The 111,140-nt window shown below is 41.2% G+C and overlaps 5 protein-coding genes across 8 annotated transcripts; 2 read left to right on the plus strand and 3 right to left on the minus strand.

Moving 5' to 3' along the window:
* The first annotated feature begins 12,151 nt into the window (after window positions 1-12,151).
* Window positions 12,152-51,516, plus strand: LOC105031534 (NEDD4-like E3 ubiquitin-protein ligase WWP1). 2 transcript variants are annotated; one of them, XM_029116167.2, is made up of 23 exons: window positions 12,152-12,341; window positions 25,118-25,177; window positions 25,444-25,673; window positions 28,259-28,383; window positions 30,840-30,980; window positions 31,135-31,201; window positions 33,570-33,778; window positions 37,973-38,336; window positions 38,440-38,535; window positions 38,679-38,853; window positions 39,683-39,737; window positions 40,070-40,154; window positions 40,286-40,414; window positions 40,541-40,613; window positions 40,722-40,793; window positions 41,166-41,254; window positions 42,047-42,206; window positions 42,323-42,456; window positions 42,764-42,904; window positions 44,050-44,275; window positions 46,126-46,222; window positions 47,037-47,109; window positions 47,757-51,516. In XM_029116167.2, exons 3-23 carry the CDS (start codon window positions 25,465-25,467, stop codon window positions 47,854-47,856), a joined length of 2,820 nt encoding a protein of 939 aa, XP_028972000.1. In that variant the 5' UTR covers window positions 12,152-12,341; window positions 25,118-25,177; window positions 25,444-25,464; the 3' UTR covers window positions 47,857-51,516. The 2 variants fall into 2 exon arrangements, with proteins under 2 accessions (XP_028972000.1, XP_010904318.3); XM_010906016.5 differs by lacking the exon at window positions 12,152-12,341 and adding an exon at window positions 24,061-24,161.
* A 102-nt stretch (window positions 51,517-51,618) lies between these two features.
* Window positions 51,619-60,509, minus strand: rmdn1 (regulator of microtubule dynamics 1). The gene is made up of 10 exons (XM_010906015.5): window positions 60,321-60,509; window positions 56,482-56,587; window positions 56,297-56,384; window positions 54,292-54,451; window positions 53,429-53,518; window positions 53,294-53,349; window positions 52,942-53,029; window positions 52,693-52,723; window positions 52,447-52,580; window positions 51,619-52,333 (listed from the first exon to the last, which is right to left on the minus strand). The coding sequence occupies exons 1-10, from the start codon at window positions 60,459-60,461 to the stop codon at window positions 52,289-52,291; spliced, it is 939 nt and encodes a 312-aa protein (XP_010904317.1). The 5' UTR covers window positions 60,462-60,509; the 3' UTR covers window positions 51,619-52,288.
* Window positions 60,510-62,227: 1,718 nt separating this feature from the next.
* cpne3 (copine III) lies at window positions 62,228-77,437 on the plus strand. Of its 3 annotated transcripts, XM_010906014.5 has the most exons (16): window positions 62,232-62,425; window positions 65,120-65,260; window positions 65,510-65,689; window positions 69,343-69,417; window positions 70,617-70,688; window positions 70,828-70,908; window positions 71,442-71,531; window positions 72,896-72,994; window positions 73,090-73,236; window positions 73,403-73,536; window positions 74,188-74,242; window positions 74,335-74,386; window positions 74,473-74,606; window positions 74,793-75,029; window positions 75,776-75,940; window positions 76,514-76,610. In XM_010906014.5, exons 2-15 carry the CDS (start codon window positions 65,129-65,131, stop codon window positions 75,911-75,913), a joined length of 1,626 nt encoding a protein of 541 aa, XP_010904316.4. In that variant the 5' UTR covers window positions 62,232-62,425; window positions 65,120-65,128; the 3' UTR covers window positions 75,914-75,940; window positions 76,514-76,610. The 3 variants fall into 3 exon arrangements, with proteins under 3 accessions (XP_019897586.2, XP_010904316.4, XP_010904315.2); XM_020042027.3 differs by lacking the exon at window positions 75,776-75,940 and having other exon boundaries at window positions 62,228-62,337; window positions 76,514-77,437; XM_010906013.5 differs by lacking the exon at window positions 75,776-75,940 and having other exon boundaries at window positions 62,237-62,425; window positions 76,514-77,437.
* A 2,818-nt stretch (window positions 77,438-80,255) lies between these two features.
* On the minus strand, window positions 80,256-89,937 carry cngb3.1 (cyclic nucleotide gated channel subunit beta 3, tandem duplicate 1). The gene is made up of 18 exons (XM_029116448.2): window positions 89,171-89,937; window positions 88,261-88,321; window positions 87,608-87,857; window positions 85,740-85,900; window positions 85,213-85,524; window positions 84,823-85,031; window positions 84,592-84,642; window positions 84,001-84,087; window positions 83,752-83,816; window positions 83,385-83,507; window positions 83,018-83,159; window positions 82,781-82,940; window positions 82,512-82,609; window positions 82,295-82,378; window positions 81,519-81,637; window positions 81,250-81,402; window positions 80,706-80,856; window positions 80,256-80,588 (listed from the first exon to the last, which is right to left on the minus strand). Exons 1-18 carry the CDS (start codon window positions 89,279-89,281, stop codon window positions 80,553-80,555), a joined length of 2,373 nt encoding a protein of 790 aa, XP_028972281.2. The 5' UTR covers window positions 89,282-89,937; the 3' UTR covers window positions 80,256-80,552.
* A 117-nt stretch (window positions 89,938-90,054) lies between these two features.
* LOC105031530 (cyclic nucleotide-gated cation channel beta-3) lies at window positions 90,055-106,508 on the minus strand. The gene is made up of 18 exons (XM_029116359.2): window positions 106,155-106,508; window positions 105,571-105,628; window positions 104,827-104,962; window positions 103,773-103,933; window positions 103,345-103,647; window positions 101,588-101,796; window positions 100,864-100,914; window positions 100,659-100,745; window positions 100,470-100,534; window positions 99,880-100,002; window positions 98,090-98,231; window positions 97,627-97,786; window positions 97,350-97,447; window positions 95,571-95,654; window positions 95,215-95,333; window positions 94,823-94,975; window positions 90,708-90,858; window positions 90,055-90,549 (listed from the first exon to the last, which is right to left on the minus strand). Exons 1-18 carry the CDS (start codon window positions 106,275-106,277, stop codon window positions 90,523-90,525), a joined length of 2,250 nt encoding a protein of 749 aa, XP_028972192.2. The 5' UTR covers window positions 106,278-106,508; the 3' UTR covers window positions 90,055-90,522.
* Between the last annotated feature and the right edge of the window lie 4,632 nt (window positions 106,509-111,140).

A 111,140-nucleotide genomic window follows, 5' to 3' on the forward strand; every position in this document is an offset into this window, starting at 1 on the left:
CACAAGAGGATGTTGAGTTCATTCCAGCTTGACAAGAGAACAATGGCAATAATTTCAAACCTACTGTATACAGTTGTGCTCAAATTTTGGATACCCTTGGAGAATTGGTAAAATATGTACCATTTGCAAAGAAAACATGAGTGAGCAGGCAAAACACATGTCTTTTATTTCTTCTGGGATTCACATTCAACTGTAGGTCATAACAGAATCGCACAATCATAAAGTCTTTGGTCGTCTTGCATGAACCGCATGTTTGAGATCTCCCCAGAGTGGCTCGATGATATTAAGGTCAGGAGACTGTCCAGAACCTTCACTTTTTTCTGCTGTAACCACTGGAGGGTCAACTTGGCCTTGTGCTTAAGATCATTGTCATGATGGAAAGTCCAAGAGCGTCCATGAATGCAAGAATGCAAATTGTTTGCCAGTATTTTCTTATAACATGCTGCATTCATCTTGCCATCAATTTTCACAAGATTCCCTGTTCCTTTAGAGCTCACACAAACCCAAAACATCAGTGAGCCACCACCATGCTTCACAGTGGTGATGGTATTCTCTTTAGTATAGGCCTTGTTGACCCCTCTCCAAACATAGTGCTTATGGTTGTGACCATAAAGCTCTATTTTGGTCTGGTCACTCAAAATTACATTGTGCTAGAGGCTGTGAGGTGTGTCAAGCTGTTGTCGGGTATATTGTAACTGGGCTTTTTTGTGGCATTGGCACAGTAAAGGCTTCTTTCTGGCATCTTGACCATGCAGCTCATTTCTGTTCAAGTATCGTCGTATTGTGCTGCTTGAAACAACCACACAGTCTTTTTTCAGAGAAGTCTGTATTTCTCCTGAGGTTACCTGTGGGTTTTTCTTTGTATCCCGAACAATTCTTCTGGCTGTTTTTCCTGAAATCTTTTTTGGTCTACCTGACCTTGGCTTGGTATCAAGAAATCCCTGAAATTTCCACTTCTTAATAAGTGATTGTAAAGTACTGACTGGCATTTGCAAGGCTTTGGATATCTTTTTAAATCCTTTTCTATCTTTATAAAGTTCAATTACATAGTTATGCAGGTCTTTTGACGGTTATTTTCTGCTGCCCATGGCTCAGTGTGTCACCTTGTGTGTCTAGAACAAGGCCAAACATTCAAGGGTATGTAAACTTTTGATCAGGGCTATTTAGGTGATTTCTGTTATCATTATGATTTAAAAATGAGCCAAAAAAATATGTGATAATAAATGGCTTCATATGATCACTATCCCTAAATAAAAGACCAGTCAGTCATATTTTCAAAATCAATGCCATAATTTCACAATTTCTGCCAGGGTATGCAAATAATGAACACAACTGCAGATAGTGGTTCTAAAACTAATGCAAACAAAAGAGGAATGCGTTGCACATCCTTAATGGCCCCCAAAAGCAGGAAATATTTTGAGTTTTGGGAGTTATTGTGTTCACCAGCAGTATGGGCCAAGTATGATAAACATAGGTAAGATAGACAATTTGGTCCAAAATAAAAATCTAAAATTATTAGTTCCACTCAGTCAAAAGCCTTTTCGGCATTGAGTGAAATAACAACTTCAAAGTGAGATTGACAAAGAGTGTATAATCCTCAGTGTGTACATTTGAAAATAGATTAAACTCTTTGTTTAAACCCGTTTGAGGGAAGCAAAGACATGCCAGAACTTGTGTAAGTAAATGAATGTCAGCATTTAGTGGGAAATGGGCATATACACTCACCTAAAGGATTATTAGGAACACCATACTAATACTGTGTTTGACCCCCTTTCGCCTTAATTCTACGTGGCATTGATTCAACAAGGTGCTGAAAGCATTCTTTAGAAATGTTGGCCCATATTGATAGGATAGCATCTTGCAGTTGATGGAGATTTGTGGGATGCACATCCAGGGAACGAAGCTCCCGTTCCACCACATCTCAAAGATGCTCTATTGGGTTGAGATCTGGTGACTGTGGGGGCCATTTCAGTACAGTGAACTCATTGTCATGTTAAAGAGAGCTTTGTGACATGGTGCATTATCCTGCTGGAAGTAGCCATCAGAGGATGGGTACATGGTGGTCATAAAGGGATGGACATGGTCAGAAACAATGCTCAGGTAGGCTGTGGCATTTAAACGATGCCCAATTGGCACTAAGGGGCCTAAAGTGTGCCAAGAAAACATCCCCCACACCATTACACCACCACCACCAGCCTGCACAGTGGTAACAAGGCATGATGGATCCATGTTCTCATTCTGTTTACGGTAAATTCTGACTCTACCATCTGAATGTCTCAACAGAAATCGAGACTCATCAGACCAGGCAACATTCTTCCAGTCTTCAACTGTCCAATTTTGGTGAGCTTGTGCAAATTGTAGCCTCTTTTTCCTATTTGTAGTGGAGATTAGTTGTACCCGGTGGGGTCTTCTGCTGTTGTAGCCCATCCGCCTCAAGGTTGTGTGTGTTGTGGCTTCACAAATGCTTTGCTGCATACCTCGGTTGTAACGAGTGGTTATTTCAGTCAAAGTTGCTCTTCTATCAGCTTGAATCAGTCGGCCCATTCTCCTCTGACCTCTAGCATGAACAAGGGATTTTCGCCCACAGGACTGCCGCATACTGGATGTATTTCCCTTTTCACACCATTCTTTGTAAACCCTATAAATGGTTGTGCGTGAAAATCCCAGTAACTGAGCAGATTGTGAAATACTAAGACCGGCCCATCTGGTACCAACAACCATGCCACACTCAAAATTGCTTAAATCACCTTTCTTTCCCATTCTGACATTCAGTTTGGAGTTCAGGAGATTGTCTTGACCAGGACCACACCCCTAAATGCATTGAAGCAACTGCCATGGGATTGTTTGATTAGATAATTGCATTAATGAGAAATTGAACAGGTGTTCCTAATAATCCTTTAGGTGAGTGTATGCACCATGTACCGCAAGGGTTTTATCTTTGTGTGTGAATGTGATAGAGGCATGAGTGAGTGTTGCAGACAACAAAACCTTGTGATAATGAGTACATAAACATGTTTAAAAGTAAGGGGTCAATTTGGTTGGCAAATTTCTTATAAAAGACAACATGGAAACCATCTTCAGCTTTACTGCTCCTGGTTAATTTTAGGCTGTTTATTAATTTGTCTAGATTTAAAATGTACTCCATTGGTGTGCGAAAAGATGGCAAGCTTTCTCTCCATATTCTTAATATGAGCCATGTATGTAGAGAGCTATGGACATGCCTCAAGCAGTGTTGTAGGGTTTTGATCCATAACACAATCCAAGTCCCCTGCAAAAATAAGAAAACGTCTACATTAGAAAGAAATTATAAAAGTGATGTAATAAATATTGTATCATTCCAATTAGGAGCATACAGATTTCCAAACACTACTCACGTTTGAATGAGTACCACTAACAAATGAGTTATACCCTCCAGGGTCAGAGACTATACTGTATATAAAGGTAACAACTGTGTTCATCTGTGAATCAATATAGCAGTCACCCATGCCTTGCTGTTAAAATTAGAATGAAAGACCTGAGATCTGAGTCTAGCTCTGTGCAATCTGGTGTGATTATTAGTATGTGAGTCTGTTTACTAAAAAGCAAGTTTTAAGATGTGAGTGCTTAAATAGTCCTCAAAAACCCAAAGTATTCCAAGTCATCAACCTAAATGGAAGACTACTTGCAAACCAGCCAGTCCATCAGTAAAGTAAAGAAAATAATATAAATTGTTAGACAGCTTGAGAGGTGCCTTGTCTTATTTTCCTGAGATAGCAAAGCAGACATGGAGAAAAAAAACACAACAATATAATGGATAGAGCCAAAATACAGCATTACCCAACCCCGTAATCCTAATAAAACTTGCAATCTTACAAAAGTAAAAGGGAACAGTAGCACAAAACCCACAAAAAAAATCATACACACAACAATTAATTTGAAACTTGTCATTCCGAACAAGAAGAGCAGCAGCATCAACAAGCAACCGCTGAGCCATCCTTCCAGATGTGCAATGACGTCATCTCCAACCTTGCAAACTAATATACAGAGATTACTAACTTAGGCTTTAAATGCCACAACATGTTATTGAACACAATTAACCATGGCTTTAAATGGAACCATCACAAAATGGCCATTAAAATAAATGAACAAAACGTTGCTCACAGCAGTCCAACTTGTACCAACAAACGAGACAGGCAATAAGCCCCAACAGGTTTAGAAGGGTGCTTATGTCCAGTGATTTCTAAGTACAAATCAAAGTAGATATAATGTCATAACATTTAACATAACATAAGCAATTAATGCAAAACAGAGGTTCCACTGGCACTTGAACATTTAGTACACTTAACTGAATTCATAGTCTTTGTTTCTGGACCATATGTTTTAGATCTGTTCAATGTCGATGCAGAGACATGCAGAGAAGGCTGACAATTGAACACAGCATGACAAAAAAATTAGGATTTCTTCCACTGTGACAGATGTGGACTTAAGTATATAGTAAATCCTACTAAAAGTGTACTTGTTTCTGAGAATTAATGCTGCCTGCTATAGAGATTTCCTATTGTACACAGATGACAATGAGAAACAACACAGTTTTTATGTGGGTTCCCCCCTCTTTACTATTTAAATCTCTGTCAGTCATCTAGACCAGGCAACATTCTTCCAGTCTTCAACTGTCCATCTACAATTTGGCCTCAGTTCCACAAGTGTAGGCGTCAAGAGTTTCAGGCTGCAGAATTGTCCAACACATTTCATTTGGATATTTCAGCATGCAGAATCTGGAACTCTAATCATTCCACCCATTTTGAAATGATTAAGAACAATTCACATTTCTAAGGTGGAAAGGTGGGCAATTTTTCAACTTTGTTTAAAGTAAATGTAATACCTCTTCATAGGAATATTGAGATTTAAAACAGGAATCAGCAGATGAAACAATAAGAAACCATTACCAAAAATACTGCTGTTTGACTGCATGATGCTACATTCAGTTCAATCAGTTAAATACAATTAAGTTGAAGTGAATATGAAATTCAACCCAAGGATAATGATCCCAACAAAACAAAGGCAATATCTGATTAAAACGTTATCAGTTCAACCGACATGAAAAAATGGCAGCATTTTGCTCCCCACTTCTCACTATCACGCAATAGCAGACATACTCGATTATTTTCAGGCTAAATCACAAGAATAATGCACTCAAACAGTAGAGTCACTAACAGGAGCTGAAATTGGCCTTTGCAATATATAGACATGCTTATTGCATGTCCAGATGCAGAAACATGAGTGATAAAAGCACAAGGCCCCTGCCAAGTACAGAGACATGCGCAGAGGGAAGTGGATTCATCAAATCAGGTTAAAAGTGTAGTGAGCTCAAAGATTGATGAGCTTAGTTTCCCACTCTCTTTTTTGTAACATGTCTCTCTACATTCATGTAAAGTGCATGTTCACGGTGCACTGTTTGGATGCTGGATTTATGTTAATTTACAAAAATGTGTGGCTGGCAAAGCTGAGCACAGTTAATCAAAATGTTAACTTCGTTAACTGCTATTCCATTCACCAAAATGTTAACTTAGGTAACCGTTAATCAGTTAAATCGTTAACATTTTTAACAAGAAGTTAATGATAAACGTTAACGTACATTATTATTTTATTTTTTTAAACAGTTTTGAAAAACTATAGAGGGGTTAACGGAAGTCAGCATGTAATGTAAACATTAAATCGTTAACAAAAAATTTGTTAATTAACAATTACGGTTCCAACAGGAGCAGCTTTTGACAATTAAATTAAAACATCATGACTGGTTGTGTTTATAAGTCAAACTACAAGATAATGCATGATAATAGTTTTTAGACATACATACCTTTAGGATGGTAGATCTGCTAGACCTACAGTGATCATAGTGAGGCCATTTAATGAGTGAGGATTATATGTTGATATATTTAGGGCAAGGAAGAGTGCAGGCCATCAGCAAACTGCCATCTGTCCCTACAGAGTGTAATAAGACTTTCTCACCACAAGCCAACTCCAGAGCCAACACCAAGCTGTTAAATAAACAACATCTTTGTTGTAATCTAGTGTAGTCTAGTACAATATTTTCCCAGTTAGGGCCAACTTTAATAGTCTTCATGAAATGTACACTATTGTGTGCTGACTGTGCATTCTAACTTGCTGCTAACTGATTATTGACAGATCAATTAATTTAAGAGGCAGGGCAACTTGGCATTGTTTTGGAATTATGTATGAGTATTTCTCAGACCTTCGGGGCATCACTGAGCTCCTGGACAGTCTGAAGCGCTACTTGGCGTTGTCACCGATATATTATGTCTCAGAGGTTCTCAACTGGATTCAGGTCTTGTTAACCTGTAAAGCAATACACTTGCTCCTACTTACCTCACTGAAATTATCCAGCCATACATACCTACACGTAACCTAAGATCTCAAGATGCAGGCCTTCTAATTGTACCTAGAATATCTAAACAAACAGCTAGAAGCAGGGCTTTCTCTCATTGAGCTCCACTACTGTGGAATGATCTGCCAGTTAAGGTTAGAAATGCAGACTGCGCAAAGTTTCAAGTGTCTACTAAAGACTCAACTCTTCAGCATGGTCTATGATTAAGTGTTATCTTGCTCAGGGGTGTGAAGGTGAACGGAAAGGCTTGATACTGTGCAACTTTGCTGTTTTGCCAGATGGGCTTTCATCTCCACTGGAATGCCCTCTCTCCAGTGCCATTCAGGGGCGTAGTCACTGGTTTGTTTTTGTCTGTCCATTGCGCCCATTGTGCAATTAGGGTGAATTATGCTGGCCCTCATTTCTGGGTGGCTGCGGTTGGTTGCTGTCCCTTTGATTGATGCTTGGCAATGTTGGTGGATTGACTTCCTACCTGTTGGGCCCTGTCTGGGGCCTCCGCTGGATAGGGCCACAGTGTCACTGGACGCCTCTGTCTCAGCCCCAATGTTTTAAGCTGCTATATTAATGTGCCGGGGGAGTAGGGTCAGTTCTCCTTCTTTTTATCTCATTTGTATAATTAATTTGGCATTTTTCAGCATGATCCTGCAAGTAACTGTTCATACAACTAAGCAAAACTAAAAGACCAATTACCCATGTGCCTAAAATCACAAAATGTAAGAACAGAAGGAATCAACTGCAGAACAATTATTAATATACTCAAAGCAGAATAGCCAAAGTAAGAATTCTTCTTCCCTCAAGTGAATAGGCTAATATCAAGTAAATGCAGATAGATGGATTTAAAGCCACTTTATTTAACTCCATGATACCAGGTCTTGTATTTTTATTAAACTCATCTCTCACATCACCGGCAGTGTTCAACCATTTTAAATGTTTAATTAATTGTGGCAGTAGAGATGGCTGAGTTAACAGTAGGTTGATCTTCTCTAGAGCAAGGCATTTGCCTGTTTGATCCTTGACTCTGACCCCACTCTGCAAAAAAAAGTGCAACAATTGTAGTAAATATATGTGTTCAGAATGTGACATTTTTTTTTTTAAATTGAATTTTCCCTGTGGAAAATGTGTTGGTAATGCCTGCTCTACTGGACTATTCTATGGATATATATATTATATATATATTTTTTAAATGCTCAGAATGATGGTGAGGATTTGGTTAAGTATCAATATACTGTTTAGAAGTACAGAAGAAACACTAGACAGTATTCAATTTGGATTAATGTTAACTTTTTTCCATTTAGTTTGGACCCAATAATAGATGCTTGCCAAAATGTTTTGATTGCTGGTTAATTTCCATGTTTTTGTGTATTGTTTTAATTTCCCCAGCAGAACACATCATTTAAATATGTGGGGTGAACCTCAAACAAGTTAAGGCAGTTATCCAGATGGTCTAGGATGGTCCAGCAATCTATAACACTGCCACCGATGCACCATTCAAGTGAATGATTAAGGTTCTCCAAACTTTTCATAAAAAGAAAATATATAAATATATATATATATAAAATTAATTAATTAACTTGAGATATATACAGCTGTATATATATACAACTCCTGAAAAAATTAAGAGACCACTGCACCTTTTTCTTTCCTTTTTCTTTCCTCCAAATAGGTTGACTAGGATTAGGTTTTATAGACTCTGGACTCAGCCCTAAAACATTTATTAATTATTACAACTTGTACTCTTAAAATGTTCACCCGGCACAGCCAGAAGAGGACTGGTCACCCCTCTGAGCCTAGGTCCTCTCTAGGTTTCTTCCTAAAATTCAGCCTTTCTTAGGGAGTTTTTCCTAGCCACTGAAATTCAACACTACTGTTGTTTGCTCCTTGGGGTTTAAGGCTGGGTGTTTCTGTAAAAGCACTTTGTGACAACTGCTGTTGTAAAAGGGCTTTATAAATACATTTGATTGATTGATTGGTTTTGAGTGACGAACAAAAGCGTTCAATTTGCAATGGTCTCTTAATTTTAACCCTTCTGTTCTTCACTCAAAACTTTACTTTTCAACTTTTTGGAAAGGAAAGAAAAAGTTGCTGTGGTCTTTTCATTTTAAAATGAAGAGACCACTGCAACTTTTTCATGTGACAACACTGATGAAATCACACTTTGCTACAATTTAAAGTATTGAGTGTACAGTTTGTATAACAGTGTACATTTGCTATCCTCTCAAAATAATACAACACACAGCCATTAATGTCTAAACTGCTGGCAACAAGTGAAAATGTCCAAATTGGACCCAAAGTGTCAATATTTTGTGTGACCACCATCATTTTCCAGCACTGGCTTTACCCTCTTGGGCATGGAGTTCACCAGAGCTTCACAGGTTGCCACTGGAGTCCTCTTCCACTCCTCCATGACGACATCACAGAGATGGTGGATGTTAGAGACCTTGCACTCCTCAATCTTCCGTTTGAGGATGCCCCACAAATGCTCAATAGGGTTTAGGTCTGGAGACATGCTTGGCCAGTCCATCACCTTTACCCACAGGACATGGTTCCAGTAATCCATGTCCTTAGTTTGCTTGTCTTCAGCAAACTGTTTGCAGGCTTTCTTGTGCATCGTCTTTAGAAGAGGGTTCCTTCTGGGACAAAAGCCATGCACACCAATTTGATGCAGTGTGGGGCGTATGGTCTGAGCACTGACAGGCTGACCCCCCCACCCCTTCAACCTCTGCAGCAATGCAGGCAGCACTCATACGTCTATTTCCCAAAGACAACCTCTGGATATGACGCTGAGCATGTGCACTCAGTGGAACCTGTCCTGTTGAACCGCTGTATGGTCTTGGCCACCGTGCTGCAGCTCAGTTTCAGGGTCTTGGCAATCTTCTTATAGCCTAGGCTATCTTTATGTAGAGCAACAATTCTTTTTTTCAGATCCTCAGAGAGTTCTTTGCCATGAGGTGCCATGTTGAACTTCCAGTGACCAGTATGAGGGAGTGTGAAAGCGATAACACCAAATTTAACACACCTGCTCCCCATTCACAACTGAGACCTTGTAACACTAACGAGTTACATGACATCGGGGAGGGAAAATGGGCCCAATTTGGACCTTTTCACTTAGGGGTGTACTCACTTTTGTTGCCAGCAGTTTCGACATTAATGGCTGTGTGTTGAGTTATTTTGAGGGGACAGCAAATTTAAATTGTTATACAAGCTGTACACTCACTACTTTACATTGTAGCAAAGTGACATTTCTTCAGTGTTGTCACATGAAAAGATATAATCAAATATTTGCAAAAATTGTGAGATACTGTATGTATTGACACTAACTAGAGTTGACATATTTCCAGTCATTTCCAGTCAAGAACCTCCATTTATGACTGTGATCAACAAGAAAGACTACAGCAACATGTGGAAAATGTCAGCAAGACCGCTGAAGATTATCAACACAAAGCATGTAACACAATAGCTATACTTGCAAAGAAGTTAGTTATTAATTCTGTCAATCTACAAAATGTTTGCTACACATACCCTGTCTGAATCACCAAGCAATGCATGTATATCTGTAAAAAGATAAGGAGGCTGTTTCTACCTTTCCCCAACCCCATTAAAACCACAGTGGCTAGGAAAAACTCCCTAAAAGCAGGAACCTATACCAGCAAACGATGACGCTGGGCCAGTGTCCCTGCTGGCTGTGCAGGTGGAGGTTGTAAGAGTGCATGATCATTAGGGCCAGATAATTCTCGAAGATGTTCAAACATTTGTAGATGTCCTGGGACAGTTAATTACAGTGGTTATAGGCTGCAACAGGTCAGTCACTTAACAAATGTCAAGTTGGCAGCAGTTCTGGTAGAAATGGGGAAAGGGGTTAATGACCAGCATGCACAGATTGGATGAGCTTGGTTTTATAGCACTAGACAGAACAGCAGAAAATTGATTATTTTGTTTACCTTCACCAAGGAGGTTTTTAGAATGACAAAGTGCTCACATGTGCACGGCACCTGCAAATGTTAAGAATGATGGAGCAGTAGAACCCAGATACTGTAGCCAAATGCCCTTCCAAGAAATCATCGAACTTTTACAGACCAAGAATAACAATCAATCAAAAATTTACTAAACCCATGCATGAATGATGTAGTACAAAATACCATGCCAATTTTTTTACAGCCCCAACAAATTATTTTCACATGAATAAAACAACATATGTTTGTTTTTGCTGTCTTTGAAGTCTGATTAAAGTTATTTAATAATTGTAAGAAATTCAGAGGTTCTTTGTAGAATTAAACTCTCTCTGTCTCTTTGTCTCTCATGTTGAGTCCACAAACACTTATATAATGAACATTTAATGAACATAATGGCTGGATTCCTCCAAAAAGAAAGACTATGGTGTCCACTGCTGGCCTGGTACACACATACAAACACCCAAACGCACACATTATATGGTTTGTGCTCAAAGATATTTATGTGTTATGAACTTTTATTTAGTTTCTTACTCCATTCTTTCAATAAAAGATAATTGTCTCAAATGCAGTAGGATTTTGTGATTTGTGAAAACACTTCCCTGAAGCTTGCAGCTACAAACAGCAAATCACAAGAAGCTATTGCTAATTCATTTGTGATTGGAAAGTAAGTCCTTAGCCTCTCAAATTAGCAACAAAAGGCACATGTTTTTGGATGACCCAAGAAAAATTAACTGCGTGTATAAAACAAAGTAGTTTTGTTTCTGCTGTATTAGGGAAAGGTTAGATTGAAATTATTTAGTAATAATTGTTAGAAACGTTCTTGGTAAAATGTAATCTGGAGTTAGATTATACATTCACTCTCTTTGTCTCTTGTTCAGCCCATAAATACTTCATGAACGCAAGGGCTGGAGTCCTCCAAAAAGAAAGACTATGGCGTCCTCTGGTGGCTTGCCACACACACACACACACACACACACACGCAGACAGACAGACACAAACACACACGTTTGTTGTTGTTCTTTCTTTCTAGGGATGTGAAACCTATCTCTATGCCACACATCTATGTTCCCTTTCCCTAAACCTAGCCTTAACCTAAACTTAACTTAAATAATCTTATTATTAAGATGCAAATTAACATTTGTCCTTTGTCTAAAGCTAAAAGTAACCCCAATTCTGATACTATTCAAAACTCTTCATTATACCCTAAACATAACCCCTAAGCCGGTAAACAAATTATTTTTAGTGGAGACCGATTTGTTAGGTTTTACTATATATGTGGGGCTTGGGTGCAGGAAGCCAATGACCCCTGACCACTTGATTACTCAAACCCTGCGGTGACCCAATCTGACCACAAAAGGCCAGGGCGGGTAAGCACAAATAAGGCCATCCTATGCCCATCCCAACAGAGAGATACTGAAAGACAATAACATACAGAAGGCTCATTTTAATTTAAAAGCTAATAGATCTTTTAATGGGGAACCAAAGGGGGAAGCGTGGTTAATCTTGGGGCCAGTAACGATTACACACATAGGGTTACTGCATCATTTATGTCTCAAGAACAAACATATCAATCTTATTTGCACTGAGTTATGGAAGTTTTTTTTGAACAGTATCAAAATTGAGGGCCTTTGCAAATCTATCCATACCAACAAATTAGCCCTCAAAACATCCTCGACCAACGAATAGTGGTAATTTCCGGCATGATTTCATTAGAAAAAATTACATTTATTATGGTCACTGGGTTAAATGTAAAAAATATATATCTCAAAGACCTGGTCCAGCCAGATGAGTATCATATTTGGAGTTGGCGTATAACGCCGACGTCTGCGCTGCGACTGTTTTTGCTGCGGTGTATGTGTTATGAACCTGTCTGTGTGGCGTGTACAGAGATGGCAATGCAATCGTAGCTGGACGCACAGCCTGAGAGAGGTGAAAGCTGGCTTTTTATCGAGAAAACGGATACAAAAAACTACAGTTTATAACATCACTGCGGAGCTACGGGCACGGTAAACTACCATAACCTAGCGACGTCGGTCGTCTAAAATGTTACAGTACATGCCAGCTTCAAGTTGAGCTTTGCAGTCTGCATGTATTTCAGCTAGCTCAGGCTGCTAGCTAATTTGCTAACTAACGTTAGCTGATTAGGCTAGCTAACATTAACTAGAGATGTTCCTTACATTTTGAGGAAGCTAGCTAGCTATATATTACACTGACTAATGATGAACCATTGTCGTTAGCCATTTCAGGTAACCAATACGGTCGGTAACTGACTAACCCGAACTAGTGTAACTACAAAAAAATGTTTAAACTGGCTAGCTAACTTTAGCGAACTCGTAACTATAGTGCCATAATAATCATCCTGAAGTGTTAATGCCTATGCCAATGTATGATATTGAACAGTGCCAGAAAAAGAACACATTAAGTTAACTAGCAACTATGTCGGTGACTGCTGTTCTTGTTCTGTTAGTACTCTATGGGCCTAGTTGTAGGTATATAGTAAGTTATTGGTGTACTGATACTGTAACTAGTCAGACGCGTTCGCTGTTCCGCAGGCTGATTTGTTTTTGTCCGGCGTTAGAATCAGTGAGTGCATGCCCGGCCTAATTTGAATGCAAACCCAGATGAATGCTAGAATGTAACTTCAGCTAACTATCACGATACACCAATTTACTATAGGATTATGCCAACCTTATTGGTGTCTTTACTGCAACCTTATTTAAAATGTCAGCTAGCTATGTTAGCTACTGTAACTAGCTTAAAGCTACTCTACGTTAGCTAACGGCGTTATTCTGTACTTAGCTGCTCTAGAAAGCCAAGTTCACATTGGAACTTTTGAGAAACTCTAAATAGAAGTAGTACAGTAGCAAGTAGATAGTTTAGATATTCTAAAAGGTTCCTCAAAACAGGCATTCAAAAGGTTTATTGTTCCTTGAAGAACCTGGGGTCCCCCACAGTTCCAAGTTTAAGAACCCAGGTTTTTCAAATTATAAACTCGGGTTCCCACCTGTGACATGCATTATATATACCTGAAATAACTTAAAGCATGTTGGAATGTTGTGTACACTGGGCAACTTCATAGTTCTTGGCCAATAAGTAACCTAGGGTTCCCACATAGGTTTAAGAACAGCTGTCTAGCATACAAGCATTTCACTTTTCTGGGTAGTCTACATAATGAGATTATTTTTTGAAGAGTGAAATGTTCCTGTCATTGGCCTCAGATTTTAATTAAATTGCCATGAGAGAGACCACAAACTATGTTTTTATTATATTATGAGTGAAAATGTCCTAATACCAGACTTGACTTTTTGTTCTCACTATTATACATTATGCTGACACCTCAAAGCAGAGCAAGCGGTGATTTGGGGCAGACAAAAAGTTTTAAGGCCTTATTTGTTTCATTTGTTGGTTGTGGGCTTCCACACAAATTGGTCTATTGTCTTGTAGGCCTGTAGTTGGATCCTCCCATTAACAATAGTCCAGTCAGTTCTGGCTGTCTATGTGAAGGATGCTGTCACTTGAGCAGCACCATTATGTGTCTCTGTCCAAAATGCTTGATTTGCCTCCATGTTTATCTATCTCAGTTGTTTACCTTTCAGTTGGAAACTGCTGTGTGGGGGGATGCTTGAGGTGTAGGCTTAGTTCTAGACTATGATTTGCACCGTCAGTGAAAAATGTGGCTTGTGCCTTTTTAAACTAAAAAGACACTTCCTGTGCCTTTTGTACATTTGTTCCTTTGGGTGATAATGTAGATTAACATTAGTCAGTCAATCAAGTGCGTTTTCTTTCTATTGCTGATTAGTGTTTGTGGAATTCTTGGGTAGATTATTTATAAAATGTAGATGTAATGAGGATAGGTCTTCCTGCTCAGTGTAGGTCTGCACTTCAAATGGATCTCAAATCCATTCTGGCGGCTTACAGAGCCAAAATTATGAAAATTGTTTCGGTGTCCAAATATTTCCGGACCTGACTGTATATCAGATTTCCATTGAACCAGAAAGAGTGTAAAGTCTTGAATGTTGATGCAATGTTGTCACATTAAAAATAGACCAATGGAGTTTTAAAGATGGTTTAAAATTTGATATGTGTAAGACCAAAAAACAAAACTTCACCCCTTTAGGGCACCAGAATTGAGAATCACTGGCTTAGACGCTGGGATTAGTTTTGCCATTCTTACTGAGCTAGGTGGGGCTGGAGGATATACTGGCTATTATGTAGGTCTGTGTCAGGGAGCAAACCCTCTCACATGGTCTTTCAAATAATATTAGTCATGAAAACATGTTGTGTGTTAAGAGAGGCAGTCCTTGTTCATCACAGACTGATTGTGCTTTGCTGAGGTTAATAACCCCCTCTGGCAACAGTTTGCCAAAAAAAATAAAAAAATCCCACAACTGAGAGAGAACATTCTTGACGTGACACAAACATAGGGTTCTATGTCGTTATCACTGCTGCCTGGCTGAAGTGACCATGTGACCACACAGTGAAGAGCTGGTCGGCTGGATGAGTATTCAGAGGGAGTCTGTGCAAACCTTTTATTTTTTGGGGGGTTTGTAAAAGTATGCACTTGTCCCACACTCCCACACAAACTTTTCTTAAGTCTGTTGCCAACTAGCCATCCTTCATCGCTAACTCAATAAGCCATTCCGGTGTGTAAGTTTTCAAATTAGCTATGTATAGCTGTTTTCCTAAGCTATGTTGGCTTTCTAAATGGAGAGAGTGGGCTAGGTATTGATTTTTTTTTTACTTGTAGGGGCATTCTATTACATTTCTAGTGCAACCCATTCAATGATTTTGTTTAGCTGGCTTGCTTGGGTTTCTTTTTCTCTGTTTTTAGAGTTGTTTTTATTATAAAGTTAGTAAACGTTGAATGTGATTATATTGCTATGCTGGTTGCTGTCATTAGCAGGGCTGATTGTAATCACTGCACATATGTAAACAGGAAGCAGAAGAGTGACCTGTTTTAAGGGATGGTCCTTTGTAAAACAAAATAGCATAATTTGTTAATTCTGAAAGGTAATATCCAACTACAATGGGGTGCTACTTTGAAGTCGGCAGTCTGAACCCCTTTATTATCTACACTTCTTTCTGGCACTTCTTTTGCTGGCGCTTGCCAGTATTACTAGCAGTAGTATCACTGTAGCTTTGAGAACCAAACATTTATTACGATTTTAATCCATTCAATTAATAGAGAGCATAAATCTCACTTCATTAGTTAATTGGTTTTTGCCTTGCAGACTAGACGCAGGGAAGAGCATGAACAAAGTTTGTGTTGTCAAAGCTTTGAGTTGTTTCTGCTGTAATCACACGACTGTTGCTGCCGCACCAGTTCCTTGTCAGTCTGCTGTTGGGTGCGACAATCTGGGGCAAGTGCGCTTATGGCAATTATACCTGAAAATACTACATCCGCTCCTTTCAAATCTAATAAGGCCTGCCGTAAACCCCACCTTCCAAGTTAGTAATAATGACTTGCCCCTCATTCTCAGAATCTTTCTGTTCACTTCTTTGAAATTCTCATACTCATCTGGCAAACATTTGGAAACTTTTACTACCAGGTCTTGACTCCGCTGTCCTCTACAGGGAAATGTATTTACCCTGCCGTGTGTTTCTGTTGTTGTTGTCGTCATGGAAGCGTTTCCTGTTTTGTCAAATTAGCTTCCTCACAACAATTACAAGAAGAGTCGATATAGGCGTCCATGCCGATTTCTAGTTCAAGACCACAACCTATACCAGAGAATCCTAACCTTTTCTGTGCAATACTTGATTAATTCTGTTGTTTTTGTTTTTTTGGGGGGCTGGGGGGATTAACAGAATAGTTAGCTGACATGCTAGCAGTTGTGTTGGTAGGACAGATATGGCAGTCAGGAAATGGCCATCATATTATCACAGTAATGAGTCAAATGCAGCGTTGATGTTATCTCCTGTCCAGTGGTGTTCCTATGTGGCCAAATTGATTCAAAGTATATACATTTGTTAGGTTCATAACCCCAAGCATGTGTCTCAAATCTAATCTTCCAGAGTGATATAGGTATTGTGATGTGGCTGCTATGGCGCTACAATGTGGATAAACTGTCATGTGTTGGATATGTTAGTTCTAAATAGTGTTTTGGACACGTCAATTGATATTATGAAACGATTATTGATGGTTCCCAATGGCAGATAGCGTATAGTCCTTGTGAAGAGATGGGTAATGCACCTATTTTCAAGAGTCTTAAGCTTGGCTTATAATTCTTCGTAAATGAACATAGATGGCTCTGTGAAATTCAGCAGAGAAAGGGGATCTGGGCGTCCGTATCTTGCAGAGGCTGACAGAGGAGCGTTCGTGCACACCTCCAAATTCTTAACAACGCATTGTGTGTATTCTTTGATACTGTGCGTGAAACAAACACTGTTTGGACAAGTAGTTCAGATCTGGTAGTACAGGGAATTATAACAAACCACAAAAAGCTGTCCTCCGTTAAACTGATATACAACCAAAGCATGCAGAGCTATATTCTTTCTCAGTGCATTCACTAACTTCATTCTGCTATCAATTTCTCTATACACAACAATGCAATGCATCTCTTTGTTGACAACTTTCCGTTTATTCTTTTTTTTTTTTTTTTTTTTTTATTTCTAAATAAATATGACACTGCCCCCAAGTACATGCGTCGTTTTACGTGCAAGAATGTTGGCCGGCACCGTCTGCAGACGAGGCCCGCTCAGACGTTGTTGTGGAGCTATGTAATGACCTTTAGTCAAACAGGGTGAGCAAAGTCAGTTGGCAAAGTTGACTGGTGCAATATCCCCACTTTGTGTTTGATTGTAGATTACTTGCACTCTTTGGGTGGTGGGATGTTTGTGAACATTTTGTACCAAGTTGTTATAATATGATTGTGTGTTGAGGTTGTGTGCATATTCATGTTCATTGGTCAGTAGCTGCTATGTTTTTTGGTGTATATGAATATATATGCAAAACCATGCCCACTTGAAGGTATATTGGTCGATTGTGGTCATGTTTTTTTGACTTAATAGCCTGTTTTATAGATGTTTAGAGACCTTTGTAAATAGGCACCAAGTTCAGAATGGGCAATAAATCCAATATGTAGGAGTAAATGGGTCCCAATGGCAAATCTTTTCCTTTTGAGGAAATGGAAATATGTACAATTTCTTAAGACTAGGTCAAAAGTATTCACCCTCCTTGAACTTCTTCACATTTTCTTCTCTGACAAAATAAAATTGTAATGGATTTAAGAGGGAGATTCTGCCACCGATCAACACAAAGTCCAGAATGTTAAAGAGAAAAATAAAACCTGACAAATAAATTAAAAACATTTTTATATAAGAATTCACCCGTTTGCTCTGAGACACCTAAATGAGCTGTGATGAAATCCATTGTCTTGAGAAGCCAAGTAATTTAATGTCCTCCTGTCTCCAATTAATGTTTCATGTGATTTCAGGTTAAATACACCTGCCTCTGGGAGGTCCCACAGTTGGTTCGTAACAAAAACGACATCATGAAGACACCCCGTCATTTTCTGCTAACATCAAGGCAAAGACTTGCTACTGCAAGTTCTTGCTCCACATCATTCGTAGAGTATGACCTCACCTCTTACAGGAAGCAGCACAGATACTTAGTCAGGCACTTTTCATCTCACTTCTGGATTACTGCAATTCATTGTGGGTAGAGCTCCTGGTATATTTGCCACCACCAAACCACTGCACCCTCCTCAGAATGCAGCTTGCTGCCTATTGTTGAACTGTCCCAAGATCCCCCGTCACCCCGCGTTTTGGCACACTCCTCTGGCTTTTTTTTTTAAAGCTCTTTACTGCAACAAAGCCATGGTGGCAGTTTTGGGCAGTTCCCGATCCACTCAGTCAAAACTCTTCTCTGTCCTGGCACTTCAATTGTGGAACCAGCTTCCCCTGGGGACTAGGATAGCAGACAGAGTTTCTGCCCATTTAAGAACACACCTGAAACCTACCTTTTAAGAGATTACCTGATCTACTTCCCCTGCCAACACTGTTGTCGTTTGAGAAAATTGCTTATTATTTGAATGGTTTTCTTTCCATTAGGGCCTGCTGATCATTTGTTCATTGATTAGAATGTACTTACTACCAAGCTGAGTGGTTATTTCTCCAAGCTCTCTTAAAAAGATCTGCAATTACTGTAATTCACTCTGGATGATTGTGTCTGCTAAAGTCCTAAAATGTAAATGTAATGCTTTTGCTTCCCTTGACCTGGTTTGCCGATTACTGTTGCCAATTCCACTGAGTTAGTCTGGAGAAGGTTGGGTGAATCATGGTTTTTGGTTGGGGAATATGCTCACCTCCAGGGACGCGTGTGCTGGCGAATACTTCCTGATCATGCAAGCAGTGTGATGAGAGGCTTGGCTTGGTGGGATGGGCTTCAGAAAAACACGGGTCTTAGACTCCCACACTTGCTGGAAAATGGCTGTGATGAGTCAAGGCCCTAATCCCGAGTTGGACATCTTTACAAATACGTAGTTACATTGGGAGAATAAAATAATAAAGGCTATAAAAAAATGCCATTTAAGAAATGGTGCATTGGGTAACAACATGGGGTGGCAGATATTAGCTTCACTTCAGATTGCTTATCCTTGAGCAAGAAACTTATTTTAACAATGGTGAAAATAAGGTGGATTGCTTAGGTATCAACCACTCTATGAGTGGAGTCACCTTTTGTGGAGTTCACATTTGTGAAATAGTGTCACTCCATCTCCAATTAAATACACTTGTGTATGGAAGGCCACATAGCATGACAAACAGCGTATCCAAACAACCACACTATAAGAACAAGGAGCTTTCAAAACAAGTTTGGGAGAAAGTAAAAATGCACCAGTGATGATTGGACTATAAAAGCAGTATCTCAAATATCCCAAACGCCACCCCTGGTAAATAAATCCATTTGAGAAAATGAAAGAAAATTACACTACCACGATTCTACCTAGAGTCGGCTGTCCGCCGAAACCGAGAGACTGCACCAGGTCGGTGGTCTAAGAAGTTACCCTAAGACCAAAGGAAACCCTGAAGGAGTTAATTAGCTTAATTCTTCTCAGTATCTCAAAGACTCTTTCTGGTTTTGATATGGGTCTGTAGCCTTTTTCTACCCTTAGCCAATATTGTATCTCTGGAGCCTTGCTAGACACACTCTATGAATACCAAATCACACATCGCTGTCGATAGGTGCCCCCTCTACCTGCTGTCTGATCGACTGAGTCCAAGCAGTCTAATCCACTACAGTCAGAGAGCTGTTAGTCGGGTTATAATGATATCCAATCCAGTGCTGCTGGCTGTCTATGGGGACTGTTGATGTCCCCAGTGGTGTGCCTGCCCCACAAAGGTCAGCTCCAGGAAAACTGACTGGGAGAACACGCATACGGCCAGCTGCCAGAGAGCCTAGTCTTATTTTCACATCCCATATAGTGTTCCTCAGCTTTCACTTTGCTTACTAGTGGTATTAACAAGTGATGATGTGACCCTGGACATTTAATGACATTTATTTAAGCGTACATATTCCCCCCTTATTCCTGTAGCTGAAGACATTGTTGCTGCCTAACAGTGGTTGGATTGATTCCAAGAAATCAAACCAGTTAGGCCTACTTATTTCACAAAGATGTATGATAGTTAATCGTTAAGGGTTTTGCTGTGAAAGAATCGTACTGTGAAAGAATCATACAGAATCCAATTATGAAAATAAATCCAATGTTGTTAAATAGAACGATTTAAGCCATTATTTTGATTCCCTCTTAATCTACTGATACTAGTTTGAGGTTGCCAAAATTCTCCCGTTGACATTCCTTTCAAACTTGACTGTGTTTGTATGGGTGCGTGTGTGTGTGTGCCCAGTGAAGCAGAGTCACTGAAGGCAATCGGATGGGTCGTGTTCAGCTGTCTGTTGGCTTGTGTATGGAAACTGTCTTCAGCCCTCTTAGCACAAGACCGTGTGCTTTGATACACTCTTCTTCTGATCAGTGGTAGGTGAAGGGCTGCTGGTGGCTGTGGTAAGAAAAGTTCTTGATATTTCTGCAGGTTTTTGCCAGGCATCGTTCTGGATAGGTGTCCTGAGTGGGTGGAAACACCCACGTGGTCTTTCACTCTGGAGGACCTGAGTTGGGGGGTTCCATTCCCGGGCCATGATGCAGCCGGGCCAGGAGGCTTTCGGTTGTGCCGCATTAGCGTTTAGAGCTGCCACGTTTCTTTCTTTGCTTTTTTGCCCTCTTGGAAACATTGACTTTGTTGAAAGTCCATGACAAGTCCTTAGCTATGTGGATGCAGAGGGCTTCAGATCTGCTTTTTCTCTGCTGCCGCCCAGTTGACGTGGGTTGTGGCATGTTCCCTCCTTTGCCTCCTAAAGTCAACAATCATCTCCTTTTGTTGACATCCAGGGGGGAAGCGGTTATCCTGGCACCACCATGCCAGTTCACATACCTCTTCCATATCAGGCCCACAACTGTGGTGTCATTGGTGAACTTGAGTATATGCCTGGCTGGGCTGTGTGCGTGCGTGCGTGTGAGACCAGGGACTAAAGCAGAGACATAGCCCATAGACCACAGGGTAAGAGGTTTTCATTGTTTTGAGGCAAAATAATGCTGAAGTCTTGTCGGATGTTTTTTCAGTGAGTTGAGCTTGGAAAATACCGCTCTCATCAATCTGTTTCTTAATCCTGGCTAATGGCTGACCCTGATATATAATGCATATTGTATTGATCGATCTCAGCCAAAATCCTGCGGTAAGTTTGGGTGACGTCTATCGTTTTCTAATCTCATCTGTTCACACCCTGTCCTCGGCAGGGCTGTCCTTAGTTTCACCTCTCTATTGCTCTGTGTTCAATGTACTGATTCATTTCCAACAGGCTGTTTACTACCGCATAGCTGCTTGCAAGGTGTGCATTTCCGTGTTGATTAGAGTGTGAAATACAATTATCAGGGTACGCTTGGAATTCATGACAAAATGGAGGTGGGGGTACTGCGGTGAGGTTGGGGACGAGGGCCGGGGCAATGCCACTGCAGTATGCCAGCACATTTATTCTGCATGAGTCCCTCTCCTCTTGCCGAGTGTGCTTCATCTGATGATCACAGTCTGCCAGTGGCCGCGCACATGTCCAGTGTGTCACCTTTGTTTCACACACGTAACACATAGAAAGGTGTAATGGCATGGTCAAGCTAGTGACTTGACTGTCACGATCGAATATGACCGTTTACTAATCTCTAGTGCATGTGACACATGGTGCAATGACAGAGGATGTAATCATTTGGAAACCAGATTTCACAGGTGGACACATTTGAATTAGGGAGTGGGACGGTACAAATGTGGCCGGTAGATTTGGACCTTGGAGGTTCTGTTTTAGTGTTTGTAGTAACATATTCTTAAGCAATTGTTCCAGATTTGGTTTCTACTGTGGTCTTGCCTTCTTGCTCTCTGCATGTGTATACCCTATGCCTCCAGCTCTAGTCACACCTCCCAACCTCAGGGGGTTATCAGATGACCCCAGGTCTATCGCTCTCTGTTTGTCTGGCAGGATCCCTGATCATTAGTCGGCCTCCTTCATTAGGGAGTGAAGGCAGTTCACTGTTGGGTTCTGCCTGAGTCCTTTGTTGGTCCCTCAGTCTGTCTGCTACTCCAAGCGTGTCAGTTATTCTACTCCGTGTCTGCTGGTCTGTCTATTCCAAGTCCTCCCTCCCTGTCCGCTACTCCAAGTGTGTCTGTCATTTTGTTTCTCTACTCCAAACCTCTCTGTTCCTCTTTACTCCCACTCTATCTCTCTACTGCAAGTCTGTCTTTCTCAGTCTATCTACTCCAAGTCTCTGTCCATAAAACTACTGTGTATAAGTCTCTGTACTTAGTCTGCCTTTCATTCTGTCTTTCTTATCCACGTGTGTCTCTTTACTTAGTCTGCCAGTCCATCTGTACTCAAACCATGTCTGGCCGCCTTTCTGTTTATCTGTCTTTTATTTTACCAAGTATGCTAAGCTAATTTACAGCGGCAACCAATTGTTATCTCAACTGTCTGCTTAGGGACGGAACATAAGGGTGTTTCACATTGTCCACTTGGGAAATAGAACCTGCCACATTTCGGTTGTATGTCCCACTCTCTTGTCCACTAGTGCACATCAAGTCTGCCTGTCCAACTTTTTCACTTCATGTGTCTTTGTCAGTCTATCTACTCCAAGTCTGCATTTCATTCTGTCTCTCTGCTCAGTCGGTCTCTCTCTACCTCATGTCTCATGTCAATCTCCATACTCTTAAGTCTGCCCATCTATCTATCTACTTAATGTCTGCCTATTTGTCTGATGTGATGCATCGCAATTTCCGGATTTTGCAGTTGTACCACTTAGTTAAACCATGGTGGAAAACATTTATTTTATCCACGGAACATAGGAAATAGGCTTTTACCAAATTGAATGGAGTTTAATGATTTCAGTTTGTAGGGAGGATTGCACCTTTCAACTGGCTAAACATTTGTTGATGATCTTGCTCTGGCATTAGGCATAGGGAAAGTGCATTAAATTGTTTTTTTGTCATCTTGCAATCTAGTTATTTATCCAGAGCCCTAGTTAAACAATTGCTTTTTACAGCAGTCGCGCAGAGAATTTGCCAGCAAACCTGATTTGGCTGGCTACAAATGCATGAAGGGATTTGCCCAGATGGACACGTTGGTACTGTACTGCTACTCAAGGGTTTATGGTATTTTAACAAAGCTGACCTGTACTGTCTGAGAACATAAAAAGATTGCCACTGACACCTAGTTCATAGGTGTAACGTTCTTTTGACAGACGAACATTAGACTGCCTTCTGTTTTCTGCTTAATCTGTGCCAAGGAGGGGATGATGCGATAGATCAGTGTTTCCCAGCCCTGAATACCCCAACAGTACACATTTGTGTTGTAGCCCCAGACAAGCACAATTGATTAGGCTTTTCAGTCCTTAATTAGTTTGTCTGTGGCAAAAACATAACTGTGTAATTTTGGGCTTCTTCCAAAACATCTAAAACCCTTTATCTACGACAGTATCTTAGAAAACCTAACTGTAAGTCACTCTGGATCTCATAGTATCTGCCAAATGACTAAAATGTATCTGTCAGTTCTTGTACAATGTTTTTGCTTTGCCAGCAGATGAAGTGGAACAGCACTTTTCTTTGATCCACAGGGGCAATGTAGAATTTTCCTTTGCATATTTACGATGGAAACCTATGACATTGTAATTTGGTGTATTTAGGAAAGAAATCTATGTTGTTTTCATTTGGCGCGTCTTTTTTCATTCCTCTTCAGGCCGAACCAGCATGTCGGTCTTTGAGGCGCCACATCACCCACCTCATTAACATTCATTGTCATGCTGGTTTACCTCAGAGGTTAGGCTGGTTGTTTCCCTCATGTCACCGTTACGGCCGGAGGCGTCCTCACCAGCCACAGACAGAGGTGCTACCAAGGGGCTGGGGTTGAGTTGCCTGTTTGTTTGTTTCTGTTAGCGAGAGGTTGTTAAATTGCAGCCATTGGTTGATTTCTGTGCCAGGCGCACGTAAAGTGGTGTCGTTGACTCTGGTGCCAACAGCACCACACTCTGTAGCGTACTTCCCTTCTCAACTCTCCCCATCCACCCCATCCTCTGCTGGTTGGTCTGCTGTCTCTGCTCCATGTCCTTTCAGTACGACAGAGGCTTGGAGGAAATCACGTACAGGGTTTTTCTGGCCTAACGGCCGGTACTCGTTTCACCCTCAACCTAGAGGGAGCTAATGCATGGGAGACACGCACCCACACTGTCCGATGCCAGCCAGCCATGGTTTCTGGAGAGCATATAAGAACAATGGAGAGGACAAGAAATAAGAGGATAGAGGTGAGTAGAGGGTGAGATGGAGTGTTTCACAGTACCTGTGGAGTAGAACGATAGCCATGCTTTGGAGAGGCAAGGAAAGCGGTAGGGGAGATGAGTGCTGGCTGTGCAGTATGTTGGAGTAGTGTGACAGTCAAGTGCCCTTCAAGTCTGTTCTCTGAATGCTGTGTGCCCCTCTCTGATACTTGACTTCTGCTGTGTTCCATGAGATGTCTGGATTTGGCTCAAGCCTTTTTCTAATGGTGTTGAGTCTAGTCTTGACCTTAGCTAATGTATGACATGACTATATTGAAAAGCCGGACCTGATTGTAAAGCAGCGCATACAGCCCCTGGTCTAAAGACAATGGCCTTTTCCTGTCCAAGTAAACAGCCCTCAGTCAGCTGGTTATTACTCTGGCTCATCACCTCAGATGTAACACCCAGGCTCAGCTATGAGAGGATGGCCTTGCCTGCCGCCCTGTTTACCCATCTGATGTATGTGGGAGGATGTTACACTTGGAGGCTGTCTGATGAGAAATGTTGTGGCATTTGATGTGTGTGTTGTGAGCATATTTGCACCTTTGTAAAAATGGTTAGTGGCTTTTTCCATGTCCGCTGTACTCGTCAGCGAATAACATGTTTTCTTTTGTGTGTGTGTGTGGGTTTAGCAAATTTCAGATGACTGTGTCACTGGGGAGTTTTTTTTTTTTGTCTCTTACTGCCCTGGGTCTGTCTGTGGGTCTGATTCTGGGTCAGGACATTTGGTTGTAACCTAACAGTTCAAAAGCATTCATATCCTATCGTTGCTCTGTGCACCAAAAAATCTGTACTCCAGCGCTTTCTTCAGATTAAGAAAGTGCTCCCTTTTGTCCCATTGAGATAAAAGTTCTGTGGTTAAAGCCATATCCGTTTCACTGTTAGAGCTGACAGTGCATTCTCTCCCGACTGACTGACTAACTACTTCCCGTCTCCTGTTGTAGGGGAGTCATGGGCCACGGAGTTGGGTGAGGATCCGGAGGGTTCCGCAAACCACACCGAGCGTAAGTAGGCCTGTACTTTTCTATTAGAACGCCGTTATCTAGGCCTGTATATATTCCTGTCTGTGTGGTATGGTTCCGGCTATCCTAACGTGTCAGTAGGTGTGTGGTCGGGTTTCGGGGGAAACAAATCAATGTAAATTGAGCCGCTAGGGGTCGGAATGCAGTTCAGTAATTGTAACCCCATGAGAAAGAGAACACGCTTTAGCCTGGATTGCCGGTGACCTCTATCTCATTTGTTGTTTTTGACCTGTTCGTTTGGTGTCCAGGCTTCCACTGCGGTGTATGACATGGCCACGCCCTCGGCCACAACGGAGTGTGGCAGTAACCACGGAGGGACGTCGCAGCTGCACGCCGTCGTTGCCTACGCCAAACTCAAGCGCAAGAAGAGCTTGTTTGGTACCACCATCTATGTGGAGGTGACAGCGGAGGGGGAGTCGCGCCGCACGACCAAGTCCCACAGCTCTTCCAACCCCAAGTGGGACGAGCGGCTCACCATGTAAGGCACCACGCAAAGCTGGTCTGAGTCATGTTGTTTTCACGAATGTGTGCGTCAGGGATGTTGTCCGGTTTGTGTTAGTGTCCGTGTCTGTTCATTTTTGCTCTCTGTCTTAGCCATATCAGTAGTTGAGCCTACATCTGGGGAAGCAGCTCCTGCCAGTTTATCTCACCAGTTTAACCACTTGTCGTAAGCTGTGTAATCACTGACTCACCGTCTGTCTAGCGACCTTGTGTATTCCGTTCTAAAACAAGTCACCCGTGTTAGACAACGGTTGTTGTTTGTTCAGTATGATTCTATTTCTGGTGTTCATTTCATACAACCTCCGGATTTCTTCAGAACAAAATGTACCGGGAGAGGCTAGTAAGAGGGAGATGACCTCGAAAGATCAATTTCCTTGCCGGAATTAGAGGTTAAAAGTTGCCTCAGCATCTCTGGTAAAACAAAAGAGGATTTTTGAATCTGGAAATTGGGAAGTAGGGAACAGTGTGGATTCATTGGATGACCTTGTAGGCGGGTGTGGGGGTTGTCTAGCGGACTAATGACTAGAATACTGAGCTGCCTGACTTCTGTAATACTTAGTCATCCAACCTGGGAGATCGTCTGCAGCGCAGTTACATGAGGATGAATAAAACACTAAAGCAGAGGTACAGTGCAGTCCATCCGTTCAGACTCAGCGTTCAACCACATTGAAATGAAACACTGACTCAGTGCAGACAATCCGTTGTAGTATTGACATCCAAAAACAGAACCGTGTTTTGGATTTCGGCCCTTTCTGGCTCCTAGCACCCACCGTACTGTTATGGATAGTATTCAAATGTATCTTTTGCGACAGATGGTTTTTGAAATACGTGCAAAGTGCAAAACTTTGTTTAAATCATACTTAATGTTTACTGACTTACAACTAGTAAATTACTGGAAAATGCAGAGCAGAACATCAAAGCTTGTCTAAGATCTGAACCTAAACAACAAGAAAAGAAAATGTTGGGTTGTGGTATTTATAAGGAAGGGTGGTGGAGTACTGAAAACAAAAATGCCTATAATAATTAGCATTCATCTTTTGTCGAATATACATACATTTATTTAGCCTAGCCGCTAATTGCTTAAATTGGGTTTTATTGTCTGTGACAAATTAACCAGGATTTTTTTTTTTGGCTTTAATTTAGTGGCTAAATATTATAGAAGTAGCTAGCTAGCTTTCTGAATCTCAGTCAAGGCCTAAATGTCATAGACCGGTGTTTTTTTCTAACTTTGTAATTATTAGAATATAACAGAAACCAGAAATAACAAAACCGCAACAGCCCTGACTAAATAATACATACAGTATCAATCAAAAGGGGGCACACACTTTCAAGTATAATCAAGTATATTTGTGTGTCCAAACCTTTGACTGATACTATGTGTGGAAGGTATTCCGTACAGACCAGCATTTCTAATGAGAGCGTCACACAAAATCACATCAAACGCAACAACACAAGTCTAAAGTCTACTGCTTCTATTATTCATGAATGCAGAGAAAGCAGTCATTTGCGGTGGCGAGAGCGCCTCGACACGCCTCATCGTGCTCGGCTTTTTAACTGAAACCCCTGCCTGTGCGAGGAATACTAACCAACCTAACCTGCATACAAAAGGAAATTGGGATTTTGGGAGTAGACAGAGACGGGGAGAGACCGAGTTTGCCTGGTGAATGTGATGTGTCATGGTGCTTATAGTGAAGTTGTCAAAGGCAAATCCATTTTTAAGCTGCCAGTCTGTCTCTGTGGTACGATGATGTCTGAGAAAACAAGCTGTGGGAGACACATTACTGGAATTATCAAGGGAAATGTCCAAAAGCAGTTTCACTCGTATCATAGAACAGAGGAACCCATCCCCGCATTGGATAAAACCAAAAGAAAATCAATGACTGACCAGATCTCCTTTGAGTCGAAAGTGTGATGACCGTACAAAACAAGGCTTGCTCCCCTTCTGAGCTTGCACACACCACAAAAGGACTGCAGAGGCCTGTGTGTGTGTGTGTGTGTGTGTGTGTGTGTGTGTGTGTGTGTACTAGAGCCGATTGGATTAGGGCGCTGTCATTGTGCCCAGATGACAGGAGACATTGATAATGAAGCCCTTGTTAGGATAGCAGGGAAGACATTTATTACCATTACTATCACATGCTGCATCCACCTCTAGGCTGTCACCTTATAAAGCACATAAAATAATTCCTTTAACTGTCTGCCTCTGACCGGCCATGAACTTCAGCGGAGCCACATCTGTTCAGTATGGTGACGGGGGCTAGTGGTGTTGTGATGTGGAGATGCATTAACTGTAAAGTACTATATGCTGTGGCGACTATGGGCATATTAGTACTGCATGCACTCTAATGGCTGTGATTGTTGTGTAGATTGCCCAGGAGGATCCAATGAGGAAAAAACCTGTGGCCGGGACACACCGTACTGCTGTGCTGTTAATGTTTTGTATCCTATCTAGCTGCTTGCGTTGTCGTGTGCGTGCGTGTGCGTGCGTGCATGTGTTTACGTGCAATGTCATTTATTTGAAGTTTGACCCCGGCGACCTGTCTTGTCGGCCATGCTGTGTTGCAGGAATGTCTGGCCACACACACTAGTGGACTTCAAGGTGTGTAGTCACCACACCCTGAAGGCTGATACGGTGCTGGGGAAAGCCACTCTGAACCTCCACCAGGCCTTGGAGAAGCACAACCGGAAATGTACGTAGCCGGACCTCCACCTCACCTCTCCGGTAGCTAAAAACTTGCGGCCAAACGTATTTAAACCCTTGCGCCATCTGAAAATAATTTCCCATTTCATGAAAAAAAATAACACTTGCGGAAGGAATAACTGAAATGTATGTTATATTTTTTGAGGTGAAGCAAAACGGCATGGACAGAATTATGACCTAACGCTTCATCAGTAAGCTTTTTGCTCTTCTCTACTGACAGCTTGGCCCACAACTCAACTGCTAAGTGCTCCAGTTCTGTAATGGTCATGCCTATGCACACCTGCTAGTTTTAAACCTCACCATTGGTTTACTATGGGATTAATATGGACTCCTCAGTCCCACATTTCCTCTAGCCATTTAGTGCTTTTTACACAGCCTTTGACAGAGACTCAGTTTCTGGACATTAGATTGAACAATGCGCTCCCAAAAACCTTGATATTCTACTGATTTCATAATGCCTTTCAAGTGTGCCACTATAAGAGGCAGCAAAGCAACCCTAGGGCATTTTTGAACCTTTTGTGTTCATTTCTTTGAAGGCTTAATTTGGTCATCTGTAAACATGGCTAAAGAACTGCAATTTTGTTTAATCAGTCTACAGAAAATTTTCCCTGAAGGATGTAGGCTTGTTTTAGATTTAAAATCAGTGTGTGTGTCGGCATGCTGAGCTTTCAACCATTTAACCCTTCTTGGAATTGTGTGGTGGATGATGAGGCCTGAAACTGTTCAGATCAGCTCTCGGAGCTGCAGGAGTTTGAAGTGCTGTCAACCATTTCAACCAATGTCCGACAATCTGCGTTTGAGAATCTTCTTCTGGCCATGTCCCGGGTGGTTGACCACATTTCCATTGGCCACGATCCACTTGAATACTACAGACTCTGCTAGCAGGAATCTCAAGGTTGACAGTTCTAGAACCTTTGAAATGTCAATTTCTGAGAATTATTTTGTTTCTGACAACGTCAGAACAATATTTGGTCTTAAACATCTTGGAGAAGAGCAGTTTTCTCTTTCTCAGACCCTGCTGTTTGTATACTGTAAGCACCTATAACTTACCACAAGGATCATCTGCCCCCAGAATTGGTTTTTGTGATGTAAAAGAATGAGACCAATCATGTCAGAACTTTTTCCACTTTAATGTGACCTATAATGTGAACAATTCAATTGAAAAACAAACTGAAATCTTCAAGGGGGAAAAATGAAAAATAAAAACCTTACAATAACCTGGTTGCTTAAGTGTGCACACCCTCTTATAACTGGGGATGTGGCTGTTTTCAGAATTAACCAATCGTATTCAAACTCATGTTAAATAGAAGTCATTACACACCTGCCATCATTTAAATTGACTCTGATTAATCATGAATAAAGTGCAGCTGTTCTATGGCCAAGTCCCCCAAAAACATGTGGGAAAATGTGTTATGGTCTGATGAAACCAACTTTTTTGCCATAATTCCGAAAGGTATGTTTGGCGCAAAAACAACACTGCACATCACCCCAAGAACACCATACCCACAGTGAAGCATGGTGGTGGCAGCATGCTTTAGGGCTGTTTTTCTTCAGCTGGAACTGGGGCCTGAGTCAGGGTGGAGGGAATTATGAACAGTTCCAAATACCAGGCAATTTTGGCACAAAGTCTTCAGGCGTCCGTTAGAAAGATGAAGAGAGAGTTCACCTTTCAGCATGACAACGACCCAAAGCACACATCCAAATCCACAAAAGCTTGGCTTCACCAGAAGAAGATTAATGTTTTGGAATGGCCCAGACTGAGCCCAGACCTGAATCCAATTGAACGTCTGTGGGGTGATTTGGAGCGCTTTTGCAAAGAGTGGGCAAATATTGCCACATCAAAATGTGCCATGCTAATAGACTCCTACCCAAAAAGAATGCTGTAATAAAATCAAAAGGTGCTTCAACAAATATTTTAAGGGTGTGCACACTTATGCAGCCAGGTTATTGTTTTAAATTTTTTTTATTTTTCCCCCTCAAAGATTTCAGTTTGTTTTTCAATTCAATTGTTCCTGTTATAGGTCACATTAAAGGTAGAAAAAGTTCTGACATGATTTGTCTGTCTCATTCTTTTACATCACAATAACCTGGCATTTTAACAGGGGTGTGTAGAGTTTTTATATCCACTGTATGTACACAACTTCTTTACCTCTACTTTCCACTTATTTATGGGTGAAATGGGTAATTATTGAAATCTAGGACAAGTGTGAATATTTCTGGTCGCAACTGTATGTTGTTCTAAAGCTGAGAATGAGAGTTATTAGGCAACCAGACAATCAGCTGTGATCATGTTCCCCCAGTACTCAGCAAGAAGAGCTTTAGAAACAAGGGTTTACGGTATCTCACGTTTCCTACTGAGTGTCACCTGGACTCCTCTTCCGCATATTCCTCTCTCTCTTCTCCTGCTGTGCCCCATCTCCTCCCTTCTCCACCCTGTCTCCCCAGTGGAGAATGCGAAGGAGGTGCTAAAGCTGGTGCTGGACCATAAGGGGGCTGTGGTCAACACAGGAGAGCTGGTCGTGTTCCTGGATGGTCTAACCGTCAACCATGAACAGCTGCCCAACGGCAACACTTCCGCCTCTACCAGTGAGCACTGCTCTGTGTCTGTTTAATTCCAGTGTCATCTAGGATACATTTCACTGTGTCTTTGTATGAGTGCATATATAGGTGTATGTATCCACGCTTTGAGTGTGTTAGCTGTGCAGTGTTGTTGAGGGTGTTGTCTCGTCCTCCTTTCCAGAACTTCAGCAGAACGGTGATGCTATTCATGAAAATGGAGGTGACTCCACGTCAAGGACTCCCACCAGGTAAGAGCAGCTCCTGGCAGAATAACAAGAAAATGCTCTGAATGAAAAGGCATTTGTTAAAGTGTTGTCATGATGTGATGTATGGTTGGCTTTAGATGGTTTGGAAAGAACAGTTTATCAGCAGCTAAGTTATTAGCTAAAATATTAAAGGAATACAATAACCTAAAGCTGGAAGGCTGTGCTGTTTTCATGAAAACACACGCACAGACAACACATTTACTAATGCTTTCTACCGGAAAAAATTTGCACATTTTTCTTTCCTTTCCAAAAAGGTTGAAAAGGAAAATTTTTAGTGAGGAACAGAAGCGTTCAATTTGAACCGCTGTCTGCCTGTCCCGCTGTCTGCCTGTCCCGCTGTCTGCCTGTCCCGCTGTCTGCCTGTCCCGCTGTCCCGCTGTCTGTCTGTCCCGCTGTCTGTCTGTCCCGCTGTCTGTCTGTCCCGCTGTCTGTCTGTCCCGCTGTCTGTCCCGCTGTCTGCCTGTCCCGCTGTCTGTCCCGCTGTCTGCCTGTCCATCTGTCTGCCTGTCCCGCTGTCCATTTGTCTGCCTGTCCCGCTGTCTGTCCATCTGTCTGCCTGTCCCGCTGCCTGTCCCGCTGTCTGCCTGTCCCGCTGTCTGCCTGTCCCGCTGCCTGTCCCGCTGTCTGCCTGTCCCGCTGTCTGTCCGTCTGTCTGCCTGTCCCGCTGTCTGTCCGTCTGTCTGCCTGTCCCGCTGTCTGTCCCGCTGTCTGCCTGTCAGACTTAATCTGCATTGCAGTTGCTGTGTCCAGCCTGTGATTACTGCAGAACACTGCGTTTGCACTTGCTTTTTTTTTTTTTCTTCTCCTTTTCTCTATTTTTTCTCCCTTCCAGCTGGTCCTTTTTCTGTTCATTTACTAACAGTGATCAAGATACTTCCTGCAGCTCCAGTGCCCTCTGCTCCCAGCTGTTAAAACACTGCCACTGTCCCGCTAGGCCAGACTGTCACAGAATAAACAACACGTGCCGGCATTTCCATCCGTTTCTGTCAAACTACCTGCTCAAGGCCCTGACTCTGTTAGTGGCGTGCTCTTTGTCCACATCATGGGACCATCTATGTGCCCCTCTCCTCCATGCAGGCTGGCCCTGTGTCCCTGCAACTGGTCTGTCCTCCCCCTCTGCCTGTGGGGCGCTGCAGGGATAGAATGTTGAACAGACACAAAGCCTCTTCAGTTTCATCACGTAGCGCCATGCCTCCCCAACCCCTCGCTCCTCCTCGTCCTCCGCCTCATCATCGTCCCTGCATGACAATAGTCTCAGTGTCACAAAGCACTGCCTCTCCTCTAACCACTGAAGACGTCACTGGTGCCCTGCACAGAACAGGACATTGCTGAGCAGAGTGCCCTGGCCCCCTTACTCCTACTATGAATGGCACACCCGTTGTCCTTTCCTCTCACTCACTCACTCTCACACACACACACACACACACACACACACACACACCCTCTGAAAGGCCACAGAAGCATTGATACTGGGGAAGTGGACTTTGCTGCATATGAAAACAGGAAGAGTTTTAGTGGAGGTAATAAAGGTAGAGGCCAGGACACCAAGGTGTCCATCTGAGCTCTGGTCCACTGTTATCGTTCCCAGGCCTTGTGGTGTTAGTGGTGTCAGAGCCTGGTCTGTGTGAGTCTGGCCAGGCCAAATGACATGTTTAGACCTTTCAGAACACGCACACACAGACTCACTGGTCTACAGAGTGTGCCTTGTCAGGCCCAATCCATCTATAGCAGTGTTTTCAGATTGGGACCCATTGTGTTCTGGGATGTGGGTGGTCTCTGGAAGGTTTGTCTAGACAGATGATTGCCAGTCTGGTCTGCAGCCCCCGATGTTTCTTTTTTTTTTTCCTTTTAACTTTGAACCTTTTACCTAGTTTTTCTCCCCAGTTCGGTTATATCCAATTTATAATTAAGGTCCTGCTTCATCGCAGCAACTCCCAGCAGCTTCAGGACAGTCGATGCATAGATGTCTCCCGGAGCATATTGTCACCTCTTCTGCTTCCTATCGTGGTGCTTCACTCAACCAGGCATTCTTGACCAGAATCCTAATGCGCCTGAGGGAACGCGCTTCCCGAATTGTTACCTTGATCGAGCTCACGAGTGCCCGAGCCGCTGCAAGGTGCCGACCAATTACACCGTCCTCAGTGGGACCCCTGGGCTAATCCGAGAGCTTGACTCGAACCCTGGTCTCCCAATGACACCGCTGACTCGACACCGACCCCCACGTTGACCTGTCACATAGTCAAGGGATCTGGCTTCGCGCGAATGAAACGTCAGCCGGAGTGACGAACTCAGCCATACATCCTTATTAGCCGTCTCCTATGTTGTGCTGATATTTTTTTGATTGTTCCAGCTCTGTGAATGGCACCGGGCATCCTCCATCTACCGGGGTGGACAGCGAGGGTCCTTCCACCTCCTCCGCTCAAAGCGACTCCTGCTTCCCCCCCGGCCCGGACCCAGTCATCAACGGCAATGCAGCGTCCTCCCCGACCTGCCAAGCAGCCGTCGTCAAGCCCACAAATAACCCTGCCTCCACTGATGGTGAAGTAGTCATTAAGACTGGTGAGGAAAAGCACTCATCTGTGCACTGGAGATCGGGGCTCCAGAGTTTGTTTTATTTGTTGTTTTTTTTACCTGCAATTTAAGTGTTTCAACCTCATATCATGCTGAGAAAAAGGGGTTTTGCCACTGGAAAAGGTCTAGTAGGCATAATTGCTGCTTGGTGAAAAAGCCAAATGCTGTTCAAGGTAATTGACAGATCTCCACATTTGGAGATGCTCGTTTCTCAAATACAGATTAAGCTGTTTCCTATGCAAATTAAGTGCTCTATGCAAATAAAAAGTATGCAATGATGTGCAAATCATTTCCCGCTATATTTAATGGGAAATGGTACACACCCGATTCCAAAAAAGTTGGGACACTGTACAAATTGTGAGTAAAAAAGGAATGAAATAATTTACAAATCTCATAAACTTATATTTAATTCACAATAGAATATAGATAATGTATTGAATGTTGAAAGTGAGACATTTTGTAATGTCATGCCAAATATTGGCTCATTTTGGATTTCATGAGAGCTACAACATTCCGAAAAAGTTGGGACAGGTAGCAATAAGAGGCCGGAAAAGTTAAATGTACAGATAAGGAACAGCTGGAGGACCAATTTGCAACTTATTATGTCAATTGGCAACATTATTGGGTATAAAAAGAGCCTCTCAGAGTGGCAGTGTGTGATGGTAATTTCATCGAACTACAAAGACAACATTTTCTTGGCACAATTTAACAGTTTTATTATTATTTGCAAATAAGAGAGACGCGTCAACCGCTTACACACATAATCGTCTGAGGAGTCTCTAACTCCATACATGAACAATCCGTATTTATTTCAAATGTTAGAAGGGGTGTGTTAAGTTGTTGCCCATCTGTCTTGTGTAACATTTACCCAAAGGGCGGGCTGTCCCCCCACCTTATCCTTCTCAACTCCTGAGGAGACACAATGTCTGGTTAATCAACAGAGACACTAAAAGTTTATACAGATTTACAAGTACCCCTCTAATCCACCTGTGCTGGTCAAGGATGTCTCCTATTCAAACACCAGACCCCTCTCTGCATCTTTAACTAGTAACTCATTCATACATGTATAGGACCAAGAATACATCAGTTCAAAATTTCCATAACAAGTGTCTCTCAGAAGTCAAGATGGGCAAAGGATCACCAATTCCCCCAATGCTGCGGCGAAAAATAGTGGAGCAATATCAAGAAGGAGTTTCTCAGAAAAATTGCGAAGTGTTTGATGTTATTATCATTTACATTGCATTATATCATCCAAAGATTCAGAGAATCTGGAACAATCTGTGCGTAAGGGTCAAGGCCGGAAAACCATACTGGATGCCCGTGATCTTAGGGCCCTCAAACGGCACTGCATCACATACAGGAATGATACTGTAATGGAAATCACAAAATGGGCTCAGGAATACTTCCAGAAAACATTGTCGGTGAACACAATCCACCGTGCCATTCGCCGTTTCCGGCTAAAACTCTATAGGTCAAAAAATAAGCCGTATCTAAACAGGATCCAGAAGCACAGGCGTTTTCTCTGGGCCAAGGATCATTTAAAATGGACTGTGGCAAAGTGTTCTGTGGTCAGACAAATCAAAATTTGAAGTTCATTTTGGGAAACTGGGACGCCATGTCATCCGGACTAAAGAGGATAAGGATATCCCAAGTTGTTATCAGCGCTCAGTTCAGAAGCCTGCATCTCTTATGGTATGGGGTTGCATGAGTGTGTGTAGCATGGGCAGCCTACACATCTGGAAAGGCACCATCAATGCTGACAGTTATATCCAAGTTCTAGAACAACATATGCTCCCATCCAGACGTTGTCTCTTTCAGGGAAGACAATTTTCCAACATGACAATGCCAGACCACATACTGCATCAATTACAATGTCATGCCTGCATACAAGAAGGATCCGGGTACTGAAATGGCCCGCCTGCAGTCCAGATCTTTCACCCATAGAAAACATTTGGCGCATCATAATGAGGAAGGTACGACAAAGAAGACCTATGACAGTTGGGCAACTAGAAGCCTGTATTAGACAAGAATGGGACAACATTTCTATTCATAAACTTGAGCAACTTGTCTCCTCAGTCCCCAGATGTTTGCAGTCTGTTATAAAAAGAAGAGGGGATGCCACACAGTGGTAAACATGGCCTTGTCCCAATTTTTTTTGAGATGTGTTGATGCCATGAAATTCAAAATGAACTTATTTTTCCCTTAAAGTGATACATTTTTTCAGTTTAAACATTTGATATGTCATCTATGTTGTATTCTGAATAAAATATTGTAATTTGAAACTTCCACATCATTGCCTTCTGTTTTTATTCACAATTGTACTGTGTCCCAACTTTTTTGGAATTGGGTTTGTACAAAGACAACATGTCAAATGTTGAAACTGAGAAATGTTACTTTTGGAATAATACATTCTCATTTTGAATTCGGTGGTGTTTCTGGGTCTTGTTTGTATATGATATGTTCTTTGCATGGTACAGTTTTAACCTGCATTTGTGGATGTGGCGACATACTGAGTTCACAGACTGTTGTTTTCAGAAGTGTTTCTGAGCCCATGCAGTGATGTCCACTACAGAATTGTCTATTTTTAATGCAGTGCCGCTTGAGGGGCCAAAGATCTCGGCCATCCAGTATTATTTTTTGGCCCTGTCCCTTGTGTACAGAGATTTCTATGTAACATAGATGATGAGATCCCCAAACTATTTGCAATTTTACATAGTGAAACCTTATCCTTAAACTTTTTTTATTTATTTTTTTACCCCTGAAAGACTCATCCTCTCTGGTATGCTCATTTTATACCCAATCATGTAACTGACCTGTTGCCAATTGACCTAATTAGTTGTGTGATATTACCAAGTTTAGGTTTTTAGCATTACACAACGTTTCCAGTCTTTTGTTGCTCCGTCATGTTGCTGGCATCAAATTCAAAGTGGGTATATATTTTTCACGAAACAAAATTTCTCAGTTTCATATTATGTGTTGTCTTTGTACTATTTTCTATTGAATATAGGGTTTAAATGATTTGCACATCCTATAGCACAAGTTCAGATTTGGACCACTGGTCTTTAAGCAAAAACCTTTCCTTTCCGTGGAAGTATGAAATGCCTTCAGAAATATATCTGAGGGGGAAAAAAAACATGCATATGTTTTCATGTTTGCGTTATATGGTCTGATATACCATGGCTTCTAGCATTCACAGTTTGAGCCAGACGATTTAAAACGGCTGCATTTAGCCGACCTCTCTGTCCTGATGAATTCAATATTGGCAGCTGGCTCGACTCCCTGTACGACTACTCTGATATTCCAGCCTGGCTCTGGTCATGGTTGAGTTGATCCCAAGGAACAGAACCGATTAATTTTCATTAAGATCAGCCACTAATCCCTTTCTGCTGCTGTCCTGTCAGCACATCGGGCTCTGATAAAGCTCCAAGGACAGCTCAGCCAGGGAGGGCCACCCACAGGCCGACCCAGTGGAGGGCAGGGAACAATACGTCTTCTTGGATATTCTATGGAAAGCATCTCAAATAAAAAAAAATACAAAATCTAAATCCTAAATGAGCTTAAAGTTTGTGCAGTGGCATGTCTTGACTAGGAGATGGTGTTCCCCAGCCGATTGTGTTTATAAGTTGGAAAGCCAAGTGTTGATACAGGTTAGTAGAGGGGCAATCAATGGTACTATATAGATGACTCATCAGTCACACTGGCCTGGAGCTCCTCTTCATCAGGCCCTGTCCTGTATCCCGCTCCTCCCCCTCACACCAACACATCCTTCCAGTAACACGGCCGTATAAAATCAAAAGCCTCCCAGTTCTGTTGGCTATTCAAATGATCGCTATGCGAGCGAGGTAGCTTGGAAGCCAGTTCAAACAAAGAATTCAAACTGAGTCCAACAACTCCGTGGGTTAAAACCACAAGATATTTCAGAAACATTTAAGGAGTTGCATAAAACATGAAGTTCAAAACCGTTTACAACAATAGAAAATAACGAAATGTACACAAGCTCTCTGCCTGGCCTCTGCCATGGCTCCATGTCATAAAACTCACTGAGAATTGAATAGCAGATTTTTACCATAGTGAGGCAGGTCACTGGGGTCGTTGTTTAGAACGGTCATCCTCTTCCACCTATGTGTTCGCTGTTTATTTCCGTCCCGTCTTTTCAGTGGCGTCCTTTCCTTCTGTCTGTAGTGAATGGTGATACCGGGGCCGACGCTGCAGCCGGGTCCACAGACGAGACAGAGCCCCCTGCAGGCGGCACGGAGGACTGCGGCAAAGCCGCCGCCACCGCCTCCCCTGACCCAGACCCCACCCCCACCCCTGATCCCTCCCCTCAACCCCCCACGGAGACTCTCCCCGCTGAGCACGACGACGCCGCCGCCGCTGCTGCTCCGCCCTTCTCCTCCGCCCCAGGCCAGGCAGCCCCGGCCCCCTCGCCCACGCCCCCCAGCTCCACAACGGAGGCGGCAGAGGGCTCCGGTGGGGCGGACGCCGACGGATCCAAGCCCAGGCAGCCGGCCCTGAACGCGGGCACTTCGGACCCTCTGCCCCCCGGGTACATCTCGCTGTGTTTGTTTCAAAGTGTGCCCTGCACCGGCTTGTCTTACTGTCCGCTGGGTGTTGAGTGTGTCTGTCGTGGGTGTTCTGCTGTCCTGCAGGTGGGAGCAGAGGAAGGATCCTCACGGGAGAACGTACTACGTGGACCACAACACCAGAACCACCACCTGGGAGAGACCCCAGCCCCTACCGCCGGGGTCAGTAAAGCCACCGACACGCCGGCCTCTCGCCGCCCACTCCTCCCGTCTCCCCAAAGCCCCCGCTGAATGGCACGCGCTGGTAGTCATGGTGGCGGCCCTTAAGGATTATAGTTAACATTCTAATTGCGTCTCTCCGTCAGTTGGGAGCGGCGCGTAGATGACCGAGGTAGGATCTACTATGTGGACCATAACACCAGAACCACCACGTGGCAGAGGCCCACCATGGAGTCGGTGCGGAACTTCGAAGCGTGGCAGTCCCAGCGCAGTCAACTCCAGGGGGCCATGCAGCAGTTCAACCAGAGATACATCTACTCGGTATCAGCCCCCATTCCCTCTGTCTTCTGTTACTCTTCCATGCCAACCAGCATTGTATTTTCCGAGGAGGATAAAGAATTATTTGTTCTATGCAGTTTTCTGTTTAGTGAACAGCAAATTGTCAGGTCAGTTCTGTTCATCATGTATTGCATATTGACCTTCTCTGGCACATCTGACAACCAAAGGAACAGTGCCAGCAACTTTAAACGGATCTGCCAATCATATTGTGGAAGTTTCTTTTTGGCTGCTTATCCTCTGTCAGCCAATAATTCAGCAGCATAATCAACCAGATAAGCCTCTACTCTGAGGCTTCAGGAGAACTGCGCCTCTCGATTTCATTATTTGTATTGGTTTAAGTCTTCAAACAAACAGAGAGACATATTACATTTTTTATATATATCTATTTAAAATAAGCATAATCCTTGATTATATCTGTAACACAAGCCTGAGTGAATCTTAATCTTCAAGATAGACCTGATTGTCTGTTGCACTTCGGTCATATACCGAGGCCTGATTCCCTCTGATGTTCTAAAGGGCTTTGATAGGGGGTTCAGTAGGCTCTCCTCCGTCTCCTAGGCCTTTGAACTAACCTATAATCTCATCTGCCCTGACGATGATTAGCTCACCACACTGACTCCTGTGGAGGGATGGTCTCCTGGCAGCATTTTGAATTTGGCCTGCTACCTAGTCAGTCAGTCACTAAGACAGGCATATACACTTCTATTGATTTCAATTGGATTTTTCTGCTCATTTGGACAACCTGTTTGTCGGTTTGTTGACCTCCTTGGGCTATATGGACGTGTTAATCTCCATTCCACGTTTCCTCCAGGCTCAGATGATGTTGGCCGAGAATGACCCCCTGGGCCCGCTACCTCCCGGTTGGGGTAAGTTTTGCTTCAGATGTTATGAAGTTGAGACAGTCGGTGTACTCTGTGATCTTAACTGTCATTATTGCTGTCTGCCAAGTCTGCCTAGGTTCATTTCGACTAGGTTCATCACTAGATGTGTTGAACATTATTTGATACCAAAGTTATAGTTTATATGTTCTGGCTTTTTTTACTCCCACGTTCTCCTGTCCTCAGGTCTCTTCCTGCTGACCAGCACGTTGCTGTCGTGACCTAAACCTTTCTCTCTCCCCCCAATCACCAGTGCCGCTGATTCACAGAGTCCACTAATGTGGCTTATGATTGACCTTCCCTCCTTTGTTTCCGTCCAGAGCGGCGCGTGGACTCCAATGACCGGGTGTACTTTGTCAACCACAACACCAAGACAACTCAGTGGGAAGACCCGCGGACACAAGGGTGAGCCCAGCCTAGCTCCATGGCAACGGCACATCCAGCCGCATTGAACCGATAGATAAAGAAAACACAAGCATTCAGGACAGAGTCTCTCTTTCATTATTCGACTGTCACTTTGTCTTCCTCCTATGCAGGCTACAGAACGAGGACCCTCTTCCCCAGGGCTGGGAAATCCGTTACACGCGGGAGGGCGTCCGATACTTCGTAGATCACAACACCCGGACCACCACCTTCAGTGACCCGCGCACTGGGAAGTCCTCTGTGTGAGTGATGTACTGACCACCATCTTAAACCGTCATTAGTCATTATACCTCCATTCGACGTTTATTCTGGTCACATGGTGATGGTTCCCCTTGACCCTGACTTCTGACCTCTGGCCTTCCCCTCAGCACCAAAGGCCCACAGATAGCGTATGAGCGCAGCTTCAGGTGGAAACTAGCACACTTCCGCTACCTGTGCCAGGTAACATTGCTGTCCTTATGTGTAAGCCCTCGGTTTTTGGTTAGATCGTGGGTTGGCTGTCCTCCCCACTCATTTGAATTCACGTGCACTTTTTCTTTCTTTCTTCAGTCCAACGCACTCCCCAGCCATGTTAAGATCACCGTGTCTAGACAGACGTTGTTTGAAGACTCTTTCCAGCAAGTAAGAGTTGACCTCCCTCTGTGTGTGGAGCTGGTTGTAAGAGCATGCTTATTATACACACATTCAAATGCAACACAAATATGCATGCATATCTAAATACTGTCTGTACACATGCACTTCCTTATGGCATGTCACATCCTTCCCTGACCAGGCATGACATTGGTTAAGCTCATTTTATTCCATTATTAGTTGTATAATGATGTTCTATGTTGTTTTTTTTGGTCATTCTTTATGTTGTCTGTTTTTGTATGGACTTCATTATTCCTGTCTGCAAACACTATTGCACTCTGGGAACAGCTATTTTTTGTTGTTGTTAAAATGTGAGTTTTTCTGTGATGTTCTCAATTGGCTAATGTCAGTATCTGTTTCCAGATTATGGCCCTGAAGCCTTACGACTTGAGACGGAGGCTTTACGTCATCTTCAGAGGAGAAGAAGGACTGGACTACGGTGGTTTGGCCAGGTCATTCACAACCACACACAGGCCACATTTGCATGCAGTGTTAATCATCCTTGAGTCTTTAATTTCTGCAGTGGTCAACACAAAGATTTTATAGACTTAGTTGTTGTGACTTAATTAACTAGTTGGTGTTGTAGACTACTAGCGCGTTAGCTTCCTCTTGTAATACTAGCGGCCAAAGATTCTCAGGTCAGTTTTGTTTTGCAGTGGAAAGTTCGCACCCCACACAGCCCACACTGGCTAGTGATCTGCGGGGGAGTGTGGGCAGGCAGGCGGACTCGCTCCAGCTCTGATCAGACAATTTGCACAGGCAAATCTCTTCCCATACATGAAGCCGTACCAGCCTTCTAGCTACCCTTTGTCTAGTTAAGATAAACAAGCTGATATACCAAATTAGGAAACATTGAGTTTTCCACACGGCATCCCATTGCCAGGTTATTCCACATTTGAGCACTACTACCAGGTCTTGAATACCGGAACTCAGACTTCAGCCATAGAGACTCTGGTGGCTGGGACTCCTACTTGTGACTCGACTTGAGCCCTGAGGACTTGGGACTAGACTCAAGACTTTAGCAACTTAACCATTTCTGTCTGCCATTTGGTGCCACACCTTCAAACATTTTACCACAGTAAGGTCACCCTTATAAAATGATACGCTAACTACCCATGAAGACCAGCCTCAAGCAGTCCTTAAGCTAAGCTGACATGCCTTGTGTGTAATAGCCTAGGGGTAAGGTTCCTTTCCTCTCCCCCCATCACACTCTTTGTTTTCTCACTGTCTTGTCACCTCCACAGAGAGTGGTTCTTCTTGTTATCCCACGAGGTGCTCAACCCCATGTACTGCCTCTTTGAGTACGCTGGAAAGAGTAACTACTGTCTCCAGATAAATCCTGCCTCCACCATCAACCCTGACCATCTCTCCTACTTCTGCTTCATAGGACGATTCATCGCCATGGTACACACCTACACACACTCTCACACACTTAGAAAATGTTGTTATGTATTTAATCTCGCATACAGTTAGAGGTTTTGGGCAGAACCACCTGAACATTCCTGGTCCCTTGTCCGCAGGCGCTGTTCCATGGCAAGTTCATTGACACAGGCTTCTCTCTGCCTTTCTACAAACGTATGTTGAACAAGAAACTCATCCTCAAAGATCTAGAGTCCATTGACCCAGAGTTCTACAACTCTCTGATCTGGATAAGGTGTGCAGACCTCCCTCCCTCTTATTCTAGTCAGTAACCACAAGGTTGTGGATTCAAATCCCACAGCCATAATCATCTCCTAATTTGCTCATATGATTTAATTCAATTGTTTAGTACTAAACCTCCTGTGCCTCTATAACAACATCAGAGTGTGGTCTAGAGATGTATCTAACATTCAACCTGAGTTGAGCCTTGATTCGATTGCCTTTCTCTGTAGGGACGTTAACCCATTTTAATATGATCTGGACTTGGAATTATTTGTAGTATCTGTGTAATCTATCTAATGCAACATCTTCCTTAATAACAGGGATAACAACATCGAGGAGTGTAATCTAGAGATGTACTTTTCTGTGGACATGGAAATCCTGGGGAAGATCACGTCACATGACTTGAAGCCTGATGGAAGTGACCTCCTGGTGACGGAGGAGAACAAGGAGGAGTACATTGGGTGAGGAGGGATAAACCAGTCACAGAGCACTTTTTTTCTCCACACAGCAGTTTTAAGTTCCGGACTAGGCCTAATCTATGTCAGGTAATTTCTCCTTGTTGGTAATTTATGTGTTGTCAATGGTACATACAAAACGCATACCATCGAGCACCAAATCCGGTAGGCTACATTATCATGAAATAGACACCGTGTAGTCTAGATATTTCAAAAGTTAAAAGGAGATTTCTACATCTGAAAACTGGAAGCAGCTGTCTTCACTTGGAGGTGTTACTGTCTTTCTCTAATAGACTGAATAGAGTCATAATCCCCATAAACCCTTGCAGCACAATTAGAAAAGCATCTTGTTCCATTCTTACGCCATTCATTTCTTCCATAGGGAAGTTATAGATCCGCTCCAGATATGGTCTGTTTCGTTTAGGCTAACATAACCTCAGTATGTTCATAATCGAGTAAAAATATTTAGGATATGTTGACTTAACAGACAATATTAACTGAATACAAGCAACTTTTCTTTTTTTAATGCTATTTGAAGCTAATCTACTTCGAGCCAGAGTAAGCTTAAACGAAACATAGGCCTTATTTGAAGCGGTTCTACATTTCCTTATAGAATAAATGAATGGTAGAATGTGAAAAGTCTATGACCTTTCGACTGACTCATAGGAATACATCTTTGTTTAATATGATTGATTACTATGTATTTGTAGTCCTCCCTCAGTGAAGTGTGGGTCTGTTAACTTGAAGAACTGGGATGACTGTTTTTTTTTCTTCTGTCAAAGACTAGCTATTTAGTTTTGGTTGTGCTGAGGTCCAGGTAGTTCTGACAGTAAAAACCTGGACATTTCAGCCTTGATGCTTCGCATCTGCAGATCCAGAGGGGTGCTTAAAATAAAAAATGTAAAAGTGATTCTTTCTGGTAGAGCATGTACTTTAATATGGTTACATTTAAATCTGTTCTTGACTAACCTCAATAAAAGTGAGTATTTTGTCACTTCATAGTTGCTCCTCATGAATGTCTGTGAATACCTCTATAAAGAGTGGACGGGCAGCCATTTTGAAAGTGTACCCAATGGAGTAAAGCCTTGGTGAAAGCAACCCCGGTTAAGTGAAGAGTATATTAATGGTGTTTCCCTAACGTTCACCTGCAGGCTGATGTCAGAGTGGCGGTTCTCCCGTGGTGTGGAGGGCCAGACCAAAGCTTTCCTGGACGGCTTTAATGAAGTGGTGCCTCTACAGTGGCTTCAGTACTTTGATGAGAAGGAGTTGGAGGTGATGCTGTGTGGCATGCAGGAGGTTGATCTCCAGGACTGGCAGAGGAACACCGTGTATCGCCACTACACCCGGAACAGCAAGCAGATCATCTGGTTCTGGCAGGTACGGACACGGACAATTTCAAATCCATGTTCTGTGCTGGTCTTTGTTGTTCTGAATTTGCTACATTCACATTTAAAAACCCAGTTATAATATTGCAAGTAAAAAATTATACATTTATAAACAAAAATGTGAATCAAACTATTGCACAAGAGATGGGGAGAGATGCAGAGATGGGGACAAGTCACACATGGTCAAGTCCAAGCAAGTCTCAAGTCTTAACCATCAAGTCTCGAGTCAAGTCTCAAGTCACAGTTCAGATAAATCAAGCAAGTCAAGTCAAGGGTTCACCCTAAGCAAGTCAAGTCGAGTCCTTATAAGTTTCAAGTCAAGTCACAGTACTAAAGAGATGAACACACTGTCCTCTGTTTCTGACGTGCGCTCGGTGCGAAGCTCGATTTCAAAATCAAATATTTTTCTCCTCCACGGTACCATTTTTTGGGGGGATGAAGCGGAGGGATCTTGAATCAGCCTGAAGGGGTTGTATTCGCTATAACAACCGCCACGCTATACCTTATCCCTCCTATTACATGGCTACCTACCAAATAAAGCTATAATTTGACACAAAATATTGATTTCAAAAGGAATTTATTGATTTAAAAACTACTGTATTGCTTCCTCTAAAGAAAATAGTCTGTTTCGTCTCTGGTTAGAATCCTGCTGCGTCCATAGCAACGCGCTGTTTTTCATGGCAACGGTCTGTTATCAAGAAATAACACGCATTCTGCACTGTAATTCAGCCAATCCTGAATTACACGATCGGCGCCTCCATGTTAGCCTTTCATGCAGTAAAGTTAACTGTTATGGTGTAAGCACAATGCTTTTTAGTTTCCACACGCAGTCCACAAACACTTGAAAATGCCCACATTTAATACAGACATTATAGCCTACGTGTAATAATATACATGCCCGCTCATTTTAAGATGCCCATCAACATTAAAATTCAGGCTATGCCACTGTTATACTCAAATTACCTTACATCTATTTACCAGACGTATTCAGTAATGATAATGGTCACATTTCTAACAAGAAAAAAAAAAAAAAAAAAAAAATATATATATATATATATTAATATGCAACCAAGGCCAAATTATGACAAACAAAAGATTAATTCATTAAATTAGTAACTTAATCGTTATAGATCTTAGTGAAACTGAATATTAAGAGATTACTTTCTTACCTTTCCTTGTGGTTCTTAAAATGACGAATGAAATTTGACGTTGTTGCATATTTTGCATCTGGCAAATCTTTTTTTATTCACACGGTCCAGTTCAATGTCCTTGTATCCAAACGATACTATTTGTGGAGCTCGACTAACGTTACTGTCTGCCATGTTTGGCGCTGTTTGAATTGTGCAGCTTTAAAGGCACATACGCTGATTAATGGTGCTGATGTCACAACATCATAAAATAATAAATAAAATAATTTTATTGCTGTTTGTTTATTATAAGTTCAAGTCATTGTCAAGTCTTCCACTTCAAGTCAAGTCTCAAGTAACTTGTTCTCAAGTCAAAGTCAAGTCAAGTCATTTTCATACTTTAATCAAGCAAGTCACAAGTCCTGAAAATTGTGACTCGAGTCAGACTCGAGTCAAGTCATGTGACTCGAGTCCCCCACCTCTGGCTGAGGGTGATCAAATATAATAAATAAATTTTAATTGTCTTTGTCATTTTTTAAAACGTGGGATATGTGTGTCTGGTACAGGCAGTGATTTGGTTTCAATGTTATTCTAAAGGTTTCCCAACCATTTTGTCGCATAGATTTGGTTCTTCCCCCAGATGTTTCTCATTCCAGCTTGGAGTTTAATTACTCCACCAGTATGAATCAGCTGTCTGTGTTCCTCTGTGTTCCAGCTGGTGAAGGAGGTGGACAACGAGGTACGTCTCCGACTCATGCAGTTTGTAACGGGAACCTGCCGACTGCCTCTAGGGGGCTTTGCTGAGCTCATGGGTTAGTGACATGCACGTACACTGTCTCTCACACACACACACACACACATGTGCGTGCGCAGAGCTAACTTCCGGGCAGGACTTCTGCTGCCATTAATTTTGAGTTGTCATAGACGTGACTGTTTTATAAAAAAAAAATGTCATGTTCAATTAGCTTATGTTGCCTGGCAATGATGATTTTACTTCTAGATTATGCACAAATAAACAGCATGTTTCACATCCAGCCCAAATTAGGCGGTTTAACAAAAAATATAGTTTTTTTTGCAAATGTCCCAGACTGCATCTTTAAGATCCAGTGGTATAAGGGAATACAAGCTTTTTGCAAGCCGACAAAAGTTTGCTGACATGACACAAACACTGCGCTACATCCCTGACTGGATGGTTGTAAATGAACCTCTCAGGAATCCTGTCTATCACAATGTAGCGCCCAAATAAATATTAATCAATGTTTTTTGGAAACTATTCCAAAACAATCCTAAAATTCGGCTCTGAATGGAATATGGAAGGGTGAAGTCTAAAAACAAATACTGGTGTTAATAACATATCTTACGTTTGTGAATAAAACAGACTGTAATAACATTACTCCCTTTCGGGGAGTAGAAATGACAATGCTACAGATTTCTACATCCAGTGGGCTGTCTGGGTCCATATCTCTACAATTAAACGGTTTCGGTCCGGAGCCCTTTACTGGTTTAGCATCTTAAAACCTCTCTCGTAACAGATTTGTTTTTTGTGATGGATAGAAATGGTGGAATGTGTGTCCGTGGCAGGAATAGATTGATATTTCACCTGCTCTGTGTATTTTGTCTCTGTAGGGAGTAACGGCCCTCAGAAGTTCTGCATTGAGAAGGTTGGAAAAGATACTTGGCTCCCTCGGAGTCACACTTGGTATGTTCCAGCCTGTTAATGCAATCAGTCACTTTTGGTCAGGTGCATGACGTTTAATGCCAAGTAATTATTCGAGACTTTTGGTCAGGTGCATGACGTTTAATGCCAAGTAATTATTCGAGACTTTTGGTCAGGTGCATGACGTTTAATGCCAAGTAATTATTCGAGACTTTTGGTCAGGTGCATGACGTTTAATGCCAAGTAATTATTCGAGACTTTTGGTCAGGTGCATGACGTTTAATGCCAAGTAATTATTCGAGACTTTTGGTCAGGTGCATGACGTTTAATGCCAAGTAATTATTCGAGACTTTTGGTCAGGTGCATGACGTTTAATGCCAAGTAATTATTCGAGACTTTTGGTCAGGTGCATGACGTTTAATGCCAAGTAATTATTCGAGACTTTTGGTCAGGTGCATGACGTTTAATGCCAAGTAATTATTCGAGACTTTTGGTCAGGTGCATGACGTTTAATGCCAAGTAATTATTCGAGACTTTTGGTCAGGTGCATGACGTTTAATGCCAAGTAATTATTCGAGACTTGATTAACAGTTACACCTCCTGGGTGGGATGTTTGCCTGACATTGAACTCAATTCCAGATAAAATACTTTCATTCTTAATGACTGTATATTTTACTTCTTTTCTTTAGCTTTAACAGGCTGGATTTGCCACCGTACAAAAGCTTTGAACAGCTGAAGGAGAAGCTGCTCTTCGCCATTGAGGAAACGGAAGGCTTTGGCCAAGAGTAGAGAGGTATGCCTCTCTCTCTCTACTGCAGTGTATCCAGCCAAGTTCATCAACAAAAAGGACAAATTGCACAGATAACTACCAATGTACATAAGCTATTTTGTCATTTTAAAAACCAAATCTTAATTCACAACCTCATTTTAGCTATCCAACTTATACTACAACCCATAAAATATGCAAGCATTTGAGCTTTTCCTCTTTTGAAAACAGAAACATCTATATGATGTTTTTTTGTTGTTTTTTTTGATGTTTTTTAAAAGGAGACAAACAATGTAGAGAGGATTTCTTTGTGAGACGTAACATATAGCTCTAGTTTTATAGAGCTTTTAAAGAGTGATTGCAGTGTTCGGTCCAGTGCCTGGGTTTTTTGGACCTGTAGTTGTGATTGTGCTGCGTTTGCATGGCTGCCTCCGGAGAAGACCCCCAAGCCCAACTGCACATCCATTCATATCAACTCAATTGAACCCACCAGCCAGTCAGTATTGGAAAAACTGTTCAGTGCCACCCTCCCTCCTGCTCCGCAAACACGATGAGATGGACGGTAATGGTCTCCATTAAAGTCTGGATGACCACTCTGCTTTCAGACTTGGCTCATGAGAATCATACTGTCACAGGAGTTGATCCAGTCTCATGTCTTGGATAATGATTTAGACTGGCGAGAAAATGGAATCTGTGATGCTTCTGAGATGATTTGTGAGTTCCTGACTCATGAAAGGACGATGACCAGCTCCATGAGGTTGTGTACGCAACACAGCTGTGTTACTTTTGGAGAGCACACGGATCAAATCATTGGTTCCATTTAGAAGTTTTATTAATGGGACCCATGTTTAATGTGGTTCCCCCCATTACAATGGTGCTTGCATAAAGACCTTATCTTTTTAAAATGGTAGGACCTCTTTACCCCAGTTTAGAAACGGTGTCAGAAAACGGAAAACGGAAAATGGTGTCGACTGGTGGCTGTGGCACGATCCAGTGTTTTTTATTTTCGGTTTTGGGGGCTTTTAGGTCTCTTCTGCTGTGACAGATTTCTCTCTGGCACTCAAAAGCTTTGCTCTCCAGCCATGGTACTTCACTTAATCTCCTTACATTATATACCTGCCTATTTAATTTATGCTGTAATTTTTTGTTTTCTGAGAGAGATGACAGCCTTAGTCTCAAATGCTGTATGTTTACCCAACACAAAGCGAAGCAGGCGCTATTCATGGAAAGAGATACACATACAAAATCAAGTTATAGTTCTGGGGACATATTCACAAAACATCTTAAGGCTCAAAGTAGCTCCTAATGTGCTGATTTATGAGTAGCGCTTAAAAAATATGGGCATGTCAGTCATTACTTTAGGCCAGTTTTGGTCTAAGAGTATTTCACAATGCGTTCTACTGCTAAAACCAGTTCCTACATCTGTGAATAGTTAGGAGGAGTCAAGAGGACTCCTAAGTCAGTAAGACCAAGTCACAAACAATCCTGAAAGGGCTGCTGCTGGCAATTCGCCTCGTAATCAGGTTGACGTTTTAGAAACATTTATTGATACTGAGCCTTTAAATAGGTATTGGCTTAATCACGAAGGTATTATGATCATAGCAGAGCTAGTCAGGGATGCAGTCACCAACAAACAGAAACAACCCAATAACTTCGTAACATCAAGGTTATGACAACTCTACGCTACTTGGCTCAGGGAAAATGCAGCTATGCAGCGCAGACAAACTACGTATGTCTTAGTCATCTGTCAATTGAATATTACATCAAACAATAAATGCCCTCCCCAGACTCCATATCATGTGACCGATCATTCAGTTTCCTCATGATGTTCACCACCTGCAAAGAAACAAAGCCGACTTCATGGCCATAGCATGTGCTGGGACCCATAATTGCACAAATTATTGCACCAACAAAAGATTAACACGCATTTCTTTACGAGCTGCCAGACATGTAAGAGATGGACAATTAGCTGAACATATCTTGACTAGTCATTATATCATTCTTGGTTTCATGTTTAATCAGTGACACTTAGCCTACATTTTAATTTTAATATCTTAATTTCAATATTGGAACATGACACATTCTTCTTAAAGTATTGCTGTAATAAATTCACTGACAGAGACCCCTCCCCTATCAGGCAGTCACTGTAGGTAGTAAGCTTGTTGGTGGAATATGACATCAACCATAGCAATGGGGTCAACCCCGCCCTTTCTCTTAGCTTAAGACTTTTCCCCATTCCTTAGTAGAAGTTGGTCAGCAGCTTTGTGAATAGGTTTTAAGAGGAAACTCTTAGCTAGGAACTTTTAGTGCTGTTTAGGAGTCGTCCTAGTGGTAAGATAAAATGTTTTGTGAATACGGCCCCTGGACAGTAAGTTCATCAGTTACCTGACTTTTCTTGCTTATAATGTTTCTGTGTATGTGCCATACAACACAAACGTTCAGTGCCAGAAGTGCTTCCTAGTTCTAGTTGCTACCCACTGCTCAAGCGTTCAGATTTTTCTTTTTCATGCAGTCAAATATCAGTGTCTCCTTGTCATGAAATGAATTGTATTAATATCAGCAAGTTACCTTTTTCTTACTCTCAACTTAGAAGCTACAGTTGTACAGCTTTCTAAAGAGACAATGATTGTTAGAAGCGTTGCGCTGTCGCAATGTATATGTCCCTTTGAAACCCTACAAGGTAATTTGAATCGCTGTGCAAGGATACATAATCCCGCGCTATGACCATTGGGTTTCCTATCAGTTGATTAAAATAAACAGTGACATGCCTTGGCAAGCTATAATGCAATGCTTTGGGTCTTAGTTGTCATTTTACTGATTTAATATTTCCTTTGTGTTATGCGCAATGCATTTTCCCATTTTTTTTTTTTTTGTATTTTGAAATGTGAATCTCTACCAACAACTCTGGTGCTTTTTTGTTCTTCAGTTTTGATTGTCTGGCGCAGTGAAGGATGGAAGTTGGGGGAAGCCCTTAGCCATTCACTGTGACAAACCATTCTGCTGAATTCTGTTCTGACCACTGCGTTGCAAACCATAATACTTCTGAACCATAATGGGTTCATGTTGAAGTTATATCCGTCGTGATGTGTATAGAAAATCTGTTCACTGTTCCTATTGGTGAGAAAAGGACGCATCACAAAAAAGTGGAAAAGGGGCATTGGTGTAAACTACCCTTGTCTGAATGACAGAAGAAACCACCCCATACTAATAGTGTGCTTCCTGTAAAAACAGAAAAAAGTCTATAGTCAAAGAAACATTGATAGTGTATATTAAGAAGAACTCAATGTAAAAAAGAAAAGTACTTAATTATTGTTCAGAGCCTCGCTATCATCGAGACACAGGCTCTATGACGCCTTGCTCGTATCAGAGATGAACTGTAACATATCCACCCATGTAGATACACACTGTATAACTGTAAAACCCCTACTTGAGACTGTATAGAAGATTCATTTGTAATCTGCTTTTACCCATGTTAATAAATATAAGATGGAATTATGATAAACCCCTGCCCCTCATGCTGTTCTGTTTTGAGAGACATGGGGGTGTCTGTGAGGCATTCTGCTCAGGATTCACAAAAACCTGTCGCCTATTATTTCAGTTCTTAAACATTTGATTTCTTTCTGTTTCGTTGGATCTTGCCTGTGGAAAGAACCATATTTAATAAATGTATCTGACCATCTTTACAACTGGCGTTGTATTAATTCAAATGATTGTGACTGTCTGAAACTTCACTAAGGCCTTGATAAGGACTAAATATGTCTATTTACATATGTATAAGACAATGCTTTGTTCAAACTGTAGGCATTTTATTTAAACAAAAAAAAAAAAAACCTGTTCATGGATAGTCTTTGTATGCTCCACAGTCTCATTTCTGGTGTCCCACAGGAAGCAGATTCTAGACTTTGACCTTGTTTCTACACCGCAATTAATTTGACTTTACCTTATTCTCATGTTCTATTCATTTCTATGCAGATGATACTCTGGTCTTCTGGCTGTCCCACCCTTCCAGAGGGCAACTCTACAGTCTAAAATAAATCTAGTCCATTACAAATTTCTTACTGTATATTTTTTTATATGGGCTGAGCAATCCTAAGCAAAGGTTGCTCCAAGGCTTTTAGCATTCCGGAAACATTACATTAAAGGTATTTTATATTCTCAGGCATTTTATGCTTAATATATATGTATATGGTGAAAGAGGAAAAAAAGGTTGGTCTTAAAGAGCTGTAGGCCTGATTTGAACCCATGCTTTAAAACACATTAAATTAAAATTGCATTTGTTTCACAGAATCTGTATGCAAATCACTAAACACACATGCTCATATAGAAAGGCATTCATTTCCTGTTAAGGCCATATGTTATGTGCAGTACTTCCTGGATTGAAAGTTAACAGAAATTCTGGATAATTACACTATTACACACATCCAAGCCCTCTAATCTTCATGTCACTAGGACTTCTTATGCACCAATCTTCCTCAAAAGGTCAAGGGCCTCTTTATGGACCTGTGTCATAACAATCGAACAAATTAGGATTAGTACAAAGTGCCCTTCACAAGCATATGTCAGACAGAAAAGGCAACAGTGAATTCACCCCTGGTACTGTAAATTGGTTATACCTGCTTGTCTTCCTCTGTGTGGGGGGGGTATTCCTTTGCCTTACTCAGCCAATGAACAGCTTTCTCTGTGTCCTTCATTGCTAAATAGGTCTTCCCCAGCATCAGAAGATTCATACTGTAGAAGTTGGGGTCCACTGAGGAAAGATTGAAACTATCATGACAAAAACATTGAGCTTTGTTGTATCAAATTTGGTTTTCAGAATCTTGCATTAAATTGTAGGATTTTGCATTGACAATGTACTGTACCTTCTTCAGCTTTCAGGAAGAATGCCAAAGCCTGAAGATAATTAAGGTTAGACATTAACATTGTACTTTTCATTTTTAAAGAACTGTTGGTAAAAGAAATGCATTACTTCATTGATGGATTTCTCATAAATGGTACTTTGACCAGAACCAATAGTAAATGGTGTTGTTTCACATCAAGCTGACCACTACAATCTAGGTTCAGGTTGTATACTATGAAGGGGATAGTTGGCCATTTGGGATGTAACCCACTTCTTCGTATGTTGCAGTGGGAGGGGAGGCAAAGATCATGGCAGCCACTTTGCGTTGATACCAGGCCAACTCCGCAAAGGCAAAACACCTGAAACAAAGTAGCACATAACAACCACTGATATGGTAAATGGAAAGGACAGTTGAAAATACAGACTGGGAGGTGGAAAAGGGTTACAGAAATCTTCAGAGTTGGGCCTTGAACATGTTGCCCAGGTGGCATGTGTGGTGTGGGGTTAGGAGTTTAGACCACAACCCCAAATATTCACAATACATGGGTATGTTTAGATACGGACCAAAAACGTACTTAAGGAATATGCTTTTATATATAAAGTATTAAAATAATTCCACTCACCAATAACCCAAGATATGGATGGATGTGGCATCTTTTGGATTAAGTTCAATGGCCCTCTAGGGAACAAACATTTTATTTCCCGAATGCTGCTGCTATTTACATTATACGACAAAGAATAAACAAAAAAGCACTTACCTCTAAATGTTTTTTAATGATGTAAGAATTTCCGATTTTTACTTTGACCCCCTCGTAATCGCCTATGTCACTAAGGCACACTGCAAACCACTAACAAAGAGAGAGGGGATAGCATAGCATCATTTGTATGTACAGTGCCTCTGGAAAGTATTCAGACCCCTTTCTCTATTTTGTTGGGTTACAGACTATTCATATTTTATGATATACATTTGTATTGCTATCACCTTACATTACCCCAGAACGTGATAACACTTATTTTATTTGTGCCAACTTGCCAAAATGCAAGTATCTCATCAAATCTTTTTATAAATTGGCACAAAATTCTAAAACAATTTCACCTTGACATTAAATGTTGTTTGGATTGATGGCAAAAAGAAATGGAATCAAATAGGTCTGTATCACAACAATGGGAACTGAAAGGCCACTGTTGTTTTGACCATGTTTTGAAGCTATACAGTGTCTTTAAAATTTACATTGTAACAGTAAGGCTTTGTAAAACATTGTATATTTGGGGTTCTAATGGGGCTTGACAGTTAAACTAAGCTTATGATGCTTCTGTAAAGTTATTCTCTTCAATAATCAATAGTAATATCATTAATTTAGAGTCTAATTAAATGTAGCAATTAAGGATTTTCTATAAAAACGGCAATATAATGATAATGGAACAACTTGTGAATATGATCAATAGAAACGAATGTGCAAATAGATCTTGTTACCCTAGATGCAAAATGAAGAAGGAAATGAGACTGGTCCAAACTATAGTTTAATTTTAGAGCTGTAATAATGTCAGTTTAGTATAGTAGGATCTGTAGTGCAAATAACTTCTGTGTAGCAGTTTAAGAAGAATCCACACGCTTTATTACTTTGTGTGCTGCAAAGCAGGCGTCGTTCTTCTCTAGGGCCTTCTTGGTGTATTCAAAGGCCTCGTAGGTCAGCCTCTTCTTCTCGTTAGCAGCAATGTGAGCGAGGAGGGAAACATCCCGAGACGCCCGCGCCAGCCTCCACAGGAACTCTGCATCATCACTAGATGCTCACACAAACATTTTATACTTGAACAATGTACAGTGGGGCAAAAAAGTATTTAGTCAGCTACCAATTGTGCAAGTTCTCCCACTTAAAAAGATGAGACACTTCAACTATGAGAGACAAAATGAGAGAAAAAATAATCCAGAAAATCATATTGTAGGATTTTTTATGAATTTATTGGTAAATTCCTCGGTAAAATAAGTATTTGGTCACCTACAAACAAGCAAGATTTCTGGCTCTCACAGACCTGTAACTTCTTCTTTAAGAGGCTCCTCTGTCCTCCACTTGTTACCTTTATTAATGGCACCTGTTTGAACTTGTTATCAGTATAAAAGACACAACCTCAAACAGTCACACTCCAAACTCCACTATGGCCAAGACCAAAGAGCTGTCAAAGGACACCAGAAACAGAATTCTAGACCTGCACCAGGCTGGGAAGACTGAATCTGTAATAGGTAAGCAGCTTGGTGTGAAGAAATCAACTGTGGGAGCAATTATAAGAAAATGGAAGACCACTGATAATCTCCCTCAATCCGGGGCTCCAAGCAAGATCTCACCCCGTGGGGTCAAAATGATCACAAGAATCAAAATGATCACAAAAATCCCAGAACCACACGGGGGGACCTAGTGAATGACCTGCATAGAGCTGGGACCAAAGTAACAAAGGCTACCATCAGTCTCAAATCCTGCAGTGCCAGACGTGTCCCCCTGCTTAAGCCAGTACATGTCCAGGCCCGTCTGAGGCTTGCTAGAGAGCATTTGGATGGTCCAGAAGAGGATTGGGAGAATGTCATATAGTCAGATGAAACCAAAATAGAACTTTGGTAAAAACTCAACTCGTCGTGTTTGGAGGAGAAAGAATGCTGAGTTGCTTTCAAAGGACACCATACCTATTGTGAAGCATGGGGGTGGAAACATCATGCTTTGGGGCTGTTTTTCTGCAAAGGGACCAGGACGACTGATCCGTGTAAAGGAAAGAATGAATGGGGCCATGTATCGTGAGATTTTGAGTGAAAACCTCCTTCCATCAGCAAGGGCATTGAAGATGAAACGTGGTTTGGTCTTTCAGCATGACAATGATCCCAAACACACCGCCCGGGCAACGAAGGAGTGGCTTCGTAAGAAGCATTTCAAGGTCCTGGAGTGGCCTAGCCAGTCACCAGATCTCAACCCCATAGAAAATCTTTGGAGGGAGTTGAAAGTCTGTGTTGCCCAGCGACAGCCCCAAAACCTCACAGCTCTAGAGGAGATCTGCATGGAGGAATGGGCCAAAATACCAGCAACAGTATGTGAAAATCTTGTGAAGACTTACAGAAAACGTTTGACCTCTGTCATTGCCAACAAAGGGTATATAACAAAGTATTGAGATGAACTTTTGTTATTGACCAAATACTTATTTTCCACCATAATTTACCAATAAAATCATAAAAAATCCTACAATGTGATTATTTTTTTTTCTCATTTTGTCTCTCATAGCTGAAGTGTACCTATGATGAAAATTACAGGCCTCTCATATTTTTATGTGGGAGAACTTGCACAATTGGAGGCTGACTAAATACTTTTTTGCCCCACTGCATTTGCTTCATTTTTATTTTTTTGAGTATTTGGGGGGTATGTTGCCTAGAAGCTTATATCCCTGATCTTGATGCCAGGTCCCTGAACTGTCCTCGCTCTTCTTTTACCTTTTAATCCAAAAGACCCCGATACCGATGCACGAAACTGTGAAGCAACGGGCCTGATGCCATCACTCTAGAACCCGCACAAACCCAAAGAATACAATCCCTCTGTCTCTGCTGTGGGCAACATATGACTTGAGATGTAAACAACATACAGTCGACATACCTGTCTTTATACTGTAGCAGAAGCTGGTAGAGTTTTTCTGTCTCCCCACAGCTGTACAGGTAGTCTGCTTGCTCAACAACCTCTTCAGCTAAAACACAATACAGTTGGCATTGGATGCTGTGCAACACCATTACAGAAATGACTAACAAATTCTTCTGAATAAGTCCTATTCAGGTGCCGGTCACCTTTTTCCAGAGCGTGGACCACAGCGTCACTCTGCACTTTCTTGTATGCTTCCAGGCTAAGGTAAGATAGTGTTGGTAAGGTGAGCAGGAATGCAGTTTTTCCACCCTGCAGAGAAAGGGACATTGTTTTTGAGTTGAAGTCATTAAACATTTGTCAATGTCAGTCACAAACTGATGAAACTGCATTGTGTGCCTGAGAAGATTTGTCACTGACCAAAAGTACCCAGAAACTAAACATTTTGAGTGGCTGGTGAATCAAGGCTAGTTTACACCCTTTAACCTATTTAAGACTTTTGTACTCATTCATTTAAAATGTAACCTACTTTCTTTCTTTAGAGCATCTTTTATTGCAGTTATGTCACAATATTGCAAATTATATTGGTGACCAGTTAGTGAAAGGTGACTTATTGGTGCAGAAGATGTTTTGTTTTTGTAAATGTCTTCTCTGTTAGACCAAGAAAGTTTACATCCTTTAACCTATTTAAGACTTTTGTACTCATTCATTTAAAATGTAACCTACTTTTTCTTTAGAGCATCTTTTATTGCAGTTATGTCACAATATCGCAAATTATATTGGTGACTTATTAGTGCAGAAGATGTTTGTTTTTGTAAATGCATCTTCTGTTAGACCAAGAAAATTACCTTTCTAAAACTGTGGAAGAGTGAATTTCCCCATTACTTCCATATTTTCATCATACACAGCATGCTCAATTCCAATTTAGTACTCATCAACTTAGCAGCAGACTAGGAAATCAGGAAAGTCAAACTTAATAGCATAACATTTCATAATAATGTATGCCATTTAACAAACGTATCCACATTTTCTTATATTTGTGTATGGAAACTCTCTTGTGAATTGAACAAAGTTACAGGTGTTGGTCATAAAATTTGAATATCATCAGAAAGTTGATTTATTTCAGTAATTCCATTCAAAAAGTGAAATTTGTATATTATATTCATTCATTACACACAGACTGATATATTTCAAATGTTTATTTCTTTTAATTGTGATGATTATAACTGACAACTAATGAAAATCCCAAATTCAGTAACTCAGAAAATTTGAATATTACTTAAGACCAATACAAAAAAAGGATTTTAAGAAATGTTGGCCAACTGAAAAGTATGAACATGAAAAGCATTCAATACTTAGTTGGGATTCCTTTTGCCTGAATTTCTGCAGCAATGCGGCATAGCATGGAGTCGATCAGTCTGTGGCACTGCTCAGGTGTTATGAGAGCCCAGGTTGCTCTGATAGTGGCCTTCAGCTCTTCTGCATTGTTGGGTCTGGCGTATCGCATCTTCCTCTTCACGATACCCCTTAGATTTTCTATAGGGTTAAGGTCAGGCGAGTTTGCTGGCCAATTAAGAACAGGGATACCATGGTCCTTGAACCAGGTACTGGTAGCTTTGGCACTCTGTGCAGGTGTCAAGTCCTGTTGGAAAATGAAATCTGCATCTCCATAAAGTTGGTCAGCAGCAGGAAGCATGAAGTGCTCTAAAACTTCCTGGTAGACGGCTGCGTTGACCTTGGACCTCAGAAAACACAGTGGACCAACACCAGCAGATGACAGGGCACCCCGAACCATCACTGACTGTGGAAACTTTACACTGGACTTCAAGCAACATGGATTCTGTGCCTCTCCTCTTTTCCTCCAGACTCTGGGACCTTGATTTCCAAAAGAAATGCAAAATGTACTTTCATCAGAGAACATAACTCAGCAGCAGTCCATTCCTTTTTGTCTTTAGCCCAGGCGAGACGCTTCTGATGCTGTGTCTTGTTCAAGAGTGGCTTGACACAAGGAATGCGACAGCTGAAACCCATGTCTTGCATACTTCTGTGCGTGGTGGTTCTTGAAGCACTGACTCCAGCTGCAGTCCACTCTTTGTGAATCTCCCCCACATTTTTGAATGGGTTTTGTTTCACAATCCTCTCCAGATACTGAATTTGGGGTTTTCATTAGTTGTCAGTTATAATCATCAAAATTAAAAGAAATGAACACTTGAAATATATCAGTCTGTGTGGAAGTTTCACTTTTTGAATGGAATTACTGAAATAAATCAACTTTTTGATGATATTCAAATTTTATGACCAGCACCTGTATAGAAGCAGCAGATTTCAGGTGGTTTTCTAGTATATGCATGTTTTTAACATAGGTCTTAGTGCAAAGTTTACAGGTCCTGTTTTTTTAATTTATGTATCAGTTAATTTGCTCATAGTCCAAAGACTATTTGTCATCGACCTACACAATTTGGCTCAGGTCCCTCTGACTGAAAGTACCCTGAAAAAAACAAATGCAGTTCTGTTCTATGGAAAACAGGTTGATTCCTTTAATTTTTTATTCAGAATGTATACACTTCTAGCACAGGTAGAAATGCAATCAACAATATCCTCTGGATGACACGCTGAATGGACTCCTCATCTTTAGATGCCAATTGAAAAGATGATGAAACTTGGTTAATCAGCCCACACCTTATTTAAATGTCCACAGAATCTGTAAAGCACCAGTGGAAATGAAGCATCAGAGTTCGAGATTATTCTTACCCTTACTAACCCTGCCTTGCAAAGCCTGATAATGGAGGTTTTTCAGTTGTTGCAGGTACATGTCTAACTCAGGAACCTCACCACTGTTATCCCTGCATTTCAGTGGCACATGCACCTTGTACATTCAATTAGCCTCTTTCCACATTTAGAATTGCCATTGTGCCTGCATTTTTATTACATTTGTTACACACACCTCGGAGACCTTAGTACTGCTATCTCTGCATCCCGGTTGCTCAAGCTACTACATTCCTCCTTTATATGCCTCGTTTGTTCACATCTAGAATGCCATTTAGAAATTGCCATTTGTACCCGAACAACTATTATCCTACTTGTAACATTCACTATACCTAAAACTTTTAAACTTTCTGACCTCTACTACATGCCTTAATTGCACATTTAGTATTGCCAATTTTACTGCATTTGCCCTTCATTGCACATCTGCACATTACACTTGTAATATACATTGACTTGTAAATTATTTGCCTTCTATTTGCACTTCTGGTAAGAAGCTAATTGCATTTCATTGTACTGTACTGTTCAATGACAAAGCTGAATCTAATCTAATTAGCTTAGGATTCCTGGTTGATAGCTATAGAGAACTAGTCAAAATCTTCTTTTGCTTCTTTGCATTTTTTGTAGTGTATGCTGTAGTATACAAGAGAGGAATTGGCAATTTGTCGTCCTGGTCTCTAGCTGGCATTATAGTTTCCTTCATTAAGCGCACTTCGCTCCCTATGGCATACTTATGCTATATATACACAATACCTCTTCCAGGTAAAATGCGCATTCTCAAAATAAGCCAGGGAGGAATGCCTGCCTCGCAGAAGGCGATTGGCTGGAACGGGAGTGCTGGAACAGAATTGTCTGGAAAGTAGCAGCACGCTCCAAACACTTTAAATTGACATTACACTGGCACTGAACTGTCTGTGTGGCTTAGCAACTCTTACAGGGCCTCATTAGCTTATACAACATGTTTATAGGGGACACAACTTACGTTTTTTTTAATGAAAAAATCATACCTTGTGCAGCTTTAAAAGCTCTGATCACAATGTATCCTTTAATCATCTACATCGGTCTAAAAATTGTGACACAATCAGAATTTGGAAATTATTAAATATATAATCTGAACCTGTTAAAGACATTTCTGGAGTCTGCCTTTATCTGCATTACGGGCGATCAATGACCTTTAAACCACATCCATTCAGACCAGGCTAGTGTGTAATAGCTGGTATATATTAACCTTAATCGTTACCGTTGACAGCTTCAAAACCAAAGTAAAATATATTGAATTTACGGTAGTAGTTGAGGTGATGTTCCTAAAAGTAGTCCAGTGCTGTCGACGATGTCCTCGGATATTCACAGTTTTACAACCTGGCACCGACAACACATTCCGGGCAGAACATCTCAGAAAATGTGCTCCTAACGTCATTTTCATACTGAACTCAGTGATTGATAAGCGTCTTGTGAGCACACATATATATATATATATACACAAATAAAAATACACTTCCGGGTCACTAAAATATGCAACATTTCAAAATAAAGGAGGTCAATGTATTAGTTGACATCTGACAAATTGAATTTTTAAGAAAATATGACTCCCTAATTAAGCCCTGGGCCCAGAGGCGTCGTTTGCCCTGGGCGTCCGGAGCTATAGCCCTGGATCGCAAATGGAACAAAAAGAATAATAATTTTAAAAATTCCCCGGATCTATTCATCTATAATTCCGATCGCGGATTATGACAATGTAGACGTGTAGGCTCCTATCATGTGCATCGACATTTTTCGTGTGTACATTCAAATCACTGTACTTTCTTTCCCGGGAGGGCGGGGGGTAGGTTAAGCCCAGAATGTATTGTGATCCTACCGAGGCCTCTGCCTAGGCCCCCAAAAAAGAGGTGTAAACAACAGGTCGGAGGGGTTTAAGCATCTTGCACCCGGGCCCGACATCACCATACTACGCCAGAAACCTTTTATTCTGATTTCTATGGGCTACATATAGTTGCTGCCAGTTACTGTGGTATGTCATGGACTGACATTTAAGGGCTGCGAAACATTTTAATTCTACATTGGTCCGCAAACTTTTTCCATTTCCAGGGCCCATGCCAGCACAGCTGCATCTCCCCTAATAAATCTATTCCATAGGTTCCCGATTGGTTGCCACGCAATCGGGAACCTATGGAACATTCTTGGGTGGCCCCATTCTGGCTGGGAGTAGCCGATTTACAACAATTGCAAATACACAATGCCCCTTGTATTTTTTTGCATATAATTACGTTATCCACTCTTCTGAACATTTCCTACAATACATTCACTGCGGTGTATAGAATAGTTTTTTCTGTATGAGTCAATATGTATTTCATATCCATTGAGTTACATTGTGGAAAAACAGGGTGTGGAAATAGTGTTGCTAGATGTAGCACACCATTCCCCATGATTAGACAGGATTGTCTTACTCTTAACATTCTCCTGAACATGTCCTACATTGCTTTCTCTGTGGAATATTCAATAGTTTATGAGCTATGAGGCAATATGTATTCCATATTCAGTCATTGGTATTGTCTGAATTTTGCCCCTGGAACGTGTTTTAATACACACTTTTTATCGACATGACTCTTAAATATGATCATATTTGAGTTGTTGTGAAGTACATTTTCTTAAACAATTAACAAACTACATTTTTCTCAGTTTTGAAGTAATACGTTGGTCTCTTATTTTGAAAGATTCCTAATTTTCGTGACCCAGAAGTATTACGTTACTGTTGCTCACAAGACGCTAATGAAATTTAAATAAATCGTTATAAAAGTTCGTTATAAACACATTCCGAAAATCCTGAACTTAAAATCAGGTTGCAAATCGGAAAATTGATCATCTGTCATTTGTAACCTGAACATTTAAACGTTATAAAGGATTTATGTGGATGAACTATAACCAACTATAACCCAGTTTTACGGACTGTTTATTGTCGACTAGAAACAACAAACACTTCAAACATGTCAGTAATTAAATAGAACGAAATTTAAAGGGACCAATTATATGGATTACCTACATGTATTTGTCCAATAGTAAATCGGTTTGACGAACACTGTCCCAATTAAAAGTTTATTTTGCATAAATGAATAGACAGTACGGCAGACCCTGGTAGTCCCTCCCAGTACAGGAGCGTTATTTCTCTTTCTGGTTCGAAATATTTTTTTCTGGGTAGTCGACACTGCGCAAGTCTCTGGACGCTGTTAACTAAACATTTTGCTTTTGGGCGGAAGGTCCATTTGCCACTGCGGTGAACAGTCGCGGAACAATTAATTCGAAAGGTACCGAGAATAATTCCAATTGAGAGTGATTCAGGGCGTGCTATTTTATTGTATTGTGACCACTGTATTGGGAAGGTATATTATTTAGGTAAGTATTGTGTAGCTAGGCTCTTCACAGTACTTTCCAATGCAGATGTTTCTAGCCTAGTAGGACTGGAAAGTTAGCAACAGTAGTAGCCAGATACCTGGCTAACTAGCTAGCATTAAATAGTTTTCACATGTAAAATCAGGGCCCTAATAGATCGATACACCGTCTATCACTTCTATTACAGTACTATGTGGTGGATTACATATGCATAGTATAGTATTGATCATTTTGTTTAATGGAAACGATGTAATCACCAGTTGAGATGCTTATTCTAGTTAACTGCCTAAAATGACAGTGTTTACAGCTTTTTCTTAAATATCACCTTACTCTCTAGATTTTAGGTGAAATATTTTTAATTTCCAAACATTTATAATTTAGTACCTAGCAAGCAACTGTGACTGTGCTAGAAAGCGTGTTTTATGGGTGTAGCTACCCAACAGCAAAATGGTTTGGTGTTGTGATTTGCAACGATTGGTCTTCATTGAATGACCCTTGACTTTACTGAATTGAGAGTCATATTTTGTTTTCGTGACACGTTGGGTTTTCATTGGTCGAATTTATATGCATTTATTCTCCGAACAATGTGCACAGATGAAGATGCATTAAGCATGCCACGTTAGAGAGGAACAAGAAACCAGGAAAGCCTAGTTCAGCCGGCTCGCAATAGGAAATGTCATCACGAGATTCGAACCCAAGTCGCCCACTTGAAAGGCTTTGTCGTTAAACACTACACCACGGACCTGTGCTATTGTCGGTTGTCAGTATAGACTAACCCTAACCATTTTGTCACTGGCCGTTTTAATAGTTAATTGGCTATTCGTGAATGATATTGATATAGTTAAACTGACTAAGGTTTCTTACTAAGTTTACCTCCACCACAAATAGCGGCTATGTATGCCATTTGCCACTGGCCGTTTTAACAGTATATTAGCCAGTAATAAGCTTTACCGGTATCTACTAATTTACTGGAATAGTCATAAGAATTGAGCAATTGCTAGAGTCCGCCACAGCAATTTCATTTCATGGCATAATAACTTTTTTTTCTCTTTTGTGGCAAAACAACATACTTTTTTCTTTCATTCGTGAATGAAATGTATACAATAAATATCAATAAAGGCGACAATAAGTAACTTTTTCATCAAGTGAAAAGACGAGAGAATCGTGGAATCCACCAGAAATAATAAATGTCATTGCTGTCGAGAGTTTCGAACTTGAGACAATGCACGGTCTTGAACCACTATGCCACGGCATTACACGTTTCAACCATAGACTGTAAAAAAAAAATGGACGACGCCCTTTTGCTCTTTTCCATTGGTGAAAACTGAAGCTGCCAGTGTCCCGATACGGCGCTGACATCTTGGACTTGCGTCTGCGCAGATAGCGATCTTGGGACCAGTTCTGCACAGTAGTTATGCGCAGTAGCGAGCAGGAAGTAAAGCCGTAAAGCCGCGAAATCAACAGCCCCACCCCTGTGCCCCGCCCTCACTCTCCCTCGCAGAATGCGCATACCGTAATCAATCGTAAAAAGTACACTACAACCTTTGCTTGTTAAACCTAGACTATATGTTATAGCCTAACTTACATCATGTTTAACCTTAATTTAGAATAGGCCTAATACAAAAATAATTGGTAACTTCTAGCTAACGATCACCTGCTAGCTATTAACATGGCTATTAACGAGGCTTGTTGTCTTTTAGCTAACGTTAGCTAGCCCATTACATTTATTTACTAATTAAATAGCTTATAAATTTAACTTACCGAAAAAAATTCAAAGATCGATTGGAAATGCCAGATCGGTTAGCACAATGTACTGCAGAACAACCCATTATGTCCGTGTGAAATTATATCAATTATAGAAATTTTGAGATTAAATGTAAAGCTCCAATCTCCTCAGTCCTCCGAAAGCCTGATCGCGCTTCAGTGGCTCCTTCAGTGTCAATCACAGCTGTGAATCACGACGTCACACCACCGTTTTTAGAGCATTAAATAACTAACTAAAAACCAACTTATTTTAAAAACAAACTCTTGAATTTACATTAGCGTGATACAAACTACAGTAAATGACAGAAACCAGCTTCGTAAAAAATATATTTGAAGGGTAATTTAATTGTTTAGTTGGTCTCGCGTCCCATTGAATAACATGGGGAGGGCGGGGTTTATGACCAATACTGGGACCACTCACCAGGGGGCGATCGAGACGTTTTGGCTTCACTTTTCAGGGCTTGTGCGGCACGCTTGGTTTCAACAGTCGCCAGACTCCATTGAGGATTGTCTTAAACTGATTAATGTTTCTTATTAAGTTTACCTCCACCACAAATAGCGTATATGAACTGTATTGCTTTTGCCATTGGCCGTTTTAACAGCGTATTAGCCAGTAATAGGCTTATTAGTATATTCTTACGTCCTAGGAATAATTAGAAGATTTGAGCAATTGCTAGCGAGACTGAAGATAAACTATTCCATGCCAGAAACAGTTGCGTATACAGTTTCAGTCAGCAAAGTTGTCATCAATACGGAATAATTGACAATGCGTATTTGGCTTTGCCTCAGAGTAGCTACGAACTCGAGACCTATAGTTCATAAGTCTGCTTCTCTAACCACTAGGCTATTTAACAAGGGTCCTAGGTCTTCTTAGCCAGCTCCGCTTACACGGTCCGGCAAAACCTAAGTGTCTGTGTCTGACGCGTTTTACAGGCGGGTGCAATGGCAACTCAGTGTGTGACAAAGGTGGAACTGACCGTGTCCTGTGAAAATCTTTTGGACAAGGATATCGGCTCAAAGTCTGACCCTCTGTGTGTCCTTCTCATGAACACTTCTGGTTCACAGTGGTATGAGGTCAGTCACTGATTTTTGTTCATCTGTAAACACTGTGACATTGTAAAAAGTTCACCCAACTTGGCTTAAGAAAGCATTTCTCCTTAAAGCCATCATGTGTAATTGAGTAGTTTGAATAATCTGTATTTTGTATCACAATTTCCATGAAAAATTTTAAATGAAGGACCAGTTAATCTGATGTTGTTTTGTTTTATGATTGTGTGAGAATCACAATTGATTACTGACAGGTCAAAATATTTGTGTTTTTAGGTGGGCCGAACAGAGAAAGTACAGAATTGCCTTGCTCCAAAGTTTGCCAAAAAGTTCATCGTCGATTACTACTTTGAAATAGTGCAAAAGCTGAAGTTTGGAATTTACGACATTGACAATAAAACTGTTGACCTAAACGATGATGATTTCCTTGGGCAGCTGGAGTGTACCTTGGGCCAGGTAAGGTTTCCCCTGCTCACCTTTTGATAGACAGTGAAGTCACTCTTGGTGCAACATGTCAGTGTCTAATTATTTTAGTTTCCATCCAACTGGCAACATATTACATGCAATTGAAATGGGCATAATGAACATTGAGTTGCCTGATGATGGTTTTATATTTGGACCACTATAGTCTGGCAGCATAGTGCACTACCCGACCTGCTGGATAACTTACATGTTTAACACACAATGCAAAAGAAACAAGAAACCAAGCAAGCCTAGTTCAGCTGGCCCACAATAGAAAGAGTTGCTCTCTCGAAATTCGAACTTGGATCGCCCACGTGAAAGGCTGTGTCGTTAACCACTACACCACAGTGCCGTACATTTGCCAGTTGTCAGGATAGCTTCTTGTCTATCCTGAAAAAATCCTCTTTTGCCCCTGGCCGTTGTAACAGTTAATTGGCCATTTGTGAATGACATTGATACAGTTAAACTGACTAATGTTTCTTACTATGTGTTGCGTTTGCCATTGGCCGTTTGAACAGCGTATTAACCAGTAATAAGCTTTACCGGTATCTACTAACTTACTGGAATAGTAATACAAATTGAGTCTGCAAAATCAATTTCATTTCATGGCAAAACAAAATACTTTTTTCTTTCATTTGTGAATAACATTTATACAGTAACTATCAATAAAGGCGACGATAATTAACCTTTTCATCAAGTGATAAGATGAGAGAATCGTGGAATCTACCATGAATAATAAATGTAATTGCTCTCAATAGATTAGAACTTGAGAGGAACTGTCTTTAACCACTACGCCACGGCATTACACGTTTCAGCAGTCGCTAGACTCCGTTGCAAACTTTTCTTATTAAGTTTACCTCCACCATAGTGTCTATGAATTGTATGGCTTTTGCCACTGGACGTTTTAACATCTTATTAGCCAGTAATAGGCTTAGTAGTGTCTATTAACTTCCTAGGAATAATCATAAGAATTGAGCAATTGCTGGATTAATGAATTTGTCATAATTTGCCTATCCTTGGAGAATTGGTAATATATCTACCATTTGTAAAGAAATCGTAAGTGAGCAGGAATTATATGTATTTTATTTCTTATGGGATTCACATTCAAATGTAGGTCATAACAGAATGGCACAATAAGAGCGTCCCATGTGCTTTCATGCACAGGAAAATCTTTTTTGGCTTGACCTTGGCTTGGTATCAAGAGACCCCAAATTTTCCACTTCTTAATAAGTGATTGAACAGTGCTGACTGGCATTTGCAAGGCTTTGGATATCTTTATTCTTTTCCATCTTTATAAAGATGCATTAACTTGTTACACAGGTCTTTTGACAGTTCTTTTCTGTTCACCATGGCTCAGTATCTAGCCTGCTCAGTTCATCCACGAGAGCGCTAACAAACTCATTGACTATTTATACACAGACACTAATTGCAATTTAAAATACCATAAGTGTGGGAAATTCACATAAGTGTGTCACCTTGTGCGTCTGTAACAAGGCCAAACATCCTTAAATAAAATTCTGGTTGTTTTGCATGATCAGTCATATTTACAAAATCAATACCAAAATTTCACAATTTCTGCCAGGGTATGCAAAATTATGAGCACAACTGTAAATCTGTCTGGAATGGTATGGTGGCAAAAAGGTAGCCACCGCTCAATAAAGACTTGCTTGAAGCCCATTTGAAGTATGCCAGAAAATTGTCAGGCGATTCAGTAGCTATTTGGCAAAATGTTTTGTGGTCTGGCGACTAAAATATATATTTTTATCCTAAATGCAATATGTTATGTTTGACGCAAACAAAACTGTGCACATGAGACTGCAAATAATCTTTACCATCCTTACAGGGAAGCCCGGTGGTAGCAGCTTCATGTTATGGGGATGTTTGTCATTGTCAGGGATTAAAGAAAATGAAGCCGAAAAGTATTTGACAAAAACCAGATGCCCTCTGCAAGAATGATAAAACAGGGTTGGAAGTTGATGTTTCAATTTTCTAATTGAAGTGAATGAAACTGAGGTACAGACATGACAGAATTCTTAGGAGAAGAAACACACAAACTCCACCTTAAATGTTTTCCACAAAGCTGGTCCAGTCAGTTTGCAGGTGGTTATGCCAAGGGAGGGTGAAACAGGTACAGTTTGTATTTGTTGACGATTCTTGACATGCCACTTAATTGAACACTCCTATGCTAATGGAGCATTCAACAAATCCCCTTCCCTACTCTGTGAAGCTTTTTCTTCACAAGTTTACATATACAGCACCAGAAGGAATTAAGAGACCATTGCAAAAAGTCATAAAGGAAGGTTTTGAGTGAGGAACAGAAGGGTTTGGGGCACAAACCTTGTAATGGGGGAAAGAAAAAAGCTGTCAGTACTTAGTGATGGCCATATAAGGCTTCAGTACTGTTGTAGCAGCAGGATATTATGCTAGCAGTGCTAACTCAGATTTTCTTTTTCATAATTGAAATATATAAGGTAATATAGTAAAAGAAAAAGAAAAAAATATATATATATAATATAAACATCCACATGCCACAAACAGAGATTTCCCAAACAGCTGACATAGCAGAGAACCACATGCAGGACCAACTAGCTTGTACAGCGCAGAATTTTTTTTAGAGACCTGTATTTGTGTAATTACATATTCTCTCCTTTGATTACAATATCTGATGTGCCTGACCCGTCTGGAGTCAAGTCTCTCCAATCATGCAGTCAAAAACATCAATGTTGTGTTTTTTTTGTTTGTTTAGTTGTGGATTCTACCATACATTGATCGTTTCACCAGAAAAATATATCTGTTGGAAGAGTATCAAGTTTTTTCGCCACCGTCTTAAGTTTGTCGAAATTAACTTTTTACATCTGTTACTAACAAACTCTATTCTTTCGTTTTGTATAGTGTTTGCAATAATAATACCCGGTTGTCAAGGGAGAGAGTAATTATTTATTGTAGCATTGGATAGTCTTGTTAATGAGGTTACGGACCTGGTCTTCCTAACACAACCTCAATCTCTTCTCACTGTAATGTTGGTTACAAGCTGATATATATACATATATACATTGAAGGGTGTGTCTACCTAGCAAAGATCAGGTTTTCAAGACCGTAACCCCCATGCCAAATGCCAATGTAAACATTCCTGTGGTTATCTGAGTGCAACCTACAGAGAGATAAACTAAAGAGAGGTTTCTGTTGTTCTCATTATCTAGGCACATTCAATTCCAATAAAACGAACATTCACATTTTAATTGTTAATGCTCAGATTCCACACAAGTCTTACTGGGAGAGCCACCACCTATCATCTGTTTTCTTTAAAATGATGTCGGTTATAAGTATTTCTGCATACATGGGTTTCACCACCATTTCTCATTCAATGAGTCAGTTGTTACTTTACAGGCACATGATTGTGCCAACCTTTCCTGTGTCCAACAGTCAAGTTGTGAATCAGTTGGATGGAGACCAGGTTACAGTCACACTCATGTCGAGTTAACATTCTGCACAGCACACACAACCCGTATGCAGATATACAATAGGTGTGCATATTGTAACGTGACACCAAAGGTGTCATTTATGTTCTGCATGGACTTTGTCTCATGTCATCAATGTTTTTTTCCTCAGTGTCCATTTACAATGGAAGTGTTGCTCTTCTTTTCTAGGTGGTGTCTAGTAGAAAGCATACAAGACCACTGGTGTTGAAGAACAACAAGCCTGCAGGAAAAGGGACCATTACAGTGAGTGTCCCTGCTTTCTTTGCTATTCGGTGTAACTTAACATATTATTCGTCACCTAGTCAACTGCTGAACCCAAATGTAACAGCTACACCAAAACACACTTAAATGAGAAGACTAGGTGTGACCTGTCTTTTGATGATGCATCCGTGTTTGCCTTAATCTTGCCAGGTTTGCCTAAAACTTGAAAGGGACATCTTAGGTAGAAACGCCGTTCAAATTCTGATGTGTCCATACTGGTTTGGAGTGGGCTGCTTGTGTTTAGCTTAGTATAGTAAATTTTTTGCTGGCCCGCGTTAGCAGAGCCGGCCAAGAAGCGCTAATGTCTCTTACTGACTGACTGACTACCCATTGTTAAATAGTGTAGTGGTTAGAGACGCGGACTGCCATGTGGGCAACCACTGTTCTGTCCTCGCCTCAGGCAGAACAAAGTATGCATTAGGATGGTTTCAGGATAGACAAAAACTTTGCTGGTAGCTTCTGTAGCTACATTATAGTAAGCCTAAAATAAAACTGTTTACAGTAATATTACGACTATTTCTGGTGGATTTTCAAAGTACGCATCCTTGCATGCTTTTTGGGGTAATATAGACCACAACCCCTTGCGCAGTAAAAGAGGATGGGATTCCATGATTCTCTCGTCTTTTCACTAGACGAAAAAGTCAGTTATCGTCACCTATATGGATATTTATTGTATCAATGATATTTACGAATGGATGAAACATTGTTGTGACATGAAATGAAATAGCTTTGGCAGTGTAAAGTTCATCTTCAGTCTCGCTAGCAATTGCTCAATTCGTATGACTATTCAAATGAGTAAGTAGAGACTAGTTGGGCCATACAGTAATCTCTTTCTAATTTAACAAGTTGAATGTAGTGTATCAACTCAACCCTAATTTATTTAACAACGCAGAACACTCTGCACACCTATAGCTTAGTGGCGTAGTGGTTAAAGACACAGCCTGTCACAGGAAACCGGACGATTTCAGCTGACACTCTGAAAATACTCATAAAGCACTTGAGGCCACAATGGGAAATATTTGGGTTTGCTCTTAAACTGTTGAATCTTCAAACACCAAACCATTGTTGACAACAGAAATCCTTTTTGTCCCAGCTCTACTAATAAGCTTGTTTTCTTAGCATTATTGTCAGTTATTTGTTGTCACATTTTCTTCAAATCTTTGTTACCATTTTCTTTTTAGATAAGTGCAGAAGAAATAAAAGACAACAGGGTGGTGAATTTTGAGGCTGAAGCCAGGAAACTAGACAACAAGGTACAAATGTTAAGAATGTGTGCCAAGCATTGTCCATCATCTTACAATGTCTTGAAGTGGTACTTGCTGCTTTTTGTGTAATTTGTAAACAGTAAACAGTCAATTTCTGTTTCTCTTTTTAATTGATCTTAATATCCAGGATTTCTTTGGTAAGTCGGATCCTTACCTTGAATTCTACAAGCAGACAGAGACTGGATGGCAGCTGGCCCACAGAACAGAGGTAAAGTAAAATGTGTAGTGTACATACTGTACTTCTCTCCAGTTTGGTTGAACTATTACTGTCATTATTATCTTATTTAGCATTTTGTGAATGTTAAGGTTAATTATTGTAATGTCTGTAGATAATTAGATTGTCAAGTAATACAATTGTCTACAATTGCCTGTAGATAATTGGAATTGTCTAATTCTCCCTAGGCATGTGTTTAGTATAAACCAGCCTTCGTAGAAGTGGTTAAAAAAACAGTATGCGTTTCACAACCATTGACTTCATTGCATCCTGTTGCATAGTTTCACTGATATGGTTTATGACATTTGCATGGCACTCTCCTTCTGGCTAGAAACTTATCAAGCTCTGTAAAATTTCATTAATTATTTGTCATTTGTTTTGAATAATGGCAATGAATGAAACTAGAGTGTGTCTGCTCTTATGCTGTGTTGTGATTCAGAGTGTGTTTCTGTGTAGCCTCTTGGACTTGGCAGTCTAAGGAATGGTGATGAGCGTGACTATGTGCCCATTTCCCCTGCGTACTGTAGGTGGTGAAGAACAACTTGAACCCAACATGGAAGCCTTTCCGAATCCCCCTGCAGTCACTTTGTGGAGGAGAGATGGACAAACCTATAAAGGTATGTAGACATCCAGCCACCAGCCTTTACCGGCTCTAACTTATACACACGTCAACAACATAGAGAACAACTGTAACCTTTTAAATGTTCTGTGTTTTTTAACAGAATGCGACAAATAACTGCATTACAACTGTTTTGTAGAGTGCAGTCCATAAGTATTTGGACAGTGACATGTTTTGTTGTTTTAGCTCTGTACTCTAGCTCTTTGAATTGAAAATGAAATAATGCCAACGACGTTAACATACAGACAGTCTGCTTTAATATGAGGGTAGTTCCATCCGTATCGGATGAACCATTCAGAAATAATAGCAGGTTTTGTATAAAGTCCCCCATTTAAGGGGACCTAATGTATTTGTCAACTGGCTTCATAGTGGTTTGCAGAATTCAGGCAGCCATCAAATGCTAAGAAATTGCAACTAAGTACTAAATATGACTGTTTAAGATTATTTAACCTCTAAGCTGTTGTTTTATTTCATTGTTCCGAAATTCTGACTCAAAACGACACAACTCATGTCTCGGTCTAAATACGTATGGACTGCAGTGTATGTGGTAATCTTCTATTAATAGCCATACAGTACATAGTCTGTAAAACTACATGTAGCATTTATTGATGTTGAACATTGATGAATTTCAGCTGTTAATACCCCTAAAGCAATCTTATAAGGAACAACTGATACCCAGATTTGAAGACATGTGAGTTACCACTCAGACGGGTTCAGATGGTTCTTCTTTCAGATATTTGAATGGTTTGATTTAGCCTGCCTGTGCCTGCACTGTAAGGACCCTTCCATTGGTGTCATGGTCGCAGATCAGCTAAATCAAGCACAGACAAAGTATTTGAAAGAAAACCAGTCTTTCATAAACCCAGGTCTGTCAGCGTCACCATCACAGGTGTGTGTATTTATGTGTGTGTGTCCAACTCTGGGTGAAGGGTGGTGCAGTGAGTAGCTATTGGTGACACGCCAGACTGGTAAACGCCCTCTAGTAGGCTGTATCCACTCTGCACTGAGAGCTTCAGATCCAGTCCTTCCATAGGCATCCATGTTGGACATAGTGGACATCAATGTAGCCTGTTGTCACCATGGCATCCTCCCATGCTTTGCTGTGATGTTAGTTAGCGTAGTGTGTGTTTACTTTGGTCTGACTTTAGATTGCTGAGTTCATTTAACCCTTATCTAACACAGACGTTTGAGTGCTGTCCATCGCATGATCTTCTCGTTCACCTTCTGATTCTCACGGAACATCATGCGAGTTCTGTTTGTTTGTGGTTTGAAACGGTAGCCGTAGCCGGTAGTTAATGTACACACCTATAAGGGGATACATTTGGGACTGATTGTAGCTGACTGTCTGGTCCTCCTCGCCAGGTGGAGTGCTACGACTACGACGACGACGGATCACATGACCTCATTGGAGTCTTTGAAACCACCATGACGCGTCTACAGGAGGCGTCGCGAACCTCGCCGGTGAGACGGAAGCTCCGGGTGTATGTGCCTGTCTGTCCGTCCGCGTGACCTTCGTCACCCTTCTGTCTCACCCTCACCCCTCTGTCCCACCGCAGGCTGAATTTGAATGTATCAACAGTAAGAAGAAACAGAAGAAGAAGGGTTATAAGAACTCTGGTGTGGTGAGTGTGAAGCTGTGTCAGGTGGTGAAGGAGTATTCCTTCCTGGACTACATCATGGGCGGATGCCAGATTAACTTCACCGTGAGTATCTACTGTAGCCTGGGGTTTGTCTGTATTGTACGTTGCATGGTCTGTTTTGTCGTCTTTATGATCCTATGTCTGCCAGCAATGATGGCTTGTCAGGCTTACATGAAGCTGACTGATGTATCACGCAATACCTATTATTTTTACTCTATCTCCTTTGTAGGTGGGGATTGACTTCACAGGGTCAAACGGTGACCCCAAGTCTCCTCAGTCGCTCCACTACATCAGTCCCCAGGGGGTCAATGAATACCTGTCAGCCATCTGGTCCGTTGGCATGGTGATCCAAGACTACGACAGGTAAGCAGAGCTCGGAGCTGTACCCTTAACCAAGTGTTAATTCATTTAGCCTTGCTAATTTAGCACTGACGTTTTCAACAATTGATATTGATATCAAGGTTTATATAAATTTCATATCAGTTGTATTGGAAGCCTTTGCTTGTAATCATTATTTGCATGAAAAACAACTAGTGTTCCCATTGACCCTGTTTTAGTAGTTCAGTATCCTGTAGTTACACGCATTATTGTCTTTTTAGTGGAAAACAAGGTATCTTGATAAAGATCAGGAATGTGTTCACGTATGATAATGTTTGCTGTTGGCCTTTGGGGATGGATTTACAGTGCCGCTCAAAATAATTCTCCCCACTTAGACTTTTCCACATGTTACTGTTTCAACATCAAAATTGGATTTCATTTGTTTTTGCCACTGATCATTACTAAAAAGGTCTGTTATGTCAAAGTCAAAAAATATAATATGCAAATTGTTCTAAATTACTTGTAATTATAAAACAGAAAATAATTGCTTAAGTATTTACCCCCTTTGCTATGTCACACCTGAATGACCTGTGTGGTGCAACCAGTTGTCTTTTAGAAGCACATGCTTAGATGAATGGAGTCCATTGGGATTTTGCTTAGATGAAAGGTTTTGATTAACTCTTCTCTTCTGGGCAGCGACAAAATGTTTCCAGCCTTTGGCTTTGGAGCTCAAATACCTCCCAACTGGCAGGTAGATATAGATTTTGAGAACATTGCAGAATAATCTCCTGATAACATTTAAAATGATCTCTTGAAAGTTTATTCTGATTTACTGTTTTACAGGTTTCGCATGAGTTCCCTCTGAATTTTAACCCGGCCAATCCCTTCTGCACAGGTACGTTTCATAGGAAAATGTTTAAGATAGATGAAAAATCCATATTTTTGACCCAAGTTAAAATGTATCATCCACTTTGTGTCCAGGTATTGAAGGTGTGGTAGAGGCATACAGAGTGTGTCTTCCCCAGGTGAAACTCTATGGCCCCACTAACTTCTCCCCCATCATCAATCACGTGGCTCGCTTCGCCCTGCAGGCAACCCAGCAGAAAACTGCCTCTGTAAGGAGGACACACTCCCTGCTCCTCTTGTCCTGTTTTTACCAAAACAACCAAATTACTTCCTCTTAGTGGAACTTTTCAATGCAGAGGAATGTTCATGTGTTAAAAAGCAACAATATATTTGCACTGACCGTGCTAGATATCTGAAATGAATATCTTCTCCCCCTTCTTCCTTCCTCCTCCCAGCAATACTTTGTCCTCCTGATCATAACTGATGGTGTGATCACAGACCTGGACGATACACGCAGCGCAATCGTCAACGCCTCCCGTCTGCCGATGTCCATCATCATTGTCGGTGTGGGCGGAGCTGACTTCTCTGCCATGGAGTTTCTGGACGGTGATGACGGGCGTCTAAAGGCGCCAACGGGAGAGACAGCTGTGCGGGACATCGTCCAGTTTGTCCCGTTCAGACAGTTCCAGAATGTGAGTATATCGTCACGCTGCCTAAACCTGGGCGGCTTTGCTTTGCTCTCTGGAATGGCTTGGATGAGTGTTAACATGTTACCACAACATTGGTTTGGATTCATTCAAATGGGATTATTTACAGCTTTCTTTATTAATAGTATTCATATTGTGCCAATAATAGTAGTTGTAGATACGCATTCATTTTTATAAAAAAAAAATGTAAGTCTGCACTTCAGGTTTGATTGAATTGAACCCATTGTCTTATAGAGTGTTTGAGGTGTTATTAACAGAAACAGAATGTCTATCCATTATTAATGGCTGTTTGTTTGTTGTAGTTCTGGAGTTGATATATAGATTGACCCAGCGCTTGACTTGGGATGAAAAACATAATACAGAAACTGACAACTCGCACATTAAACTAAGTTTGTCAAAATGTAAGTGTTAATAAGGCTTGCCTAAAAATGGTACTGGAACACTGTTTTCCCTAACATTAGAAGTACCGGAACGCCATTCCGTACCATTTCGGCCCAAGTCAAGCCCTGGATTGACCCTTGACAGTCACTGGTCTGTCTCCCGTGTATTGATCAACTGCTAACTTCCCCTGAGGCTGCTGGTCAGCATAGGTTTAACGGCGTGAAATTATTGTGAGCATTTTCGTTTCCAACCATCAGGGATTCAGTTACTGAAACGACAGCCCGCCCCTTTCCCAAACCCTTAGTGCTTCCCACCCAGCTCAGTTACTCTACCTTTTCATCTTGTTTCAGGCACCCAGGGAAGCTCTTGCTCAAAGTGTACTGGCAGAGTTACCTGGACAAGTGGTGTCCTACTTCACAATACAGAAACTGAAGCCTCCCCATGACCCCCAGCTTCAGCCCTCAGCCCCGTCAGCTTCAGCCCATTGAGTCCCATCCTCTGCCCTTCGTAGAAACGTAGGGATACATCCCCCAAAACACCTGAGCTATTCCCCCAATGCCTGACTGCATCCGCCCAGACCCTGCCCGTTTGTGAGCATGATTCTGTGGTACGCATGTAAGAACTGCCAGCTAGCTCAGCAGGCTCACCCAGTACCATTTTCATTGATGGTGATAGAAATCAAGTCCCAGTGGCAGTCTTTGTAATTACACTTGTAAATCATCACTTTGTCTAGAGAATCACTCTTTTATTTATATATTTGAATAAATAACTAATTTGTATAATTACTTTCCCTAAACCTCCATTTGCCAGTAAGATGTTCACCACGATCATGTAAGCCTAGGGAAAAAAATATAAAAATGATATAAATATTATAAAGTATTTACCTGAGCGGTCTGTTTGTGATTTGAATCCCCCTGGTCTAGAGCCCATACCTTTACCCATAGTCACCATGTCTGCCCTATATTATCAGTTGTCATAATTAGACACATATTTTCTCCCCCTTTTCATTCCACTGCATTTTACTTAATTATTGAACTATACATTTTTCCACCATCCCCCCTTTTCTCCCCATCTCTTCTTTTCTCCAGTCTCCTAAAGAGGCTCTGGCCCAGTCTGTGTTGGCAGAAGTCCCTGGCCAGGTGGTCACCTACTTCAACATGAACAAGCTGAGTCCTCCTAACTCCACCACTCTCCCAGCCCCTGTCTCTACTCCAGCAGCTTCTTCCTAATCCCCACCCGTCCCTGCAGGAATCAGCCACACAACTCCCAGTCCCCACAGCACACTAGTTTCAGTGGCTCACCACTCTAGCTTTCTGCTGTCTATTATTGTATTCATGTAAATGGGATCATTACAAGTTTACAAAGATCTAGCCATTAGTAATTACTAACTAGCATGCATCAAGTTAAATTGTGCGAGGCAGTCTTTTCTAGGAGAAATGCCCTTGTTAAAACTCAGCATGTGTTCAAAAACCAACAACCCATTGGGAACCAACCTGATCATTAGGGCAAGTCCACAATCGTACAAGTACCCATTAATTTGTTTGTATGAAGTAGCCTAATGCTTTTAAGTTGGTGACATTTTATACTTTCTCATTATAATCATTGGTTTGTCAAATATTTTGTTATCAATTTATATATTTTTTTATGTCATATTAGGGAACATTTTAATATTTGCCAAATGTGCCTGCAAAGCATGAAGTTCAGTATAGTTGCATAGTTATCAAGCTCTGAACAGCTTTATATCTACAGTCATTTGTTTGTATGTTTGGATTTTAGTCCATTTAGGCCAAATTTCTTCCTTTATTAAACTGTCATTTTAGATTATAAACACATTGGATATTGTTTTGTGAGAAAAGGTTCATGAATTAACACTGACATGGAATCAGTCGTACCTCTCTAGAATATTTTTGTTTATATTCTGTTTGTGCCAATTATGCATGCAGAGCCACTTTAATTACTAGTTAGTAGACTTGCTTTAACAATTAAGCCTAAGTAAAGATAATACAAATGAATCATTTCTGTATTCATTTGTCAGATATATCTTAGAGTTTACATTTTATTTGTATTTGTTTTAAATGTAATATTGGTAATTTGAGTGTTATTCTTTCCCCGCCAATAATTGTTTAAGTGTCATCCTTAAACTGGAATTTCAACATCACCTGGATTAATGAATTTGTCATTCATACAGTTGTGCTCAAAAGTTTGGTAATATATGTACCATTGGTAAAGAAATCATGAGTGAGCAGGCATAATGTATTTTATTTCTTATGGGATTCACATTCAAATGTAGGTCATAACAGAATGGCACAATACGAGCGTCCCATGCGCTTTCGTGCACAAGAATGCAAATTGTCTGCCAATATTTTCTGATAATATGCTGCATTCATCTTGCCATCAATTTTCACATGATTCCTCATGCTTTTAGAGCTCACACACCCCCAAAACATCAGTGAGCCACCACCACGCTTCACAGTGGGGATGGTATTCTGTTCACTATAGGCCTTGTTGACCCCTTTCCAACCATAGCGTTTATGGTTGTGACCATAAAGCTCTATTATGGTCTTGTCACTCCAAATTACAGTGTGTCAGAAGCTGTGAGGCGTGTCAAAGTGTTGTCGGGCATATTGTAAATGCTTCTTTCTGGCAACTCGGCCATGCAGCTCATTTTTATTCAAGTATCGTCGTATTGTGCTCCTTGAAAAACCACACCAAGTTTTTCTTTGTATCCCGAACAACTCTTCTGGCAGTTTTGGCTGAAATCTTTCTTGGTCTACCTGAACTTGGTTTGGTATCAAGAGATCCCTGTATTTTCCAATTCTTAATAAGTGATTGAACAGTAGTGACTGGCATTTGCAAGGCTTTGGATATATTTTTATGTCCTATTCCATCTTTATCTTTAAGTTCCATTGCCTTGTTACACAGGTCTTTTGACAGTTCTTTTCTGCTCCCTATGGCTCAGGATCTGTGCATCCATGTGGGAGCTAACAAACTCATTGACTATTTATACACAGACACTAATTGCAATTTAAAAAGCCACAGGTGTGGGAAATTCACCTTTAATTGCCATTTTCACCTATGTGTGTCACATTGTGTGTCTAACAAAGCCATACATTCAAGGGTATGTAAACTTTTGATCAGGGCCATTTGGGTGATTTCTGTTATAATTATGATTTAAAAAGACAAGCCAAACAAATATGTGATATTAAATGGCTTCATATGATCACTATCCTCAAATACTTTTTTTTTTGCATGATCAGTCATATTTTCAAAATCAATGCCAACATTTTACAATTTCTGCCAGGGTATGCAAACTTATGAGCACAACAGTAATAAACAGGGTCTTTGAATATAAGTATTACTACAGTTGTCTGATGTCTGCTTTGCCGTGTGATTTCAGTTGCTGTGTCAGATCAGAAGTAAACATGCTTGTTTACCAGTGTTTGTTTGGATATTTTTATGATATTTTGTACAATATCTATATAATATAAATACATTCAGTATTGAATGTCATGTCATCATCTTCCGCTTATCCGGGGCCGGGTCGCGGGGGCAGCAGTCTAAGCAGGGATGCCCAGACTTCCCTCTCCCCAGACACTTCCTCTAGCTCTTCCGGGGGGACACCGAGGCGTTCCCAGGCCAGCCGGGAGACATAGTCCCTCCAGCGTGTCCTAGGTCTTCCCCGGGGTCACCTCCCGGTGGGACAGGACCGGAACACCTTCCCAGGAAGGCGTTCCGGAGGCATCCGAAACAGATGCCCAAGCCACCTCAGCTGACCCCTCTCGATGTGGAGGAGCAGCGGCTCTACTCTGAGCTCCTCCCGGGTGACTGAGCTTCTCACCCTATCTCTAAGGGATCGCCCAGCCACCCTGCAGAGAAAGCTCATTTCGGCCGCCTGTATCCGGGATCTTGTCCTTTCGGTCATGACCCAAAGCTCATGACCATAGGTGAGAGTAGGAACGTAGATTGACTGGTAAATCAAGCGCTTCGCCTTGCGGCTCAGCTCTTTCTTCACCACGACAGACCGATACATCGACTGCATTACTGCAGAAGCTGCACCGATCCGTCTGTCAATCTCCCGTTCCATCCTTCCCTCACTCGTGAACAAGACCCCTAGATACTTAAACTCCTCCACTTGGGGCAGGCACTCTCTACCAACCTGAAGTGGGCAAGCCACCCTTTTCCGACTGAGGACCATGGCCTCGGATTTGGTGGTACTGATTTTCATCCCCACCACTTCACACTCGGCTGCAAACCGTCCCAGTGCATGCTGAAGGTCCTGGTTAGAAGGGGCCAACACAACAACATCATCTGCAAAGAGCAGAGACGAAATTGTGTGGTCCCCAAACCTGACACCCTCCGGCCCCTGGCTGCGCCTAGAAATTCTGTCCATAAAAATTACGAACAGAACCGGCAACAAAGGGCAGCCCTGCCGGAGTCCAACATGCACTGGGAACAAGTCTGACTTACTGCCGGCAATGCGGACCAAGCTCCTGCTTCGGTTGTACAGGGACCCGACAGCCCTTAGCAAAGGACCCAGGACCCCATATTCCCGAAGCACTCTCCACAAGATGCCGCGAGGGACACAGTCGAATGCCTTCTCCAAATCCACAAAACACATGTGGATTGGTTGGGCAAACTCCCATGAACCCTCCAACACCCCGTAGAGGGTATAGAGCTGGTCCAGTGTTCCACGGCCCGGACGAATAGTAATTGATTAGATACAAAATGAATTAAAATTGAGTGTTTTAAAAACATAATGAATATGGAGTAAACATTTGAATTTAACATATACTTTCCATCTCACAGACTTGCTGCACAGAATAGGTCCCATTACTATTGTAGATGTTTTATATTTTTAGTTTTTTTCCCAAACAAATACAAAATGATCTGGTTGACCCTGAGAAAATCATCAGAAGGGGAATATAAATTCACTAGGAATTAAAGGGGACCAAACATGAATGGACCCTCAAAACATTTGTCCTATATGCGATGTTATATTGCTAGAAGAAACATGGTGGTACTGTGTGCATTAATGAATAGATCCCAGTGCAATAGTGGTTCGGTATACAGTGCATTAAACAAAAATGGTGGATCCTAGTTACGGGTCAGATGGTCTCACCAACTCCATTATTTATTCCCAGTATTTTCCTTAGCTTGGGCCGCCTGAAGAAAAGTGGGGGAGAAACATGAACCTCTGTCAGATATTTCTATGGTGTAGGTAGCCTTTTGCCATATAAATCTATTGTGTGAAAAAAACAGGATACTGTTGCTGAATTGTACCTTGAGTTTCTCCAAGAAGCCTCCTTTGCCAAAGCCTCCAAAGACTCTTGCCAATTTTGGAGTGGGGGGTTTGGGTCCGAACAGCGCCAGTCCTTTCTTCTTGTCTTCTTCAGCCTTAGCAGCAGCTGGACCTTTGGCCTTCATCAGTTTCCTTTGGAAATAAAGGGTCAAATATGACTGAAGTTTTATCTCCATTAGTGGGTAACATCTCCTTTCAGAGAATAGAAACCCAACAGTCAATAATATCAGAGACAGATAATGATCACCATCTGGCAGAGCGATTGGTCAAAAACAGAGAAACTTTATGTAATTCTAACATGTCGAAATGTTAGAATTACATAATCACACTCTCTCCTCAAATTTGTAATATCTAAGTGTATTAATAAAAACCCTGTCTGGTCGAAGCAACTCCCGGTGGACTCAGAATAGCAGCACGGTCAAAGCTCGACAGTAGACTAGTGGACAGACTTCAGCTACATAACTAAAGAGTGACTTTGAACTTTTAGCATTCTTGAGTATACGTGTCACACCCGAGGTTTCTTACCTTCCTTTCTTTGCAAGCACTTTCTGGGAATTTGGGTAGTGGACTAAGATTTCGACCAGGTCTTTTTTATCCAGGACAAAAAGGTTGACGAAGCCATGAGCTTTTACATTAGCTGTACGTCGGTTCCCACCATCTTTGGCAGACTGCAGCAGGCTAGAGAACAAGTAAAAGCACTGATTGACAATTGTATAGTTCATAATAGAATTCTCGTCTACTTGAGGATTGCGTTCTGAAATCGCCATGTTATTATGTGATAATAATGATGAGACCTGATCTCTCCAAACACACAGCCAGCCTTCAGTGTCACAAACACAATGGAGTTGTCAGGTCCTCCTACCACTTGCACCTCTCCACCTTTTATGATGTACATCTCTTTACCAATGTCACCCTAACAAAGGCAACAAACAGGAGACGGGTTTGGAGATGCAGAGTGAATACTGACAAACTGTCTAGAGTATATAGTATTATAAACTGTGATTCAAATCCTGAATGCTGCTCGGCCAAAAGCAGTGGTCCATAAGACCGCATACAACGGCAGGACCTCACATTATACACTCACCTAAAGGATTATTAGGAACACCATACTAATACTGTGTTTGACCCCCTTTCGCCTTCAGAACTGCCTTAATTCTACGTGGCATTGATTCAACAAAGTGCTGAAAGCATTCTTTAGAAATGTTGGCCCATATTGATAGGATAGCATCTTGCAGGTGATGGAGATTTGTGGGATGCACATCCAGGGCACCAAGCTCCCGTTCCACCACATCCCGAAGATGCTCTATTGGGTTGAGATCTGGTGACTGTGGGGGCCATTTCAGTACAGTGAACTCATTGTCATGTTCAAGAAACCAATTTGAAATGATTCGAGCTTTGTGACCACACCCCTAAATGCATTGAAGCAACTGCCATGTGATTGGTTGATTAGATAATTGCATTAATGAGAAATTGAACAGGTGTTCCTAATAATCCTTTAGGTGAGTGTATAACAGCACACACCCTCATGCCATGTTGCTGAATTCTACAACAGTAGGAACATTTCACTCACCTTCTTCACCACAAAGTCCCCAGGTAGATATATAATGGACTTAAGCCTCAGCAACATGTCCACCAACATCTGCTTATCACAGCCCTGACGGAAGATAACGTCCAGAGCATTCAGACAAAATGTAAGCACCATTCAGAATGCGGTGCCAGCTGGCTGTTAGTTCTCAGCTGGCACAAGGATTCACAGGGTCATTAGATTTCTTTAAACCTTTATTCACCTGAAAAAGCGCAATTTTATCAAAAGTAGCAAAGTTAATGTCCACACCAATGGCGGTTCTCATTACAAGTGGCATTGTTTCCAGAAGCTCCGACTCATCTGAGAGACATTAAACAGTGGAGAAGAAATGGGGTAGAGTAAAATATAAAAATGAACAGTGAGTCCATGTACATGGACGTTTTGCCATTAAATTACATTGTACAATAATTAACATTAGTATTATGGCAGCAGAAAGTCAAAATGAATGTCCCACTAGAATCGGTTGCTTACCCAGCATTCCCTGGGCATCCCAGGTGTAGTTGTACCAGGTGCGTACTCGGTTCTGCACCAAGTCAGGAATGTAGAACATGTTCATATATGCCACACAGCCATCCATGGAGGCCCGGAAATACGTCTGACCCTGTGTGGCCGCCCCAATGACATCTCTCATCTGGAACAGGAAAACACCACACTCTGTATCCAGGACACGGAGTGGATCTGCACGTCTTCAAAATAGTACAACTGTACCTGTCCAATCAAACTGGAGAACACAAAGACACCAACGAAGAAGTTGGTCATCTGGAAACAGATCTCAAATACAGATCCGGGCTCTGGAAGACCCCCGATGTTGATCAGACTACGAACAGCAAAGTAGTAACAGCGCAGGTACCTGTGGGAAAGATACAGGGATGTTAGAAGGATGGGATCTCACACCCAAAACCCAATGGTTTCAGGTAAACAAACATTTAGAAACTTTTAAAAATAATTAACTGTATCCCCAAATCCCTTCTAAAATATTTCCAGAATCACTTGAAAAAATGCATAAAGCATGAAATTCCACCAGGGTTTTCTGGAACGCCTGGAAACCTTATTCAAGATAATAATATGTACATACGCGGTTCCCTGTCCATTGTAGACCCATTTACTGGAGTTGATGCCCAGGTACTCTGATGCCATGTAGTAGAAACAAGCGTTTAGATGGAGCATGAACAGCAAGTAGCCAGTGGTGCGCCCAACTCTAAACAAACACACAGAAGAAGGTTGTGCCTTTTTGTTGCCATCACTCGACCCCCATCCGGAATCTTAATCTTTCTCAGTGCTGACACTTTGAAACCAGTCTAGTGCCCAAGTACAACATGCTAGACAGTGTTTAAGTGGTTGGTTTTAGTACATGATTCTATGGTACTGCTCAAGTAAGAGTCCTCGGCAGGGAATTCACAAAACTTCTGTTTTGTATATGTCAAAATATTTTTGCATTATACCTCCAGATGTAAGCTTTGGCCATAATACTCTCAAGTCGATCGCTGAACTCGAAAAAGCTTTCAATCTGTAAAAAGAAATGAAGGAAACCAATGGTACCGCAAAATTACTCAGATTACTCAACATTATTTCAGAATAATGAGAACATCTGGATGAAGTCTTGACGTCACTACCTAATGTTAAAGTATATAGAAAAAGATACAGACTATAACATGCATAGTTTTATTGATAAAGATAAATGGTATATTTACCCGTAGTAGACGGTTGAGCCTGAACACAGCAGAGAATCCAAACAGGACACCGAGCAGATCAAATGGGATGATGCTGATCATATCCATCTGTCCAAGCAAAAAGAAGAGACAATGTACAGAGGAATTGAGTATCTGAACTCTAAACAAATCAGCCTATCTACAGCACATGTTATCTAGATTACTACATCAAACTGGCTGATATGTTCTTTGTATTACCACATGCCTGAATAAGGAAAATGTTGCACTGTGTCGCATCAGTATAAGCTTTGTAGTTACGGTCATGGAGATAGTGAAGAATGGCCAATAGGCCTACAGTATGGCTAAGGGCTGCATCCAGACAGTGTCTGTAACCAATACTTTGCCGAAGTAAGACAGAATTGTGGTTATTTTTGGTAACAGAAAATAAAATCTATAGAAATCTATCACAATTGTAAGTTTATACTTGAATAACTTATTATTGTTTTTAATTAAATGGGTTTTTGTATCCGTTTGCCTATGAGTTTGTATTATTGCATAAATACAGCACCACAGGTTATAGGTGCACCTTACAGTAGATGGGTAACCAACACAGGTAAATGATTAAGCACTTACACGAAACCTTGCCGTCTCACGATAATGTGGCTTTGTCAAACTCCTTTCTTTCTGAAACATAGCAATAGTTATTGAATAATTCATCTGTATGTTTCACCAACAATTATTACAGTTGTTGCCTTATAATACAACATACAGTACAATACAATTTTGTGATGAACGCAACTATACAAACATGATATGCATGCACAAGCATGCACACACACACACAAACCATCTTACAGTACTTACAATGATGTCTCCTCCTTTTACAAACTGCAGTCGAGGTTGCCAGAGAACTACATCAATGACATTGACAATATCAACAATAATGTCAACAATTATCCAGAAAGGAATGGTCACTGGTGTGTGGATGGGGAAGACCAGTCGAACCGGCGTGAACCAAATGTTGTAGTTAAACGCCACGCTCACAACTGTTAACCAAGCAATATACCTGCGATCTAGAGAGGCAAGAAAGCAATAAAAAAGGAAAAGGACCATTCATTATTACACATTAAATACAATAAATGCACCCGCTACTGTAGTTCTAGTGTGTTGCTAGTGAAGTCTTTATTTGTGGTGTGTAGTTGTAGCTGGGTAATGTAGTGGGAGCGTGTAGTTGTAGGGTGTGTTGAGGCCTACCTGTGAATGGGTCTATGGTGTTGCCCAGGACTGAGTCCATGGCGTCTTCTATTGGGCTGAGGATAGTGTCTATGAAAGAGAAGCTGATCATTGGACAGCAAGCTGCGTCCCTGGCGGCCTTCGCCTCCTCCTCTTTCTTTAGTCGCTCAGCCTCCTTCTTCTCTGCGTCTGCCTTCGCCTTTTCCTCCTTTTTCTTTGCCATTTCAACTGCCTTTATCGCGTCCGCTTCTGCTTTTTTTATGGCCTCCTCCTCTGCTTTTATCCTCTCTTCTTCTTTCTTTCTCAGGTAGTCCGGCTTCCGCAAGACCGGTGCTGAGGAAAAAGGGGTGAATAAAATCAGTTGTATGGATTAGCTGTGGAATTTAGTATAAAATCTAATTTGATCTAGTACGATTTGGGCTTCATGACTCTGAAGATTAGTCCTCTACATCTATTGAAGTGTACACATTGAGTATTAGACTGGAATGATGGAAATGATGGAAACTTTGAAATGACTAACTGACAGAACATCACCGGAGTCCACTTACTGACAGGGGGGCTGATTTCAGGCGAGGTTGCATAGGGGTCAATGGCCCTCTCTTTGTACATATTTGTCCGTTCTCTTAACTTCTTAACCACCTCCCGGAGTGAGTCATCTACGCATCTGCTATACACCACTGGGGGAGGTGACGGGGGGGCCTGGCCTTTACTGTATAAAAACACAGAAAGACCACAATTACAGATTGTGCAAGAGTTTTCATATAATCAATAAGAGAAAATAATTTGTTTCCAAATACCAAAGTGGATTGTGGCATTTTCCTTTAAATGGGCTACAGCTATTTAACGTAAGTGCAGTCTGTTCTACTCTCCTAGGTCTCAGGGTCTAAACTGTGGTCCTAGCCATGGGATACATTTAATCCTGGGTGGACAGAGCAACATTGTCTACGTTTGAAATGTCTCCTCCTAATCAGTTTTATTCTTACACTTACGCTGCTCAGTTCTGAACTTTTGCCACAGGTTTACCTTTTGTTCACACAGAAAGATTATTTCCCAGTGACTGGGCACCACCGTGTCAATGTTAGCTGCAGGTTAAACAGTGTGGACACAAGGGTTTCTACGGAGAAACCTACTGAGTCATTTTCAGTAGAGCAGTAGGCCATCTTGATATTAGACACAGATTGAATGGCAGTCTCTCTCTCTCTCTCCCTCCCTCTCTCACTCCCCCCCCCTCGCTCGCCCTCTCTCTCTCTCCCTCTCACCAGTGCACTAATCAAGGTGCTGGTGGCCATGTGATTAATCAGCCACATGGTCATCAACAGGTATTTCAGGAAACTAAAGCTGCTTCTTTCTTTTTGACCAATCATATGTGATCCTTTCAAATCAGGTTGTTTTCAGCGTCGATCTGTTAGGACAATATACCAATAAATGAAAATATACATATAAAATATTGTAAAAATTGCCTGTGTATACTTTCCTTTTGTACACAAGCACACAAGTATAGCACTTACTCTGTATGGTGAAAAATAGAAGCCGGTGGGATTTGTGTGTTATTTGACCAATTTCAACATAAGTCTCATCCCTGTATGTGAAGCTAGACTGTAAATTGCTACAAGTTCTCTCCTTCCAAACAGTTACTTTTCCATTGTAAAACATAGCCTTCCTTGAAGTCAAATATTAGCAACAAGACAGAAACAAAGCAAAAAACCCTTTGTATTTGAAACTACGATTCACACGTGTACTAACACCACCCATGCCCTGACCTCCTTAATACCCATAATCCCATAATCCTCTTCAGCTACTTTGGGAGTAACAAGCTTCAAGTCGATCTTCAAGTCATAGAGATGGTTAGAGGACATCACGTGGAAAAAGGGTGTTCTTGCATGGACTTCACCACTAAAACTGCCCTACTTTTTAATACAGTCAACTGGCTGATCAGGTCACTTGTAGTGAATGAATTACACTGAAATTGACTGCTTTAACACAGAGATGACCTTGATGGTGCTGTCCATGACGGAGCAGACATTATAATGGCACAGACAAACAGGTGAGACCTCTTTCCAACTCCACACATCATTAACCAGCTGCCTGCAGCTGTAATACAAGCTTGCACTGCTCCTTTCACAGTACGTAGTACAGAAGGGTGAGGTCCAGTGTCTTTCACAGACATAGCAACTGCAGTTGTTTATATCGAAGGCAGCATATTGAATAAGCTATTTTTAGCTACAATGAGGACAATTAAATCCCTTTGACAAAACAGAGAAGAAACTTGAGCAGAAGGCCTTTGCTCTCTAGTTACTACGCAACTATCAGCACATGTAATCTCAGGTAATGAACAAGGTTGACAGTCTCTGTGGCAGTACTAGCCAAACTAATAGCCCAGACCAAAAACAGTCACCCATGTGATTCACATTCTTACCCTTCAGCTCCCTCAGCGGGTTTATCCCCTGCTGTAGGTGCCTGGGCTGCAGAAGGAGCTGGGGCAGGTGCCTGGGCTGCAGAAGGAGCTGGGGCAGGTGCCTGGGCTGCAGAAGGAGCTGGGGCAGGTGTTGGGCCTGTAGAAGGAGCTGGGGCAGGTGTTGGGCCTGTAGAAGGGGCTGGGGCCGGTGTTGGGCTTGTAGAAGGAGCTGGGGCAGGTGTTGGGCCTGTAGAAGGCGCTGGGGCAGGCTCTGTGGGTGTAAAAAACATAATATCAACAAAGTGGACCAATGTAGCGTTCCAAGAGACTAAAACACAACAAGAAAGCATCTGAAATTGACAATTTCATTTTCCAGTTTTCAAATACTGTATGTATGTCCGTGAGATCTGGTTTCAAGTGAGAGAGAGCAGGTGAGGAATGGATGTACGTGTGTTGGTGTTGCTCTATAAGAACAGACCAAATATGCCAAAAAATCATTAGCTTCTTTCACTGAAAGTTGTATGAAATTGTATGATTAAAAATGTATTTCATGATATTATATGACTGAGTCAAATTTATGTTTGCTAAAGGGTATGCGCACAGGCAAAACTTTATTAGGTTTGGTTCAAAAGGGCATTGAGGCAAGACAAAATGCTAAATGGAAAGAAACTTTCCTGCAGGTTTAGAATCTTCCTTCTTCTCCTCATCCTTTTTCTCCGAAGGCTTATGTTCTTCCTGTGAACATAACACTGTTACATCACTGAAAACAACGTACCAGCTAACACCACATTAATAAACACTGAGTACTACAGAAAGTCATTACTTCTGTTCACAACCGCAAACAAGCTACCAAACAGTTCTTCACTTTTGAGCCTCAGGTGGATTTATGGTTGTCTTCATAACCATCAGTTATCATTAACACTGATGACCAAAATTAAATAACTATTTCAACTTGAGAGATAAAGAATAAAGATTTGTTTTAATTCAGCCTGATAGTCACACATTTCTTGGGTGTGCCTCGTATCACATTCGTTTAGCGTCTTTTTGGCAAAATAATCAGCATGAATCCAGTTATAAACCAATGTCAAATCTCCATCCAGCATCACATATACTGTAAAATCATTAGTTGAGGACATGGCAAGTTGTCTTTATAAAAGTGACAATGTGGGATTAAAACAATGGTCACCTTTCCACTTTTTTTGGTCATCAGGTAGGTTGGTCATTGGTACGTGCTAGTTTAGTTCTTCTATATGTCAACTTTACATACTTGATCCATATTATTTAGCCACCCGATGTACATTATATGGGTGATTTAATCCTGTTTACATTTTACCACAGTCCTAAACCATATTTATATACATCAGTAACTGTCAGTTTCAATCAAACACTATATACTGTATATTAACAGTACAAATCTCCTGTGGGTAAATTCTGCCTGTGCAATTTACACCAGATGTTACAGTGTTACAGTACAAAATAATCAAGAATATTTCTTGTTTCTGAAAAAAGGTTTAACCCCTATTCAATACCGGTGCACACTCACATTTAGCGTCAGTGTTGTGGAGAGAGAGAGACGTGTCTTACCTTGGCTGGAGGGGCAGATGCTGGTGAGGGGGCTGGAACAGAGGTATCAGTGGCAGCTGGTTTTGGGGTTGGCCCGGGCACTGAGAACAGTGCTTTGAGCTTGCCGAACATGGTGGACGGTGGGCTACTGAGTAGTCTGGCCTATAGGGAAGCTGGTGAGTCCATCCGGGATTATAGAACTGATCCTCAAACTGCCCTTTGTCTAACCAACTGTCTAACGCTGACCACCTGAAGTCTGAAAACCAGCCTTCCCCAGGTAATTAATCTTCAGTTCTATTAATTCCCTGTGGGAACTCCTCCTCTCTTCTCTACTGCTTTTGCCATAGAATGGGTCAACAGGGATCAGCTATCAGTGCCACCTAGCGCTGCTCGTAACAACGACACCCTCTGACATAAGACTGTTTGCTACATACTGAGCACAAACGTGTTCACTGAGCCGCAAATGCACAGCTGGAGGTCGTTATGTTTCGTGTCCACAGCAGGTTCGGCGTCGTTTAATAAAAATGCCTGTTATATCAGTCAGAGAGAACTTAAGTTCTAGGAGATCAAACAGGGCTAACAGCAGATTCAGGTACATTTGGTTACTTTCTTCGTATACGACAGGAAAAAGAGTAAACAGAACAATACTGTAAAGTGAATGGGTTATGGATAGCCTCTACGGCTCCTGAGTGTTTATGCTCCAGACAGATACAAAGAGACCACTTAATTCAATCTTACAATGTCCCACCTTATCCCTGCCTAAAATTTTCCAATGTCCTGCCTTTGACAAAGGGATTACAGTTTGTAGCCTAAAACTGAGATCTCTGTGGTTAGCTTTCGCACTTTCAACTCCAACCAACACAACACAAAACTGGTCAGGGTGAAAAATGTTTACTATGAAACTGTTAGGAAATTACAATGTATTTATTTAGGTAAATATATATCTTGTATAGCAGACAGATGGAGTGGTATAAAATTGTTTTGTACCTAGACTTTAAGCCCTGTTAGACAGAATAATAAATGCTTTGATTGGCAGTGTATTGGTAACTTTCACCACCAACTACATTATGTTTGTATTGGCAAAACAAAATTTGTGACTGGCGAAATAAAAGAGAACTGTGTTGAAAAAACAATAACAAAGGGAAAACAACTACACAGTAGCGTTCCTGTATTTTCTTTTTAAGAAAGTAATACATATTCTTAAGAGATTTCAATATAATAAAGGACATTAGGTGCGAGGGAACTATTCCTCATAGGAAAATGACAGAAAATAATGTTCTGGTCCTGCACTCACACAACTGTTTATTCAGCTGTGGGTGAAAAGACAGAATTGACAAATAATCCCCAAAGTAATCAGAAGTAGTTTGTCATCCTCAATTATTTTGATTAGAAGCTGCATTCTACAAGAGAAAGAAAGAACAAGGAACACCATAAAACAACGCTGTTACTACCATGCTTGAGCCATCTACAGAACGTATACTATTACTAACTGTAACTGAACATCAACATTCTGTCCTTGTAACAATACGTCAAAGAAAGAGTAAGAAATTTTTCTTACTTTCATTTTATCCATAAAGCCTTTGCGTCCCAGGCCCCCAAAGGCCCGCAGAAACTTAGGAGTGGGGGGTTTGGGTCCAAACAGCGCCATTCCTTTTTTTTTATCTTCAACAGCCTTAGCAGCCGCTGGACCTTTGGCCTTCATCAGTTTCCTTTGGAAATAAAGGGTCAAATATGAGTCAAGTTAATCTCCATTATGTGGTTACATTTTAGATGTCTATAGTTGTTACTGAATCAATATGGACTTATATGGAAAATAATAAATATGAAAAAGTGAAAAAACACCTTTATTTCATATTGACAAATAAAGCATGTCCCTTTATTTCATATTTACAAATAAAGCACAACCATTTATTTCATATTTACAAATAAAGCACAACCCTTCAAATTTACAAATGAATCACCCCACCAGAGAGGGAATTGTGTCAGTGATTTTGACAGATCCTCTGCATATAGAATCCCATTTTGCTGGCCTAAGATTGTACTTGTCTATACCCTGGATTGTATCACTGGGTTGTGTCATTGCCTTATTTGTGTGCATTAAAAAAACATGTCAATGTTGTATAAAGTCTGTCAATGCTATTTGATAGAAATATAATACACAACCCCGAAAAACTCAGAATCTACACATAAAGCTTTATCCTGTACTCCAAAAAGAAGTAATTCTTGGGGAAAATCTAAGAAAGTATTTATTTAAAACCATGTATCTCTAAAAACATAATATTGTGCTTTTCATCAGACTGTGGGGACCTGTTCATTTGATTTTGACCAGATAGATGACCTTGAGAGACTGAAGATCACCTCAGAACTTGGTTGAATAAAACATGTCAGTGATATGATTACCTGGTACAGTAGAACTGTAACTGTATTACAGAAACCCTCTTTCCCAAAAAGTAAGAAAATGTAAAGAAAAACAGAATGCAATGATGTGCAAATCATTTAAACCCTATATTCCTTAGAAAATAGTACAAAGACAACATATCAAATGTTGAAACTGAGAAAGGTTATTGTTTCTTGAAAAACATATGGCCACTTTGAATTTGATGCCAGCAATCGGTTTAAAAAAAGCTGGGATAGGGGCAACAACAGACTGGATAAGTTGTGTAATGCTAAAAGAAAAACTGGTGGAACATCTCACAAATAATTAGGTTAATTGGCAACAGGTCAGTTCAAATTATTGCATATGAAAAGATTATCCCAGAGAGGATGAGTCTTTCAGAAGTAAAGATGGGGAAGGGTTCATCATTCTGTGAAAGACTGCGCGGGCATAACGTTAATGTTTCTCAATGTAAAATTGCAAAGAATTTGGGGATCTTGTCATCTGATTCTGTGGTACATCATTTCATTAAAAGATTCAGAGAATCCAGAGAAATCTCTGTAAGCAAGGGACAAGGCTGAAAAACAATATTGGATGATCAGTATTGAATAGTTGATGGTATTGGAGGATCTTCTGATCCTCAGGCATTACTGCACTAAAAACAGACACGATTCTGTAGTGGAAATCACTGCATGGACTCAGGAACACTTTGGAAAACGACAGTCTGTCAACACAGTTTGGCGCTGCATCCACAAATGCTAGTTAAAACTCCACCATGCAAAAAAGAAACCATTTATACAGTGGGGAGAACAAGTATTTGATACCCTACCGATTTTGCAGGTTTTCCCACTTACTAAACATGTAGAAGTCTGTAATTTTTATCATAGGTACTCTTCAACTGTGAGTGACGGAATCCAAAACAATCCAGAAAATTACATTGTATGATATTTAAGTAATTAATTTGCATTTTATTGCATGACATAAGAATTTGATACATCAGAAAAGCAGAACTTAATATTTGGTACAGAAACCTTTGCAATTACAGAGATCATATGTTTCCTGTAGTTCTTGACCAGGTTTGCACACACTGCAGCAGATTTTGGCCCACTCCTCCAAATAGACCTTCTCCAGATCCTTCAGGTTTCGGGGCTGTTGCTGGGCAATACTGGCTTTCAGCTCCCTCCAAAGATTTTCTATTGGGTTCAGGTCTGGAGACTGGCTAGGCCACTCCAGGACCATGAGATGCTTCTTACGGAGACACTCCTTAGTTGCCCTGGCTGTGTGTTTTGGGTCGTTGTCATGCTGGAAGACCCAGCCATGACCCATCTTCAATGCTCTTACTGAGGGAAGGAGGTTGTTGGCCAAGATCTTGCGATACATGGCCCCACCCATCCACCCCTCAATACGGTGCAGTCGTCCTGTCCCCTTTGCAGAAAAGCATCCCCAAAGAATGATGTTTCCACCTCCATGCTTCACGGTTGGTATGGTGTTCTTGGGGTTGTACTCATCCTTCTTCTTCCTCCAAACACGGCGAGTGAAGTTTAGACCAAAATGCTCTATTTTTGTCTCATCAGACCACATGACCTTCTCCCATTCCTCCTCTGGATCATCCAGATGATCATTGGCAAACTTCAGACGGGTCTGGACATGCGCTGGCTTGAGCAGGGTGACCTTGCATGCTCTGCAGGATTTTAATCCATGACGGTGTAGTGTGTTACTAATGGTTTTCTTTGAGACTGTGGTCCCAGCTCTCTTCAGGTCATTGACCAGGTCCTGCCGTGTAGTTCTGGGCTGATCCCTCACCTTTCTTATGATCATTGATGCCCCATGAGGTGAGATCTTGCCTGGAGCCCCAGACCGAGGGAGATTGACCGTCATCTTGAACTTCTTCCATTTTCTAATAATTGCGCCAACAGTTGTTGCCTTCTCACCAAGCTGCTTGCCTATTGTCCTGTAGCCCATCCCATCCTTGTGCAGGTCTACAATTATATCCCTGATGTCCTTACACAGCTTTCTGGTCTTGGCCATTGTGGAGAGGTTGGAGTCTGTTTTATTGAGTGTGTGGACAGGTGTCTTTTATACAGGTAACGAGTTCAAACAGGTGCAGTTAATACAGGTAATGAGTGGAGAACAGGAGGGCTTCTTAAAGAAAAACCAACAGGTCTGTGAGAGTCGGAATTCTTATTGGTTGGTAGGTGATCAAATACTTATGTCATGCAATAAAATGCAAAATTAATTATTTAAAAATCATACAGTGTGATTTTCTGGATTTTTGTTTTCTCACAGTTGAAGTGTACCTATGATAAAAACTGCCCTGCTGTCTGGCAAATAAACATTTTAAATTATTTTTGCAAATCAATGATGCCGTGTCCTTCAGGCTAAAGAGGAGAGGGACCATCCAACTTGTTTCCAGCACACCTTTCAAAAGCCAGCATTCGTGATCGTATTGAGGTGACTACACATCTGTGAAGGCACCATTAATGCTGGACAATATATACAGGTTTTGGAGCAACATATGGTGCCTTTCAGACAACGTCTTTTTCAGGGAAGGCCTTGCTAATTTCAATAAGACAATGTCAAACCACATTCTGCACATATTACAACAACATGGCCCGGTAGTAAAAGAGTTTGGGTGCTAAATTGGTCTGCCTGCAATCCAGACCTGTCACCGATTGAAAACATTTGGCGCATTATGACACAAAACATACAACAATGACCCCAAACTGTTGAGCACTTGAAATCCAATCTCAAGCAAGAATGGGAAAAAACTTCACTTTAAAAACTACAGAAATTGATCTCCTCAGTTCCCAAACGCTTACAATATTATTAAAAGAAGACGTGGTAAACATGCCCATGTACCACCTTTTTTTAAATGTTTTGCTGGCATCAAATTCCAAACGTGCATGTATTTCTCCAAAAACAATAACATTTCTCAGTTTCAACATCTGATATGTTGTCTTTGGACTATTTCCATTTACATATAGGGATAAATTATTTGCATTATTCATTCAATCATTGCATTCTGTTTTTACTTGAATTTTACGCAGCGACCCAACTTTTTACAAATGGGGTTGTACATAATAACAGACAGTAATGCTAATGCAAGTTGAATAATGTAAACCATAGGTTAATGTCTCTTAGAATCACCTTTTCAGTTTATTTAGTTTTTAGTTTTTAGTTAGTCAATTCAATTACGTAAGTTTTGTGTACTGCCCTTCTTAACAGCTTTCATTTTTTTACCACAGCGGTTTGACCAAATTCAATGGCGTACCTATAATAAAGCTATTGTCCTCTCTTACCTTCCTTTCCTGGCCAACACTTTTTGAGCCAATGGGTAGTGGACCAGGATTTCAAAGAGGTCTTTCTTTTCCAGGACAAACAGGTTGGCAAAACCGTGAGCTTTGACGTTAGCAGTCCTTCTATTTCCGCCATCTTTAGACGACTGCAAAAGACTGTAGATGAAAAACACTAATCATCCACTTAATCTCATATAAAGTAATCTCTGTGTAGGCTACAACATGTGCCTTTCAAAATGGCAGCTTATTTTCTAAAAGATGTAATGCATTCCTATGAATAAGGAACATAAGGGCCCTGGACACAACATATGCATAACTCTACACAGAAAATACATGGTATAATTTCAGATACAGCCCATCGTTATTTAACTTGATGGGGCAGAGCTGTTCTGTACCTGATCTCTCCAAACACGCATCCAGCCTTTAAGGTAACGAACACAATGGAATTATCTGGCCCCCCGACCACCTGCACTGCTCCTGACTTAATAATGTACATCTCTTTACCAATATCTCCCTATGGAGGAGCAAGACACATGGAAAGCTGTTAAACCATACATCACACTGTATCTATAATAGTGTCTAATAAATAACATTAGTGTGTTTATAACTATGAAGAAATGTCCTGTTATCAAGAAATAGAACTGACAAAGTACCTTTCATACAGTAGACTACACTAAACGGCTAATTCTAAGGCTGAAGTTACCATGGATAACTAACACACACGTGCACACCAGCACACACACACACTCACCTTCTGCACCACAAAGTCCCCAGGTAGATATATAATAGACTTAAGCCTCAGCAACATGTCCACCAACATCTGGTTATCACAGCCCTGAGGAAACACATTCAGCATCATATATTACACGTACAGTGGGGCAAAAAAGTATTTAGTCAGCCACCAATTGTGCAAGTTCTCCCACTTAAAAAGATGAGAGAGGCCTGTAATTTTCATTATAGGTACACTATGAGAGACAAAATAAGAAAAAGAAATCCAGAAAATCACATTGTAGGATTTTTAATGAATTTATTGGTAAATTCCTCTGTAAAATAAGTATTTGGTCACCTACAAACAAGCAAGATTTCTGTCTCTCACAGACCTGTAACTTCTTCTTTAAGAGGCTCCTCTGTCCTCTACTCGTTACCTGTATCAATGGCACCTGTTTGAACTTGTTATCAGTATAAAAGACCACAACCTCAAACAGTCACACTCCAAACTCCACTATGGCCAAGACCAAAGAGCTGTCAAAGGACACCAGAAACAAAATTGTAGACCTGCACCAGGCTGGGAAGACTGAATCTGCAATAGGTAAGCAGGTTGGTGTGAAGAAATCAACTGTGGGAGCACTTATAAGAAAATGGAAGACATAGAAGACCACTGATAATCTCCCTCGATCCGGGGCTCCACGCAAGATCTCACCCCGTGGGGTCAAAATGATCACAAGAACAGTGAGCAAAAATCCCAGTACCACACGGGGAGACCTAGTAAATGACCTGCAGAGAGCTGGGACCAAAGTAACAAAGGCTACCATCAGTAACACACTACTCCGCCAGGGACTCAAATCCTGCAGTGCCAGACGCGTCCCCCTGCATAAGCCAGTTCATGTCCAGGCCCGTCTGAGGCTTGCTAGAGAGCATTTGGATGGTCCAGAAGAGGATTGGGAGAATGTTATATGGTCAGATGAAACCAAAATAGAACTTTTTGGTAAAAACTCAACTCATCGTGTTTGGAGGAGAAAGAATGCTGAGTTGCTTTCAAAGAACACCATACCTATTGTGAAGCATGGGGGTGGAAACATCATGCTCTGGGGCTGTTTTTCTGCAAAGGGACCAGGATGACTGATCTGTATAAAGGAAAGAATGAATGGGGCCATGTATCGTGAGATTTTGAGTGAAAACCTCCTTCCATCAGCAAGGGCATTGAAGATGAAACGTGGCTGGGTCTTTCAGCATGACAATGATCCCAAACACACCGCCCGGGCAATGAAGGAGTGGCTTCGTAAGAAGCATTTCAAGGTCCTGGAGTGGCCTAGCCAGTCACCAGATCTCAACCTTATAGAAAATCGTTGGAAGGAGTCCAAAGTCTGTGTTGCCCAAAACATCACTGCTCTAGAGGAGATCTGCATGGAGGAATGGGCCAAAATACCAGCAACAGTGTGAGAAAATCTTGTGACGACTTACAGAAAATGTTTGACCTCTGTCATTGCCAACAAAGGGTATATAACAAAGTATTGAGATGAACTTTTGTTATTGACCAAATATTTATTTTCCACCATAATTGACCAATAAATTGGTTAAAAATTCTACAATGTGATTTTCTGGATTTTTATCCCAAATTCTTTCTCGTGTTTTCTCTCATAATTACAGGCCTCTCTCATCTTTTTAAGTGGGAGAACTTGCACAATTGGTGGCTGACTAAATACTTTTTTGCCCCACTGTATGTGCACCTCTTCCTGAGGTAAGTTGTTGCGCAAGTTTGCGTTGGTGCGTGCGTCTGCGCGTGCCATTGCTTTGGAGCATATGCACGTACCTTAAACAGTTCAATTTTCTGGAATGTGGCCAGGTTGATATCCACCGCAATGGCTGTCCTCATGACCAGAGGCATCTGTTCCAGCAGCTCAGACTCATCTAAACGTCGTCAAGAAGAACCATAAAGAAAACATTTACTAATTATTCATCCAACATTTAAAAAAAAAACTCTTATTCACACAAGCGGGGAGCTTCCCTTAAAAACATAAAAGATTAACATTGTCTCAGGAAATAGGAAACAAAGTGTCAGTTGGGACACAACCTGATAATGTTCTTACCCAGCATGCCCTGGGCATCCCAGGTGTAGTTGTACCAGGTGCGAATTCTGTTCTGACATATTCTGGGGATATTGTTTGACACCATGTAATACACAGTGTTGTCCATGGAAGTACGGAAGTAGGTCTGGCCTTGGGTGGCTGCGCCGATGACATCTCTCATCTGGGACGGATTAAGGTGGACACACACACTGTAGGTCAACTGAGGTCGAGTTTAACTTGATTGTGCAGCAATATCACATACCTCTACCCATTTTTCATGACAACATCTAAAATATATGACAGAGACTTGGTTGTGCTGGAAAAAAGCTTGTGGTCTGCTACACTGAAATCCTAGAGGGTTGGCGATCCCAAATTAATCAGGGGCTAGAGTCATCCAATAGGGTGTCATAGTTCTACACTACTATCTAGACCAAAGTTGGGAGACCTAATGGGTGGGCTATCTTACTATGTATTTTCCTTTTACCTGGCCAATCAAACTGGAGAACACGAAGACACCCACGAAAAAGTTTGTCAGCTGAAATGTAATCTCAAAGACTGTGTGGGGCTCAGGAAGACCCCCGATGTTGATCAGGCTGCGGACAGCAAAGTAGTAACAACGCAGGTACCTGTAGAGAGGGTTGGAGTATCAGGCTGGTATCTGTACAGACGGTTGGGGTATCAGGCTGGTATCTGTACAGACGGTTGGGGTATCAGGCTGGTATCTGTACAGGGGGTTGGGGTATCAGGCTGGTATCTGCAGATAGGGTTGGGGTATCAGGCAGGTATCTGTAGAGAGGGTTGGGGTATCAGGCTGGTATCTGCAGATAGGGTTGGGGTATCAGGCAGGTATCTGTAGAGAGGGTTGGGGTATCAGGCTGGTATCTGTAGAGAGGGTTGGGGTATCAGGCAGGTATCTGTAGAGAGGGTTGGGGTATCAGGCAGGTATCTGTAGAGAGGGTTGGGGTATCAGGCTGGTATCGGTAGAGGGGGTTGGGGTATCAGGCAGGTATCGGTAGAGAGGGTTGGGGTATCAGGTTGGTATCTGTAGAGGGGGTTGGGGTATCAGGCAGGTATCTGTAGAGAGGGTTGGGGTATCAGGCTGGTATCTGTAGAGAGGGTTGGGGTATCAGGCTATTTTGGGTTCTCCAATATGAATGAAAATACACAGAACAGTATACGGTCATTGTATAATTTTAAATCCGAAGTGCTGCGGTATAGACCCCAAAAAAATAACACACCAAAGGGACAAAGGGTCACTGTCCAAATACATTTGGATCTTACTGTACAGTGGAAAAGTATAAAACAAAAGTAAAAAAGGCAAATAAATATTATAGTTATAGTAAAAAATCTAAACATTTGCTGTTGTCAAATTCACTAAAGCTAAGGGCAAGTCTTAAACATATAGTCTCTAAATCACAGTTCTTTTCTGGCCCCAGATGATTTGACAAAAATCTAACTATAGTTTTCAATACAAAGGCTGTGCCATTACAATGCAATTTTGTTTGGGCAATATATTGTGAAACCCATTAATGCCCTTACAACACTGTAAAAACAAAATCACTGTAAAAACAAAATCACTAAAATCACAATGCAAAGATCACATCGTTCTGGATCCAGCTCCTCCCCGTCACGCTCCTCACCAGCCACCGTTACACTCTCACTTCCCGACACGCATGAACGCACCCAACAATCCAGATCCCAATCACCGGAATACTGAACACCTGTGCCCTGTTTACCTCTCTATTTAGCCTGTGCTCTGCCTCCACTCCAGTGTGAGGTACTGTTCATAGTGGACCTGCCAAGCCTTTGTATCGTGCATTGCGTTTGCCTTTTGACTCCCTGCATGTTGTTCTCTCCCTTCCCGTTCCCGTCTTCTCTCGTTATCCAGAAACCTGCGTCCTGACCCGTCTGCCTGCCCCTTGGATTCTCCTACCGCCTAACCCTGCCTGTACTGTTGCCTTCGCGGACTGATCACCCGGTATCCTGACCTGCCTGCCTGCTTCTGGTTTCTCCTTACTGCCGATCCCTGCCTGTACCTTCGCTTACGTGGACTGATCTCCTGTTTTCTGAACCTAACTGCCCCTCTCTACTGTTTTTGCTCCTGCCTGCTCCCCTGTACAACAATACATCGACAGTTGCGTTTCTGCAATTGGAACCACACAACCCCGGTCTCTGTGTTCATTACAGATAGTATGTATACATCCTTTAACAGATTACATTAACATAGAGAGACATGAAATCAGATACACTTATCTAATAGCGCATTGAACATACGCATTTCCTTTGCCAGTGTAGACCCATTTAGTCTTGCCGATGCCCTGGTAGTGCGATGCCACATAGTAAAAACATGCGTTCAGGTGCAGCATGAAGAGCAGGTAGCCAATGGTGCGAATGACTCTAGGAACACAAGCAACGGCAGCACCATTAGATAAAGGTACAATAACATATAGCCATGCCCCAGCTAACAATTCATTATGACCATTCAAACCTTCTACAGGATTCCTATTGTTTTTTTTTTTTTTATAAGAATCAATCACATACGATTTTATTTGGGATTTTCTTAGGATTTTGATAGGAACCAATCCTATACAATTTCTACTAGACTTACTTTAAAAATAAGAATGGTTTTCTTTTTTTTTTCTAGTAAGGGTATTTATTTAATTAGTTCATCAATGGTGTTGATTGATTTGGTGTCTGATACATTGTTTGACTGAAAGGTCATCACCTCACCAAGTCATTGATGATGCCATTATATCTGGAGTTGGTACAGAATAAAACTGATACAAAGGGATGATTAATGACTCCAGTCACACCCTAGGTATAAGTAAATTGAAGTTAGTGTGATATCCATAGCAACAACATACCTCCAAATGTAAGCCTTGCTCATGAGGCTCTCCAGACGATCACTGAACTCAAAAAATGTGTCTGCCTAAAGAAGAACATAAAATCAACACCCAAAAAGTAGCATAAGTCTACCATATGTAAAACTAGACTTGTTTCAGCATATGGTGAATTTGCATATGGTGGCCAAACATTAACAGTGAATGCTTTACCTTAAGAATTCGATTGAATCTGAAGATGGATTTATATCCAAATTGTAAACATAGCAAATCTGTGGGCACCATTGCTATTATGTCAAACTAAGGAAAGAGAAATGATAGATGGTAACTCTGAAACCCCTGCCATGAACACATATTTTAGCAATACATAAAAGTATATACGGATGGTATAACAAATTCACATTTTTGACAGACGTACCTTAAATCTCTCAGTTTCTCTATAGAATGCTTTAGTCAAAATCCTGTCTTTCTGAAAAGAAGAACATTACATTTAAAATCACATCCATCTAGTCAGTTTTGAAAGCAGAACACATGTTGACACAACTGTAAGCCTTAGGGGCACACCATTCTGAACCCTACCTGTGTCTTCCTGAATTATGTATGTTTCATGAAAGTAACTATAAACATTTTGAATAGGCATATGGATTCCCCATTGCTCTTGAACTGTTAAAGATACTAACACCAAAACATGTAAAACAGCCAGATTGGAAGTGGTGCTGATATAGATTCAGATGCTATTTAAAATGTTCATCCATATTTGCCTAAATCCCAGTGCATTGCATTTGCCAATTTCTATTTTAAATGTGCAGTTTTGTCATGCCATTTCTAGTTATGACTGTTTTATATGTTCATAAAAGCTCCATACGTTTGAATGGGAAGTATTTGGATTAGCAGCTGCTTTTGAACTTTTAACAGATGCTGTTATCCTTACTCTGACACACACACACACACACATACTCACTTTAAAACACACATTGTTTTCTTTGTATATGTTGTATATTTGAGTGACTTTGTCAATTCTTGTATATTCAGTAATGCATTTCAGTGTTTTGTTATGTGTCATGTCTTTCATTCTAGGTTTCTTGAAACAACATGCCCCTTTATTTCAAGGACACTGTAGAAGTGAAAGCTATATTACTCACTATAACGTCCCCTCCTTTGACAAACTGCTTGCGGGGCTGGAATAAGATGGAATCAATGAGATAGATAAAGTCTGCCAGAAGGTCCATAGCAATCCAGTAAGGGATCCACTCCGGTGGGTGGTAGGGAAAACACAGGCGAGCCGTCATCAGCCAGGTGTTGTAGTTGAAGGCCAAAGTTACGAGACTGAGCCACACAATGTATGCACGATCTATGAGGAGAAGAAGAAAGATAGAAATTATTAGGAATGATCAAGAGGAGACAGAGAGACAGAGAGAGACACAGAGAGAGACAGAGAGACAGAGAGTGAGAGAGACACAACAAGAGAGAGACAGAGCGAGATACAACGAGAGAGAGACAGAGAGAGAGATTCAGAGAAAGAGACAGAGAGACGGAGAGAGATTTTGAAAAGGCATTTGACTCAATTTGGCATGTATTTTACTAAAACGAATTGAAAGGAGTGTGGGGGGAAAACCTGATATTATTCAATCAATGTACTTGTACACAAATAATAAATGTGCAGTTAATATTGGAGATAAAAACACAATCATTTGGTCAAGGCTGTGGAGTAAAACAAGGAAATAACTTAAAGAGATTAAGAGACCACTGCACCTTTTTCTTCCCTTTCCAAAAAGTCAAAAAGGAAGGTTTTTAGTGAGAAACAGAAGGGTTCAAATTAAGAGACCACTGCAAATTAAACGCTTTCGTTCCTCACTCAAAACCTTTTCAACTTTTTTGAAAAGGAAAGAAAAAGGTTAAGTGGTCTCTTAATTTTTTCCGGAGCTGTAACCAGAAATAAAATCCCTCCTGTATGCAATTGATCTGGTTCTACTGTCACCAAAAAAAGAGGGCCTACAGCATCATTTAGATACACTGCATCAGTTCTGCCAGACCTGAGCACTGACAGTCAATCTAAAAAATATAAAGTTTATGATATTCCAAAAAATATCCAAATGTCAAGGAAACAGACATACTTTCTTATTAGCTCCACTCACATAGAACACACCCGGAAACAGCAAGATGAATTCTGAAATGTACAGAAAAATCTTGTCTTGTTTTTTCAGGGCCAAAAAGTGGAATGTTCTTGACTGGCCAAGTCAATCACCTGACCTGAATCCCACAAGACATAACTGAAGGCAGAAATGCACACAAACAAGACGGCAAGATAGGTTTTCTCACACATTTGGAAATGGAGAAAAAACTTCTGCAGGGGAGCGTTCTTTGCAGAAGAACAGTTCTCAAAACAAATCATGAGTTTGGAAAGAAATGGCTGAAACTTTGGCTGTGAATTGTGCTCATGCAAAATCTATTATTTGGTCAAGTGCTAACAGAAAGGCAGCAACATCACTTCAAATGCGAAGGATTTGCCTACCAAGTACTAAATATGATGACTTTATATAAGATTGTTAGAGAGCTGCAGTTCATACCTGGATCATGGTTTATGGATGTAAATGTCCTCAAATGAAAGCTGACTGTCTGAACTTTAACCCATTAGATATTATATTATTTAAAATCCATATTGCTGCCTTTCACGCAAGTGTAAAATAATAGCAAAATATTTGTAGGGCTTATTTCTCTTTTTCTTATGAGTAGGTTTATGTTTATATATTTTCCTAACAAAACTTTGCAGTGTAAGATATGCCATTTTGAAGGTCTGAGGTAGTACTTTTATAAACTGAAAAGAAAAGCGGACCCCAAGGTGACTGTTGTGTTGCTTAACTAGTACAACAAAGCTGCAGAGATTGTATTCAGTACATACCTGTAAATGGATCTATAGTGGATGGCAGAACTGAGTCCATTCGATCTTCAATAGGTTTCAGTAACCTGTCTAGGAAGGTAGCCATTATTTGTCCCAAACTCGGTTTGACCACAGGCTCCAATGCTTTTGCCTCATCTTTTGCTTTTTGCTCTGCAGCTTTCTTCTCTGCCATTTCCTGCTTTTTCTTCTCAGCTGCCTCTTTCTTTTTTAAGTCTTCCTCTTCTTTCTTTATCCTATCTTCCTCTTCTTTTTTCATCCTCTCATTAATTAATATTTCATAATCCGGTTTTCGATAAACAGGAGCTAAAGGACAATAAAAAATAGAGACAAAATGTTTTCTAAACCTGCTTAAACTTTCTCGTGAATAATTCATGAAGTATATATTCAGTATAAGTTGCTTTTTTAATGCCCTACATGTGGACACTTACTGACTGGAGGGCTGACTTCAGGTGAGGATGCATGTGGGTCTATAATCTTTTCTTTGTATATTTCTGTTCTCTCCCTCATTAGCTTCACTATGGCCCGGAGATGATCATCAGAATACTTGTTGTACACTACAGGAGGAGGTACTGGAGGAGATGAAACTTCTCTGGAAAGAAAAATGACAATAAGCTTCACCGTTACTTCATTACAAAATAAGACCCCCATTACATCCCCTGTATTACAGAATCACTTAGCTATTTGTCAACCGCACTTCAGAGAATAAGAAAAACATTGTATACCCAAGCTGTTTGAACCATAGTGCCATGAGCACAAAAAGATTTAGGGCTCAATGCAGTTCATTATGTTCAACCTGACACAACACCTGACAGTTTTGCCCTATTTCAGTGGAACATGTGGGTCTAACACTTCACTGAATAAGTAGCTCCCTCTGCTGGAAGAAGAGTCAATAGCAATACATGGCTTGAGTCATTTATCTTAATATCCCCACATCTGTAGAAGTGCAATGAATTTGACACCCCTGATCTAAATTAAAATTAAACCATGCAGTAGTATATTTATGTCTCAGATAAACCATTCACATAACATTTCACAAGCTATTCATTTCATATTTCACTCCAGTTGAAATGGAGCTACCCTGGCACTGTTCGTATAGAAGTTAAAGTTCTAACTGAAACAAGCACATTTGCATACATAGGAGTACATTTGGTTATGGGATGTTATAGCGGTAGGGTGTTAAAGGATTGTCAGAGACAGAGTTTACATATATCTATCCAACCATTACTCCCAACCACATTTAGTTGAGCAAAAACAATGACTGAAAGCTATTGTGACTTCCACCAAGTAATAACTATGGGATTTTGAAGACATATAAAATCTGAATCAGTCATTTGAAATGCATATACAGTACCAGTCAAAAGTTAGGACACACTAACCATTCACATACCCATTTATTTTCCATATGAATACCCTTTAAGAATTAATTTCAAGGTAGTAAGATTTGAAAAATGTCAGACGAGATAGACTAATGTACTGTCTTACCCCTCTACTGCTTCCTGTCCAGGATTGGCTGGGGCTGCAGCTGGACCCACCGCAGGTGTTGTGACCGGGGCGGGGACTGGATCTACAGGGGCGGCGGCAGGGGGCGGGTCTACAGGGGCGGGGGCTGGGATAGGCTCTGCAGAGACCCGTATTGTAGCAAACATCATTTAAGGTGTAGAAGGAGACATAATTGTGTTTTTAATTTAGACAAAATGAAATCCATAAAATATTTGAAGAATTTAATCTGCACAGAAACATCTAGACATGAGCTTTTGGGGTTGGGTGTGAGTATTTGTTAGGTGTGTGTTGGTGATTTGGAGGTGTGCCGGGGCACCATGTTTTGAACAGCATATTGGAAATGGGGTGATTCAGGGACATCTACAGTATAAGCATGGACACTAATGCATGATGCAGATAGACCAGTTTAACCAATGACCTGCACAGCATTAAATTCTTAGTCACCTCACTGCTCCACTTAAAGCACAACCGTCAGTTCAGCTGTCTAAATCCAACTAAAGAAGCTAAGCGGCCTAGACAAGCCCCCTACCGCACCCTCATAGTCCAATACTAAAAAAGTTAGTGTTTGCTCGCGGCTTGTTATTGATAACCTGCCTTATAGGGATGGGGATGAGCCCAACTGTATTCAAATGAGGATTAGCATAATCCAAAACAAAGCTTTTCACAATGAAATTCAAGAGGAATGACAGTCCGGTTTCTGTTTTATCTCATAAAAGACTACCTTACCTGCAGGTTTTTCCACTTTCTTGGTCCCATTTCCTGTATCTGCTGGCGTTTCCTCCTGCTGTGACAAAGAACATTATCTCAAAGTCAGATGCTTGTCTTCATTAGGCATAAGTGATTAGAGGACATTTTCATATAAAAGGCAATTTTGAACAGACTGAACTGATCTACCAGGCAGCAACAGACCACTGTGCGATTGACATTTTCAAATTAAACTCCATCATAATGCAATGAATTTTAATGTGCCATTAAGTAATGAACAATTTATATTGTACAAACGATAGGGGAAACAAACTATGATAATTATAATTGTTTTCTTGGCCTGAAGAATAAAATATATGTGGAAAATAGAACAAAAAAAGAATGGAATCCAGAGAGCAAATCTAATAGCAAATTATGACAACGCAAAATGAAATTGCTTAATATTTCTCAGTGTTACAGCAGCCATTGTCACAGTCAGTAAAAATGTCATGCTAAAAGCCTATAGAAGCCTATACAGTATGTTCTTGGCTTGCTTCGTACCACCCTGGGCCTAATGATGCTACAGTATATGGATTAGAACAGCGTCTGAGGCAGTGGTATTTTACCTTAGCAGGTGTCGATGCAGGTGTAGGTGCATTTGCAGGAGCCTGGACTGGAGCAGGGGCTGCTGCGGGGACTGCAGCCGCCGGGATTTGAGGAAGAAACAGCCCCTTCAGCTTGCCGAACATGGCTGAATGGCTTGGGAGTTAACAGACCCACGGGCTACGTTACAGAGTGGTGGTGGTGGTACGATCCCCTCCAAGCCTTATCCTTCCCTCTCTCCGTCTCGTTTCAGACTCAGCAGTCGCTATCCTGACCTCGTAGGTTACTGTCCTATTCATAATCTGCAGGCCCCTGATGCAATTAGGTCTGTGATGCTGTCAGACCCACTAATACAGAACGCTAAGACTCCATCTGAGGCAAGCGGCTACCACCTCAGGGGCCGGCATGGTAGGTCATGTAAATCCGTTGCCAGCTATCATCACAAGAGCTAATAAGCTTTGTAAGTCAACACCGAGGTGGGGGTAGTAATCTGGACGCTGAACAGAGAACCAAGGCTATCTACCGGACTCAAGGAGTTGACCAATTGCATTGTATCAGATTGATAATATTATTTATTGTCACTTCAATGGTGAATATTGAGCTGTACATGTTTTTACGGTTGTTGTCGATTCACTTGGCTGAATGCCAACACAATTCCCCTTTCCATCTACTAATGGTGTAATTTCCTCTTGAGAACCATCACCGAAGTACAAAACTGCAAAATAAAGTGCCAGTGGAACAAGACAATTTAACTATTTTTGAGGAGATATTTGCTTGAAATAATTGAAATAATCTGACAAAGACAAATTACACGATATTCAAGGCATATTTTCTAAAAACAAGCAGTATATTCTAGCTTGTTAAGAAAAAAAAATCCTCATTTTAAGGATCTTTTAAACTGAAAACAGGTTACATTTACTTGATAAGACAGATCTTTTTTGCAGTCAATAGTCCACCCTGACATCTTCCCCAACTACGCAAGTGGGGCTGACTGAGAACGTTTTTGAACCACTCAGTTGAATAAAGGATTTAGTAGAGTAGTAATACGAAGACCCGGAAAACCCTGAGGCCCTGAATAAACCAGTTCAAAATATATGTTGCCTCAATGGTGCTGCCCTTGTCTTTAGATGGAAATACAGGGATGCTTTTTCTATCTATCTCTGTGGCTACTGTAGATTACTCTGTGTCAATTCACCCATAAACTTAAAGACCACTTACTTAATTAAACCAGAACCACGCCAGCTACTTCAAGCTCATTGGCTCCCGGATAATGAGGGAATTACTTTGTTGGCTCTACTTAAGGAAAGGTGAACAAGTATATGCTACAGTGCAAAAAAACAAACAAATAATCTTAAGCACATATGAAACGTAAAAGCACATATGCACAAGTAATATGATCCCATTGATTATTCAATGAGGCCAACTGGGTAAGGCTAAACCAATATCTTATTAAATTAAAGTCAAAACATTTTACGTGTGGAATCTACTGGTGTAGTTGTTTTTAGTGGCTCATAAAAGACCTGCTCAAAAATGAATGCATTTCAATATAATGATTCAGTGTATGTGGCCATGGGATTTATTTCTAAATGTTGGTGATTTAACTATACAAGAGCATCTCCAACATGGTGAACTGTAAACAAGCAAAACAGAGCAAAAACATTAATGGACGTTTTTAGTGACTAGCATACAGGAGAAAGCTTGTCTTACTCTAAAGCCTAGGATGTTGGGGTATCAACAGATTGCATCTACTTTCACTGGACACTTTAGCTTTCAAAACAGAAATGCTCAACACAGAAGCTTGGATTATTACTAAGCAATGGCTTTCAGTACATTCAAATACACCGACCATACTTTATACATGACTCCGGTCTTGATGTTCAAAATATCCTTTTGAGTAAAACTGTCATGATCTTCCTGAGTGGAATTGGCTGTGTGGATTTGTGGAACCATATGGTATGGCTTGAAGGACTACAGCTTATTGATAGCCTGCTGGTAGCTAGATGGCATCGACAGCTGGGCACAAACAATTGTAAAATAAAGTTGTTTATTTCAATGGGTGGTGGAGAAAAACGTGTAATATTGAACCATCTGGATGTCACAGTGATTAACGTCATAGCTGACGTTATTGTAGCTAATGTTACTGCCCTAAAGATGCATGACGATAAGTAATTGCAGATGAGCAGTGCACTAGTGTTGCTTGCCGAGTTGCCGACAAGTTCCTTCCCAAACTTGGCAACAATCGTTTTTTTGTTGTGATTTATTTTTGCCAGAAGGATACCATCCTGCATTACACTGCCAGCTTTCCTCTGAAGCTAAGCATGGTTTGCTGTAGTCAGTTACAGCATGAGAGAGTCGGAGGGCCAGTAGGGGGCTCTTCCCTCTGGTCTAAAGATCACATCCCAATGCCCCAGGACAGTGAAGGGAGACGTTGCACGGCCTAGCTAACACAAGACAGCTTTGAGTAGAAATATCTTTGACAAAGCTATGAAATAACAGACAAGTCATATTCATGGATTGCACTTTTTGTCACAATGTTTTAAACATTCTTTTCAGGGCTGATGCCCAACTAGGTATTGTACTCAATGTATTCTTAATGAGAGCTGATGAGTGCCTTACTAGCTTAAAAACATAAAAACATCTATGGACAGTCTCCTACTTTGGCAATGTGGTCATATTCCCTGTCCCTATAGCGTACTTTAGCCATATTAGCCCAGATTTAATGGCCTGCGTCCCCTAGGCATCTAGCACTTTTGTGTGCCTTTCGCTTGTTTCGCTGTTCGCTTGTGGGTGTGTATGTTTGTCTGTTCCAAAAAAGTTTCTGTTTTACTTATCAACAAAGGAAGTCCCATTAACTAGCAATATGGAGCTAGCAGTATTATGATGTCAATCCACTTTCTTGAGCACAGGTAAGGATCGGTAAGAATAAGGGATAATTTGGTTAATGAAAATAATTAATCACATTAATCATTATTCAAATTGCTCTAAATTAGGAGTAAGTAGCTACAGGGTAGTAGTACAGTACAGTAGCTCGTGTAGTGTTTGTGTATTCCATGACGACATATTATATGAACTAGCTATTTAATACCAAATGAAATACCTTTCTGCTCAGTTGTATTCGCAAACAAATGATACAACCGTTCAAATTTATGGAGGCAATACATGCATTTAAAATTATTTACATGGAAAGATCTCAATACCAAACACAGATACTGAGAGGAAGAGGCTTGTTGCATTTGCACTGCTGCTTTACTATAGACACAGTGTTTCTCAACCTTGATGCTGGAATCACCCCCCACCTGCCCTGCATGTTTTAGATCTGTCCCTGGTCTGTCACACCTGATTCAAATGATCAGCTCATTATCATGTCCTTCATGAGCTACATCAGGTCTGTTAAGGCAAGGAGAGATCTCAAACATGCAGGGTAGGGGTGTGTCCAGGAGAAGTGTTGAAAAAGGGATTGCTCTGGCAGAACCTTTGGGTTCAGCCTATAAACCCCATGGAGAATACTTTAAGCTTGTACAGGAGCCCCGCCTTGACAATGCTTGGTTCCAAGGTTATTTTCGGCTTACCAAGGCTGAGTTTGACCAAGTACTGGCGGTAATAAATCACAAAATCTCCATTCTGGTTGACTAAAATTAACTTCAAATTTAATTAGGTCTCTTTGTTGGACAGTCATACATCATGATGTAATTCCATTTCACTACATGTCATGCATACCTTGACCTCCTACTTTTAGTTCTCCTTTTGGGTAACTAATGTACATTGTACATTCTGTAAACACCATACTCCTCTATACATTTAGTGGGAATAAACTGTTTGTATAGTGTGTTTTCAGGAAGTTTGCCATATTACAGAGTTTTTAAAAGTTAGAAAAATGATCTAAAATCCTAGTGTGATTGTTTTGATGAAATTAACGGTTGTAAAAATGTGTCCAGCCAAGTGTATAATATTTTGAATTTGAAATGATTCTATCATAAAAAAATTTAAGTTATTGAGATATAATTGAATTTTTTATAGTTTGCAGGATTTTTAAGACTCAAGGTCAAGATTTTTGATTAAATCAAAGCTTGTAAAACATTTCCAGCCTAGTATAGAATACTATGAACTTGGAATGAAGTGTTTTTTCAAGTTTTTTCAATTTACAAGTTTGCGGAAATCTGAAAACTCTAGGGGTGATTGGTTCAACAAAACAAAGGTTGTAAATGTTGGCCAGCCTAGAAAATAAGTTCTTATGTCAATTTCTGAAAACGGTATTGTGATATTAGTGTTTTTTAGTGTTTGTGTTTGAAAATGTGTATATCTAGGCCTATGTGTGATTTTTCAATCAAATCAAAGATGATAAAACCTATTGAGCCTACCATACCATACCATACCATACCATACCATCTTCTTCCGCTTATCCGGGGCCGGGTCGCGGGGGCAGCAGTCTAAGCAGGGATGCCCAGACTTCCCTCTCCCCAGACACTTCCTCTAGCTCTTCCGGGGGGACACCGAGGCGTTCCCAGGCCAGCCGGGAGACATAGTCCCTCCAGCGTGTCCTAGGTCTTCCCCGGGGTCTCCTCCCAGTGGGACGGGACCGGAACACCTTCCCAGGAAGGCGTTCCGGAGGCATCCGAAAAAGATGCCCAAGCCACCTCAGCTGACCCCTCTCGATGTGGAGGAGCAGCGGCTCTACTCTGAGCTCCTCCCGGGTGACTGAGCTTCTCACCCTATCTCTAAGGGATCGCCCAGCCACCCTGCGGAGAAAGCTAATTTCGGCCGCCTGTATCCTGTCTGATCTCCCGTTCCATCCTTCCCTCACTCGTGAACAAGACCCCTAGATACTTAAACTCCTCCACTTGAGGCAGGCACTCTCCACCAACCTGAAGTGGGCAAGCCACCCTTTTCCGACTGAGGACCATGGCCTCGGATTTGGAGGGACTGATTTTCATCCCCACCGCTTCACACTCGGCTGCAAACCGTCCCAGCGCATGCTGAAGGTCCTGGTTAGAAGGGGCCAACACGACAAC

The sequence above is a fragment of the Esox lucius genome, chromosome 21, assembly GCF_011004845.1.
Source record: "Esox lucius isolate fEsoLuc1 chromosome 21, fEsoLuc1.pri, whole genome shotgun sequence".
Taxonomy (NCBI): Eukaryota; Metazoa; Chordata; class Actinopteri; order Esociformes; family Esocidae; genus Esox; species Esox lucius.

Excerpts from the sequence above, each read along its gene's own strand:
- cngb3.1 (XM_029116448.2), bottom strand. The coding sequence starts at position 89,281 with ATGTTCGGCAAGCTCAAAGCACTGTTCTCAGTGCCCGGGCCAACCCCA. Across the intron at positions 85,901-87,607 it reads CCCGCTGAGGGAGCTGAAGG|TAAAGGCCAGGCCCCCCCGT; the intron begins GTAAGAATGTGA and ends GTTTTTATACAG. Across the intron at positions 82,941-83,017 it reads TCTCCAGTTTGATTGGACAG|ATGAGAGATGTCATTGGGGC; the intron begins GTACAGTTGTAC and ends TTCCTGTTCCAG.
- LOC105031530 (XM_029116359.2), bottom strand. The coding sequence starts at position 106,277 with ATGTTCGGCAAGCTGAAGGGGCTGTTTCTTCCTCAAATCCCGGCGGCT. Across the intron at positions 105,629-106,154 it reads CTGCATCGACACCTGCTAAG|CAGGAGGAAACGCCAGCAGA; the intron begins GTAAAATACCAC and ends TCTTTGTCACAG. Across the intron at positions 103,648-103,772 it reads TGAAGTCAGCCCTCCAGTCA|CTCCTGTTTATCGAAAACCG; the intron begins GTAAGTGTCCAC and ends ATTGTCCTTTAG.
- LOC105031534 (XM_010906016.5), top strand. The coding sequence starts at position 24,105 with ATGGTTTCTGGAGAGCATATAAGAACAATGGAGAGGACAAGAAATAAG. Across the intron at positions 33,779-37,972 it reads TGAAGTAGTCATTAAGACTG|TGAATGGTGATACCGGGGCC; the intron begins GTGAGGAAAAGC and ends TTCTGTCTGTAG. Across the intron at positions 41,255-42,046 it reads GACTACGGTGGTTTGGCCAG|AGAGTGGTTCTTCTTGTTAT; the intron begins GTCATTCACAAC and ends TCACCTCCACAG.
- cpne3 (XM_020042027.3), top strand. The coding sequence starts at position 65,129 with ATGGCAACTCAGTGTGTGACAAAGGTGGAACTGACCGTGTCCTGTGAA. Across the intron at positions 65,690-69,342 it reads TGGAGTGTACCTTGGGCCAG|GTGGTGTCTAGTAGAAAGCA; the intron begins GTAAGGTTTCCC and ends CTTCTTTTCTAG. Across the intron at positions 73,237-73,402 it reads GATGCCAGATTAACTTCACC|GTGGGGATTGACTTCACAGG; the intron begins GTGAGTATCTAC and ends TCTCCTTTGTAG.
- rmdn1 (XM_010906015.5), bottom strand. The coding sequence starts at position 60,461 with ATGAAAATGACGTTAGGAGCACATTTTCTGAGATGTTCTGCCCGGAAT. Across the intron at positions 53,350-53,428 it reads TCATTAAAAAACATTTAGAG|AGGGCCATTGAACTTAATCC; the intron begins GTAAGTGCTTTT and ends TTTGTTCCCTAG. Across the intron at positions 52,581-52,692 it reads CTTCCTGAAAGCTGAAGAAG|TGGACCCCAACTTCTACAGT; the intron begins GTACAGTACATT and ends ATCTTTCCTCAG.